Source organism: Solanum lycopersicum, chromosome 7 (assembly GCF_036512215.1).
Source record: "Solanum lycopersicum chromosome 7, SLM_r2.1".
In the NCBI taxonomy this organism is placed as follows: domain Eukaryota; kingdom Viridiplantae; phylum Streptophyta; class Magnoliopsida; order Solanales; family Solanaceae; genus Solanum; species Solanum lycopersicum.
This window is the reverse complement of record NC_090806.1, coordinates 52,620,043-52,764,221: the sequence shown is the minus strand read 5'-3', so window position 1 is coordinate 52,764,221 and position 144,179 is coordinate 52,620,043. Positions and strand designations below refer to the sequence as shown.

The 144,179-nt window shown below is 35.7% G+C and overlaps 1 protein-coding gene across 1 annotated transcript; it reads left to right on the top strand.

Annotated features, from left to right (window-relative positions):
* Positions 1 to 58,674: 58,674 nt before the first annotated feature.
* LOC138337498 (uncharacterized) lies at positions 58,675 to 62,101 on the top strand. Its single transcript, XM_069287412.1, has 8 exons — positions 58,675 to 58,976; positions 59,024 to 59,102; positions 59,673 to 59,870; positions 59,925 to 60,025; positions 60,805 to 61,031; positions 61,074 to 61,606; positions 61,706 to 61,765; positions 61,892 to 62,101. The coding sequence occupies exons 1-8, from the start codon at positions 58,675 to 58,677 to the stop codon at positions 62,099 to 62,101; spliced, it is 1,710 nt and encodes a 569-aa protein (XP_069143513.1).
* Positions 62,102 to 144,179: the final 82,078 nt, after the last annotated feature.

The window sequence follows — 144,179 nt, the reverse complement described above, 5'->3', positions numbered from 1 at the left end:
GGTAGTATGATGTATGTCGATTAATGCCTAACCTCATCATATAGGACGTACACTATAGTTATTGGATAGGTTCTACGACATATAGGCCGTGGAATAGAATGTTATCTATACACGAGAAAGATTTGAAGATGATAGGTGAGTCCCGTAGGTTTCTCCAAGACAATTATATGAAGTCCTCTAATTGATGAATGTCTTCTGCATGTGTTAATGAATATTGTTGACCTTGTAATGTACGAAGAATAGAAAGGCTCTTACCTAGGTAGCTTTATGGATTGCTTAGGTAGGCTTGAAGAGGGTGTATGAGCGGTCTCTTCATATTCTACTTAGCTGAGTCTTAGAGTAACATTAGGTAGAGAGTCTAAATGATATAAAACTTATCTTATTGAATATGGACTATGTGATATAAGATGAAATGGAATAACTTTATTTTTGGTAGTCTTAAGGATTAATTAGGGGTGCTTGAAGAGCTGTATGTGTGGTCTCTTCTTGTCTTACTTAAGTGAGTCTTAAGATAATCTTTACTAGGGTTTATAAGTACATATGGTCATGTGATTGACATTACTTGGATATTTATCATGTGTATGTTGTCTTTAAAATGGTTCTTATACTTATTTCATGATATTTACATCAAAGGAGAATAAAAAACATGTTATAAAGTTTATGTTCATTTTAGCATGGTTTTCTTGCATGTTCACCTACTTAGTGCATTCAATGTGATAATTACATATGTTGTCTATTTATACAAGAGTAGGTGGCAGGTGAGGAGTCCCTTAGAAGCGAAGCTTGGGAATAGTATTGTCTCAGGAATACTTGGTATGTGCCCATATGATTCGAGGACAATTATGTTAAGTTTTACTTTTCAAAAAACATTGTAATAGACTTTGACTTTATTTATAATTTATGTATGGGTTATGACCCTATGATTTATATGTGTCTAATATGGCTATGACGAGACTTAGTTTGCTTAAGTTTCTATAAAAGAGTTTGAACTATTATTGTGAAAAGTTTTAATTCTACACAACTTTTCATATATAATGAATGATGTCTAAGGGATTGTATAAGATCTCCGAGAGGTCGAGTACGTCGTGTGGCAACTTAAGAGTGCTCTAACTTCGAGGGTGTACTCTCGAGTTACTACAATTAACTTTGAAAGAGGTGGTGATTCCCAATTTTTCAAGCCTACTTGATCTTATGTTTACTTATGTTTATGATTCTATAGAAGTGTGTACGATGACTAGTAAGTATGCTTAGTTTACCCTATGTGTTTTTTGAATGATATGTTATATGTGATATGGTAACGTATGTGTGTGTCTTGTTTGGTTCGACTTATGTCCCTTACTTGATGCATGTAAGATGTTTATATGACTCCTTGACTTAGTGTGCTAAAGCTTATTAGTCTTGTATGTGTGATTGACATGTAACCTTGGATATAGATAAGAAGATCATTTATGTGGAATCTGATAGAAAGAAGGTTATCATATCCTTCAAGTCGAAAGTCGTAATTGTATCTTTCACTTGTGAATGGTGGACATGGATATTTATTGGCTGGAATATTATGAAATTATACTGGCTGGAATATTATGAAATTATACTTAGGAAAATCATTGAGTTATCCTCTTAATCATTGTAAGACTACCTAGGGGACCTTCTTAGTAAGGTGTTATGATTTGGTTGTGTACTCGATATGGAACTTCTTCATATGCTCCTTTATGTATATTAGTTTATGAAAACAAATACTAGATCCAACTGAGTATGGTAAGGGATTTGATCTATTTAAAATATGAGAATATAGAACGAAGAAACCCTTTATATTCGTTAATCATGTGCCTATATAGTAATGTGTCCTCGTTCTACCATTGGCAAGTAAGACACCCTCCATCGGACAAGGTTCTAACTCTTGATTCCATTCTTAGCTACCATGGTCTGTGTCAGTTATTTCCTATTCTCATCTTATGTGATACATTCTAGTGTTAGATAATTTCAATAAAGTTTAGGTAGTTGTATGGGACGCTATCTAGACATTGCAGGAATATGCTTGGAAGATGTTGGTATGTGAGTCCCTAGGTCTTCACCGAAACCATTATATGAATGTCCTTAAGTGTGGAATGTCATCTAAGTGACTTAATGAACATAATGACTTAAGTAAATACTTATTATTTAAAAAGGTATATATGTAGCGTAACTTTTAGGATTGCTTTGGTAGGCTTGGAGAGGGTGTACGAGAATTCTGTTCATGTCTTAATTAGGTGAGTCTTACATTAATTCTATGTAGGGAGTCTAATTGGTTAATGGGAATAATCTTATCTTGTGTAGTCTAAAGGATCTTTTTGATGTGTATGAAGGGATTGTATGGGCGGTTGCTTCATAACTCACTCAAGTGAACCTTAGAATCACTTTTGGTAGGAGGTTCTCACGTCTATGTCAATTGGTGTGTTATGTGGTGTATTAAAATAACTTACTCTAGATAGTCCGAGGGATCAACTAGGCGTGTATCAAGGGTTTGTACGGGCGGCCGGTTCATATCTTACTTAGGCGAGTCTTAGGATAACCTTAGAAGGGGATCCGTGTTAGTATGCTTATATGCTTTGATGTGGTTTTGGTGTTACCTTGTGATATGTGAATATAAAGTTACAATGAAGTCACTGTATGATTTTCATTAATTGAGTATAATATGGAATGTGCCTTATATTTTGAATATTGACTTGATTGATGTCTCTTAAACTATCTTATGAAGGTTTTATATCAAATTTCATGAAAAGCATGTTATTTACTAAATGTTCCTTTTTCGTGATTTTTGCATGGATTCCGTACTTAGTGCATCTAATATAGCAACCCGTTCTTTTCCAATTTTCACTAACGTGTAGGTAATTAGAAGTCTTGATATGACATGAAGGATGGATAGGTTTCTAAGGGTTGACGATGAAGTATTGGTGAGTCCTCATCGATTCGAGGACAATATCAACATGTTCGTTTTATGTCTTAGTCTTAATTTTATGTCATATATGGACTTATTCCCAATTGTTGTATTCTTCAATATTTAGATGGTTCAATGAGACATTGTAAAGGTTTTTTGTTTTAATAAAAGTCTTCTGCTTGTGTATGTTATTGAAAGAGTTTTTCATGTGTGAAGAAACTTTTAAGGTCATACCTATTTTGGAGTGTATATTGTGTAATGAATGATACGAGTGGCTTTAGTAAGACTTTTTGGAGTATCATCTGTCGTGTGGCGACTCAAGGATGCTCTAACTTCTAGGGTCTACTTGTGGGTTGTACCAATGTTTGTATCAGAGCATAAGGCTTGGGAGTGTGTTAGCTTGTCTCATAAACCACATTCAGTGGAGTATTGCTCATATTGTGAATAGTGCCACAGTATTAATAGGAGGCTATTTGGTTCTAGAAAAAATTCCACTTCTTTATTCTTCTAAACGTGCCTAAGATCTTCATATATGGTGTCTTTCCCTTGTTACTTTATATGTTGGTCCTTTTAGTGTAACCTTTGTAAAGTTAATTTGAGGGAGTGAAAAGAAAAGATGTGACTTGTTAGATGGGGTATAGATTATGGTGTTGATGACCTTAGGATGGTTGAGGTACCTTTGGTAGGGTAGTATAGTTTGAAGAAATGGTAAGGTATAGTGTATGAAAGGTTAAGGGAGTGGTAATTGAGATTGTTTGATGTTTTTTAGAACCGACCTTAGAAAGGAAATAGGTGGGGTTATAAAGAGTAAGGGTGAGTTTCTTCTATCAAGGGGAATTTAATGGGTATATGGTCACACTTTTGAGAGTCTTTGGTTTTGATGAGATATATTTTGGTGCGAAGTATTAGTAAGGTTTGAGGGTCCTTGATGGAATTCCTTGTAGTATGTTTATGTTGACCTTAGATTGGGTTTATTCTAAGTGGGGGAGTATGGTGAAGAGTACGGTTGTAGGGAGTGAGATATCCTTATCTTTTACTCACATGTTTATTCAAGCCTAAAACAAAGAGTTCCTAGTAACTTTGTTTATGTTGGAGTCTTTTGTAAAAAATAAATTTCCAAACATTCTCATTATGATATGCATGTTTTTGTTGAGTTCTTGTTGAATGAGAAATGAGTTTTCATGCATGGCAAATTCCTCATTATTGATGTGCATCTAGTGTAGGTTGCTAATTTTTTCAAGGAGATGAATAATAAGAATGTCTAAATTGTTATATCATATTAGTTTGTTGAGCATTTATAAGGAATTTCTTGAGTGTTGCCTTTGTTAAATTGTGAAGCATGTTCACTCTAAGGAAATTTGTGGTCACTGTGAAGAATTTTTAAAATAAATAAATTGTTCTTTTGTGGAAAATGGTGGTTTGGTGCTTAGAATTGATGTATAGGATCATGATAGTTCATTGGGAATGAAGTCTCTCCTAAATAAAATGAGGAATGTGAGTCTTATGGCATGATGAGTCGTAGATTAGTTTCTAGCTTCTTGTTGTGTTGTGAGTCTCTCGTTTTTGTGAAAGTGATATTTATCATATATGAGTATTGTGTGGTGTAGTTATGTGCTGCTAGTCTTCACTTAATCATCTCTTGATAGTATCTAAAATGAAGCAAGTGTCATTTGAGGACGAATGTTGTCCAAGTGGGGGAGAATGTAGCACCTCTAAAATGACTTAGGTGAAACAAGGGTCAAACGTGTGTGTCAAGAAATCTTGAAGTCCTTAAATGGTTTAAAATGATGTTCTGAGGAAACGTCTAAAGATTTTGTTAAGTATGAAGTCAAACGTCACCGAACGACCAAGACGTTCGACGAGTAGTCACCTATGTGTTTTCATGTTATTATTTGTGTGTAATGATTTTATGAGGTCCTTATATGTTTTAAGATAGTTCTTAGATTCATTATGTCGAGTTTCGTATGATTTGGAGGTCAAACGTCCAAGAACATCTAGTGACTTTCAAAAGATAGCCATTGGACGTCCTTATGACTTTGGATGTGTTTTAGAAAGATGCAGGGCTTGTTTAATGTTGAACCTGATTGAAGATGTTACTAAGACCTCAAGGTGCGCGTGTAAGGGTTTAACGTCAGGGTAAGAATCCACATAGGACCCACAAGGGGTCCTAGAGAGAATCCCAACCTGTTGAGGTAAACTGCCAGGCAGTGGCAATTGACGGCCCCAAAAATGACAGCCAATCGATCAGGCGATGGAACGTCAATGGGTGGCATTTATGCGTCCATGTAGCCTGCAGGTCTGAGAGTTTCAAACCCAAACAACCTACTACAAAGGACGAGGCGTCGTCAAGCTTAGGGCTTCTCGATTGTGTATGCTAAACTACCAGCTTCATTGTTAAATACTTGGGGGTTTTGGGAAGTTCACCCCAAGTCTTATTAAATAGGACGACAATTATTTTAGGTATGTTCAGGCATTTTTAGAGTATTTAAGCTATTAAACTCTCATTTACACCGTAGCACCTATATCAATACTCATTCCCTCTAAAAGTTTCTCCAAAAACCTCTATGAGAGCTCAAGGTGAAGATGGTGCTTGAAGATGGATCTTCAATGGAGTTTGTTCTTCAATTCTATTTGAATTCATATAATAAAAAATGGGAGTTCTTCATCGAAGGCTTTCTATTACCTTAAAATCACATTCAAATATGATTTAAAAATTTCAAAAAGATGAAAAAGTTAAAATTCTACTCTAAGTCTATGGTTCTTGGATGAAGGTTTCCAAAAGTTAAGATATGATATTATTCATGTATAATTTATGTTTTTCAATAAAAATCTCCCTGAACCCTTGATCCTCTCAAATCTCTATATTTGGCTATGCTATGGGTGATATGATCATGGCTCTATACTAGTTAATTCATGTGTAGATTGTTATGGGCTTTTGATTTATGTAGAGTCTATGATTGTATGGTTTATAGGTTGTATACCAATTAGATTATATTAGTATTGTATATTCTTATATTGATCGTATATTAAGCTTATGGAATTGAATTAGTGATCATGACCGTCGATAAGGGACTTTGAGTTTTGAGTTGGTTGATTTGGCTATGGATTGAAGTTGGGGGATCAAATTTTTGGTATGCTGCTCTAACTCCCTTTATATTATGTTATATAATTATTATATTGTGATGATAATTGGTATAATCCACTTATGGTTGTTGTGATTATGTGTTATAGTTGTGGATAATGTGGCCTTGTTGGCATCACTTTATGAATTGTGAAACAATGTGGCCTTTTCGGAATTACTTTATGAACTAGGATATTATCATGTATAACTTGTCTATGTGATCATGTTTAATGTCTTTCTGACATGTGTATATATGTTAAGTTCAAGCATGTTTTCTTCTATGTGAATATAGGTGATTATTATAGGTTATAGTGATGCCTTGTGTGTGTAGACTTAGTGCTGAAGTGTAAATCTTCTTAGATGATTATATTCACCTCATGATGAGTTATGTTGATGATTCTATAGAAGTGTTGTAGGATGACTAGTATGTAAGCTTAGTTTACCCTATGTGTTTCTTGAATGATATGTGTTATGTGATGTGGCAAAAAGTATGTGTATGTCTTGTTAAGAAAGACTTATGTCCCTTGCTTGATGCAAGTAAGACGTAAATATAACCTTGAATATAGTTAACAAGGTCCTTTAGGTATGTGTCAAGGGGTTGTATGGACGGCCGTTTTATATCTTAGGTGAGTCTTATTATAATTTTAGTAAAGGATCCATGTTAGGATGTTTATATACTTTGATTTGGTTTTGATGTTACCTTTTGATGTATGAATTATGCATTAATTTATAGTGAATTCACTGTAAGGTTACTATAAAATTTCCATTAATTAAGTATAATTTGGAATGTGTCTTACATTTTAAATATTGACTTGATTGATGTCTCTTAAACTATATTATGAAAAAATTATATCAAATTTTATGAAAAGCATGTTATTTACTAAATGACCCTTTTTCATGGTTTATGCATGTCTTCCATACATAGTGCATCTAATGTGGTAACCCCTTCTTTTCCCCTTTTGACAAAACTGTAGGGAATTGGAAGTCTTGATATGCCATGAAGGATGGATAGATTTCTAAGGGTTGATGATGAATTATTGGTGAGTCTTCATCGATTTGAGGACAATATCCACATGTTCCTTTTATGGCTTAGTCTTTATTTTATGTTATGAATGGGCCTAGTGTCAAATGTTGTATATTCAAAAGTTTAGATGGTTCAATGCAATATTGTAAAGGTTTATTGTTTTAATGGATGTCTTCCACTTGTTTATGTTATTTAAAAAGATCTTCGTGCGTGAAGAATGTTTTAAAATCTTACTTATTTTAGAGTGTATATTATGCAATGAATCATATGAGTGGCTTTAGTGAGATTTCTCAAAGTCTCATATGTCGTCTGGCGACTCAAGGATGCTCTAACTTCTAGGGTGTACTTGTGGGTCGTGACAGCCAGGGCCAGATCCCAAACTTCAGAGTCTAGGTTGGGTCACTTTATTTAGCACAGTGTCCCAGAGCCCAAACTTCAAATACTGAAGTGGCCGGGGCCTCTCAGTGGCGTGGCACCCCATGCCCGTACGGAGAAAATCCTTGAGTTTTCCTGCTCTGTAAACCCTCTAGATTCAACTCCCCATGCCAAACACTTAGATTCAACTCTATAACCAAAATATGCCAGAATCTAATCAAATTTTATTATAAAATGAAAATAAAGAACTTCTCAACAACTTAAACAATCAAGAACACAATAGGAACTTCAATCAAATACATCAAAAATTCAATTTCTTTGCTATCAATAACATATATTTTTTTGAGTTAAATTATGAGTTTCGGGTGGGTGAACTTACACAACACTATGTGATCTCACATAAATCATGGGGATCATCCCTTGGCGAAATCCACTAGCAATTCTTCAAGAACTTGGAGATTCCTTGCTTCTTCTTCTCTTTTCTCCTCGTCTTTTCTCTTTTCTCAATACCCTAACTTATTTTGAATAGTGTAAAATGAATCCAATCAGGGTACATGCCAACTTAATTACTAATAGCAAATTTCATTAATTGGGTACTAAAAAGACCTTAATAGCCTTCTAAAATCATGTTTTGACTTTTCCTATCTAGACAACCCAACTTCAAATCGAGATATCTCCCTCATACAAACTCGAAACTGAGTAAACTAAGCTGAGTTGGAATAGAATTCAAATATATTTCCTACGGTATCTTGTAGAAAAACTAGCTCATCTTGATTTGGGAGTTATGGTTGTGTGAAGTTAACCCAAAACTTATTCTTAGCGTAATATGACAAACTTTTCAAATTTGATTTTTTCCAAAATCAGTTTCTTTCTAATTCTAGATCTTTATATTTGTAGAGTGTTACAAATGTTTTACCTTTAAAATGATACTCTCAATAATATTTTATTATACGTGACTTTTAGTCAAACCATACTGAAATAGATCATCTTTTATTAGTGCAATTGTGTTAATTTTCAGTTGAGTGTCGATGTCCAATTATGTTAATTTATTTTCAGTCAACTATTTTAATATAATTCAAATAATAATCAATATTTTCTGATATGAGATAATTTTCTAAAGGCTAACCACTCGAAATCATTGCACAGGTTCATTTTGTTGCCCATCTCCACTGAATAATATGGAACTTGGTAAACTTGCATATAGGCAGATAACACTATAGAGCAAATTACTTTACTTTGATTCCCCAGGCCACCATAAAAATTTGAAAAAAAGTATATGCAATGTGAAGTTAAAAGAAGAAACAACTTAGAACTGTAAAGGGAAAACCTATTAAAATGAAGGTAAAGTTAAAGAAGCAACTTAGAACTGTAAGGGGAAAAGAGCTTACTGAAAGGAGTATAAAATGTTACTATGAGTAACATATATAAACCTTATGTCGTCACCTTTTTGAAAAATAAAATATACCCTAAAACCTCACCATGGAATACATTTATACTAGTTTTGAAAAAAATTATAAAAACATATTATTTTGGTGAATTGCTCTATGTAATGACTAAGTTTTGTAAAAAAATACAGAATATATTATTTAGAAAAATAATTTACAACATGAAAATCTCACCGAACAAGGACATGACCTCAACGACCGTTTCAAAAGTATGATCCTAAAATCTAGCCTAACACTTGATCTATATATCTGTCATGACCGAAATCTAGACCGCAGATGAAACCGGCGTTGTTGACCTCTCAAAGGTCGCAGACAATCCTACATACGTCATTCTTACTTCATCTAGGTTAATTTTAGCAAAAAAGTTGAACTTTTTGTTTTCTTATTTCATGCTAAACATTTTAAACTTAACATCATAGGCATTCTCAAATCAACCATCTAATATAGAGATAATCAAATGAAAGAAACAATTCTAAGTTGCACTAAACGTATTCTTGCAAAAAAGGCACCAATACAAAGTCTTTACAAAAGTGGAAAGAAACACTAGTGGCACATGCTTCACTAGCTATCACTTACATCTAAGCTAGATAGTAACGATAGAAATCCTCAAAAGCATGAGGGCTTACAAAGTCCGGATGAAAGCTCCACATCCAGATAGCTGCAACGTCAACTTTTATACTCGAGCGTCCACCTGTGCCTGCACCTAAAATTGTAGAATTTTATGGGATTATTACACACTTTTACTAAGTATGGGTATATGCAAGCACACACCAAGGACATGCATGAGTAAGAACAATTCTTTCCTAACCACATGATTATGGAAAGTCAAGTCAGTAGACTTGCCAAAATGGGATTAGGAAAGTTAGTGAACTTTCCAAATTTGGATTAGGAAAGTTATGCCTTGATAGTAACATGCATCATCGTACTTATCATATTACACACAACATAAAATATCTTACACATAACACATAACATATTGTATATAGTACATAACATCTTTCATATCATTCATTCATATGCCTTGAGACCTTGGAATCATGGACATGACATTAAGACTTACCAAAATGAGGGCTCAACATATTGGACCTCAACTAGGGAGCTTTCTTTAGCAAACAACAAAGTATGCTTAATTCATTCATACGTACTTCATTTCATTTCATTCATAGGCTAGTGTAACACAAGCTATACCTAGGATGTAGTTAAAAACTTTCATGGGGTTCGCTGTGCAATGATCAATCATGACCTAGTGTCATTACTTGAGTCTATCTCACCTCTTGATCATCCTATCCTAACACCTTTGGTATCATTCATTTCGTTATGCGTATCATTTGAGGTTGGCCTCATTCATTCATTGGGAACTTTAACTTTAACCAATATAGATTATGCTAGCATCATGAAATCCAGTGTATCCCCCACACCGAAAAGATGTGGAATCACAAGCCAAAGTGACCCAAAACATGCTAGCGTATATGTGAATTGAACCCCGCAAGATCCCTATATTGGCAGTATAGGTTAAAATACTAAGAGATATAAGGAGACCCATACCTGGCATGCCGTACAATCTCATATCATGAGAGTTACGTGAACTTCCTCCCTTCCCGAAACAAGGCATCCCGCTCATAGCTAGTCTATCGATGCTCAGTATAAAATTCCATTACATTCACTCACACATCATGGAAGTTGGCTTCTAGTATTAGGACATCATATCTCAACAGATAATTTCTCATCTCATCATTAGTATTAAGTGTGTCAATCTCACTACTTTCATTAGAGTGTTGATAGAGACTAGTCTCTTCATTAACTTTACATTATCATAGGTGAGTACGTTTTGGTAACTTATACCTAGGCTCATTTGAGATTGCTCTTATCTTTTACAGTAGCCTCATATCATGTTTTCACCACATTCATTAACATTAGCATATTTGCTCTTCACAATTACTAACCCCTTTTTAAGTGAATGTTCATTTCATCATATGCCAATACACTTGGCCATTTAGTATGTTTTTACACTTTTACTTAACCCTTCTAAGGTTTCATTATTTCATTGTGAATTATATCATTTCATTGTTCATTTTATTATTTCATTTTTCATTTCATTATTTCATTTTTCATTTCATCATTTCATTGTTCATTTCATAATTTCATTGTTTATACATATTAGGTTCACTTATTTTTACACGTATGCTTGACTTATGGGTCTATACAAACAAGCCACGAGGCTTCGTTCATAGTTCGTTTAAGTGATTCATATCCTCCTAAGAATATGTGGTACAAGACTTATGCATCTTGTATGTATGACAACATCACGATTTCGATCTAAGTAGGCATCATTATTCTTCATTAATTAATTCACGTACAACTTATGTATCACTATGGAATTTGGGCAAGGGAACCCAGTTTAGAATCCCTTGGACAACACTTACATTTTTCATTAATTTTTTTTTGTCCACACGACTTGCAGAACAAAAATAAATCCCCAACGCCTTCATTTTCTTTTAATTTCTTTTCTTTACATTTTCTCTTTCTTGGCCGAGGGGTTGTGGGATCGAACCCCCACAGCCCAATTTTTATTTTAATTTCATTTTCCATGGCTTCTTCGAGTTGACCATGAGGTTGTGGGATCAAACCCCCACAATCTCACTTTATTTTTCATTTAACTCTCCTTTTCCGCCTAGAGGTCGTGGGTTCGATTCGCACGAATCACACTTATTTTATTTTAATTTTTCCTTAATATTGATCGGGAGGTTGTGGGTTCCAATCCCACTCCTATCATTTCTTGTTTTCATACTTTAATATCAAGCCAAGACCATGGTTCGAATCCCCTTCACCACGTTCCCCTTTTTAAAACATCTTGAACCCTCTTAACTTGACCGAAACTCATCATTTGAAACTGGAAAATTTTGTAGTTTTTCTTCAGCATCTTTTCATCAAGTTACAAATTAGTTCTTAGGGAATTTCATAGTTCATTTAGAAGTTTTAGGTGCATTTTCATGGATTCGATTAGCTAAGAGTGTCTCACTATATTCAGCAACATTATACTTCATATGAACATCACGATTTACATAAGTATGTGCACGTAAGATCAAAACCATAACATTACAATTTTTGAGGATTAACGCGAGAACACCTAGTCACGGTCACATTTTTGCACATACATGCACACAATTTAAGAATACATAGGTTGTCCTTCATACAATTTCAAACACACATACATGAACATATTCATCACGAAATCAAAACACATGCCTAATATCTACCAGCAAACATACCCAACCTACAAATAATTGGGAGCTAGTGATAGGGACATGCAACGCGGAAACAACCATAGTTTTTGGATTGAATATACTCAACCTTAGGGGTCTCTTGGGAAAGTGACCAAGAGAGAAGAGAGTCCATACCTTTTTAACGTTCAAACCTTTACTTTCATCCCAAAAACATCTCCATACACACATCCAACACCAAAATTTCAACACCCCACTCGACGGAAAACCTTCTCTTTGCCTACGTGATTGATTAACGTTTTTTCTTCTTCTAGTTTCGTATGAATTCTTCAAGTGTGAAGAAACTTAGTAAATTTTCTGTTCTTGAATTTTATTGGTAGAGAGAAACATGAATGGGAGAAGAGAGATTTAATGTTAATGTGAGATAGACGTAAGAGAGTTGGAATTTTATTAGTCTTAGGAGTCTAGTTTAGGACTAAGTCAAATAAGATTTTTATTAAATGATAAGAAATCTGATTTCCCTTTTATTTTAAATCAAATAATAAAAAATAAATATTAATGAATTACATTAATTTACCAACTTAAATTAAAACAAATTTAATTCATTTCTTCCACCTAGGTTCGAACCCGGGTGGAGCAAGACTTCACTCTAAGTGTCAATTTTGGTCCTCTCTCCCCAAAATACCCCTACAACTTATTAATTAAAGAATTTATTATATATTTAGGGTAATTACGTTATTACCTTTATCCTAGAAAAAGACCATTTTACCCCTAGGCCCTCTAAATTTAAGATTTCCCCCTTTTAAGTCCGGTAAAGACTCATCCGGGTAAATCTTCATATTAGGGAGCCCTACATGGCTGGACCCAACCTTTCCTAGCTCAAATAACTCTCCGACGTAGATGGCTTTGCTTTTGTAGAGGTTCAGAGGTCTAGTTCTACGTGCATCAACCCGTGTGAACCCGGTCTAATCGTAGGCATTCTAGAGATATTAAGCAATAATTAGCATATCCATTTTAGGGCTGTTACAATTTGACTCTTAATGGGGTTGGCATAGTTTGTAAAAAAAAGTAGTTTTTTGAATTTGAAATATTTTAAAAAGCAACTTTTTTTAAAAAAAAAATTTGATGGGTGGGAGAGGGAGTGGGGTGCCCCATGCTCAGGGGTATGAGGTGGGTTAAAAATGAAAAATTAAAAATTTGAATATTTTTCGTTTGTGGGGGGGGATGGGGATGCTTTGGGAGTTCAAAAAAAATTTTAACATTTAAAAAATAAGAATATGTGGAAAAAAAATTGGATGGGGAGGCTTAGATACGAGGTATGGTAAGAAAAAAAATATTGTAATTTAAGAATGAAGTAGTGTTTGAAAAATAATTTCGTTTATTTTTGAATGAAAAGAAGTTGATTTTCCAAATCATTTATGAAAGAGAACATTTACAAGAGAATGCACCCTTAATCTAGGTAGTCGCTTTTTGTCCAAGAAGCATAAACTCTTAAGTTCATTGGATATTTTTAATATCAATAATGTTAGGTGGCCACACTATATATAATTGACTATGATATTCTATATACATAATATGTAAATAAGCCCTTCAACTTGGTCTCATTTAAAATTTCTGCCCATCAACTTTGGGTACGATAAATATACATTTAAACTTGTATAAAGTTGAACAAGTAAAGACATGAGTCCTATGTGGAACAGTACACGTAGCAAACCATGCAGGATAAAAAATGGTATGTAAGACATATGTGTCTATTTGTGAAACTTTATACAAATTTATGTGTCTACTTGTGCATAATCAAAGTTGAAGGACATAAATATGATTTGAAGGCAAGTTAAAGGACATAAATATGTATTATGCATATTCTATACTAAATATATTTATACAATTTATGGACTAGTATAAGTATAGTATGGAAGACATTTTCCAATAAATTAGGACTCAAATATTGATAATGTCCGTGAAGTTCTATTATTAAGACATTTCAATACAAATACTCAGTACAAGCTTCAAAAAGACAAATACACATTCACAAGTCCTATACAGGTATTACATATTTTAGATATTCTAAACAAAAAGAAAGACCCAACAGAGACTTCACTAATAAGTCTAAAGAGTTCATGTATAATATTTCATCCGAAGAAAGCAAAGGACTTACCAAGATCATAATTTTTGAGTTTTTGATAGTCACCGGAAGAAAATTTGAGAGTTCACCGTCAATCTTGGCGTGCACGGTGCTGTTGCACTCCTCTTGCGTATTCTATCTACGATAGGTGGGATCGTAGTGGTGGTACCAAAGGTGGAGCCTCGATTCGATGTATGTGGGTTCTAAAATTTAAAGCAAAACAACACAGTAGTCTAATATAACAATAGTCTATAACTAATTCGTTACACTCTGCTTGATCTTGACCAGAGCCTATTACCTAAACAAAAGTTAGAAAAGTGAATCCGTTGCGTGTCAAGATTATTTCATTGTTGTAATGATGCAGCAATGTTAATAAAATCATTGTATGGAGAAGAAAATTATAGGCTGTGATAAATTGTGTCTCTTTGCCATCTTCACATTTGATGAAGTACCTGCGTATATGTACTTATGTAGGGCATTACTTGTGCCTAGAGAAAATTTATCAGTATTAAGGGAGAAATTTTACATTCTCTGAATAGGTTTGCCTAGCGAAATTAAGTAGTTTTACTTACGGGAACTTTGGCCAAAAAATAATTATGGGCAAAAGTTAGATAACATCACAAAATAGTGGGGATATTAGTTTCGCTTTCAAAACCTCCTGGCAATGTAAAACAAGCGGTGAAGGTGACTGCCATTATCGGAGTTGCCACAACTAAATGCATTTGAGCTGAATTCTGAATGTATTTGAATATTATTTCATCACTCCTAGCTCACTCGTCATCCGTACACTCTATCTCCGTCCATTAAGGTACTACCACCATCATCTTTTTTATCACAAATATCATGGGCATGACTCAATGTCTAATGATGTAGACCAACTTTTCAGTGATGATGATGTGTGCATCATGGAAGAGGTTATCCACATTTAGGAAATTATCCAAATTTATGATCTTTGGTAAGTCCTTTGTTTTATCTGGTTGAAACATTATATAGGTAAACTATTAGACTCTTAGGGTGTGTTTTGTATGAAGGAAAATGTTGAAATTAAAAATATTTTTCAAAACAAATTGTTTTTTTGTTTTGGGCGGGAGGGAGGTCGAGAGTGGGGGGTGAAAATAAAATTTTTAAATTAAAAATATATATTTTTTTAAAAATAAATTAAATATCCTTTTTTTTGGGTGGGGGAGGGGGTAAGGGTTGTTGGGAGGGGGTAGAGTTGAGGGTGTGTAAAGAAGTAAGATAAATTGAAGTTGAAAATTGATTTTTTTTAGATATTCTTTAAATTGATTTTTCTAACCAAAAAATATAATTTGAAGTTGTAAGAATGTTTTGGAAAATATTTTCATTATGTTTTGAAGAAAAAATCATTTTTTCCTCGAATTTGAGAAAAATGAGTTGATTTTTGAAAATATTTTTCAAAATATTTTACCCAAACAAACATAAAATAATAAAAAAAACATACCAAACATACCCTCAATGATGAAATATTCTCCGAGTCTTCCTTTTAAGAATAGAAGTATACAAGATAATTTGTTGATACTTTGTGCGAGGTAATAGGTATTTGATAGAATTAATCGAGTTCCAAATACTACGAACATAATATAGAAATTATGAATTTGGAGGTCCTTTCTTTCTTTAGTGATGATGTCATCAAATGATATCAGCGGTAGCAACATTCAGCTACATACAGTGAATAAAATTATGGATTTAACTCCTCTCTGTTATTTATTATGTCCATTCTTTCAAGTACATCCTTGAATGGAGGCTATGTATCATAATTAAAAAATAAAGGCGGAGATTGAAAATATACAAATAAATCTCAACCTTAACTTTTAATTATGACTCATTGTTTCTATCCAAGTGTGTACTCGGAGAATTGAGAGGATGGTGCGTAAAAAATAGTTTGTGGGGAAAAATAAAGACACTGAACAATGATATTATAAGGTGTTTAAATTAAAAGTGAGTTAGAGTATATATATTGAATATTCTACTCGTAACGATAAGGTCTAGCATTTCTCTTTAGTGGACATGAGCACTTCAATACTTTTAATGACCTAAAACTAAACTTTGAGGAAGTCCTAATTTTTTATAATCTGTTTTTCTTGTTGTTAATCACATCATTGTACAATATTGGATCCATTAATTATTTTTTTATAATCAAAATCACTCAAAATTTGGACTTATGAGTCCTTTGGAATGAAATATTATTATTTATCATATCAAGCTTGTAAGGTAACATGAAATATAGAATAATAACCTCCTATAATAGAGTAAATTGAATTAGTAGTGTATAGTTGAATCATGATAAATATATTAAGTTATTATTATTATTGGATGAAGAAACATATTAAGTTATTTACACACTTGTGAAATATATTGTTATAACATGTTAGTTAAATACTACTTGTGAATTAACTTATTTTAGCATGTTCGTCAACTACTTATTCAAAGTCACCAATAAATGCTTTTGGTTTTCCTTTTGCTTTCGTTTATTAAGCTATATGACCAAAAAAATTGTGTTGCTTTTTCTTTTCGTCTCCCCTGAAATTTCTTGTTCGAGCAACTTTTTAACAATATAAAGTCCAACCTAACATCCTTCTTTATCTCATCCCGCAATTTAAAAAACCCGTTAATCTCTAAGCTTGTATAAAAATTATATCAATTTGAATTTGGTAATATATGAAACTTATCATAATAATGGTGTGTATACGCAATTCAAACAAGCTAGTGATGTCTTCATTGCTCGGGTACTCCCATTTCACCATTTGAGTGGCGACTACCTAAGTTGTTCGAACTCTTCATTTCTGTTGTACTTCTATCGACACTAAAAGTGTGGAGATGTGAGGTTCATACTATACTTGATCAAAAAGATTTTGAGTACATTGAAATAACTTGACAAAGAAATTTGAGAAAAAGACAATTATCGTTTCTTTAATCAAAACAAAAAATAAGGTGAAAATGAAGGACATAAAATAGCTTGTCTACAGAAATTGCTAAGTCAGTCATAACCCTTTTAATACCTTATGGGATTCTCCTTTGAACAACATTTTCTACTCAAACAACTTTGTATTATATATCTTAATTTAGGTCTATAACAATATTTTAGATAGAGAAAATTGCCAAAAGCCCCCCCACCCCCCAAATCAATAGCCAGATTCCCAACAACACACTCATACTTTACGGGGGTCCTATCACCCCCCTGAATTTTATAAAATTAAAATTATTACCTCCCTGATTGCTTAGCTGGCAAAGTGAGTGTATCTCACTCTCTTTGAGAGAGTGAGCACAAAAATTTAACAATAAAACTTTATTTTTAATATTTGTTTTTAACAATATATGTTTTTCTTTTATTTTTTTATTGTCTTCTTCTCCATAGCAATAAAGATCAAATTCCTCCACTATTCACAATCTGTAAACCATCATTGCCACTACGATCTTCACCAGATTCACCATGGTTGATTTCACACAAGCTTTTAAAATCTCATGTAAGAAATTTTTATAAACCATTCAAATTAATTAAAAGTAAAATAAGATCTATTAATATCTACTAAAAATGGGATTTGGATCATATTTTGAAAAAAAAATCAATTTTGGTTTACATCAAACCTAATTGAACTCTCGAATAAGATTCTTTTTCAATTTTATAGATCCTTTAATTATCAAGTTTCTTCCTCATTTTTTAAAAGAGGATTTGCACTTGTTCTTCCTCTCTAATTCTCTCCCCTCACTTTTTTTTTAGTTTTCTTCTCTCCATTGCTACCAGTGAAAAGCTACAAATTGTTGCTGCCTCCGACAAAAAGTCACCATAGTGGCTGCCTCCAACAAAATGCCACCATTGTTACTGCCTCCGAAGAAATTCCTCTATTTCCTCAGATGAAACGCCACTGCTGCCTCCGGTGAAACTGTCACGACCCAAAACGAGCCGCGAGTGGCACCCATACTTATCATATAATGTGAGCGAACCAACCAATCTAAACCCCAACATTCCAACCATAATAAACCGAATATAATGTGGAAGACTTAAACCTCATTAACGAAATCAATTAAATAACTTCTAAAGTTTATCAATTACTATCCCCAAAACCTGGAAGTCATCATTACAAGAACATCTATCCTCAAATTTCTAAATCTAAGAGTATCTAAGAAGCTAAAATAACTAAAAGAGATGGTCCATGTCCGAACTTCAAGACATCAAGACGTGAAAGAAAGAATCCAGTCCGAGCTAGGAACAATAGCTCACCCTGAAATCTGATTATGCTGAAGTCTGGCTAGAGTAGCGGACGAGTCGAAGTCGATGGCACGTTTGCTACACTCCACAAATAACAAAAAAGAAACATACAAGTAGGGGTTACTACAAGGCACAAGTACTGAGTAGGTATCATCAGCCAACTCAAAATAGAAAGCAATATATATCAGATAATAACATAAAATCGACTACCACACTCAACAGATAACAACAACAAGTACCATAACCATTGGCCACAACCCATGCACATCTATGAGGACTCACGCCTTCACACCATACTAGTTTGGGAAATAGGTTCTTTAAATTTGAGTATATTAACATAATTCAAGATTCATTCTTTTTACAATCTTGGTGTCGGAACGTGACACTCCGATCCTCTACTAATATCCTGGTGTCGGAATATGACACCCGATCCTCTAGTAGTATTCTTGTGTCGCAACGTGACACCCGATCCACTACTACTATCCTGGTGTTGGAACGTGACACCTGATCCACTACTACTACCATGGTGTCGGAACGTGACACCCGATCCACTACTACTATCCTGGTGTCGGAACGTGACACCGGATCCACTACTACTATCCTAGTGTCGGAATGTGACACCCCATCCACTACTACTATCCTGGTGTGGGAACGTGACACCCGATCCACTACTACTATCCTTGTGTCGGAACGTGACACCTTATCCATTAACCTCATTCTTTTAGTTTATCAAGCCTTCTTTTATACCAAGGCATCATCATTAACAGAAAGGGTTTTAGGTTTAAGCTTCACAACCTCATCTTTCCAACCCATTACAATTACATAATCACATCATGCAAGCATACAATTAAGCATATAGAAGACTTTACAATACGACCCAATACATATCATTCGCTATTAAGAGTTTACTATGATATAGCATAAACCATAACCTACCTCCACCGAAGAATCGTGATCAAGAAATCTACTTCTCCAATGCTTTGCTTCCCTCTTCGTTTCTCCCTCCCTCGATCGTTCTCCCTTCTTTTTCTTTATAATTTTCTCCTCTTTCAAAATCCCTTTGTTTTACCATAATAACCATATAATTAAGTATAAAAGATGCTAAAAGTAACCCATTACTTATATCAAGGTTATCTCCTTTAACCACCAAGTAATTGAATTATGAATATTAAACCACTAACTTTATAATAATAAGCAGGAATAGTCCAAAACACCCCTTTAAGCTTTTAACCGAAATCCGACACAGTCTGGGTTACGTAGCCTGTGACGGTCCGTCGTGCCTGCGACGGTTCGTCCTGTTGAGTCATCTCAGAGTTCAGAGACTCAATTTCCTTTAAGACCCTGTGACGGTCCATCGTGCCTACGACGGTCCGTCCTTCCATGTCGTTGCTAAATTCAGATAGTTGATCTCAGTACCCAAATTTTCAGAGTCTAAGTGTTCTGGAACAAGACCCCCTCGACGGTCCGTCGTAGAATCCGTCGACCCAGACAGTTACCAGAAATAAAGTCTACTGCTCAAAACGACTAAACAGGTCGTTACAATAGATACCAATTTACCCGTCGTTCGTCCTTGAACGATCACAAGAAGAAAACAAGGGCGAGGGAGAGTAACTGAATCTGTGAAAAGGTGTGGATATCTTTCTTGCATATCAGCCTCCTTCTCCCAAGTGGACTCTTCAATTGGTCGATTCTTCCATTGAACCTTGATGGATGCAATCTCCCTTGACCTCAACTTGCGGACTTCTCTATCTAAAATCGCAACAGGCTCCTCCTCATAAGACAAATTCTCATCAAGAAGAACTGAATCCCAACGAATGATGTAGTTTCCATCCCCATAATATCTTTTCAACATAGACACATGAAATACCGGGTGCACTCCTTACAGTGCTGGGGGCAAGGCTAATTCATACGCTACCTCCCCCACGCGCTTCAGAACTTCAAATGGACCAATATACCTCGGACTAAGCTTACCTCGCTTACCAAACCGCATCACCCCTTTCATGGGTGAAACCTTCAGTTTGACTTGTTCACCCTCCATAAACTCCAAGTCTCTAACCTTTCGATCTGCATATTCTTTCTGCCTACTTTGAGGTGCTAAAAGCTTTTCTTTAATGCATTTCACTTTATCTAATGATTCCCTTAGAAGGTAAGTACCCCAAGGTCTAACCTCAAATGCATCAAACCACCCAATAGGAGACCTACATCTACTCCCATACAGTTCCTCAAATGGGGCCATATCAATACTTGAGTGATAGCTATTGTTGTATGAGAACTCATCTAAGGGTAAGAAGTTATCCCAATGACCACCAAAATCTATCACACATGCACGAAGCATATTCTCAAAAACCTGAATCATTCGCTCAAACTGACCATCAGTCTTAGGGTGAAATGCAGTACTAAGATCAAACCTAGTACCTAACTCGGCATGCAATGTTCTCCAAAATTTAGAAGTAAACTGCGTACATCTATCTGATATAATGGAAAGTGGAATTCCATGCAATCGAACAATTTCTGAGATGTAAAGTTTGTCTAACTTCACTGCATTATAAGTCACCTTGACCGGAATGAAATGAGCAGACTTAGTTAATCTATCAACAATTACCCAAATGGAGTCATACTTACCCATTTTCTTTGGAAAACCAACCACGAAGTCCATTGCAATTCTCTCCTAGTTCCATTCAGGAATGGGCATTTTCTGAAGTGTCCCTCCACGCCTCTAGTGCTCATACTATACCTGCTGACAATTCGCCCATTGAGCAACAACATCAACAATGTCATGCTTCATCCTATTCTACCAAAAACGTTGCTTTAGGTCACGGTACATCTTTGTTGCACCAGGATGTATAGAATACCTTGAACTATGAGCCTCTGTAAGAATACAGTGAATCAAGTCATCAACACGGGGTACACATACCCTTCCCTTAATCCTCAAAACACCTTCCTCATCGATTTTTGCTTCTTTAGTGTCTCCTCGCAAACCTTATCTCGAATCCGGATCAGTTTCTCATTAGTAAACTGCTTTCCCTTAATCTTGTCAAGAAAGGAAGATCTTGCCTCCACACAGGTCAAAAATCCTCCTTCTCATTTACTTCTAGCCTCATAAAGTCATTAGCCAGAGTCTGAACCACTCTAGCCAATGGACGTCTGGAAACCTGCAAGTGAGCTAGACTTCCCATGCTCCCTGCCTTTCTACTTAAAGCATCTGCCACTACATTAACTTTTCCCGGATGATACAAGATAGTGATATCATAGTCCTTCAGTAGTTCCATCCACCTCCTCTATCTTAAATTCATATCTTTTTGAGTAAAGACATACTGTAAACTGCGATGATCTGTATAGACTTCACACTTAACCCCATATAGATAATATCTCCATTGCTTTATTGCAAACACTACTGCATCCAACTCCAAATCATGGGTCGGATAATTACGTTCATGCACCTTTAATTGCCTCGAGGCATAAGCAATTACATTCTTCTCTTGCATTAGCACTGCACCCAAACCAGAATAGGATGCATCACAGTAAACAATGAAATTCTTACCTTACACTGGCAGGGTAAGAATTGGTGCAGTAGTCAATAAAGTCTTGAGCTTCTGAAAGCTTTCTTCACAATTGTTCGACCATACAAATTGAACACTCTGCTTAGTCAAGTTTGTCAATTGGGAAGCAACAGAAGAAAATCCCTTGACAAATCGACGGTAGTAGCTAGCTAAACTAACGAAGCTCCTTACCTCTGTAACAATACTAGGTCTTACCCAACTCTTCACTGCTTCAATCTTAGAAGGATCCACCATCACTCCATCCTTCGAAACAACATACCCCAAGAAGGACACTGAATCTAGCCAAAACTCACAGTTAGAGAATTTGGCATAAAGCTTTTTCTTCCTCAATATTTCCAATACCATTCTCAAGTACTCCTCGTGTTCATTCTTGCACCTTGAGTATACCAATATATCATCAATGAATACAATGACAAAGAGATTCAGGTATGGCTTAAAATCCCCATTCATCAAGCTCATGAAAGCAGCAGGGGCATTCGTAAGCCCAAAGAACATTACTAAGAACTTATAATGCCCATACCTAGTCCAAAAAGCAGTCTTGGGCACATCCGTTTCCCGTATTTTCAGTTGATGATAACCAGATCTCAAATCGATTTTTGAGAAGGTACAAGCACCTTGTAACTGATCGAATAAATCATCGATGCGAGGAAGAGGATACTTGTTCTTAACAGTTACCTTATTCAGTTGTCTGTAGTCAATGCACATCCGAAAACTTCCATCCTTCTTCTTCACAAACAAAACTGGAGCACCCCAAGGGGATGCACTTGGTCTAATAAAGCCTTTCCCTAACAACTCTTGAAGTTGGGCCTTTAACTCCCTTAACTCTGTGGGAGCCATTCTATGAGGAGGTATGGAAATGGGGCGAGTACCCGGCTCCAGATCAATACAGAAATCAATATCTCTATCTGGTGGCATGCCAGGAAGGTCTGCAGGAAACACATCCAGAAACTCACAGACTATCAAAACCGACTCAATTGAAGGTACTTGGGTAGTATCATCCCTGAGGTGTGCCAAGAAAGCAAAACACCCTTTACTAATAATTCTTTTAGCACGAAGAAAGGAGATGCTATGAACTGGAGTGGGAGTGTAGTCACCCTCCCACACTAATGGATCTGTCTCAGGCTAGGCCAATGTCACAGTTTTGGCATTACAATCTAAGATTACAAAGTTTGGAGAAAGCCAAGTCATACCCAGAATTACATTGAAATCAACTATTTATAAGATAACCAAGTCTACATGAGTATTGCTCCCCATAAAAGTCACAAGACAAGACCTATAAACCTTTTCAACTATCACAGACTCACCCACCGGAGTAGCAACACGGATAGGCATGTCAAGAAATTCACAATGTAAATTAAGACAAGTAGCAAATGAGGAAGATACATATGAAAATGTGGATCCAAGATCAAATAATACAGAAGCCATGCAATCACAAACCAAAAGATTACCTGTGATGACAGCATCAGATGTCTCCGCTTCAAATCTCCATGGGAAAGCATAACAATGGGCCCTGTCACCTGTCTGTCCGTTGCCCCTACCATGTTGTGCTGTAGTCGCTCCGTCTTGTCCGCCACCCTGGTTGATTTGGTGAACACAATTACCTTGACCACCACGTCCTCCAGAATGGCGGCCTCTTCTATGACCACCTCTGCCTCTGACTATTAGGTGTCTGTAACTCTGTTTTGGACAATATCTCTTAATATGTCCAATTTCCCCACATCTGTAACACTCTCTGGGTTCAAGCATAGGTCTCTGTGAGATCGACGAAGCCTGGGTATAACCTCCAAACTTAGAGAAATGTTAACCGGTCTGCGGTGGACCCCCAGTTACAACCTATAGTGAAGACTGAATAGGTCGGGCTGGATAACCTCCTGAACTCTGCCCTATGGAGTAAGAACCACTAAATTCACCTTCCTTACGAAACTTCTTAGTTGCTTATGCCATAGTAAAGTCATCTGGCTTCACTCCCTCCACCTCTATCACAAAGTCTACCACTTCCTGAAAGGATTTTGCTGCAGTAGATACCTGTAAGGCTGGAATCTGCAAATCTGACCTCAATCCCTTCACAAAACAGCGAATTCGCTCTTGTAGACTGAAGCAAAGCTGGGTGGCATACCTAGATAATGCATGAAATTTAGCCTCATACGCAGTAACCGACATCCTCCCTTGCTCTAGGATCAGGAACTCATCTCTCCTCCTATCCCTCAAAGTCCGGGGTATATACTTCTCCATAAACATGCTAGAGAATGATGCCCAAGTCATAGGTGGTGCTTGTGCTGGTTGACACTCAACATACGATCGCCACCACATTTTGGCGTTCCCATGAAATTGATAGGTCACAAACTCGACGACAAATCATTCTACTATGCCCATCTTGTGTAGTAGCTCATGAAAATCAACCAGAAAATCAAAGGCATCCTCAGATTTAGCACCCTTGAAGACTGGAGGTTTCAATTTCAAGAACTTACTGAAAAATTCATGCTGATCATTTGTCATTATGGGCCCTGTATTCAACCGAGGAAACGTGCCTATTTCCAATGAGGCATCCATGCAGGGAGCCACAACAGTTGCATGCTGTACTCCCGGAACCTGTGGTGCTGGTGCAGAAAACACTGGAGGTGTCTGGCCCTGCTCAGATAACCCGCTAAGATAAGCAAGAACCTTGTTAATCATCTCTGGGGTAGGTTGGGGTGGTAATTCTTCATTCTGCACTTTCTCATTCTCCCCTTCCTCACCCTCTCTTACTTCTTCCTCAGTCGATGGAGGAGTCACTGCCCTAGTACTAGCTGGGCTAGGTGCTTGTCCTCTTCCTCTAGAGGACATCCTCCCGCGACCTCTACCACGGCCTCTTGCCACTTCTCCTCTTCGAGCTACAACCTCAGTGGTTGGTTCAGACGCATCTTGTCTTGCCGATGTTGGTGTTTGCGCAGTTGTTGCTCTAGTTCTAAGCATCTGCGAAATAGAGTGAAGATGATCATATACCAATTTGTATCACCTAGATACCAATTGGATCTAAGTAATAGCACGAAAGAAAGAAAGAATGGAATTTTCCTAATTTCTCTTAGCCTCTCAAAGAAAAGTAAAGGCATCCCCCTACTGTTCCTCAAGACTCTACTATACTCGTTCTTGTGTGATGAGACCAACGAACCTAATGCTATGATACCAAGTTTGTCACGACCCAAAATGAGCCGCTAGTGGTACCCACACTTATCCTGTAATGTGAGCGAACCAACTAATCTAAACCCCAACATTCCAACCATAATAAACAGAATATAATGCGGAAGACTTAAAACTCATTAACGAAATCAATTAAATAACTTCTAAAGTTTATCAATTACTATCCCCAAAACCTGGAAGTCATCATCACAAGAACATCTATCCTCAACTTTCTAAATCTAAGAGTATCTATGAAGCTAAAATAAGTAAAAGAGATGGTCCATGTCCGAACTTCAAGACATCAAGATGTGAAAGAAAGAATCCAGTCCAAGCTAGGAACAATAGCTCACCCTGAAATCTGATTATGCTGATGTCTGGCTAGAGTAGCGGACGTGTCGAAGTCGATGGCACGTTTGCTGCACTCCACAAATAACAAAGAAAGAAACATACAAGTAGGGGTCAGTACAAGGCACAAGTACTGAGTAGGTATACTCGGCCAACTCAAAATAGAAAGAAATATATATCAGATAATAACATAAAATCGACTACTACACTTAACAGATAACAACAACAAGTTCCATAACCATTGGCCACAACCCAAGCACATCTATGAGGACTCACGCCTCCACGCAATACTCGTTTGGGAAATAGGTTCTTTAAATTTCAGTATATTAACATAATTCAAGATTCATTCTTTTTACTATCCTGGTGTTGGAACGTGACACTCTGATCCTCTACTAATATCCTGGTGTCAGATCGTGACACCCGATCATCTACTACTATCCTGGTGTCGGAACATGACACCCGATCCACTACTACTATCCTGGTGTCGGAGCGTGATAGCCGATCCACTACTACTACCCTGGTGTCGGAACGTGACACCTGATCCACTACTACTATCCTGGTGTCGGAACGTGACACCTGATCCACTACTACTATCCTGGTGTCGGAACATGACACCCGATCCACTACTACTATCCTGGTGTCGGAACGTGACACCCGATCCACTACTACTATCCTAGTGTCGGAAGGTGACACCCGATCCATTAACGTCATTCTTTTAGTTCATCAAGCCTTCTTTTATACCAAGGCATCATCATTACCTGAGAGGGTTTTAGGTTTAAGCTTCACAACCTCATCTTTCCAACCCATTACAATTACATAATCACATCATGAAAGCATACAATTAAGCATATAGAAGACTTTACAATACTAACCAATATATATCATTCGCTATTAAGAGTTTACTATGAAATTGCATAAACCATAACCTACCTCCTTCAATGAATCGTGATCAAGAAATCTACTTCTCCAATACTTTGCTTCCCTCTTCGTTTCTCCCTCTCTCGTTCGTTCTCCCTTCTTTTTCTTTTTAATTTTCTCTTCTTTCAAAATCCCTTTGTTTTACACAAATTACCATATAATTAAGTATTAAAAATGCTAAAAGTAACCCATCACTTATTTTAAGATTATCTCCTTTAATCCCCAAGTAATTGAATTATTAGTATTAAATCACTAACTTTATAATCATAAGCAGGAATAGTCAAAAACACTCCTTTAAACTTTTAACCGAAATGCGACCCAGTCAGGGTTACGCATCCCGTGACGGTCCATCGTGCCTGCGACGGTCCGTCCTACTGAGTCGTCATAGAGTTCATGCACTCAATTTCATTTAAGACCCTGTGATGGTCCATCGTGCCTACGACGGTCCGTCCTTCCATGTCGTCATGAAATTCAGAGAGTTGATCTCAGCACCCAAATTTCCAGGGTCTAAGTGTTTTGGAACGAGACCCCCTCGACGGTCCGTCGTGGAATCCGTCGACCCAGATAGTTATTACCAGAAATAAACTCTACTGCTCAAAACGACTAAATTCACAGATCAATATTGATGAGTTTGTGTCCTTTCAAGGATGTAACTATTTTAGTTTTTAGACAGTTTAGAGGGGTGATATGACTTCCGTAAAGTTAAGGTGTGTAGTTGGAAATTCGGCTATAGATTGGGGGGATTTTTGCCATTTTCTCTTTTTAGATATTTGAAATATTTTAGGGAGCGGTTGGACATGGATAATTTTCAAGAAATACTAAATAGGGCAGGGTACGGCGTGTAAAGTCTTATTCTACCCTGCTCTACCCTACCCTTCTACAATTGCCATGCCTACGTGCAATAACTTGTAAAGTAGGCCCAACTCTGGATAAAATATTTTCAGAATTTTTGTGATCACAAGGCTCAATATTTATTAAGGAATCGAACTTGTGGAAATTATAATTAAATGTTCGAGTAGGAAGTCAAGGTTGATTAGGATTTTTCATTTATAATATTTATTTATTTATGTTTAACTAGGATATGTTAAATAGCGTGGTTGTTGTAGTTTAATTTTATGTTTCCTTTATAAATATGAATGTTACTAATTATTTTTTATATTTACATTAGAAAAGAGAGAAATATACATATAATTTTTGAGTTGATTGGAAGAGCATCAACGAGAGTTGGAGAGAGACAGAGTTCTTCCACAGGAAAAATAAAATTATAATTAAAAAAACACAAAAAGAAAAGGATCGATGGAAAGGACATCAAGAGAGTGGGAAAGAGTGCTCCAGCACCCAAAAAAAAGGTGTCAGTGGAAAGGGCATCAACCTTGGAAGTTGGAGAGAAGTGCTCCAAAAGGACCAAGAGAAACAATATAAAAAAAAAACAAAAATAAAAGTCTTTGGTGGAAGGGCATAAACTTTTGAAGTAGGAGAGAAGTGCTGTAAAACAACCAAGAGAAAAAACATCGAAAAAACAAACAAAAAGAAAAGGTGTTGATACCCTGGTATTCTCCCTTTTTATATACCAAATTAAAAAAAAAAGAGCTACTTGTATATGTATAATAATTTAACAAATTAATGAACTAGATAAGTTAAAAGACTTGGAGTTATGAGTATTCATTTTTTGTAAATTCTTTATCTTCGTACACTTAATGCAAAAAAGTCAAACATCTTTCCGTAGTAATAAACATATTGGAGAATTTGGAAAATTTCTTGGTATATCAATAAATTATATACAATATATAAATTTGCTAATTTTATATATTATGTGTATATGGGGAAAAATCACAAGACAAATATCCCAATTCATCAAATTATTGGATTATCAATCCTACATTGTGTATTAACATACGCTCATATTGATTTTTTGATTGATCTCTCTTTTATACTTCTAGTTATGTTCTCTCTTTTTTTTATATTCACATTATAAGTTATTGTATTTAATTCAACTTATTCATATATGTTTTCTGATTAGTTGAAAGTTCATCTTACTTGCTAGGTTAACATGTCAGTTATAGCTATTTAACCTCTTGCAACATAGAAATTTGTCATGCAAATATCAAATCAGGTAACATTACTTTCTTTTATGTTTTAACTTTTTCGAGTATCATGAAATTGTATATTCTTGTTTGTGTAAATTATGGTTATGATTTTACATAATTTAACTTATATTTTTTTTGTTAAATTCACAGATGATAAAACTAATAATTTTTAATTAGGCAAAGTGTATACATACCTATAATAATTATCATTTATTTACATCAATTCGATATTTTAGCAATTATTATTTTTATCACTAATAATAACTATTTTATTTGTAAGTGTACACAACAAATTTTACAATGATGTACTAGCTATCAAAAGAAAGGTATATAATGATCTAATTTATGTGCAATTTTTACGAAAGATAATTCACATTCGACGACAACTTCTTTATTTGTATTATTTTTTCATAAAATGATGGAGGCTATTGTTTGTTAGAAAAAATGCAAAAAATTTAAAAATAAAATATCTTGAACCAATAAGAGACACTTAAATTATGTGTTGTGACATATTAAATTGTTTTTATCAAGTTGAAGACTTGATATATTTAAAAAATTAAATAATTAAATAATTAAGAAAAAAGGGTCAAATATACCCCTCAACTTTGTCATTTAGAGTTGATATACCCCTTGTTATGAAATTGACTCATATATACTCTTACTTGTAAACAAATTGCTCACATATACCCTTTTCCTCTAACGGAAATGGAAAAAAATAATTTTAATCTAAATTTTATTTTATTTTTTCTAAAAAATATAATCCCATGTGAGTAAATTTAAACCTCGTCAAACATATTTTTTTTGCTTTTTTTGTTTCAATGACGAATTTATAATTATTATTTTGATAATCAAATTTATTTATGTTTCACTAATATTCTTGTAAAACTTATTGTATATGACCATTTTTTTTCTTCAAATACGAAATTAAATTTCAATACACACAAAAAAAATAATTAAATTTTTTTCTTTAAACTAAGGAATGAAAGACAAAAGAAAAAAAGAATAAAAAACTCAAGTAATTATATTAAATGAAGTAAAAAATAATTTATGTATGAAAAAAAATATACTTTGAACATTGATTAAAGAATCATATATACTACTAAATAATTTTTAAAAAAAATTTAGATGTAATAAATATAAATTTAAAACTAAGTGTTCTTGAAGTTTCTTTTTCATGTATGTTTTGATGTTTAAGATTCTACTTGGGTCAACTTTAGATGACCATATCTCAAGATTATAAATATTTACGTGATGCATAGCTACTTTCTAACCCCACAAATTTTGCGTCAATCCAATTTCTGAGTAAAAAGTTATGACTATTTTAGTAACCAATACAGTGTTGTTAAGAAATTAGCCGACGGAAAAACATTAATAACTGTTATTTTTGGGTTTTTACCTCCAAGAAATTCCAAATAAATTTCTTGACTAATAAAAGGTTCAAAACTATCAGATTTTTATCTCACTAATGAAAAATCATAATTCTTTGCCATAGAGAATTCAAGAAACTAATTCAAGGATTTGAAGAAAGGATTTCTTGATCATCTACCTTCAAGGTAGGGTTTTTGGATTTCTATTCAAGTTCTTGTCAAAAATTCTTCAAGAACCTTGTTGTTCATGTCTAAAACAATCTCTAAACATCATGAGATCATTTTCATAACAAATAATGGTATATCCTTTAATCTATAATTCAATTCAAGGAAAGTCCAAAGTCAAGTCAAGAAGTTAAGAGTCAAGTCAAGATGATAAAAGTCAAGTCAAGAAGTCGAAAGTTAAGTAAAGATAAGTTCTTAAGAATAGTAAAACATGTATCTCACCAAAAGAAGTATGTTTTTAAACGTAAGAGCTAGTATCATATTTTGAGAGTAGTATTGAAAACCAATATGGGGGAAAGTTCATATAACTCACAACCTTCATAAACCATATGGCCATCATATGTAAAAAATGATCATACTTTTTGGATGATTCATTTAGTGCTTTTTGGCATAGACTAGTGTATCCACTTAGTGAGTTAGGTCCTATACCCTTGCTAGGTATAGGATGATCCTTTGAAGCATGAGGTAAAGTGTTGTATCATCACTATAATTATTTGTATTTTCATATACAAATAGAGTAAATATTGTAGCTTTGCATACATACAAAGTTATTATTGTATTTTAATACATAAAGTTGAAAATTATGTTTTAAAACTTTTCTTTATACTGCATTTGTTTACACTGCTTTATATTGAAATTAGTTTAGTTCAACTGAGTTAAGTAAACCCCAGATAAAGGTTTCTTTAAGACTCTTTTCAAGCCTATGTGATTTTTAACATTCCAACTCGCATACTCGTACATTATATGTATTGATTCCATTTGGCTTGCATTGTCTTATGATGTAGACACATGTATCCAGGACCAACAAGAAGAGCATTGTTGAACCAGTGAGCAATCTACAGTCAATAGATAAGCCTAATTGCATTCAGGAGAACTTCTTTTATTTCTCCAAATATTATATTATCTCATTAGGATGTTGTGGGACAAATGTCCATCTTAATTATTTTAGAGGCTTCATAGATAGTCGGACAATTAGGTATGAGTCTTTTAGCTTTATATTCCAGATGTTTTACAATGAGACTTAAGTAACCATTTTGAACTGTTTAATGTTTCTTTTAATATATTAATATTTTATTTCACTAGTTCTTTATTAAGACTATTCTTCTGTTTTTAAGTATTCCTCTAAGTAAGTAGCCAGGACAAGGGTTCGCTTTGGGCAAACAATGGTTCTCTAGTATCAGATAAGCTTGAGGCGTGACAAATATGGTATTAGAGCATAGAGTTCAACATTACTACAGAGTGTAGGAATTCATGTCTGCAGAGCCCCAAATTGAAGAGTATTAACTCATGCTTACGCATAACCGTTTGTGAGTTAGGCTATATTGATACTGCTTTCAACCGGCCTGCTTTTCCCATGAGATAAGGGAAACAAAGAGATGGTTACCTACATGAGGAGAATGATGATGTTATTCGTCGTTGGTTTGTCTCATGTATCAAGTAAGTAAAGTAACTGTAACACCCCGAAATAGTTTTGAGCTAAGACTTGAAACATCCTTTTTAGTGAGTAAGTTTTTACCGAGGTATTTCAAATTTCTTAAGTATAACTATAAATAGATGTAGCAACTTGAGTTCTAAAAGAACTAAATCGGAAATAAGAAAAAAGTTAGAAATAAGCTAAGTATGAGTTATTGGTCAACTGTAAACGACCATAACTTCTAGAACATAATGATATAGGTTATCTACAAGATACCGTAGGAAATATCTTTGAATTATCTTTCCAACTCTGCAGAGTTTTCTAAGTTTTGAGCTCAGATGAGTTATATATGACCTTCTGAAGTTAGATTGTCTATTTAAGGATAGTTAGCCGAAAATAATGAGGGGTATTTTGGTATTTTCCTTACCCGATAAGAATTAATTAATTTTTAGTAATATTTTAAGGGTGTTATCCTATTAGGTTGAGTTTTATTATCGTAATATACGCCTAGGGTTTTAGTGTATAGTTCTAGAAGAGCAAATAACAGAAAAGAGAAGAAAGAAAGAGAAAAGAAGAGTGGATCAAGCACTTGTCGAGATTGTTGCATCTTGTTGTGGAATTTCGGCATTGTTTAATTCCTAAGAGGAATGTAAGCTTCGATATTATTGGGTTAATTCACCCACACACCAAACATATAACTCTCAGCATAATTTCATCCTAAAAAGTTGAAGGGTTTAAGTTGTTTATAGGTGTTCTTGAGGTTGATTATAAATCTTTTCTTGTTGGGATTTTGATGATTTCTTAATATGAAAGTGATTGTTTGGATATTTTTTTTAATTTATTAGTGTGTACTTAGGTTGGGTAATTTAATATAAGGAAAAATTTAGAAAACAAATTGATTAAAATCGATTTAGGGTAAAAAAATGAGAGACGAAATTCGTTGCAACCTTGCCTAGAGAGATGTCGGAACAGCGCACCCTAGATGCAACCAAGGGGCTGGGAAATAGTGACTGAAGTGTTCCCAAATACAGTCTCTGAAGTTAGAAGTTGGCGACCCGCACCTAGAACATGCCAGGGTTGCCTGCCCCAACTTTTTTTCGATCGATTGTCCCGAATAAGCTCATTTTAAGTGTATCTTCACTCCTTTTGATCCTAATCACTTTAGACTACATCTAAATAATTGTAAATAATTCATAACATGAATCATAATCTTGAATTAATAACTCAAAATCAAGGTACAGTTAATATTAAGTTTTCAGAGTTATTTTGAACCTTTTGAGAGAGTCCCTTCAAGTCATTTTGAGGAGTCTTCCACAACTCCTAGTAACTTGTTTCAAGACACAAGCAAGTGAGTATGGGGATGAATATAATTTATTCATGAGTTTAACTTGTCATCATGATATCCTCCATGTCATGAACCAAAACTCTTGAATTCATAATTCACATTCAAGAGAGAGTTAGGAGTAGAGTTTAGAAAAGCCTTTAAGTTCAAATGTGAATTCCTTGAGATCCATGATTGATTAGAACTAAGTTTTGAGGACGTAAATAAGAGATGATAAGAGTAATATAGATGATTTCCATAAAGTATGCAGACCTTCCATCTGAGTCGTTCATGCTCATAAATTCTGCATGGACTCCACACATTAAGTATCTTTGAGAGGAGTAGTTTCTTCAAAATCTAAGTCTTGAGAATTAATTTTCTCTATAAATTTGAAATTATATTTATAATGATCAGACTATTACATATTACCCATTAAATCCTTGAGTTGAGTTGTTCATGCATGTAATATCACATGAACCCTATAGGTCGAACAATTTTGAGAAGGGAAGTATATTTGGCACTTGAGTTGAGTACTTCATGCCATAATTCTGCATAAGCCCTATAAGTCGAACTATCTAGAGATAAGAAGTGTCTTTGAGTGCTTGAGTTGACTAGATCATGTTCATAATTATGCATGAACCCTCAAAGTTGAACATCACGAAATCATACATAAACATGAGGTCATGAACCTTAAATCCATAATCCAATTCAAGGAACTTTTAGATCAAAGCTAAGAGAAGTTAAGATTCTAGTCTAGAAGTTAAGAGCAATTTAAAGGAAAGTTTATTAAGTTTTGAAGAGTCTTTAATAATGTTTTAACCTTGTTTTTAAGACTCCAGTTTCAAGTTAAATAAAGAGTTAAGAGTTGATTTCATTTCTAAAAAGTTATAAGGGAACTAAGTATTCCATAAGAGTTTGTAATTGTTTGCACATCTCAACAAGAAAGGAAAATGAGATTTCCAAAAGAGTCGTTGAGCTAGTTTTTAAGTAAAGAGGAAACTATGACTTCCAAGAGAGTTTTTAAGCTATGTTTGAGAAATTATCTCAAACTAGAAAAGACGTTATATTAAAAACATATGCGCTAAATATATTTTGGGAGTAACATTGAGCACCGATATAGGGATGCAAGTTCATATTAACTCAAGCCCCCATAAAAAATATATCCATCATGGGCAGAAAAAGGATCATACTTTTTAGATGATTCATTAGTGCTTTTTACTATAGACTAGTAGATCGACTAGGTAGTTCAGGTTCTATACCGATGGCAACATATAGGATGGTAATTGACAATGTGAGGGAAAACGTTGTACCAACACTTAGGCTCATAGTGACTGTTTTTGGTTAGAGAATTTCCTAAAGAAAATCTATACTTTATTATATTTGTAATGTTAAGTTTTTTATTGCATTTTATTTACAAACTAAATTGCTTTTAGTCTTTTATAAAGATTTCTATATATTGCATGTGTTTTCTTGCTTTATATTGAGTTGACTATCAAGTGTTGAGTACCAAGAGTCGAGTATCATATCTTTGAGTTGAGTATATAATCTTTATGTTTAATGTCTAATCTTTGAGATGTGTATCTTGTACTTAAGTACTTCTGAGTATTTTATACAACTTTTATCTTTATCAGTTAGAGGATTCATAGATAGTCAGTATACTTGAGATGTCTGTATTACTAATTTATTTTATTAAATGTTTTAAAGACTTAAGTTTCCCATTTTTGGACGAGTTGAATATATTTTTTTAGTTAGAGTTCTATTGTGAGTTAAAGTTTGTATTTAGGTTTTAAGAACTTTTATTTTAGTTTTTAATGTTTTGCATACTTAAGTTAGTATTTTGCTTGTAGTTAGCAAGGATGAGGGTTTGTTTGGGGACCAACAATAGTTCTTGATTGCTGCCCATGTCCAAGGTGTAGACTCGACTCATGACAGTAAAGAAGCCATAAAAGTAGGTTTCATAAACATTTCAAGGATGGTTAACGACATTACTACAAATTCGTAATTACTATACCGAGTTCTGAAGGCTATTTTTGGAATGTCATTATCTCTGATTCTAAGCTTATTATAACATGATCGGAGGTCTATCTTTGAGAAGTGACTAGCACCCTGAAGTCGGTCAAACAAGTCATTAATCCTAGGGATGAATACTTACTATTGATTGTGACCTTGTTCAACTATCTATAGTCAATGCACATTCTGAGAGAACCATCTTTCTTCTTTACAAACAACATTGATGCACATCATGCTGAAATACTAGGTTTGATGAAGCCCTTATCTAGAAGGTATTTCAACTTCTCTTTGAATACCTTAATCTTTGTTAGAGCCATTCAGTAAGAAGGAATATAAATAGGCTAGGTATTTGGAAGGAGATCAATTTCAAAGTCGATTTCCCCATTGTCCAGGGGGGACTCTGGAAAGATATTCTGGAAACACTTCTGGAAACTCATTGACTACTGGAACATACTTAATAGTTGGGATTTAGAGCTATACTCGTTAACTCAAACTAGATGGTATACATGACCCTTAGAGATCATCTTTCTTGCCTTAAGGTAAGAGATAAATCGACCCGTAGGTGCTAAGCTACTACCCTTCCATTGTAAGATTGGTTCTTCTGGAAAATGAAATAGAACAATTGTAGTTCTACAATCGACTTAGGCATAACTAGACTGTAGCCCATCCATGCCGATAAGGACATCGAAATATACCATTTCTAACTTTACAAGATTTGCTGAGATGACTTTCTCAGATACTGTGATAGGGAAATTTCGGTATTCCCGTTTATCTATAACTAGGTCACTAACTAGAGTAGAGACTGAGAAAGATTCTGACAGTTTCTGGACTAACACTGAATTAGGCTTCTAACATTGCATATACATCAAGGTTAAAGACCCGTAACGTACTAGCAACTATATCAACAGAACCTTTCTAATCCTGGAGATCCTGAAGAGCATACAACTTTTTCTGGCGCTGACTGCCACCAGTACCAGATGATTTAACCTACTTAGTTAGGTGACTTGTTGGTGCTGCTAAAATTGTAGATTGAGATCTACTATTACTGCCCCCTTGACCATGTGTAGAAGGGCAATCCCTCAAACTATGACCATACTGACCGCACCCAAAGCATCCTTCTTATCCTTCGAGACACTCGCCCGGATGGTTCTTACCACACTTAGGACAAGTGGGGTAAGTCTTGGTGTGTGAAACATTTCCCGAAGACTTAGACCCTGGTGGTCTACCCTTCTTGTCATACCTGTTCTTAGAGAATGGAACACTAGTTGACGAAGGGGCTAGAGCTGAAAACTTCTGTTGACTCTACAAATGATTTCCATTACCCAATTTCTGCTCAAAATAGTCATAGTTCCCAGTCCTAGCCTTCTTATTCTCCTTAGCATGTTTCCTAAGCTTATCACCCTCAACCTGCTGAGTATGAGTCATAAGCCTAGAGATGTTCATATCTCCAAGTAACATAGCACTTCTCCACTCAGTTTTAACCTAATTTGACGCCATATAAGAACTTATTCACTGATCCCTCGATTCAGCAAGCATCTGAGGATCATACAACAAGAGTTGGTTAAACTCCATCTATACTACTGGACTATTATGTTACCATGCCTCAAGTTCATGAATTCCTGAGTCTTTGCCTCCCTACTTCTATTGGGAAAAACCTATCCAGAAAAGCATCACTAAAGCAATCCCAATTGGTAGGAGGCGCCTTTTCAACCCTATTTTCCTTCCACTGAGTGTACCATGTATGAGCAACATCTTTCAACAAGTATGATGCCAAATCAACCCGATAATTCCCAATGACTCACATTTCCTCAAAGATTTTCTTAATCATATCCAAGAAACTCCGATGATCCTCATTAGCTTGCTATCCTAAGAACTCAGACGGGTTCATCTTAACAATGTCACAAACCCTTACTGCTACTGATCAACCATTTTTATTCATATGAGCATGAAGCTGATTGTTCTGGTTAGTCATACTTTGAGCCAACATCTGTATGGCATTCCTAAACTCAGCATTGGAGACTTCCTGATCTAGAACATGAGGAGCTACATTTGCATTTCTTGCGTTCGCATTCCTAGCATTAGCTCTACGAGGAGGCACGATCAAAAATGTAGAACATCAAGTTAGAGTGGAATAAGATCATACCTTACGCATGATAAGAATAACAAGAAAGTGAGATTTTCCAAAAACACTTTGTATCCTCCCTCTAAATAGATGTGGTGCACTTCTGTGCAACTTTTCATACATCCTAGCACTCTTGAACCTAGATCTTTGATACCATGTTTTGTCACACAACGAGCTACCCTTGAGACGCGGACACGGAACCTAGGACCACAAGTGATCCAAAGCTAACTTTGTTGGCATGATCATGAGCATACTAAAAATTATAAACTGTTGCGGAAACTAAATCATAATTTAAACTAAAAATATGGGGAATACCCATATTCTCTAACTGAGATATTTGAAAACAATGATTTTAATACAAAGAAAATATTAAATCAATACTAAGCTGAAACTAACTATGTCTGAGAATAGAGTGTAAACTGGAATAGAAATAGTGGGACAAGCTCCAACTAAATCTAGCAAAAACAAAAACTAAAAGACTAATTACTAAAAAAAACTTATGACTATCATCCTCACAGAATGAGAACTCACCATTGAATCTGCTGAACAGAAGATCGGAAATCAATCTAAGAGTGATCTAGATGCTGAGAACCTGAACCTACATCACGTCAAGATTTAGCGCACGTATGAATCATTACTTGAAAGTTACTGAGTATGTAGGACAGAATAAAACTGAAATAAAGAATAAATAAACAAGCACATAAGTAAGTATAATAATATAAAAAGGATATACTAAATTTCTTAGCTAACAAAATGAAATGGATAGTTTATATAATGCTGAAACAGAATACTATGTATACTGATAAATATTGAATGCAAGAGAGTCTAACTGAACTATGGGAGCTAATAATAAGTGATAATAAAATCAAATGAGCTAAATGTGGAGTCCGATGCATACGTCCCATCGAGAGGACCTAATATACCCTGCAAAAGTTATAAAAGCATGTTGGTATGATTATTAAACAGATTGCCCATAGAGGGGACTTACAACCTACTTCGCTACTAGTTCTAGGACTAATTGGTTACGTTGAACCCTAGTCCAACTCGATGTTATGCTACTCCCATTAATTTATGTAATTAACTGATTATCTCTGATTTTTTTGTAATTACTAGATAACTCAAAACTCTATATGCAAACTGAGAATGCAACATTTAATTCGATAATGATGCATTAAAAACTGAGGCATGTATAACTGAATAGCTAAAATATCTTACCTAGCATGTGTAATTCAAGAACTAAAGAAATACAAAGCTAGGGTTCTGAAATTCATGCAATAAAAAGAATAATAACTTTAAAATTTGATTGGGAACATATATTTAGTAAGTTCATGAAGTTCTATCTAAGTTATAGAAACCCTAGGTTTTATCATGATAAAAGAGTCAAGCACTGATTGAAAACAAGGGATCCAATGGTTGAACAGAACCCACTAGTGAAATCCCACATATCTGGTAATGAAATTCAAGGAGAAACACTTAGATTTGGGGCTGGAAGTGCTGGAACCTTGCTGCGTTCTACAACAAGGGTTCTTGACCTTTTTTCTCATTTCTTGCTTCTAATTTTCTATGTTTTGATTAATGATTTGACATAAGGTAATTTTTAGCTATGTTTCTAGGCTTAAAATAACTAAAATCTGTTAGGGTCAAAACAATGTATCTTAGGATTTAAAAGAAGGGAGAAAAGACCAAAATACCCTTGAGTTTATTGTTGTCGATCCAAACGATGACCTGGACAGATCCATCATTTGGGTCCATCGGTTAGGCCTATTTGACAGGACTTTACTAAAACGGACATAACTTTTTACTCGGATGTCTGATTTTAGCGAGGTTGGTGGCTATGGAAACCTAATTCAATTATATAATTGTGGGTTTTACATAGGACACCTAAATAATTTTTTTAAAAAGTTATGATCAACTGAAGTTGACCCAACTATGTTTCCCCCTTAACTATCTGTTAATTTCCACCTACGAATCGTAGGTCCTTCTACGATCGTGCTGGTAAATCATGGTTCTTGTCGGAGAGCGGGTGAACGGGGTGTCGATTGACGTATACAGACTACAGACTGTAGTCTGACCTACGGACCGTAGATATATTCGTCATTTCACACTTAGTCAAATTTTTTGGATTAAGATTTCTGGTTGTTTTGACTATATCGATGGATGTGTAGGGCGGACTGTGGGTTAGGATATGGTCATTCGATGGCACTGTCGGTTGCACTAGAAGATTTTTCTGAAAAACTAATTTTTGGTCTATTTTTGATATAGGATGTTACATGCGGTGTGTTGAATAATGAAGGCTTGACAAAATAAATTAATGAGATAATTGGATCAAAGTGTCACATTTTAATACGGTATTATTGGATCGGAGTGTTACATTCCAACACGATATAATGGGATAAAAGTGTCACGCTGTGATACTATCACATTAAAGGAAAGGAATCTTTAATTAACTTAATATACTCAGTCTAAAAAAAAACATTTTCCAAAGGAGTATGGTGTGGAGGCATGAGTCCTCATAAGTGCGCTTGATATTGTGATTGATAGTATACCTATTATGGTGTTGTTGCCACTGGTTGATGTTGTTTGTTGCTTGCCACCTGTTATGTATTATAGTTAATTTTATATTATTGTTCAATGTATATTGGATTTATTCTGGATTGACCCCTACTTTAATTTTCTTCGTTGTTTTTTTGTGGAGTTAAACAATTGTACCGTTGACTTTGACTCGCCCTCAGCTCTACCTAGTCTCCAGCACATCAGAGTTTGGAGTGAGCTATTATTTCTAGCTCATGCTAGATTGTCTCATTCAGTTCTTGATGTCATTCCATCTTTTTACTCATTTTGGTGTCTTAAATACTCTTAGACTTGGTAATTTGAGAATAGATGTCCTTGATATGATGACTTTCAGATTTTGAGAATATTAAGTGTTTAACTTTAGAAGCTTACTTAATTCGTTGCTTAATAAGTTCGGAGCTTCCGTGTTATTGTCGTTATTCTAGTCAAATTATTGGTATGTGTTGAGGTTTGGATTCCTTGGTTCGCCCACTTAGGAGCTTAAGTAGAGGTGCCACTCACGACTGGATTTGGGTTGTGATAAACACTTAATCTCCTATTTGGAAGGACCAAGGAATTCAAACCCCAAAAAATACCAACAATTCAAGTACGAATATCAACAATAATGCGGACGCTCCAAAATCTTACTAAATATTATTTTTCCCAAAACCAAAAAGTCATCACAAGAAGGACATCTGTCATGACCCACAACGAGCCGTGAGTGGCACCCACACTTATTCTTCTAGGTGAGCGAACCAACGATTCTAAACCCCAACACTTACCAGTAAATCAATTATGAGTAGTAAAAATACTGCGGAAGATCCAAAACATATTAACGTAATCAATTAAATAAACTTCTAAAGTTTAATATTTATTAATCCCAAAATTTGGAATTCATCACATCAAGAATATTTATCCTCAAATTTCTAAATCTAAGAGTATTTAAGAAGCTAAAATAAGTAAAAAAAAATTGTCCATGGCCGAACTTCAGAGATATCAAGACGCGAGAGAGAGAATCCAGTCCGAGCTAGGAATAATAGCTCACCCTGAAATCTGATGTGCTGGAGACTGGCTAGAGTTTAGGGCGAGTCGAAGTCGATGGTGCAGTTTCTGCACTCCACAAAACAACAAGAAGAAAATACAAGTAGGGGTCAGTACAAGGAACACAATCTGAGTAGGTTTCGTCTGTCAACTCAAAACAGAAAGCAATATAAATTGAATAATAATATAAAATCAACCACAATACTTAACACGTGAAAAGCAACAAGTACAAGAACCATTGGCAACAATACCAAGCACACCTATGAGGACTGAAGCCTCCACACAATACTAATTTGGGAAAATAGGTTCTTCAAATAAGAGTGTATTAACCTAATTCAAGAATCCTTCTATTTATTATTATCGTGTCGAAACGTGACACTCCGATCCCATATACGTGTCGGAACATGACACTCCGATCCCCTAATACGTGTCGGAACGTGACACTCCGATCACCTAATACGTGTCGGAATGTGACACTCCGATCCCCTAATACGTGTCGGAACGTGACACTCCGATCCATTTTTCTCATTATTTTATTTCATCAAGTATTCTTTATGTCAAGGAGTCATCTTAATAGAGAGGATTTCAGATTGAAGGTTCAACAATCTCATCATTCTGACCAACCACAACAGCACAATAAGAACATACAATCACACAATAAAGTTCATCAGTTAAGTTAAGATATGTCACGACCCAAAAATGGGTGTGATGACACTCGTCTTATCCCACCAAGACAAGTCAGCCTAAAACCAAATATCTAACAAAGTGCAGAAGTAAATGACAATCCAACTACAATTCCTATTATGAAACCAAGTTATATTAATTCAATCCCAAAAATCAGGTTGTCACGTGCACAAGCCTCTAATGTAAATATTAGAATTGAAATAAAATAGAAGTCTAACATGAAGTTGTCTTTCAAGTAAAAACAAAGTCATAAACTGGAGTAGGAAAGTTCGCTGAGATGACAAGTAGCTACCTCACAATCCTCCACAAGATGCCTCGTAAACGAAAAGAATGACAAGTATCACGAAGATCCAGGCTCGTATCCTACAAAAATTTGTAGAAGCAAGGGGTGAGTACCAAACCACGCGGTACCAAACAAGCAAACTTCTAAACACAAGTTAAGTGAACAAAATACGTGCACTTCTTACACCATATCTAAACATCCACGCTACAGTCTAATAGTTTACAGTTTACCAAACACACAACTCAATAACCACACTCTATCAGTTTACACATTCTCAATAACAACTCAATATTCAACAGTCACAAGCTTCACAGAGAAACACTCACAAGATCAACAAAACACGTGTTCAAGTTCATCAATAATAAAATGTGTAATGCCATGAGATGCAATGTTAAGTATAGTGATGCATGTCTTCCCTAACTATACACACCCGCTGTCTTTCAGTCCGGGACCCATGGGGGACATATCTGTCCATACATCTGTCGCGGCGCACGACACGACCCTCGATAAATAGTAACCTTCGCGGCACGCGATACTTCCCTCGAAATATAATATCCATCGCGGCGCGCGATACGACCCTCGAAAATAGTACATCATCCTCTTACCACAACCATGTCTCAGATACAATGCAAATGACATGCTCAAATGAAAAGGAGGGGATAACCTTTTGATAACAAAGCACAATTTACAACAAGAAATACAACACCAACAAATAAACATCAAGTCTCCAAATCATTATCAACATCACACAAGGAAATACACGAATTTCGTACGCTTAACAAGAGTTTAGAAATCCACTTGCCTTAGTCAATCGAATAATTACTCTTGGACTTGAGCCTTCCCTTTCCGTTGAGCATCCGAACCAATGGAATCTATTCAAGTATATATTTACAATAAGGTTTCGGAACTAACAATACTTGAACTTTTATGTGTTTAATCTTAACCTAAAAATTCACCCAAAATTTATAATCAAGTTCGTAATTCTTGATGCCAACTAACATTTCAACTATCATATTTTTCAATTTCATAATTCGAATGACACTCACAAAATACCACTCATCTAATAATTAAATATCTATACTAATATATCAAAACTTAAATCATAATATAATAATCAAAACTATAAAAATTACACCCGAATAAATTCGAACAAAAACGTTGCAGGATTATTATTATTTTTTCTTTTCAACACCCCTTTATTCAAATCTTATGATTGGCTCATCACTATACATTCAAATCACATTCAATTCTGTCCACACATTTCCAGAACAATGTACAGACTACTTTAACTACATATAACCATTCCCCTTGAATTATTTTTTTCATTCCATATTTCCATTAAACCTTATTATTTTATCCAATTGTTAACTTCATTGACTTCTTTGATTCAAGCCACTACCTTATTTCACTTAGCCTCCAAAATTTGATGACAAACTATAAAGAAATATAATAATAATTATAAGGTTAACACCGCCTCTTGTCCCTTACATATTTCAAGCCGCCAGAACGTGCAATACAGCACACCATAAGTCTTCCTCATTCCCACTTTGAATTTAATACCACAAAGACACTAATATAATAACATTACATATTGGTTAGTGTTCTTAGGAGATTTAATAATTCTCAAAATTTCTCTAGGACCTACGCTAATAAATTGTCCCTTTTCCAACATACCGACAGTACACTTCAAATTTTCAGAAATCAAATTATCTAAATTATTAAATAAATACATTGAAAGGGAGAAGCTTTGATTACCTTACCAATTCATTCAATATTTTCCTTCGTTGTTTTCTCTATAGCCGCCAGTTCTCTCCTTGTTTCAATAGCAAATATCGGTTATTTTTTTTCTAAATTACTTATGTTATTGAAATTAGCACTCCTTATTAACCTATATTAATATTTCATACTTGACCCATTATTATTAAAAATAACAAAATTACACCCAAATTAATTAATATAGTTAAATGACTATTCAAAATTATCAAAAAAAAATAACTTTCGGGTCCGGGACATTACAAGATATATAATCTGGTTTAGTTGGTGAAAAATAATATTGTTTGAATTAAGTTAAACTAAACTAATTAGACTTTAAAAGTAGTTGCATTCTTCAAAATAATTTACAATATGTAATGTAGTTTTAGTTGTTTAATATAGTGTTGGATTTAAGTTAAATCTAACTAATTATCATTAAAACGTTATTAAATTCTTCAAATAAGTAAAAAAAATATAATTTGGTTTAATTGGTGAATATAGTGTTTGAATTAAGTAAAAAGTATACAAATTAGACTTAAAAAATTGATAAATTCTTCAAATAAGTTCAAATGTATAATGTGGTTTAGTTTGTGAATATAGTGCTTGAATTAAGTTAAAACTAAACTAATTAGATTAAAAATTTGTTAAGTTCTTCCAATACATTAAAATAAATAATTGGTTTAGTTGTGAATATAGTTTTGAAATTAAGTAAAACTAAATCAATTAGATTTAAAAAGTTGTTATGTTCTTCAAAGAAGTTAAAATATATAATGTGATTTAGTTGGTGAATATAGTGTTGGAATTAAGTAAAAACTAAACAAATTAGACTTAAAAAGTTATGAAATTCTTCAAATTTGTTAAAATATATCATTTTGTTTAGTTGGTGAATATACTGTTAGAATTAAGTTAAAACTAAACTAATTATACTTAAAAAATAATTTATGTCTTCAAATAAGTTAAAATCTATAATGTGTTTTATTTTATTAATATAATGTTGGAACTAAATTAAAACTAAACTAATCATACTTGTGCAGTTCTTCAAATAAGTTAAAATAATGTGATTTAGTTGGTGAATATAGTGTTGAAATTAAATTAAAACTAAAGTAATTAGAATTAAAAAGTCGTTAAGTTCTTCAAGTTAGTCAAAATATATAATGTGGCTTAGTTGGTGAATGTAATGTTGGAATTAAGTTAAAACTAAACTAATAAGACTTAAAAAGATGTTAAATTCTTCAAATAAGTTAAAACATATAATGACGTTTACTTGGTGAATATTAATGGAATTTAATTAAAGCTTAAATAATTAGACATAAAAAGTTTTTAAGCTCTTCAAATATATTAAAATATATAATGTGGTTTAGTTAGTGTTGGAATGACGTTAAATCTAAAATAATTAGACTTCAAAAGGTTTTTAAGTTGTTTTAATAAGTTAAAATATATAATGTGGTTTGTTTGGTGAATATATCGTTTGGATTGATTTAAAATTAAACGAGCTAGATTTCAAAAGTTGTTAGGTTTTTCAAATAAGTTAAAATATATAATGTGGCTTAGGTGGTGAATATAGTATTTGAATTAAGTTATAACTAAACTAATTAGACTTAAAAAGTTCTTAAGTTCTTAAAAAAAATTAAAATATATAATGTGATTTAGTTGATGAATAAAGTGTTGGATTTAACTTAAAACTAAAGTAATTTGACCTAAAAGGTTGTTAAATTCTTCAAATAAGTTTAAAATATATAATGTGGTTTAGTTAGTTAATATAGTGTTGGAATTAGGTTAAAACACAACCACTTAGGTTTAAAATTTTGTCAAGTTCTTCAAGTATATTGAAATATATGATATGGTTTAATTGGCGTTTAGTTGGTTATATAGTGTTGGACTTAGTAAAAACTAAATTAGTTAGATTTAAAAAATTGTTAAGTTCTTCAAATAAGTTAAAATAAATAATATGGTTTAGTTGGTGAATATTGTGGTAAAATTAAGTAAAAACTAACTAATTAGACTTAAAAAGTTATTTAATTCTTGATATATGTTAAAATATATAATGTGGTTTAGTTGGTAAGTATAGTGTTCAATTTAAATTCAAGCTAAACTAATTAGACTTAAAAGTTGTTAAGTTCATCAAATATATTAAAATATTTAATGTGGTTTAGTTTGAGGATATAATGTTGGAATTAAGTAAAACCTGAACTAGTTACACTTTAAAACATGTTAAATTCTTCAAATAAGTTAAATATATGATGTGGTTTAGTTAGTGCATAAAGTGTTGAAATAAGGGTAAAACTAAACTAATTAGACTTTAAAAATTGTTAAATTCTTCAAATGTATTACAATATATAATGTTGCTTAGTTGGTGAATATAGCGTTTGGATTAAGTTAACATTAAATTAATTAGACATAGAAAGTTATTAAGTTGATTTATTAAGTTAAAATTATTTGATGTTGTTTACTTGGTGAATATAGTGTTGGAATTAAGTAAAAACAAAACTAATTAGATTTAAAAAAGTGTTAAGTTCTTCAAATAAGTTAAATTATATAATGTGGTTTACTTGGTGAATATAATGTTAGAATTAAGTTAAAACTAAACTAATTAGACTTAAAAAGTTGTTGAGTTCTTCAAAAAAGTTAAATGTATAATGTGATTTAGTTGGTGAATATAGTGTTGGAATTAAGTAAAACTAAACAAATTAGACTTAAAAAGTTGTTAAATTCTTCAAATAAGTTAAATTATATAACGTGATTTAATTGGCGAATATAGTGTTGCAATTAAGTTAAAACGAAACTAATTAAACATAAGAAGTTGTAAAGTTCTTCAAAAAAATTAAAATATATAACATGGTTTAGTTGGTGACTACAGTGTTGGAATTAAGTAAAACCAAAACTAATTCAATTTAAAAACTTGTGAAATTCTTCAAATAAGTTCAAGTATATAATGCGATTTAGTTGGTGAATATAGTATTGATAATAATTTAAAAGCAAAACTAATTGGACAAAAAAATTGTTAAGTTCTTCATATAAGTTAAAAAATATAATGTGGTTTACTTGGGCAATATAGTGTTAGAATTAAGTTTAAATTAAAATAATTAGACTTCAAAAGTTGTTAAGCTCATTAAATAAGTTAAAATATATAATGTGGTTTATTAGATGAATATAGTATTTGAATTAAGTTGAAACTAAACTAATTAGATTTAAAAAGTTGTTAAGTTATTTTAATATGTTAAAATATATAATACGGTTTATTTGGTGAATATAATGTTGGAGGAAAGTTAAAACTAAACTAATTAGACCTAAAAGATTGTTAGATTTTTCAAATAAGTTTAAACATATAATGATGTTTAGTTTTTGAATATGTTGTCAAAATTAAGTTAAAACCAATCTAACAAGATTTAAGAAGTTGTTAAGTTCTTCAAATAAATTAAAATATATTTTAGTGAAAAAACATACAATATAGTAAAATTGCAAGATTACATTGAAAATAAAATGAAGAAATAAATATTTAGGTTGAGGCACGGATATTTCGCTCTCTTAAAGGAGATTCAAGCCCGCTGCGGCACAATCAACACCGATCCAGCAGTATAACTCTTGACTTGTCCCCTCAAGAATACAACAACCCAATAACATTGTATAACTCAAACAACTCCGGATTAGTTGAAGAGTCCAAAGCTCCACAAAGGAACACCTTCCTTCAACCTATAATACTCTCTTTTATATATTGAATATAGTTGAAGACTTAGAATATTTTCTATGTCTCAAATCTCTCTTTCACTACACTATCCTCAATATAATACTATTCATCTTTTTCACTCTATATTTTCTTGTATTTCTCTTGTTTCTTCACCTATCTCAACACAACTAAAGACTACACTATTTATAGGTGATGAATTCTTCCTTGCTATGAATAGGAGCTAGTGGGTAGAGAATTTGTCAAATGAATGGCTCAAATGTTACATAATTTAGAAGACATAAATATAAAATAATGTATGAAATGAATAATTTATGGTAACATAAGTTACTAAAAACTAATGATCATTTTCTTTCATAATTGATGAGACTAAAGAGACACAAATGTAATGCCAATCAATAGACATAACATGATATATTGTCAAGACCCAACAATGGTCGTGATGACACTCGTCTTATCCCAGCAAGACAAGTAAGCCTAAAATTAAACTATTACAATAAAAATATGGAAAATTTACTATCAACTTACATTATACCCCAAAACCTGGTTATCACGTGTACTAGCCACTAAAGTATTACAATTGATTCAAAAGCAATGCTAGTCTCAAATGAACTTGTTTCTAGAATAGAACAAGATCATAACTAAGGAGAAAGAAAGTACGCTGAGGCGACAAACAACTACCTCTCAAATCTCCAAGAAACCTCAGACAAGAAGAAGCGAAATATCACAAAGTCCGGGCTAGTAACCTACAAAAAAATTTGTAGAAGCAAGGGGTGAGCACCAAACCACACGGTACTCAGCAAGTAAACCTCTAAACACAGGCCAAGGGGATGAAATACGGGTACTCCTACCACCCCCAACCGAACCTCCACAACTACAACCTGCATTAAAATCAACCCAACCTAACAGCTCACAATTTACATAAAACGTAGCTCAATAACAACAGTTAGACAAATTACATATCCTCAACAACAACACTTTAACAAATTACATATCCTCAATAACAATACTTCAACAAACTACATATCTGCAATAACAAGCTCAATATTGATCAATCACAAGTCCCGCAGAAAGGCAATAAGAAGATCAACAAAACATGATATCAAATTCACTAATGATATGTATGTGCAATGCAATGGAGTGCAATATCAAGTATAATGATGCCTGTCTGACCTAGTGATACACACCCGCTGTCTCTCAGTCGAGGAGTCATGGGGGACATATCGGTCCATGCATCTGTCGCGGCGCACGACACGACCCTCGATATAGTAACCATCGCGGCGCGCGATACGACCCTCGAAATATAGTATCCATCGCGGCGCGCGATTCGTCCCTCGAAATGGTACATCCTCTTAAGTACTCATTCTTTTTCAATGCACATAACACTTGTGACAACCAATGCATCAGAATAATGCAGATGACAAGTTCACACAAATAATGAGGAGATGACCACTTTCATAACATCGCACACTTCAAAACCACACAAACATGAAGTCACATCAATAATGATTCAACAAGCCTTCAACCATTTCTCAACACATCACACATAAACAATTGATCACATTGCCTTTTGTTATCCCTTTTTTTCATCATTAGAATTAATCAACGTGGACAAGTCAACCCATCACCAATCCCGTTACTCCCAAACATATACCACAAGGAAATACACGCATTTTATACACTTAACAAGAGTTTAGAAATCCACTTGCCTCAATAAACTAAAAAATATACTCCGAGACTTGAGCCCTTTCCTTTTGTTGAGCTCCCAAATTAAAGCAATCTATTCAAATAAATAACCATAATAAGATTTCAAACTAACAATACTATTATTACTATGTGTTTAACCTTGACCCAAAATCGACCAAGTTTATAATCAAGTTCCTAAATCATGATGCCAGTTAACATGTCAACTCTCATGTTTTAAAAGTTTAAAGCCTAAGATTTACTCATAATTTTATTTTATTTTCCTTAGCACTATAACCTTGATAATTTTTCTATTATATAATATACACAGCATTTAATTATATATCTCAATATTCTAAACTTAAATTATAAAATAATAATAAATTAAAAATTTATCGCTTTTGGGAATCACTGGGAATCGTATGAAACCAAGACATACATTGCTCACATGTAGATTTTAATTTATATATAATAAATACGTAATAGTTACCATCGTTTACCATAGATAATCTTTCCCCCACAATTTACACCCTACCAAAGTGATACACTAACATTACTTTACCAAGAAAATAATTCACTTTTTAATTTATAAGTAGTAACAATCTAAATCATCCAGTAAGCATTAAACATACTAATTGAATCCAATCAACAATTAAGGACTTAAGAATTTACCTTGAGGGCAGCCGTTCTAGGTTGGTTCCGTATTCACCAGTTTTTTTCCCTTCTTTTTCCAAATTGTGATCGAAATATAAAGTTGAATTCCACTACTTATGTTAATTATGTGGTCTAGTGGTAAGGGTATTCTATAAAATATAGGCTTGACCCAATAACTATCACTAATTAAATTAATTATTTAATAAATACCACAAACTCGATATCTGAAGTTATGGAATTGTTAAAATTCCCAAACTAATTTCATGAACTGAAAAAAAAAGACTCAGACAACTACCGAGAGGGGATAAAATAATAATTTAATAAAATTTCAATATTGATTTTTCGGGTCATTACATTATCCACCAGTAAAAATCATGTTCGTCCTCGAACATATGGAGGAGGAAGAATAACCAATGCTACTAACAGTCTGAGGCATGATATTTCGGAGTCGGTGTTCATCTCTCTAAGTGAGGTTCTTCTTAAGACAATTTCATCAAGATCAACTACTACGAATCGAAATTTCAAATCAAACTTTGGAATATCTCTAAATTAAGAGTGATTATCAAGTCATAGACTAACCCATGAACCCTATCTAAACTTAATTTCATTGGACCTTAACAAAAATAACCTTCTGAATTGACATCGGCTACACTCAGAAGGGATATTTTAACCATCCACCACACCCATATTGCATAAACCATCCAAGATCTTATCAAGATTTCCTTGTAACAATATAATCTTTTCATAAGCTTAGCTATAAATATTTGAATTTTAGAGATCAAATACAAATCAAGGGAGAATCAAACGTATCTAACCCAAGAACAACAAGATCAAGTAACCAGATAGCTAGCGATGCACCTAAGCTAACAGAACCTCTAACAACACTACTAAACAATTGTAACTCTTCATACCACTTATATAGGTTTTCATAGACAAGGTTGTGCGTGTAGAACTACTTATGTACTTCAACTTCCAAACAAAATCAAACCTATATAACTGAAGTTATCAATTCTGCCCAAGGATCTCATCATATCAAGGTACATAAGAGGATCGGTACATCAGATCCACCACTAAGAACTCATCCATGGATGTGGAAACACCCGTAATATAAGTAGGGAATCATACTCTAAATAGTGCCCCAATATGAGGAAGGTGGTTACACAAGAATATACAATAGCAAGATTGAATAATACTAAACATTTCTTCCATAACGTCCATATAAAATATTTCCATTCATCTGACTACATCTCTCAATTTTATTTTATTTTTTTGGCTACCAAAAAATTAGTGTGATCCCCATTACAATCTATCACATACTCGATTTATCAAACTCCAGCCTCTCAGTACGATAATAAATCCATCATTCTTAATACTAACAAACATCCTAACAACATCAATCACTTACTTTACTCTCAAACCATCACTATATTAAAGTCTTCTTAGCAAACACATTATTGCCTCTAAATTTTTTTGAACTATGGCTTTCTATATTTCCAAGTAAGCATTTTATGAAAGATACGGCTCCCACCCAAGACTAACAATAGTTTCCAATATAATAGCATTTTCCATCAATATAAAGTTATTGAATCACCTATAACGTCAACTCCACATAATCTTTCAAATGCCAAATTTAAACTAACATTCAAAATCATCATATACCTCATACCAACACTTATGAAACTCTTGGCCAGTCCAATAATTCGGTATACTACAAGCTTATAACTTCTGCTCACCATCAAATGCTTATGTCACACATCATAATAGTTTGTTTTTGTTTAATCAATCTGTTGAACTTGTGACACTATATTTTATCATAATCTGGATGAAATAGGTAAAATCACTTGTCTCTGAACCCAATTCTCCAAATTCCTTTGAAGATACCTCCTCAACCCTTGCAAACAATGTAAAATAGCCTAGTTTTATCCTCGCTCTGAAAGTTATACTATTTACCACTAATTCTTTCCATTATGTCTCTAGCTCTTTTCAATTTTTATTTGATGACATCCCATCTCCTTTTAAACATTACAATAAAACCAAACTACTTATGAAATAGAAACAACCATAACCTTAGATACTCTTTTCAGACTTCCTTTAGCTATTAATTTTTCATTCTGGTATCTATCCATTCCCTTGGACTACTTTTCATTTAGAAACCTCGAGATACACTCCACAAATTAACGTATTAATACCATACCAACAATCCACCACTAAAATATTCTTTATAACAATATTTTAACTCAAGCACTCGTAGTAACAAACAAGTTAGTTTCTCAAATATGAATATAACATTAAATCTAATTATACGAGCATGTGATAAAACTTATAACTCTTTAAGTAGTTAATGTTCAAACTTCACAATCGACGTTTTAATTTTCATACCACTAGCTCCACACCACAAAAATTTACTAAATCCACCGCTAGAATATATCATACCTATCGAGAAGAATATACTCAATAGCTCACACATTTCTGACCATAAAGTAACTACAATACACTACTAAATTCATTCGCTCTCTCCTAAAGTGATTCATTCATATATAAGGTCAATAGTACGAGTAACACACTCCATAACTCTTAGCAATTGATGATCGATACCTTTATAGTAGTAATTTTTGAATTCTCTTTGACATTCCCTCAATCAATGAAACTAAAATAAAGATTCTGACCTCAATTAGAATAATATCACTGTCATCATTCACTAAGTAGACCATATATGTTATAAAACTTTAATTAAATGTAGCTTTTAAAGTTATCGCATTCATTATCTAACCTTTTTTTTGTCATTTCATTTTCAATTGTAAAAACACTCAAGATATTTCATATACCACACAAGTATTGATAATAGATGACTAGCCTAAACAAATTATAAGACGCTCGTGGAGTCCGCTAAATAATTGTTCAACCTAATCCTCAAAATATTTTATCAAGTAATCACCTAACTCAATCTATTGGAGTCGTTGAACATTCCAAATTTGATACACATCCTTCCCATAAATATATCACTTCCACATTTGTAACAAATCTAACATAAAAGACTAATACAACACACCAAATACTCAAATGAGGAACTACGCACGATCATCACTATAAATGAGAGTGAACCAAATAAGGCGATAAGAATCAGAATTGGATCAAGTACGTACGATAGAGATTCAAAAAAGTGAAATGTTTTCCTAAAACTCATTATAGCCTCTCGAAGATAAGTACATACGTATCCGTACAGATCTTCGAGAGTCTACATAAACTCAAGTTGTACACACGTGAGACCGATGAACCTGGGGCTCTGATACAATTTTGTCAAGACCCAACAATGGTCGTGATGGCACTCGTCTTATCCCACCAAGACAAGTAAGACTAAAATTCAACTATTACAATAAAAATGTGGAAAATTTATTATCAACTTACATTATACCCCAAAACCTGGTTGTCACGTGTACAAGCCTCTAAAGTATTACAATTGATTCAAAAGCAACACTAGTCTCAAATGAACTTGTTTCTAGAATAGAAAAAGATCATAACTAAGGAGAAAGAAAGTACGCTGAGGCGACAAACAACTACCTCTCAAATCTCCAAGAAACCTCAGATAAGGAGAAGAAAAATATCACAAACTCTAGGCTAGTAACCTTTCTTAAAAGTTTGTAAAAGCAAGGGGTGAGCACCAAACAACACGGTACTCAGCAAATAAACCTCTAAACACAGGCCAAAAGGATGAAATACAGGTACTCCTACCACCCCCAACCGAACCTCCACAACTAGAACCTACATTAAAATCAACCCAACCTAACAGCTCACAATTTACATAGAACGTAGCTCAATAACAACAGTTAGACAAATTATATATCCTCAACAACAACACTTTAATAAGTTACATATCCTCAATAATAATACTTCAACAAACTATATATCCACAATAACAATCTCAATATTGATCAATCACAAGTCCCGCAGAAAGGCAATCAGAAGATCAGCAAAACACGATATCAAATTTACTAATGATAAGTATGTGCAATGCAATGGAATGCAATGTCAAGTATAATGATGCATGTCTGACCTAGTGATACACATCCGCTGTCTCTCAGTCGGGGACCCATGGGGGACATATCTGTCCATTCATCTGTCGCGGCACACGACACGACCCTCGATATAGTAACCATCGCAGCGCGCGATATGTCCCTCGAAATATAGTATCCATCGCGGCGCGCGATACGTCCCTCGAAATGGTACATCCTCTTAAGTACTCATTCTTTTACAATGCACATAACACTAGTGACAACCAATGTGTCAGAATAATGCAGATGACAAGTTCACCTAAATAATGAGGAGATGACCACTTTCATAACATTGCTCACTTCACAACCACACAAACATGAAGTCACATCAACAATGATTCAACAAGACTTCAACCCTTTCTCAACACATCACACATAAACAATTGATCACATTGCCTTTTGTTATCCCTTTTTTTCATCATTAGAATTAATCAATGTGGACAAGTCAACCCATCACCAATCCCGTTACTCCCAAACATATACCACAAGGAAATACACACATTTCATACACTTAACCAGAGTTTAGAAATCTACTAGCCTCAATCAACTAAAAAATCTACTCCCAGACTTGAGCCCTTTCCTTTTGTTGAGCTCCCAACTTAAAGCAATCTATTCAAATAAATAACCATAATAAGATTTCAAACTAACAATACTATCATTACTATGTGTTTAACCTTGACCCAAAATTGACCAAATTTATAATCAAGTTCCTAAATCTTGATGCCAGTTAACATGTCATATGTTATGTTTTAAAAATTTCAAGCCTAAGATTTAATCATAATTTTATTTTATTTTCCTTAACACTATAACCTTGATAATTTTTCTATTATATAATATACACAACATTTAATTACATATCTAAATATTCTAAACTTAAATTATAAAATAATAATAAATTAAAAACTTATCGCTTTTGGGAATTACTGGGAATCGAATGAAACCAAGACATAAATTGCTCACATGTAGATTTTAATTTATATATAATAAATATGTAATAGTTACCATCGTTTACCATAGATAATCTTTCCCCCACAATTTACACCCTACCAAAGTGATACACTAACATTACTTTTCCAAGAAAATCATTCACTTTTTAATTTATAAGTAGTAACAATCTAAATCATCCTGTAAGCATTCAACATACTAATTGAATCCAATCAACAATTAAGGACTTGAGAATTTACCTTGAGGGCAGCCGTTCTAGGTTGGTTCCGTATTCGCGTATTTATTTATTTTATTTTTTTCCTTCTTTTTCCAAATTGTGATCGAATTATAAAGTTGAATTCCACCACTTAAGTTAATTATGTGATCTAGTGGTAAGGGTATTCTATAAAATATAGGCTTGACCCAATAACTATTACTAATTAAATTAATTATTTAATAAATACCACCAACTAGATATCTGAAGTTATCGAATTGTTAAAAATTCTCAAACTAATTTCATGAACTGAAAAAAACGACTCGGACAACTATCGAGAGGGGATAATATAATAATTTCATAAAATTTCAATATTTATTTTTTGGGTCATTACATATATATTGTGACATATAATATATATTTTTATTAATATTAAAATGTCATATAAACAACCCCCGCCTCATTTTAATATTAAGATAAAAGAGTTTTTCACAACGTAGTTGAAGGTCGACTATTATGCATAATGAAGGTGTGCTCTGCATTAAACCTTCACTTAGAATAACAATAGCCTTTACTCAAGATTTAGTAGTGGTTTCAGGCTTTACCTATGTCTGCTTAAGAGAAATAAAGAATTACTTCTTACGCACAAATAAAGGTGTTGACATAGGTTTTAATATCCAGGACGTTTCGGCCTTGTGCTATGCCGGTTTCATGAGTGTTTTTTAGAAGAAGACCATTATTATAGAAAGCGACCTACTTTCGCACCCACATAGGTGAAATCTGTCAAGGGTGTTCGTATAATTTGACACCTTATGTAATGACCCGGAAGGTCATTTTGGGAAATTTTGAATATTTTCTTAACTAGAGTTAATTAATGGATGAATAATTGTAGATAATTGATTAATTTTAGTTAATGGGCTAAAGTGATAAAATGTTTAAGACCTTATACCTTTTAGACTATTTAATAAAAAAAAGTGGGTAAAGTTTCACCACTTTTAGTACATAATAATTCAAAAAAATAAATAAGAAAAAGAAAAAAAAGGGGGTGAAGGGTTTCTCTGCACTTGCGGCTTACGAACTGCTTAAGGTAAGTTTTCTTTTCCTTTAATTTTCTTAATTTCTGCACATAGATGTGTGCATATAGCAATATTATATAATAAAATATACATATGTGTGTATAATAATAATTTAAGATTTCATATGAGTAAAAAAACAAAAAAAAATGCAGAACAAAAAATCACGTGAATAGTTAGAAATTCTGGAATCATTTGAATCATTTGGATCAATGATTGGTTCATGATGAGCCAATCATTAGTGGGCCAATGGTTGGTTCATAATGAGCCAATCATTAGTGGGTTGAAAGGGGGGTAAAATATAGTGCAGAATACGTTAATGGCATCATTAGACGTAAATTTCTGAATATTAGTTATTATATTATGGTTCAAGTTTTGATATATTTCTATGTAATTTAAATATTAGATGAATAAGATTTTGTGAGTACCATTTAAATTATGACGTTCGAAAAAATTGGGATGCAATCCTAATTTTGAAACTTCAAAACTATGATAGTGTAAATTTTAATTGACATCAAGAATTATAAACTTGATTATAAACATGGGGTGTATTTTTAGTTCAAGGTTAAACACATAAAAGTGTGAGTGTTGTTAATTCTGAAACCTTATTGTGAATATATACTTAAATAGATTCCATTGGTTTAGAAGCTCAACGGAAAGGGAAGGCTCATGTCCAAGAGTAATTATTCGATTGTCTAAGGCAAGTGGATTTCTAAACTCTTGTTAAGCGTACAAAATTCGTGTATTTCTTTGTGTGGTGTTGAGAATGACTTGGAGACTTGTTGCTTATTTGTTGGTGTTGTATTCCTGGTTGTAAATTGTGCTTTGTTATCAAAATGGTTATCTCCTCCTTTTTCATTTGAGCATGTCATTTGCATTGTATCTGCGACATGGTTGTGGTAAGAGGATGTACTATTTCGAGGGTCGCATCGCGTGCCGCGATGGATATTATATTTCGAGAGACATATCACGCGCCGTGAAGGTTACTATTATCGAGGGTCGTGTCGTGTGCCGCGACAGATGCATGGACAAATATGTCTCCCATGGGTCCCAAACTGAAAGACAGCGGGTGTGTATCGTTAAGAAAGGCATGCATCACCATATTTGACATTACATCTCATGGCATTTCACATTTTATTATTGATGAACTTGAACACGTGTTTTGCCGATCTTGTGAGTTTTTCTCTGTGAAGCTTGTGACTGTTGAATATTGAGTTGTTATTGAGAAAGTGTAAACTGATAGAGTGTGGTTATTGAGTTGTGTGTTTGGTAAACGGTAAACTGTTAGGCTGTAGCGTGGAGGTTTAGATAGGGTGTAAGGAGTACCCGTATTTTGTTCACTTAACTTGTGCTTAGAGGTTTTCTCGTTAGGTACCGCGTGCTTTGGTACTCACCCCTTGCTTCTACAAATTTTTTTAGGTTACGAGCCTGGATCTTCGTGATACCTGTCATTCTTTTTGTTTTCAAGGCATCTTTGTGGAGGGTTGTAAGGAGCTGCTTGTCATCTCCGCGAACTTTCCTACTCCAATTTATGACTTTGTTTTATTTGAAAGACAACTTCATTTTAGACTTCTATTTTATTCAATTCTATAATTTACATTAGAGGCTTGTGCACGTGACAACCTTGTATTGGGGATTAAATTAATATGATTTCGTTTCATAATAGAAATTATTGTTGGATTGTCATTAACTTCTCCACTTTGTTAGATACTGGGTCTTGTCTTGGTGGGATAAGACGAATGCCATCACACCCATTTTTGGGTCGTGACAAAAATTGTATCAGAGCCCCAGGTTCATATGTCTCACGTGTATATAAGCCGAGTCTACGTAGAGTCTCAAGGATCAGTACGGAGACGTCTGTACTTATCTCTGAGAGGCTATAAGGATTACTAGGAAAATTCCTTTTATTCATTCTTTCTCATCGTACCTAGTCACCATCTTTAATACTGAGTTGTTGTATATTCTTTTGACAGATGACGAGGACTAGAACTAATATTACTTCTGGTAGAGGGGAGGCACTTCCCGAGGCAGTTGTTGAGGCCCCAACTAGAGGTAGGGGTAGATCTCAAGCTAGACGTCGTGCTAGTAGTACGACAGTAGCCAGAGGTCGTGGACGTGGAGCAGCATTAGTGAGAGGTCATGCTAGAGAGTTCTCTACAGAACCTTTGAATGATGACAAAAAGGACCAGGTTCTTTCAGATCCTGTAGTCACACCCTTTCTTCAGGATACACTATTGAGGGTGTCAAGTGTGCTAGAGGGCTTTTCTCAGGGTGGTTGTGCGACTACCACACCACATGACTCTCGTACTAGAGAGGGGGCTCAGACCTAGGAGCAACAACAAGCTCCAGTTGTTCAGGATGCGGTGGGGCAACTACCAGTAGATCCCGCGGTTCAAAATGATGTTGCACCAGCAGTTGGGGGTCAAGTTTCATCGATGGTTGTTCTGACAGAGGATGATCATTGTAGGTATGAGATATTTCAAAAGATTGACCCACCTCAGTTTCAGGGTAGGAAGAGTGAGGACGCTCGTGAGTTTCTAACTATCTGCCGAGAGTTACCAGAGGTGGTTGGATTAGCTGAGTCACATGGGGTTTGATATGCTACACTCCATCTTTGTGGACCAGCGAGAGACAAGTGGAGGACTTATTCGGGGGTTTTGCGAGTTGGATCTCCACCAGTGACTTGGGAGCAGTTTGCTAGTGCATTCCAAGATCGTTTTATCCCATGAAGCGTGAGAGAGGAGTGTCGCTTGCGGTTTTGAGAGTCTGAGACATGATGTTTATTGGTTACAAAGTATGAGGTGCTTTATTGCGAGTTGTCTAGGCATGCATTGGCCATTATTCAAAATGATAAAGAGAGGATCCGCAGATTTGTGAGGGGATTGACTTTATCTATCAGGTCAACTGTGTTTCGGGCATCTAGGGAGGGAGCTGCTTTCCAGTCCATTGTGAGCGCCACCAAAGAGGCGGAATTAATGTAGAGAGAGGAGTTTGGGGACCCAAAAAGGGCTCGTATATCAAGCCAATTTCATGGTGCCTTATCAGGAGGGAGGGGATCACAGAGAGTGAGTGGTTCTTTTCAGCAGCGGGGACCTATTCATGCATCTATGTCGACATTTGAGGGTGGCCAGACATCTAGGGGTTCTAATAGCCCGGATCAGGGCTCGTACGGTTCACAGAAGCGACCTACAGGGCGAGGCAATTATAGTGGATTTTCAGGGTCCACACAGCAGTTCCCAGGTAATAGATTTTGTTTTACTTGTGGAGATCCCGATCATCTAATGTGTCAGTGTACTTCTCAAAGAGGTCGTGGTGGGCCTCGACCTAATTCTTCATTCCAGACTAGACCACCAGTACCACAGGGTAGAGGTCATGGCAGAGTTCAGTCATGTAGAAGTGATAGTTTCAAGTAGTGGTGTTGCAGCTCAGCTGAGTGAGGGTAGGGGTACCACCCAGGCTGGAGGTGGACGAGGAGGCCACTGCTAAGCTTTCCCGGGGACACCTGAGGCAGAGACCTTTGATGTTGTTATTACAGGTATTATCCCAGTATGCCATCGACCTCCGTCTGTGTTTTTTGATCCAGGTTCTACATTCTCTTATGTGTCTACGTATTTTGTTGCTAAATGTGATATAATATGTGATAGCATGATTATACCTATTCGTGGTTCTACACCCGTGGGCAAGCCCTTAGTGGTAGATCGAGTGTATCGATCCTGTCTTGTTTCTTTGGCTGGGTATGACACTTGGGTAGACTTGATCATTCAGGGGATGGTAGACTTTGATGTTATCTTGGGTATGGATTGGCTTTCTCCTTATCACGTTGTACTTGATTGTAATGCTTAGATTGTGACTTTAGCAATGCCTGGTGTTTCGAGGGTTGAGTGAAGAGTGTTAGTGGCTCTTATCCTAGAAAGGTTATCTCTTTTATTCGTGCTTCGAGGATGGTGGAGAGGGGGTGTTTGTCTTAGCGTTTATTCGGGATAGTAGTGTTGAACCACCTGCCATGCACTCTTTTCCCGTGGTTCAGAAGTTTCCCGATGTATTTTCTTCTGATTTTCCAGGTGTTCTTCCCGATAGGGATATCTATTTTGCTATTGATTTGTAGCTGGGCACTAAGCCTTTTTCTATCCCTCCATACCGTATGGCTCCAACAGAGTTTAAAGAATTGAAGGATCACTTAGAGGATTTATTGAGTAAGGGTTTAATTCGCCCTAGTGTGTCACCTTGGGGTGCCCCTGTATTGTCTGTGAAGAAGAAGGATGGGACTATGAGAATGTGTATTGATTACAGACAGTTGAACAAGGTAACAGTGAAGAATTAGTATCCTCTTCCGCGTATTGATGACTTATTTGAACAGTTACAGAGAGCATCATTGTTCTCTAAGATTGATTTGAGGTCTGGGTATCATCAGTTGAATATTAGGGCATCAGATAACCCTAAGACAGCTTTTCGGACCCGGTATAGGCATTATGAGTTCATAATGATGTCCGTCAGATTTACTAATGTCCCTGCAACATTCATGGAGTTCATTAATGGGGTTTTTCGACCATACCTTGATTCTTTTTTTATTGTTTTCATCGATGACATCTTGGTTTAGTCTAAGACTGAGGAGGACCATGTACGACACCTGAGGATTGTACTTCAGAGGTTGAGAGAAGAGAAGTTGTTTGCCAAGTTCTCAAAGTTTGAGTTCTTTGTCTTACTTCTGTGGCATTCTTAGGACATGTGGTGTCCAAGGAGGGTATTAGAGTAGATCCGACCAATATTGAGGCAGTTAGAAGATGGACGCGACCTACTTCACCTACTGAGATTAGGAGTTTTGTGGGATTGATAGACTATTATCAACAATTTGTTCAGAGTTTTCCTACCATTGCAGCTCCATTGACTAGATTGATTCGACAGGATGTGGGTTTTTAGTGGTGTGATGAGTGTGAAGAGAGCTTTCAAAAGCTCAAGACTTTGTTGACTTATGCTCTTGTGTTCACTCTTCCTGAGGAGAGTGTAGACTTTACTATTTATTGTGATTCTTTAAGAGTTGGTTTGGGTGGTGTGTTGATGCAGAAGGGGAAAGTGATTGCTTATGCTTCTAGGCAGTTGAAATCCCATGAGAAGAACTACCCTACTCATGATTTGGAGTTGGCGACTGTGGTATTTGTACTTAAGTTATGGCGTCATTATTTTTATTGGGTGCACTGTGAGATCTTCACTGATCATCGGAGTCTTCAATATATCTTTAGCAAGAGGGATTTGAACAAAAGGCAATGGAGATGGCTTGAGTTGCTGAAGGACTATGATGTGACCATTCTGTATCATCCGGGAAAGGCTAATGTTGTGGCCGATGCTCTGAGTAGGAAGACTCCTAGCATGGGGAGTCTTGTAGCTCTTAGTATTGAAGAGAGACCATTGGCTAGAAATGTGCAGATATTAGCTAACAGTCTTGTCCGCTTGCAGATTTCAGAAGAGAGTGATGGGATGATTGCTTTTATTGAGGCTTGGTCTTCTTTAGTCGAGCAAATACGTGCACACCAGTTTGATGATGAAAAATTATGTCTCATTCGAGACAATGTATTGATAGGGGAAGCTAAGAAGGCTGTCCTTGATTATGACGGAGTCTTGTGGACCAGAGGCAGAATTTGTGTGCCCAGGTCATGCGATTTGATTAGATTGATTCTTGAGGAGGCCCATTGTTCTTTGTATTACATCCATCCGGGAGCGGTGAAGATGTATCATGATCTGAGTCAGCATTACTGGTGGTGTGGGATGAAAAGAGATATTTCAAACTTTGTTTTGAGGTGTTTGACTTGCCAGCAGTTCAAGTGCAAGTACCAGCGGCCCGAGGGTGTATCTCAAAGGATGCCTATTTCTACCTGGATGTGGGAGCGGATTACTATGGACTTTGTTGTGGGTTTTCATACCACAATTGGTGGTTATGACTCTATTTGGGTCGTTGTTGATTGGCTAACAAAGTCTGCCCATTTCATTCCTGTTCGGGTGAAGTATACGGCAGAAAAGTTAGCTGAGTTATATATAAGTCAGATTGTGCGACTAGATGGAGAACATATTTCTATCATATCGGATCGAGGTTCACTATTTACTTCTCACTTCTAGAAGGCATTACAGCATGGTCTGGGTACTCAGTTAGATATGATTACAGCCTTTCACCCTCAGACTGATGGGCAGTCTGAGCGGACCATTCAGGTATTGGAAGATATGCTTCGAGCGTGTGCGATCAATTTTGGTGCTAGATGGGATCAACATTTATCCTTAGCGGAGTTTTCTGATAATAACAGTTATCACTCTAGTATCCAGATGGACCCATTTTAGGCGTTGTATGAAAGACGATGTAGGTCTCTTATTGGTTGGTTTGATTCGGTGAAGATGGACTCTTTGGATACAAACTTGCTTAGAGTTCATATGGAGCAAGTCCGTGTGATTAAGTATAGATTATTGACAGCTCAGAGTCTACAGAAGAGTTATGCAGACCGGAGAATTAGAGCCTTAGTGATTATGGAGGGTGATCATGTTTGGTTCTAAGTATCACCAATGAAGGGTGTGATGAGGTTTGGAAAGAAGGGCAAGCTTAACCCAAGGTACATTGTACCTTTTGAGATTTTGAGCTGAGTAGGAGAGGTGGCGTATAAGTTGGCCTTGCCACCTAGTTTGTCGGCAGTTCTCCTGTTATTCATGTCTCTATGCTTCGAAAGTATATTCCAGATGAATCTCATGTGCTTTCACTTGAGTCCGTGGAGTTGGGTAAAGACTTGACTTTTAAGGAAGAGCGTATAACTATTTTGGATAGACATGTTGAAAGCTTAAAACTAAGGATATTGTTTCACTGAAACTGCAATGGAAGCACCGATCTTCGGGGGAGGCAACTTGGGAGACAGAGTCTGACATGCGTGCTAGATATCCACAACTTTTTGAAGCATCACGTACTTTCTTTTACTTTATGTTCGAGGACAAACATGTTTTTTTGTGGTGGATAATGTAATGACCCAGAAGGTCATTTTTGGAAATTTTGAATATTTGCTTAACTTGAGTTAATTAATGAAAGAATAATTGTAGATAATTGATTAAACTAATAGTTAATGGGCTAAAGTCATAAAAAATTTAAGACCTTATACCTTTTAGGCTATTTTATAAAAAAAAAGTGGGTAAAGTTTCACCACTTTTAGTACATAAATAATTCAAAAAAATAAATAAGGAAAAGAAAAAAAAGGGGCAAGGGTTTCTCTACACTTGCGGCTTACGAACTCCGTAAGGTAAGTTTTCTTTTCCTTTAATTTTCTTGATTTCTGCACAAAGATGTTTGCATATAGAAATATTACATAATAAATTTTATATATGTGTGTATAATAATAAATGAAGATTGCACATGAGTAAAAAAAGGCAGAATAGAAAATCACGTGAATAATTAGAAATTATGGAATCATTTGAATCATTTGGGTCAATGATTGGTTCATGATGAGCCAATCATTAGTGGGTCAATGATTGGTTCATAATGAGCCTATCATTAGTGGGTTGAAAGGGGGAAAAATATAGTGCAGAATACATTAATGGCATCATTAGGCGTAAATTTCAGTATATTAGTTATTATATTATGGTTTAAGTTTTGATATATTAGTATGTAATTTAAATATTAGATGAATAAGATTTTGTGAGTACCATTTAAATTATGACGTTCTAAAAAATTGTGATGCAATCCTAATTTTGAAAATTCAAAACTATGATAGTGGAAATTTTAATTGACATCAAGAATTATAAACTTGATTATAAATTTGGGGTTTATTTTTAGTTCAAGGTTAAACACATAAAAGTGTGAGTGTTATGAATTCTTAAACCTTATTATGAATATACACTTGAATAGATTCCATTGGTTAAAAGCTCAACGGAAAGGGAATGTAACGACCTGTTTAGTCGTTTCGAGCAGCAGATTTTATTCTGGAAAAATAGGCTGAGGTGACGGACCCAACGACGGACCGTCATGGGCACGACGGACCGTCGCAGGGTCTCGTTTCAAAACACTTAGAAAAACTGAAAATTGGGTACTGAAAATCGACTCTCTGAACTTCGTAACGAAATGGCAGGACGGACCGTCACAGGTGTGACGGACCGTCACAGACCCTTGGTGGAAATTTGGGTCTCTGAACTTTGCGACGACCTGGAGGACGGACCGTCGCAGGCACGACGGCCCGTCACAGGTTGGGCAATCCCAGTCCGGGTCAGATTTCTTGATACGTTTTAAGGGACGTTTTTGACTATTCTTGCCTTAATTATAAAGTTAGTGGGTTAATGTTAATAAGTCTAATTACTTGGGGGTTAAAAGAAGTAACCTTAAGTTAATTAGTGGGGCATTATTGCCATCTTTTATTCTTAATTATATACTAATTAGGGTAAAAGAAAGAGGGTTGGAATAAGAAAAAGAAAAGAACAGAAAAAGAGAAAAGGGAATCGTTAGAGAGAGAGACGATCGAGAAGGGGAAACACAAAGCTTTGGAGAAAAATTTTCTTGCTTGATTACTAATCTTTGGTGGAGGTAGGTTATGGTTTCTCTTACGATATTCATAGTAAACTCTTAATAGTGAATGATATGTATTGATAGATTGTAAATCCCTCTATATGCTTATTTGTATGCTTGCATGAATATGATTATGTAATTGTGAATAAACAAGCATGATAAAGCTTTTGAATCCCAAATCTTGATAAAAACCTAATCTCTTGTTAATGATGACGCCTTGATATAAAGGAAGGCTTGATGAACTAAAGTAATGAGATTGATGATGCCTTGGTGAGAAAGAAGGCTTGATGAATTGATAGAAAAAGATTAGGGGATCGGAGTGTCACATTCCGACACGTAGATTTAGGGGATCGGGTGTCACGAACCGACACGTAGATTTAGGGGATCGGGTGTCACGAACCGACAGGTAGATTTAGGGGATCGAGTGTCACGAACCGACACATCGATTTAGGGGATCGGGTGTCACGAACCGACACGTATATTTAGGGGATCGGGTGTCACGAACCGACACGTAGATTTAGGGGATCGGGTTTCACGAACCGACACGTAGATTTAGGGGATCAGGTGTCACGAACCGACACGTAGACTTAGGAGATCGGAGTGTCACGTTCCGACACATAGTAGTAGGGGATCGGAGTGTCACGTACCGACACAAGAGGATTAATGAATATGAGGGAGCAGAGTGTCACATACCTACACAAGAGAAATAAAGATAATGAATCTTGAAAGATGTTAATATACTCAATATAATGAACCTAATTTCCAAATGAGTATGGTATTGATGCTTGAGTCCTCTTGTGTGAACTTGACGGTAATTGTTAATGATATAGTACTTGTTGTTGCTACATGTTGAGTATCATAGTTGAGTTTATGATATTACTTGGTATATACTGTTTTCTATTTTGAGTTGGCCGATGATATCTACTCAGTACCCGTGTTTTGTACTGACCCCTACTTTTATGTTTTTCTTCTTGTTATTTGTGGAGTGCAGCAAACGTACCGTCGTCTTCAACTCAACAGTAATTCTAGCCAGTCTTCGTCACACCGGATCTTCAGGGTGAGCTAACGCTTCTAGCTTGGACTGGATCTTCTTCTTCATGTCTTGATGCCTTGAACTTCCGGCATGGACTAGCTTTTATTTGTTTTAGCTTTTTAGAATACTCTTAGTTTAGTCATTTGATCGTAGATATTCTTGTGGTGATGACTTCAAGATTTTGGGGAATGATAAGTTTTGAGTTATAGAAGTTGATTATTGATTTTTATTAATAAATTTAAGTCTTCCGCATTACTTCATGTTGATATTATATTGAAATGTTAAGGTTTAGATTGGTTCGTTCGCTCACATAGGAGGGTAAGTGTGGGTGCCAGTCGCAACCCGGTTTGAGTCGTGACAAACTTGGTATCAGAGCATTAGGTTCATTGGTCTCATCACACAAGAACAGGTCTAGTAGAGTCTTAAGGAACGGTAGGGGGACGCCTTTATTTTTCCTTGAGAGGCTATAAGACTTTAAGAAAATTTCACTCTTTCATTCTTTCTTTCGTGCTACTACTTGAGTCCAATTGGTATCTAGGCGATACGAATTGGTATCTGACCATCTTCACTCTCTTTCGCAGATGGTTAGAACTATAGCAACGACTACGCCAACACCAACACCAGCACCGGCGGTACAGGGTGCATCTGAGCCAGCCACTGGGGCTGTAGCTCGAGAAAGAACAGCGGCAAGGGGCCGTGGGAGGATGTTCTCTAGAGGAAGAGGACAAGCACCGAGCCCATCTGGTACTAGGGCGGTGAGTCCTCCACCGACTGAGGAAGTGATAAGAGAGGGGGAGGATGGGGTGAATGAACAAGTGCAAAATGAGGAAATGCCACCCCAACCTACCCCAGAGATGATCAATCAGGTTCTGGCTTATCTTAGAGGGTTATCTAATAAAGGTTAGGCACCTCCAGTGTTTTCTGCGCCAACACCTCCGGTTTTAGAAGTACAACATGCAGCCACTATGGCTCCTCGTATGGAGGCCTCATTGGACATAGACACTTTTCCACGTCTCACTACTGGGCCTATAATGACAAATGATCAGCATGAACTTTTCAGTAAGTTCTTGAAATTGAAACCTCCGGTCTTCAAGGGTGCTAAATCGGAGGATGCTTATGATTTTCTGGTTGACTGTCACGAGCTACTACACAAGATGGGTATAGTAGAACGGTTTGGTGTGGAGTTTGTGACTTATCAGTTTTAAGGGAACGCCAAAATGTGGTGGCGGTCACATATCGAGTGTCAACCAAAAGAGGCAGCACCTATGGCTTGGGCCTCATTCTCTAGCTTGTTTATGGAGAAGTATATCCCCCGAACTTTGAGGGATAGGAAAAGGGATGAGTTCTTGAGCCTAGAGCAAGGTAGGATGTCGGTCAATGCATATGAAGCTAAGTTTCGTGCATTATCCCGGTATGCCACCCAACTATGTTTCAGTCCACAAGAGAGAATTCGCCGGTTTGTGAAGGGGTTGAGGTCGGAATTGCGGATTTCGTCCTTACAGATAGCGGCAACGGCAAAATCCTTCCAAGAGGTGGTAGACTTTGTGATAGAAGTGGAAGAAGTGAAGCCAGACGACTTCACTATGACATCGACATCAAAAAGGTTTCGAAAGGGAGGTGAGTTTAATGGTTCTTGCACTAGAGGACAGGGTTCGGGAAGTTACTCAGTCTGACCAATTCAGTCTTCACTACAGACTGTAGTTGGGGGACAACCTCAAACCGGTCAACACTTCTCCGAGAGACCTATGCTTGACTCCAGAGAGTTTTACGGATGTGGGGAGACTTGACATATTAGGAGAAATTGTCCAAAACAGAGTTACAGACCCCCAATAGCTAGAGGTAGAGGTGGTCATGGTAGAGGCCGGTTTTCTGAAGGGCGTGGTGGTCGAGGAAATGGTGGTCACCAAAACGGCCGAGGTGATGGGCAAACTGGAGCCACTACATCACAACATGGTAGGGGCAACGGACAGACGAACGGTAGGGCCCATTGTACGCTTTCCCTGGGCGGTCTGAAGCGGAGGCATCTAATGCTGTCATCACAGGTAATCTTTTGGTTTGTGATTGCATGTATTCTGTATTATTTGATCCCGGATCCACATTTTCTTATGTATCTTCCGCATTTGCTAAAGTTCTTAATTTACATTGTGAATTGCTTGACATATCTATTCGTGTTTCTACTCCGGTGGGTGAGTCTGTGATAGTTGAAAAGGTGTATAGGTCTTGTCTTGTAACTTTTGTGGGGAGCAATACTTATGTAGACTTGGTTATCTTAGAAATGGTTGATTTTTATGTAATTCTGGGTATGACTTGGCTTTCTCCGCAATTTGCGATCTTGGATTGTAATGCTAAAACGGTGTCGTTAGCCAAGCCTGGGACAAATCCGTTAGTGTGGGAGGGTGACTAAACTTCCAATCCGGTGCGTATCATCTCCTTTATTCGTGCTAAGAAAATGGTTAGTAAAGGGTGTTTAGCTTTCTTGGCACATCTCAAGGATGACACTACCCAAGTACCTTCGATTGAGTCGGTTTCGGTAGTCCGCGAGTTTTTGGATGTGTTCCCTGCAGATCTTCATGGTATGCCACCAGATAGGGATATTGACTTCTGTATCGATCTTGAATCGGGCACACGCCCCATTTCTATACCCCCTTATAGAATGGCTCCCGCAGAGTTAAGAGAGTTAAAGGCCCAACTTCAAGAGTTGTTGAGCAAAGGCTTCATTAGACCAAGTGCATCTCTTTGGGGTGCTCCGGTTTTGTTTGTGAAGAAGAAGGATGGGAGTTTTCGAATGTGCATAGACTACAGACAACTGAATAAGGTAACCATAAAGAACAATTATCCTCTTCCTCGCATTGATGACTTGTTCGATCAGTTACAAGGTGCTTGTGTCTTCTCTAAGATTGACTTGAGATCCGGTTATCATCAGTTGAAAATACGGGCAACGGATGTGCTAAAGACTGATTTTCGAACGAGGTATGGGCATTACGAATTTGTAGTGATGTCTTTGGTCTTACGAATGCCCCTGCTGCATTCATGAGCTTGATGAACGGGATTTTTAAGCCATATTTGGACTTCTTCGTGATCGTATTTATTGATGATATATTGGTATACTCAAAGATCAAGAAGGAACATGAAGAGCATTTGAGAATGGTATTGGAAATGTTGAGGGAGAAAAAGCTTTATGCCAAGTTCTCTAAGTGTGATTTTTGGCTAGATGCAGTGTCCTTCTTGGGGCACGTGGTTTCTAAAGAAGGAGTGATGGTGGATCCTTCTAAGATTGAGATAGTGAAGAATTGGGTAAGACCTACTAATGTGTCAGAAATAAGGAGCTTTGTTGGGTTAGCTAGCTACTACCGCCGATTCGTCAAGGGATTCTCTTCTATTGCTTCCCAACTGACGAACTTGACTAAGCAAAATGGTCCATTTGTATGGTCGGATGAGTGTGAGGAAAGCTTTCAGAAGCTCAAGACTTTGTTGACTACCGCACCTATCCTTACCTTGCTAGTAGAGGGTAAGAATTTCATTGTTTATTGTGATGCATCCTATTCTGGTTTGGGTGCAGTACTAATGCAAGAGAAGAGTGTGATTGCTTATGCTTCAAGGCAATTAAAGGTGCATGAACGTAACTATCCGACCCACGATTTGGAATTGGCTGCGGTGGTGTTTGCATTAAAGCAATGGAGACACTATTTATATGGGGTTAAGTGTGAGGTCTACACGGATCATCGTAGCCTTCAGTATGTCTTTACTCAGAAAGATTTGAACTTGAGGTAGAGGAGATGGATGGAACTACTGAAGGACTACGACATCATTATTTTGTATCATCCGCGGAAGGCGAATGTTTTAGCGGATGCTCTAAGTAGAAAGGCGGGAAGCATGGGAAGTCTAGCTCACTTGCAAGCTTCTAGACGCCCACTGGCTAGAGAGGTTCAGACTCTAGCTAATGACTTGATGAGATTAGAAGTAAACGAGAAGGGAGGATTGTTGGCTTCTGTGGAGGCAAGATCTTCCTTTCTTGACAAGATTAAGGGAAGATAGTCTGATGATGAGAAACTGCGCAGAATTCAAGATAAGGTATTGCGAGGAGAGGCTAAGGAAGCACAAATTGATGAGGAAGGTGTTTTGAGGATCAAGGGAAGGGTATGCGTACCCCGCGTCGATGATTTAATCAACACTATTCTGACAGAGGCTCATAGTTCAAGGTATTCTATACATCCGGGTGCAACCAAGATGTATCGTGACCTAAAGCAACACTTTTGGTGGAGTAGAATGAAGAATGATATTGTTGACTTTATTGCCAAGTGTCCAAACTGTCAACAATTAATGTATTAACACCAGAGGCCCGAAGGAACACTTCAGAGAATGCCCATTCCTGAATGGAAGTGGGAGAGAATTGCAATGGACTTTGTGGTTGGTCTTCCCAAGACATTGGGAAAGTTTGATTCTATTTGGGTAATTGTTGATAGGTTAACTAAGTCTGCTCACTTCATTCCGGTCAAGGTGACTTACAATGCAGAGAAGTTAGCCAAACTTTACATCTCGGAAGTGGTGCGATTGCATGGGGTTCCACTATCCATCATATCAGATAGAGGTACGCAGTTTACTTCTATGTTTTGGAAAACATTGCATGCGGAATTGGGTACTAGGTTTGACCTTAGTACTGCGTTCCATCCTCAGACCGATGGTCAGTCTAAGAGAACGATTCAAGTGTTGGAAGATATGCTTCGTGCATGTGTGATAGAGTTTGGTGGCCATTGGGATAGCTTCCAACCCTTAGCGGAGTTTTCATACAATAATAGCTATCACTCAAGCATTGATATGGCTCCATTTGAAGCATTGTATGGTAGGAGATGTAGGTCTCCCATTGGTTGGTTTGATGCATTTGAGGTTAGGCCCTGGGGTACTGACCTTTTGAGGGATTCGATAGAGAAAGTGAAGTCTATTCAAGAAAAGCTTCTAGCGGCGCAAAATAGACAAAAAGAATATGCAGATCGAAAGGTTAGAGACTTAGTGTTCATGGAGGGTGAACAAATCTTGTTGAAAGTTTCATCAATGAAAGGGGTGATGTGTTTTGGTAAAAGGGGTAAACTAAGTCCAAGGTACATCGGACCATTTGAAGTACTTAAGCGAGTAGGAGAGGTGGCTTATGAGTTATCCTTGCCTCCAGGGCTGTCCGGAGTACATCCGGTATTCCATGTGTCGATGTTGAAAAGATACCATGGGGATGGAAACTACATTATCCGTTGGGATTCAGTTTTGCTTGATGAGAACTTGTCTTATGAGGAGGAGCCTGTTGCTATTTTAGATAGAGAAGTTCGCAAGTTGAGGTCAAGAGAGATTGCATCCATCAAGGTGCAATGGAAGAATCGACCCGTTGAAAAAGCCACTTGGAAGAAGGAGGCAAATGTGCGAGAAAAATACCCACATCTGTTTACAGATTCAGGTACTCCTTTTCGCCCTTGTTTTCCTTCTTTTAATCGTTCGGGGACGAACGATGGGTAAATTGGTATCTATTGTAACGACCTGTTTAGTAGTTTTGAGCTGCAGATTTTATTCTGGAAAAACAGGCTGAGGCGATGGACCCAACGACGGACCGTCGCAGGGTCTCGTTTCAAAAAACTTAGAAAAACTGAAAATTGGGTACTGAAAATCGACTCTCTGAACTTCGTAATGAAATGGCAGGACGGACCGTCACAGGTGTGACGGACCGTCACAGACCCTTGGTGGAAACGAGACCCTGCGACGGTCCGTCGTGCCCATGACGGTCTGTTGTGGGGTCCGTCGCCTCAGCCTATTTTTCCAGAAATAAAATTTGCTGCTCAAAACGACTAAACAGGTCGTTACAATAGATACCAATTTACCCATCGTTCGTCCCCGAACGATCACAAGAAGGAAAACAAGGGTGAAAAGGAGTACCTGAATCTGTAAACAGATGTGGGTATCTTTCTCGCATATCTGCCTCCTTCTCCCAAGTGGCTTCTTCAACGGGTCGATTCTTCCATTGAACTTTGATGGATGCAATCTCTCTTGATCTCAAATTGTGAATTTCTCTATCTAGAATGGCAACAGGTTCCTCCTCATAAGACAAATTCTCATTAAGCAAAACTGAATCCCAACGGATAATGTAGTTTCCATCCCCATGGTATCTTTTCAACATCAACACATGGAATACCGGATGCACTCCGGACAGCCCTGGAGCCAAGGCTAACTCATAAGCCACCTCCCCTACTTGCTTAAGTACTTCAAATGGACCAATATACCTTGGGCTAAGTTTATCTCACTTACCAAACCGCATCACCCATTTCATTGGCGAAACCTTCAACAAGACTTGTTCACCCTCCATAAACTCCAAGTCTTTAACCTTCCGATCTGCATATTCTTTTTGCCTACTCTGCGCCGCTAGAAGATTTTCTTGAATAGATTTCACTTTATCTAACGATTCCCTCAGAAGGTCAGTACCCCAAGGTATAACTTCAACTGCATCAAACCACCCAATGGGAGACCTATATCTTCTCCCATATAGTGCCTCAAATGGGGCCATATCATTGCTTGATTGATAGCTATTGTTGTAGGAGAACTCTGCTAAGGGTAAGAAGCTATCTCATTGACCACCAATCTCTATCACACATGCACGAAGCATATCCTCCAACACTTGAATTGTTCGCTCAGACTGACCATCTGTCTGAGGATGGAACGCAGTACTAAGGTCCAACCTTGTACCAAATTCCGCATGCAATGTTTTCCAAAACTTAGAAGTAAACTGCGTACCTCTATCTGATATAATGGAGAGTGGAACCCCATGAAACCTCACCACTTCCGAGATGTAAAGTTTGGATAACTTCTCTTCATTGTAAGTCACCTTTACCACAATGAAGTGAGCAAACTTAGTTAACCTATCAACAATTACCCAAATAGAATCAAACTTTCCCACTATCTTTGGAAGACCAACCACGAGATCCATTGCAATCCTTTCCCACTTCCATTCAGGAATGGGCATTCTCTAAAGTGTTCCTCCGAGCCTTTGGTGTTCATACTCTACTTGTTGACAGTTTAGACATTTGGCAATAAAATCCACAATATCACGCTTCATTCTACTCCACCAAAAGTGTTGCTTTAGGTCACAGTACTTCTTGGTTGCACTCGGATGTATCGAATACCGTGAACTATGAGCCTCTGTCAGAATAGTGTTGATCAAATCTTCGACGCGGGGTAAACATACCCTTCCCTTAATCCTCAAAACACCTTCCTCATCAATTGTCGCTTCTTTAGCCTCTCCTTGCAACACTTTATCTCGGATCCGGATCAATTTTTCATCATTAAACTGCTTTCCCTTAATCTTGTCAAGGAAGGAAGAGCTTGCCTCCACACAAGCTTAAAATCCTCCCTTCTCATTTACTTCTAATCTCATAAGGTCGTTAGCCAGAATCTGAACTTCTCTAGCCAATGGGCGTCTAGAAGCTTGCAAATGAGCTAGACTTCCCATGCTTCTCGCCTTTCTACTTAAAGCATCCGCTACAACATTTTCCTTCCTCGGATGATACAAAATAGTGATGTCGTAGTCCTTCAGTAGTTCCATCCATCTCCTCTGTCTCAAGTTCAAATCATTCTGAGTAAAGACATATTGTAGGCTACGATGATCCGTATAGACTTCACACTTAACCCCATATAAATAGTGTCTCCATTACTTTAATGCAAACACTACCGCGGCCAATTCCAAATCATGAGTTGGATAGTTACGTTCATGCACTTTTAATTGTCTTGAAGCATAAGCAATCACATTCTTCTCTTACATTAGCACTGCACCCAAACCCGAATAGGATGCAACACAATAGACAATGAGATTCTTACCTTCCACTGGAAGGGAAAGGATTGGTGCAATAGTAAACAAGGTCTTGAGCTTTTGAAAGCTTTCTTCACATTCATCCGACCATACAAATGGAACATTCTACTTAGTCAAGTTCGTCAATTGGGAAGCAATAGAAGAGAATCCCTTGACAAATCGACGGTAGTAGCTAGCTAAACCAACAAAGCTCCTTATTTCTGACACATTAGTAGGTCTTACCCAATTCTTCACTGTCTCAATCTTAGAAGGATCCACCATCACTCCATCCTTAGAAACCACGTGCCCCAAGAAGGACACTGCATCTAGCCAAAACTCACACATAGAGAACTTGGCATAAAGTTTTTTCTCCCTCAACATTTCCAATACCATTCTCAAATGCTCCTCATGTTCCTCCTTACTTTTAGAGTATATCAGTATATCATCAATAAATACGATCACAAAGAGATCCAAGTATGTCTTAAAAATCCCGTTCATCAAACTCATGAACACAGCAGGGGCATTCGTAAGACCAAAAGACATCACTACAAATTTGTAATGCCCACACATTGTTCTAAAAGAAGTCTTTGTCATATCCGTTGCCCGTATTTTCAATTGATGATAACCGGATCTCAAGTCAATCTTAGAGAAGACACAAGCACCTTGTAACAGATCGAACAAGTCATCAATGCGAGGAAGAGGATACTTGTTCTTTATGGTTACCTTGTTCAACTGCCGGTAGTCTATGCACATCCGAAAACTCCCATCCTTCTTCTTCACAAACAAAACCGGAGCACCCTAAGGAGATGCACTTGGTCTAATAAAGCCTTTGTTTAACAGCTCTTGAAGTTGGGATTTTAACTCTCTTAACTCCGCGGGAGCCATTCTATAAGGGGGTATAGAAATGGGGTGAGTACCCGGTTCAAGGTCAATACAGAATTAATATCCCTATCTGGTGGCATACCAGGAAGATCTGCAGGGAACAGATCCCAAAACTCACGGACCACCGAAACCGACTCAATCGAAGGTACTTGGGTAGTGTCATCCTTGAGATGTGCCAAGAAAGCTAAACACCCTTTACTAACCATTTTCTTACCACGAAGAAAGGAGATTATACACACCAGATTGGAAGTGTAGTCACTCTCCCACACTAATGGATCTGTCCCAGGCTTGGCTAACGTCACCGTTTTAGCATTACAATCCAAGATCGCAAATTGCGGAGAAAGCCAAGTCATACCCAGAATTACATCAAAATCATCCATTTCTAAGATAACCAAATCTACATAAGTGTTGTTCCCCACAAAGTTCACCAAACAAGACCTATATACCTTTTCAACTACCACAGACTCACCCACCGGAGTAGAAACACGAATAGGCATATCAAGTAATTCATAATGTAAATTTAGACCACTAGCAAATGAGGAAGATACATAAGAAAATGTGGATCCAGGATTAAACAATAAAGAAGCCATGCAATCACAAACCAGAAGATTACCTGTGATGACAGCATCAGATGCCTCCGCTTCAGATCTCCCAGGGAAAGCGTAGCAATGGGCCCTCTCACCCGTCTGTCCGTTGCCCCTACCATGTTGTGATGTAGTGGCTACAGGTTGCCCATCACCTCGGCCGTTCTGGTGACCACCATTACCTCGACCACCACGTCCTCCAGAATAACGGCCTCTACCATGACAACCTCTACCTCTAGCTATTGGGGGTCTATAACTCTTTTTTGGACAATTTCTCCTAATATGTCCAGTCTCCCCACATCCATAACACTCTCTAGAGTCAAGCATAGATCTCTCAGAGAAGTGTTGACCGGTCTGAGGTGGACCCCCAACTACAGTCTGTAGTGAAGACTGAATGGGTCGAACTGAGTAACCTCCGGAACCCTGTCCTCTAGAGTAAGAACCATTAAACTCACCTCCCTTTCGAAACCTCTTTGATGTCGATGCCATGGTTAATTCATCTGGCTTCACTCCCTCCACCACTACCACGAAATCTACCATTTCTTGGAAGGATTTTGCTATAGCCGCTACCTGTAAGGCTGAAATCCGCAACTCTGACCTCAACCCCTTCACAAAACGACGAATCCGCTCTTGTGGACTGAAACAAAGTTGAGTGGCATATCTGGATAGTGCACGAAACTTAGCATCATATGCATTGACCGACATCCTGCCTTGCTCTAGGCTCAAGAACTCATCCCTTTTCCTATCTCTCAAAGTCCGGGGGATAAACTTCTCCATAAACAAGCTAGAGAATGAGGCCCAAGTCATAGGTGGTGCCTCCGTTGGTTGACACTCAACATGTGACCGGCACCACATTTTGGCGTTCCCTTGAAACTGATAACTCACGAACTCAACACCAAACCGTTCTACTATACCCATCTTGTGTAGTAGCTCAAGACAGTCAACAAGAAAATCGTAAGCATCCTCAGATTCAACACCCTTGAATACTGGAGGTTTCAATATAAGAACTTACTGAAAAGTTCATGCTGATCACTTGTCATTATGGGCCCAGTAGTCAGACGTGGAAACGTGCCTATGTCCAATGAGGCATCCATATGAGGAGCCATAGTGGCTGCACGTTGTACCTCTGAAACCGGAGGTGTTGGTGCAGAAAACACTGGAGGGGCCTGACCCTAATCAGACAACCCACTAAGATAAGCGAGAACCTGATTGATTATCTCTGGGGTAGGTTGGGGTGGCAATTCCTGTTTTGCACTTGTACATTCTCCCCTTCCTCACCCTCTCTTACCCCTTCCTCAGTCGGTGGAGGAGTCACCGCCCTAGTATAAGATGGGCTAGGTGCTCGTCCTCTTCCTCTAGAGGACGTCCTCCCACGACCTCTACCACGGCCTCTTCCCGCTTCTCTTTCTCAAGCTACAGCCCCAGTGGCTGGCTCAGACGCACCCTGTCCCGCCGGTGCTGGTGTTGGCGCGGTCGTTGCTCTAGTTCTAACCATCTGCGAAATAGAGTGAAGATGGTCAGATACAAACTTGTATCACCTAGATACCAATTGGACCCAAGTAATAGCACGAAAGAAAGAAAGAAGAATGGAATTTTCCTAAAGTCTTATAGCCTCTCAAAGAAAAGTAAAGGTGTCCCCCTACCGTTCCTTAAGACTCTACTAGACTTGTTCTTGTGTGATGAGAACAACGAACCTAATGCTCTGATACCAAGTTTGTCACGACCCCAAACCGGGCCGCTACTGGCACCCACACTTACCCTCCTATGTGAGCGAACCAACCAATCTAAACCTTAACATTTCAATGTAATATCAACATAAAGTAATGCGGAAGACTTAAACTTATTAATCAAAACCAATTCAATAACTATTATTTCCCAAAATCTGGAAGTCAACATCACAAGAACATCTATCCTCAAATTACTAAAGCTAAGATTATCTAAGAAGCTAAAAATACATAAAAGCTAGTCCATGCTGGAACTTCAAGGCATCAAGACATGAAGAGGAAGATCCAGTCCAAGCTAGAAGCATTAGCTCACCCTGATATCCGGAGTAATAAAGACTGGCTAGAGTTACTGTTGAGTCGAAGATGACGGTACGTTTGCTGCATTCCACAAATAAACAAGAAGAAAAAAGAAAAGTAGGGGTCAGTACAAAACACGGGTACTGAGTAGATATCATCGGCCAACTCAAAATAGAAATCAATATATACCAAGTAATATCATAAAATCAACTATGATACTCAACATGTAGCAACAACAAGTACTATATCATTAACAATTACTGTCAAGTTCCCACATGAGGACTCAAGCCTCAATACCATTCTCATTTGGGAATGATGTTCATTCAATTGAGTATATTAACATCTTTCAAGATTCATTATCTTTATTTCTCTTGTGTCGGTACGTGACACTCCGCTCCCTACTACTATGTGTTGAAACGTGACACTCCGATCCCCTAAATCTACGTGTCGGTTCGTGACACCCGATCCCCTAAATCTACGTGTCGGTTCGTGACACCCGATCCCTTAATTCTATGTGTCGGTTCGTGACACCCGATCCCCTAATTCTACCTGTCGGTTCGTGACACCCGATCCCCTAATTCTACATGTCGGTTCGTAACACCCGATCCCCTAAATCTACGTGTCGGTTCATGACACCCGATCCCCTAAATCTACGTCTCGGTTCATGACACCCGATCCCCTAAATCTACGTGTCGGTTCGTGACACCCGATCCCCTAATCTCCTTCAATCAATTCATCAAGCCTTCTTTCATACCAAGGCATCATCAATCTCATTATTTTAGTTCATCACGCCTTCTTTTATACCAAGGCCTCATAATTAACAAAGAGATTAGGATTTTACAAGATTTGGGATTCAATAACTTCATCATGCTTATTTCTTCACAATCATATAATCACATTCATGCAAGCATACAATTAAGCACATAGCAGGGTTTACAATATTATCAATACTTATCATTCGCTATTAAGAGTTTACTACGAATATCGTAAGAGAAACCATAACCTACCTCCACTGAAGACTAGTGATCAAGCAAGCAAATTCCCAAAGCTTTGTTCTTCTTCTCTCCCTGTTCATTCGTTTTCTCCCTCTCTTGTGCTTTCAAATTTTCTTATTCCAACCCTCTTTCTTTTAACCTAATTAGTATATAATTAAGAATAAAAGATGGCAATAATAACCCACTAATTAACTTAAGGTTACCTCTTTTAACCCCCAAGAAATTAGACTTGGTAACATTAACCCAATAACTTTATAATTAAAGCAGGAATAGTCAAAAACGTCCCGTAAAACAATTGGGGAATTCCGACTCAATCTAGGATTTACGCAGCCTGTGACGGCCCGTCGCGCCTGCGATGGTCTGTCCTGCTGCTCCGTCACAGATAACGGTAGGTCCACATTGTCGAAAATTCATAAGTTACCTATTATGTTTTGAATAATCTAGCTCGACATTTTCACATAAAATCATTCACACGTCATTACTTGTCACCCAAACGAAAACTCCATCTTTATAAAAAATTATTGATAGAACCTTAATAAGTCTACATTAGACCTATTGACATTCACATTCAGAGAACTTATACATGAAAATTCATACAACCTTTATTTTAGAAAAAATTATGTATAAGAGGTCTTACTCCTTTACGTCTCTTAAATTCTTTCATAATAAATTTTTTTAAATATCTTGAACTCTTTAATACACCAAAAATTTATTTCTTTCGCCGACTCACTTAATAATTGAACAATAATCCATAAAATTTAACCTTATACTCTTAACCAAAATCTTATGTGAAAACCTCGCTTAGATTCTCTACAATCAAAAGGAATAAACTTTACGACTTAAATCATGCACAAGTACTTCTAGATGCTCAATACCCGATGCAATCAATCATTTCTTACCTTACCGATTCATAGCTTCTTAAAAACACACTACTACAAACCCAAACTCACAATGAAATGTAACACAATTCCTTTATTTATCAACATTATATTATAACTTGACGATTTTTATGAATTCACGTATAACTTATCATTGATTGCTTTCGATCGACCTTATTATATCTTTTGCTAAAAATGCAACCATACTAATTACCAAACTGAAAAGCACAAAAAAATTATAATCACACTCGAGTTGAACATCTAAATACTCATTTCTCAAGTTTTATCAATTATTTTTTAACCAATATGATGAATCCGTAAAACTATCACAATAATCTAGCAAGATACATGAAATAATCACATGTCTTTGAATGTAATTATATAGTCTTTCAGAAGATACATAGAATTTGCCCCTACAATTAGAGTAAATATTCATGTTGTCACCTTCTTTCGAAGGCTAAACTACGTCATACTAATTCTTTCCATTTATGACTCCAACTCCTTTATTCTATTCAAGGAGTGTTTCAACACCTCCTATAACTTTCTATGACACATAGTTACTCATCAAATAGTAGCAAATCACAACCTTAGGTACTCACAAGTCTTTCTTGCAATACAAAAGATCATTTAACCATCAATTTTTACAATATAGTTGCATATCAATTCCAATTCATCACGAACTCTTATTACCATCATTATCAGTTACCTCCTGTCATTGCAAAAAGTTAACCTTATTATCGACATGACACCTCAAACCCGACAATATCAACCAAAATAAAAGTACTAATTCAATTTTATATGCCATTTTTTCTGAAAATCTTCAATTACCTTCACTTAAATATACTATTTGGGACTTTCTTTCCCATAAAATTTTCATTTGGGGTATCTATCCATTCCTTTGGACCTTAAGATGAAATCATTGGTCCTCATTTAGAACCCTCGTGATAGACTTCTTAACTTAATACATTAATACCATATAACAATCCACCATTAAAATATTTCTTATACGTGCTTCTTAATATCAAACATCTGTAATAACAACCTAGTTGGTTTCTCAAATGTGGATGCAATATCGAATCTCATTATAAGAGCATATGATACAATTGATAACTCTTTAACTAGTTAGTATTCACACTTTACAATCAGCATATCTGTTTCAATATACCACTAATATCATATCATAAGAAAAATATAAGATGCACCACTAGAACATATTATCCCTACCGAGCAGATCATATCCAAATAGGTCACACATTTCTACCCATCGAATAGTTGTAAAATACTACAAAATTGGTTTCGTATCTAGCCCAAGCTATATGTATTGTTTCATAGGGTAGGTCAATATAAAAAGTTGCCCACTGCATAACTCTAACAATCTAAGCATTGATACAACTCTAGTAGAAATTCTAACCTTAATTGATGCATCATTATTCTCATCATTTCCTAAGCAACGCATTCATGTTGTGATAACTTTACTAATTGTAGTTTCAAATGGTTCATGTACAGTATCCAACCATCTCAATAAAATCATTTCACTTTAAATTGTTAAACAACTCTAATTATCATATATAGCACAGAAGTACTATTCATTTTACTAGGGTAACTAAGCATACACAACCCTTTCAAACAGTTGAATATTCTAAATCTAACCACTCATTTCTTTAATTATTATATTACTTCCATGTGAATATCAGATTCAACATTCAAATCATACATGAAATCAACTACTCACATGAGGAATCACGCACGAGTCATCAAATAATACCGAGAGAGAGAGAGTAATGAAGTGATAAGAATTGAAATTGGACTATGTACGCACGATATAGATCTAAGAAGTGAAGATTTTTCCTAAAAGTCATTATAGCCTCTCGAACATAAATAAGGTGTCTCTGTACCGATCTTTGAGACTCTACATAGACTCGGCTTGAATAAACGTGAGACCTATGAAAATGGGGCTATGATACAATTATTATCATGGCGAACATAGACTTTAGGATACTCATCTTATCCAACCAAGACAAGTCAGCCTAAAACACAACTAATGCAATAAAACGGGGAAAATTAACAACAACTTAAATTATACCTCAAAACCTGATTGTCACGTGCACAAGTCTCTAAAGTTTTATAATTGAATTAAAAGAAAATATAGGTCTCATATGTCATTTTATCTAGAGTAGAACAAAATCATAAACAGGAGTAAGAAGGTCTGCCAAGATGACAAACATCTACCTCAAAAATCTCCAAGTAGCCTCGAAAAATAAGAGAATATATCACAAAGGTTTGGGCTAATAACCTACAAAAAAATTCTAGAAATAAGGGGTGAGTATCAAATCAAACGGTACTTAGCAAGTAAACCTCTAAACAGAACCTAAGAGGATGAAATACAGGTACTCCTACCGCTCCAACCGAACCTCCAAAACTACAACCTGCATAAAAATCAGTCCAACCTAATAGATCACAATTTACATAGCGCATAGCTCAACAACAACACCTATACAAGTTACATATCCTTAACAACAAAACTTTAACAAATTACATATCCTCAACAAAGACACTTTGGAAAATAACATATCCTCAACAACAACACATTTACAAATTACATATCCTCAACAACAATACTTTGACAAAATACATTATATCATCAACAACAAGCTCAGTATTTATCAATCACAAGTTCCACAGAAAAGCATTCACAAGATTAGCAAACACAATATCAACTAAACTAATAGTAAGTATGTAAAATGCAATGGAATGCAATGTCAAGTATAGTGATGCATGTTTGACCTATTGATACACACCCGTTGTCTCTTAGTTTGGGACACATGGGGGTCATATCTGTCCATGCATCTGTCGTGGCGCACAACAAACCCTCAATAATAAGAATTATCGCGGCATGTGATACGTCCCTCAAAATATAGTATTCATTGCTGTGCGCTACATGTTTCCGAAATGGTACATCATCTTTAATTTCTCATTCTTTCTCGGTGCATATAACACTTGTCACAACCATGTCTCAGAATAATGCAAATGATATCTTCACACAACTAATGAGGAGATAACCATTTTCATAACTTTGCACAATACACAGCAACACAAACATGATATTATATTCAATGATTTAACAAGCCTTCAAACCTTTCTCATAACACAAACAATTAATCATATTGCCTTTGTTACCTCTTTTTCATAATTAGAATTATTCAGTGTGGATAAGTCAACCCATCACCAAATCCCATTACTCCTAAACACATACCACAAAGAAATATATTGTCACGCCCCGAGCTACCCCCGAGACACAGACACGGAACCTAGGACCACAAGTGATCCTAAGATAACCCCGCAGACATGATCATGAGAATACTAAAGATAATAAACTATTGCAGAAGCTAAATCATACATAAAATGAAAAGATGGGGAATACACATATTCTACAATTGAGATATTTGAAAAAAATGAGTTTAATACAAAAGAAATATCAACACAATACTAAGCTGAATATAACTATGTATGAAAATACCCTCTAAACTAGACTTGAAATACTGAGACAAGCCCCAGCTAAATCTAGCGAAAATTGAAAACTAAATGACTAAAGACTCAAATAGAACTAATGATTGTTGTCCTCGGAGAATGAGGACTCACCATTGAATCTACTGAGCTGGCGATTGGGAAATCAATCTATGCGTGATCTGGAAGCTGAGAACCTGAAACTACATCACAGAAAGATGTAGCACACGTATGCGTCAGTATTTGAAAGGTACTAGCATGTAAAATAGAGTAAATCTGAAATAAAACATAGCACAACAAGCACAAAAATAAGTATAATAATCTGGATGTGATGTGCTGATTTCTGAGCTAACTGGATGCAATGACCAATTTATAACATGCTGAAACTGAATACTTAATATACTAATAATTGGTCAATATAGAGAGTCTGACTGAACTGTGGGAGCTACTAATAACTGATAATAAAACCACATGAGCTAAATATGAAGTCTGATGTATACGCCTCTTCGAGAGGACCCAATATACTCTGACAAAGGTATAAAGGCATGCTGGCGTGATCACTAAATTGATTGCCCACAGAGGGGACATACAACCTACTTGGCTAGTAGTTTTGGGACTATTGGGTCCGCTAAACCTTAGTCGAACTCGGTATTATGCTACTCCCAATGAATTTTGTAAATTAACTAATTATTTCTGAATTTCTGTAATTACTGAATAGCTCAAAACTGAACATGCAAATGGAGAATGCAACAATTCATCTGGTAATTATGAATTTATAACTGAGGCACGTATATCTGAAGTGTCTGAAATATATGACCTAGTGTCAAGACCCAAAACGAGCCGCGAGTGGCACCCACACTTATCCTACTATGTGAGCGAACCAAGCAATCTAAACCCCAACATTTCAACCATAAGAAACAGAATATAATGCGGAAGACTTAAAACTCATTAACGAATATCGATTAAATAACTTCTAAAACTCAATACTTATTATTCCCAAAATCTGGAAGTCATCACCACAAGAACATTCTATCCTCAAATTATAAATCTAAGAATATCGAGGAAGCTAAAATAAATAAACAGATAGTCCATGTCCGAACTTCAAGGACATCAAGACATGAATGAGAGAGAATCCAGTCCGAGCTAGGAACAATAGCTCACCCTGTAATCTGACGTGATGAAGACTTGCTATAGTTGAGGACGAGTTGAAGACGATGGCACGTTTGCTGCACTCCACAAATAACAAAGAAGAAAATTATAAGTAGGGGTCAGTACAAGGCACAAGTACTGAGTAGGTATCATCGGCCAACTCAAAATGGAAAGCAATATATATCAGATAATAACATAAAATTGACTACCATACTCAACTGGTGACAACAACAAGTACCATAACCATTGGCCACAACCCAAGCACATCTATGAGGACTCAAGCCTCCACACCATACTCATTTGGGGAATAGGCTCTTTAAATCTTAGTATATTAGTATAATTCAAGATTCATACATTTTACTATCCTTGTGTTGGAACGTGACACTCCGATCCCCTCAATATTCATTCATGTCACTATCCTGGTGTCGGAACGTGATACTCCGATCCCCTACTATCCTGGTGTCTGAACGTGACACTCCGATCCCCTCAATATTCATTCATCTTACTATCCTGGTGTCGGAACGTGACACTCTGATCCCCTACACTCATTAATTTCGTTCATCAAGCCTTCTTTTATACCAAGGCATCATCATTAACTAAGTGAATTTAAAGGTTTAAGATTCACAACCTCCTCTTTCCAATCCATTACAATTAAATAATCACATCATGCAAGCACACAATTAAGCATATAGATGACTTTACAATAATTAATCGCTATTAAGAGTTTACTAAGAAATAGCATAAACCATAACCTACCTCCACCAAAGGATCGTGATCAAGCAAGCTATCCCCCAAAACCATTACTTTCCTCGGCGTTCCTCTCTTTCACTCGCTCGTTTCTCTCTTTTTTTCTTTGCTCTTTCTATTATTCCTTATTCAAACTCTTTTATTTTACCCTAATTATCATCTAATTAAGTATAAAAGATGGTAAAAGTAACCCACTATTTATTTCAAGGTTATCTTCTTTAACCCTGAAGTAATTAATTATTAACATTAAACCACTAACTTTATAATCATAAGCAGGAATAGTCCAAAACACCCCTTAAAAACTTTTAACAGAAATCCGACCCAGTCAGGGTTACACAGCCTGTGACGGTCCGTCATGACTGTGACGGTCTGTCCTGCCATTCCGTCGTGAAGTTCAGAGAGTCGATCTCAGTAACCAAATTTTCAGAGTCTAAGTGTTTTGGAATGAGACCCCCTCGACGGTCCGTCGTACCCAGAATTACATCGAACTCAACCATTTCTAGGGTAACCAAGTCTACATGAGTATTGCTCCCCACAAAAGCCACAAGACAAGACCTATATGACTTTCCAACTATCACAGACTCACCCACCAGAGTAGAAACATGAATAGGCATGTCAAGCAAATCACAATGTAAATCAAAACCAGTAGCAAATGAGGAAGATACATATGAAAATGTGGAGCCAGGATTAAATATTACAGAAGGCATGCAATCACAAACCAAAGGATTACCTGTGATAACAGCATCAAATGTCTCCTCTTCAGACCTCCCAGAGAAAGCATAACAATGGGCTCTATCACCTGTCTGCCAGTTGCCCTACCATGTTGCGCTGTAGTAGTTCTAGTTTGCCCGCCACCCCGGTTGATTTGGTGACCTCCATTACCTTGGCCACCCCGTCCTACAGAATAGCGGCCTCTTCCATGACCACCTCTACCTCGGACTATTGGGGGTCTGTAACTCTGCTTTGGACAATACCTCCTAATATGTCCAGACTCCCCACATCCATAACACTCTCTAGGTTCAAGCATAGGTCTCTGTGAGAACGACGGAGTCTGGGGATAACCCCTAAACTCAGAGAAGTGTTGACCGGTCTGCGGTGGACCCCCAGCTACAGCCTGCAGTAAGGATTGAATATGTCGGACTGGGTAACCTCCTGAACACTGCCCTCTAGAGTAAGACCCACAAAACTCACCTCCCTTACGAAACTTCTTAGGTGTCGATGCCATGATGAAGTCGTCTTGCTTCACTCCCTCGACTTCTATCACAAAATCTACCACCTCCTGAAAGGATTTTGCTGTAGTAGATACTTGTAAGGCTGGAATCTGCAAATCTGACCTCAATCCCTTCACAAAACGGAGAATCTGCTCTTGTGGACTGAAGCAAAGCTGGGTGGCATGCCTGGATAATGCACGAAACTTAGCCTCATAAGCAGTAACCGACATCCTGCCTTGCTCTGGGCTCAGGAAATAATCCCTCCTCCGATCCCTCAAGGTCCGGGGCATATACTTCTCCATAAACAAGCTAGACAATGATGCCCAAGTCATAGGTGGTGCCTGTGCTGGTTGACACTCAACATACAATCGCCATCACATTTTGGCATTTCCCTGAAACTGATAGGTTACAAAGTCAACACCGAATCGTTCCACTATGCCCATCTTATGTAGTATCCCATGACAATCAACGAGAAAATCATAGGCATCCTCAGATTCAGCACCATTGAATACTGGAGGTTTCAATTTCAAGAACTTCGTGAAAAGTTTATGTTGATCACTAGTCATTATAGGCCCTGTAGTCAATCGAGGAAACGTGCCTATTTCCAATGAGGCATCCATGCGCGGAGCCACAACAGCTGCATGTTGTACTCCCCGAACCTGCGGTGCTGGTGCAGAAAACACTGGAGGCGTTTGGCCTTGATTGGATAACCCGCTAAGATAAGCAAGAACCCGGTTAATCATCTCTGAGGTAGGTTGGGGTGGTAATTCCTCATTCTGCACTTGCTCATTCTCCCCTTCCTCACCCTCTCTTACTACTTCCTCAGTCGAAGGAGGAGTCACCGCCCTAGTACAAGATGGGCCAGGTTCTTGTCCTTTTCCTCTAGAGTACGTCCTCTCACGACCTCTACCACGACCTCTTGCCACTGCTCCTCTTCGAGCTACAGCCCCAGTGGCTGGCTCAGATGCATCTTGTCTTGCCGGTGTTGGTGTTGGAGCGGTTGTTGCTCTAGTTCTAACCATTTGCAAAATAGAGTGAAGATGGTCACATACAAACTTGTATCACCTAGATACCAATTGGATCCAAGTAATAGAACGAAAGAAAGAAAGAATGGAATTTTCCTAAAGTCCTGAAGCCTCTCAAAGAAAAGTAAAGGCGTCCCCCTACCGTTCCTCAAGACTCTACTAGACTCGTTCTTGTGTGATGAGACCAACGAACCTAATGCTCTGATACCAGGTTTGTCACGACCCAAAACGAGCCGCGAGTGGCACCTACACTTATCCTACTATGTGAGCGACCAACCAATCTAAACCCCAACATTTCAACCATAAGAAACAGAATATAATGCGGAAGACTTAAAACTCATTAATGAACATCGATTAAATAACTTCTAAAACTAAATACATATTATTCCCAAAATCTGGAAGTCATCACTACAAGAACATTCTATCCTCAAATTACTAAATCTAAGATTATCTAGGAAGCTAAAATAAATAAACAGATGGTCTATGTCCGAACTTCAAGGACATCAAGACATGAATGAGAGAGAATCTAGTCCGAGCTAGGAACAATAGCTCACCCAGAAATCTGACGTGATGAAAACTGTCTAGAGTTGAGGAAGAGTTGAAGATGATGGCACGTTTGCTGCACTCCACAAATAACAAAGAAGAAAATTACAAGTAGGGGTCAGTACAAGGCACAAGTACTGAGTAGGTATCATTGGCCAACTTAAAATAGAGAGCAATATATATTAGACAATAACATAAAATGGACTACCATACTCAACTGGTGACAACAACAAGTACCGTAACCATTGGACACAGCCCAAGCACATCTATCAGGACTCAAGCCTCCACACCATACTCATTTGTGGAATAGATTCTTTAAATTTTAGTATATTAGCATAATTCAAGATTCATTCTCTTTACTATCCTGGTGTCGTAACGTGATACTCCGTTCCCCTCAATATTCATTCATCTTACTATCCTGGTTTCAAAACGTGACACTCTGATCCCCTACTATCCTGGTGTCGGAACGTGACACTCCGATCCCCTACTATCTTGGTGTCGGGACGTGACACTCCGATCCCCTCAATATTCATTCATCTTACTATCTTGGTGTCGGAACGTGACACTCCGATCCCCTACTCTCATTAATTTCGTTCATCAAACCTTCTTTTATACCAAGGGATCATCATTAACAAAGTGAATTTAAAGGTTTTATATTTACAGCCTCATCTTTCCAATCCATTACAATTACATAATCACATCATGCAAGCACACAATTAAGCATATAGAAGACTTTACAATACTACCCAATACATATCATTCGCTATTAACAGTTTACTACGAAATAACATAAACCATAACCTACCTCCACCGAAGGATCGTGATCAAGCAAGCTATCCTCAAAAAACATTACTTTCCTCTGCGTTCATCTCTTTCCCTCGCTCGTTTCTCTCTTTTTTTCTTTGCTCTTTCTATTTTTCCTTATTCAAACTCTTTTCTTTTACCCTAATTATCATCTAATTAAGTATAAAAGATGGTAAAAGTAACCCACTATTTATTTAAAGGTTATCTCCTTTAACCCCCAAGTAATTGAATTATTAACATTTAACCACTAACTTTATAATCATAATCAGGAATAGTCCAAAACACCCCTTAAAAACTTTTAATAGAAATCCGACCCAGTCAGGGTGACGCAGCCTGTGACGGTCCGTCATGACTGTGACGGTCCGTCCTGCCATTCCATCGTGATGTTCAGAGAGTCGATCTCAGTAACCAAATTTCAAGAGTCTAAGTGTTTTGGAACGAGACCCCCTCGACAGTCCGTCGTGAAATCCGTCACCCAAACAACTATTCCCAGAAATAAACTCTACTGCTCAAAATGACTAAACAGGTCGTTACACCTAGCATATGTAATTCAAGAACTAAAGAAATACAAAGCTAGGGCTTTGAAGTTCATGCGATATTCTGAGTAATAACTTTATAATCTGAATTGGAAAATATATATAATAAATTCATGATGTTATATCAATGTTCTAGAAACCCTAGGCTTAATCGTGATAAAAGAATCAAGAACTAACTGAAGCTAAGGACCCAATGGGTGAAAAGAATCCACTAGTGACATTCCACATACCTGGTGATGAAATCCACGGATAAATATTTAAGTTTCGGGGCTAGAACTTGTGGAGCTTATTGCATTCTTGAACTAGGATTCATGAGCTTTTGTTTTCTCCTCTCTTGCTTTTAATTTTCTATGTTTTGATTTAATGATTTGACTTGGATATGTTTTAATCAAGTTTCTAGGCTTAAACTTACTAAAATATGATGATTTAGGGTCAAAACGACGTAACTTAGGCTTTAAACAGAGTGAGAAAGGTCAAAAAGGCCCCTGGTAAGGTTGCTGTATGGCCTTACGACGGCCTGGACTGACAGTCCATCGTGTGCCTCACGCCCCGTCGTTGGGTCCGTTGTTAGGTGTTATTCGACATGCCTTTATTAAAATCGGCATAACGTTTTACTCGAAGGTCTTGTTTTTGCAAGGTGAGTGGCTATGGAAAGATAATTCAATTATCTATATATGGGTAGGTATGTGGGTAGGTCATGGAAGACCTAATTCATTTTGTTCTAAGAGTTATGATCCTTTTAAATTGACCCAACTACATTCCCCCTTAACTGGCTGCAAATTTTACCCTACGGACCGTAGGTCCACCTACGAACTATGTTGGTCATCCATAGATCTTGGCAGAGAGTGGTTGAAGGGAGTCTTGGTCGACGATCACAGACTACAGACCGTCGTTTGACCTACGCACCATAAGTCCTTCCGTCGTCCAAGACTTAACCAATTTTTCTAGGCTGAAATTTTCGGTAGTTTCTGATTCCATTGATGGTTGTGTAAGACGGACTGTGGTTCAGGCTACGGTCCGCCGATGCCACCTTTGGAAGCACCTGCAGACTTTTTTGAAAAATTAATTTTTGGTCTGTTTTGGCGACGGGGTGTTACATATACGCATTCCATACACTTAACAAGAGTTTAGAAATCCACTTGCCTCAAATAATCAATAATTCACTCCAAAACTTGAGTCTTCCACATTCATTGAGCTCCCAAATAAGTGCAATCTATTCACATAACAATCACAATAAGATGTTGGACTAACAATATTCATATCACTATGTGCCTAGTTTAGACCCAAAAACTCATCCAAATTCCTAATCAAGTTCCTAATTTTGATACCAATTAATATAGCAACTCTCATATTTTTAAATTTCAAGTTTAGGGTTATATTTTATTTTCTTAAAACTCATAAATGTAATAGTATTTATATAATACAATTCGCCCAATATGTATTGAAATATACCAATATATGAAAACTTGAATATAATTTTTGAAGAACCCACATAACATAACTATTCTCAATTCAATTTAATCTTATAACTTAAATTATAATGTACTAAGTAATTTGAGAAAACCTATTTATTTTTATTATTATCATTATCCATCTAGCATATAACATCAACATCACCCAATGGTTAACTTGGACAATCATCACTTGTAATCATTGTTCAATTGATTACTCTTATTAATCACTTAACAACATTCCCAAGTCCTAAGATAAAGTTATCATATTTCAATTTTTATTTTTAATTCACAATTAGTTTATCTTTTACAACCAATCACTTTTTGATAATCTACCTAAATAATAATAATAATAATAATAATAATAATAATAATAATAATAATAATAATGTACAATCCATAAAAACAATACAAGATTAGTCTATGTGTGCATACCTTATTCATTTTCGATCTTGTATGTCCAGTGGGTTATTAGTGGTCATCGGTTTGTGTTACCAATAATAATAATAATAAAAAAAATATCTTTTAAATTATTCTAATAAATAGGTCAAGTGGTATAGCTTCTTAAATAAATGATCACTTTAGTCCATTAACTATCGATTAAATTAAATATCGACACTTACCCATCAACTAATTATCTTAAGTTAAACGAATAGTTTAAAATTTTAAAAAATTACCTTTGGATTAAGTCCCAATTTATCAAAAATCTTATGATAATTATACAGGAGGTTTATCACCAGAAGCTACACATGAAAATAAGTTAGGCACTAACTGATTAATGTCAACATATTCAAGAATCATTAATCGTTAATATTTTACGCATTCTAACCTTAATACACAATGATGAAATATTACGAAATTATTATTATTATTTTACTATAAAATAGATATATCAATTCATACTTATTTGAATAGGACAAATATAATCAAAGTCAATTGTGATAATGAGAAGTTCTAAACTTTAGTTTATCCTCATTCTAATAGAAAAATTATATTATTGGGAATATATAAACACTCAAATTAATTATCTGAAGCTACAAGAATCTCCATTAGAGTGGCGGCATGAATGTGAAATACTACTACTACAGCTTTCATGCGCCACTTTAAGGTTATTTCGAGTTTTTGACTCAAATGTAATAATTCCCATTTATTATGAATTTATTTTTTTACATAACCAAGTGGTTAAGGGTATTAAATATGATGGACGTGACTCATTAATCACTTGCTAAAGTTAACTATTTAAAATGTGCTCGTTGAATAAATACTTGTAATTCAAAGAGTAATTTAAAATTCTCATTCAAATTGATGAAAAGAATCTTTTACGAAAAAGAGATGACTAGTTATCAAAATGATATTAGGGGTCATTACACGAATACATCAAAATAAAATAATAAAATGGTATGTGTTCGAAAAAATAGGACAACATGTCATGACCGAGAGAATTCAGTACGAGCTTGAACGAATGACTCAGCCTGGAACCTGATATGCTAGAGACTGACTAGAGTTGAGGGCGAGTCAAATATGTTGTTATACTTACTACACTCCATAAAAGGAAAACAAAGTAAAACACAAGTAGGGCTCAGTGCGAGCAACATGTACTGAGTAGGTATAATCGGTCAACACAAAATAGAAACTAATATACAATGAATAATAGTATGAACTTAGCACTTAACAGGTGATAAGCAACTAATAACATGAACCAGTGCCAACAACACTAAAGTATGTAATAAGTCTAACTATAGCAAGATCATCCATAAGGACTCATGCCTCAAACTAAACCATTTGGGGAATTGAGTTCTTTGAGATCAAGTACATTCTATTAATTTAATATTTTTTTTCTTTAATAATATCGTGTCAAAACGTGACACTCTGATCCAATTATTCCGTGTCAGAATGTGACACTCCAATCCAAAAATATTTTGACGCAATATGACACTTCGATCCAAGAATACCGTATCAGAACGTGACACTCCGGTCTCAAAATGTTGTGTTAAAACATGACACTCTAATCCAAGAATATTGCGTCAGAACGTGACACTCAGATCCAAAAATACAATGTCGGAACGTGACACTCAGATCCAAGAATTCGTTGTTGGAACGTGACACTCCGATCCAATTATACTATTAATTTATCATTTATTATCACCAATTTCAATTCATTGATAATATTTCATCAAGCTTTCTTTATTGAAGACATCACTTTGATAAAGAGGTTCAAGAATATAAATTCCACGGTCTCAGGATTTAAGACCAATGAAAAAATACACAACAAAACCACACAACCACACAATCAAGTACATAAAAAAATTCACAATATCATTCAATGCATAATAATCACTATCAAGAGTTTATTTTCAAATAGCATAAAACATAACCTACCTTCATCGAAGAACAAAAGTCAAGCAAACTACTACATCTTCAATATTTTTCCTTTCCCTCAATGCCTCCGAACTTTTAGAATCTATCATATATCTATACATAATTTGTAAGTTAACAAATTTATAAACACTCAAAACTACAATCAATTTCCTAAAGTTCAAGCCTAAGAGCTTTCTAAATTCCTCCCATTAACATAACTTTAATGTAACGTAGTTCATATAATATACTAAACCTTAAATTAGTTAGCTATTACAATATATTAAAACTTGTATCATTACGAACTACTAAAACTACATATCCAATAGAATCGATGATATTCTCTTATCTGCAATTTTTTGCAATCAATACAACGCAAATTGGTAAAACTAATTAAGTAAAAGAACCCATCACTATATGGGTATTAAGATACCATATACTAATGCCATAACTTACGTGATTGGCCAGCTGGCTTCAACCCAATTTGTTTTATTACATCAACAATTAAACGAAGCCTATATTCGCCAATCACTGTAAGCTCCAATCTTTTCAAATAAAAATTTCCCACAGTGCATATTATAAACAGTAACTTTGTATTCTTGGCCAATATAATTCTATACTTATTCCTACCATTAATTAATAATAAACTAAGAGAATCCGTCCACTGAAATTAATTCTCTCTCTCTCTATTTAATTATATATCTGTCTATCTCTCTCTCTCTCTCTATATATATATATATATATATATTCCAACCCCACATTCTATTGTAACAATAACCATACAAATAATTAATTGTACATATTTCATGTTACAAAAGCAATTAAAAATTGAATGTTTAAACTTCTTATTTCCTATTCCCTCAACTTTGCAATAAAATATAATTAATAACTATAATAGTAATAATAATAATAAAATTTTAATAAATTAATGATAATATGACATCTATGTCTATAAATTAATACATGATTAAGGCAATTAATGTTTCCATGTTGGTTGCTCTTCTTCTCAATTTGTTTTCCTTCCATCAATGTGCTCTTCTCTTTTAATTTTAGTTTTTGCTACAAATTGTGTAATACCCTAATTACTAAATGACTAACTATAAAAGTGGTTAAAGTGATCCACTATTAATTTTAATTTTTTTTAATCATCAACTAAATAATCTATTATAATTATCCCACTTATTTCATAATTATAATTATGAATAGTATAACACAGCCATTTAAAATCTATCGAAAAATATTTTATCAAAAAAAAATCCTAGTGCTCAAAACAACCGAATGAGTTTGTTACAATAGATATTAATTTACCCTTCATTCTTCCTCGAATGTTCAAGAGGAAGGAGAGGACAAGAAAGAATACTTGTCTCAAAAATTCTTTTAAAATATTAGTACCTAAGGTCTCATACAATGTCTCAAATGGGATCATCTCATACAATATCTCAAATGGGATCATCTCAATACTTAAATAATAACTATTATTGTATGTAATCTCAACTAACAACAAACTATTTCCAATAACCATCAAATTTAATTGTATTCACATCCTCAACATGTTCTCAAGGACCTTGGCACAACCATTTTGTAAAATCTTTTTCACATAACAATGATAAAATCTCAAAACCAGTATGGGCTATAATCATTAGTTAACTTGAAACAATCACCACACACTCATAGTGCACACACCATCATAGATCTTATCAATATTTTCTTCTCACAACACAAACTTTTCGCGAGCTCAACTTATAAAAATTTAATCTTTTACTTCATGTGTTCATCAAGGGAGAACCAAACTTATCTAAACCCACGAAGAAAATGATCAAGTAACTGTAACGACCTGTTTAGTCGTTTTGAGCAGCATATTTTATTTCTGGAAAAACTGGCTGAGACAACAGAACCCACGACGGACCGTCGAGGGTGTCTCGTTCCAAAATAGTTAGAATTCTGAAAATTGGGTACTGAAATCGACTCTCTGAACTTTGTAACGAAATAGCGGGACAGACCGTCGTGGGCACACGGATCGTCACAGACCCTTTAATGGAATGGAGGCTCTGAACTCTGTGAACGGAGCAGCAGGACGGACCGTCGCAGGCACGACGGCCCGTCACAGGCTGTGTAATCCCAGGTTGAGTCGGATTTCTTTAAATATTTTAAGGGGGCGTTTTGGACTCTTCCTGCTATAATTATAAATTTAGTGGGTGAATATTAATAATCCAATTTCTTGAGAGTTGAAGGAGATAACCTTAAATTAATTAGTGGGTTATTTTGTCATCTTTTATACTTATTTATATGTTAATTAGGGTAAAAGAAATAGGGTTTGAATAAGAAAAATAGAAAGAACAAGAGAGGAGAATCTAACGAGAAAGAGGAGAAGCGGGAAGAATAACAGAGCTTTGGGAACTTGCTTTCTTGATAACTAATCTTCGGTGGAGGTAGGTTATGGTTTTTATACTATTCGTAGTAAACTCTTAATAGCGAATGATATGTATTGGATAGTGTTGTAAACCCTTCTATGTGCTTAATTATGTGTTTGCATGTTGTGATTATATAATTGTGATAAAATAAGCATGATGAAGCTATTGAATCCTATATCTTGAAAAAGAAACCCTAATCTACTTTGTTAATGATGATGCCTTAGTGTAAAAGAAGGCTTGATGAATGAAAGTAGTGAGATTAGGGGATCGGGTGCCACGTTCCGGTACCAGGATAGTATATGAGGATCAGAGTGTCACGTTCCGACACCAGGATAGAATATGGATCGGGTGTCACGTTCCAGTACCAGGATAGTATATGAGGATCGGAGTGTCACGTTCCAACACCAGGATAGAATATGGATCGGGTGCCACGTTCCGGTACCAGATAGTATATGAGGATCGGAGTGTCACGTTCTGACACCAGGATAGAATATGGATCGGGTGCCACGTTCCGGTACTACAATAGTATATATATGGATCGGGTGTCACGTTCCGACACCAGGATTAGTAAAGAGAATGAATCTTGAAATATGTTAATATACTCTATTTAAGGGACCTAATTCCCAAATGAGAATGATGGGGAGGCGTGAGTCCTCATTGATGAGCTTGGTGTTGCGACCAAGAGTTATGATAATTGTAAATGCCGCATGTTGAGTATTGTAGTTGATTTTATGATATTATCTGATATATACTGTTTTCTATTTTGAGTTGGCCGCTGATATCTACTCAGTACCTATGTTTGTACCGATCCCCTACTTTTATGTTTTCTTCTTTGTTATTTGTGGAGTGCAGCAAACGTGCCATCATCTTCAACTCAACCGCAACTCTAGCCAGTCTTCATTACACCGAATTTCAAGGTGAGCTAATGCTTCTAGCTTGGACTGGATCTTCCTCTTCATGTCTCGATGTCTTGAAGTTCTGACATGGACTAGCTTTTTATGTATTTTAGCTTCTAGATACTCTTATCTTTTGTAATTTGAAGTAGATGTTCTTTTGATGATGACTTCCAGATTTTGGGGATAATAATAGTTGTTGAGTTTTTAGAAGTTATTGAATTGGATTTTATTAATGAGTTTAAGTCTTCCGCATTACTTTCTGTTGATATTATATTGAAATGTTAAGGTTTAGATTGGTTGGTTCGCTCACATAGGAGGGCAAGTGAGGGTGCCAGTCGCGGCCCAATTTGGGTCGTGACAGTAACCACCTATCGAGCGATATACCCAAACTATCATTAGTATCAAAGTATTCTTATCAAATACATGTTCAAACTATGGCTATCTCTCTTTCTATTTAAGCATTTCACGAAGAATACGAGTCTCAAACAAGGATAATAACACTAATTTCAATTTTGATAGTACTTTTCCATCGGGATAAAACTATTATATCACACCCAAAATTAACTCCACACCACCTCCATATACCATGCTTAATCTGCATTTATAAACCATCACAACCTCATGCCAACACTAAGGGAAATTATTGGTCACTCAAATTATTCTGTATACTATAAGCTCATAACCTCTATTTACCATCAAATGTCTATTCAACGCATTTTCACATTCTATGTAGTCCCATCAATTGAGGAGTACTAACCCAACTCCTAGTTCCTAATAACCATGTAGAATTATATCTCACCTTGTACATTATTCTTGAGTCATTTATCATAATTTGAAAAATCTAACCCCACATAAAGACTAAATTTTCCATACCTCATTGTTTGACACCCAAACAAAAACTCAATATTTAAAGTCGATGATAAACCCCTAATAAGTCTGTAACAAACTAGTTCACATCTTGCTGTCATATCCAATCTATTAAAAAAAATACAACCTTTAACTACATACCTGTAACGACTATTTTCGATCGTTTTGAGCACTGGAACTTTTTATGTCAGAAAATACTTTCCGATAGATTTAAATGGGTGTTTTGGACTATTCATAATTATAATTATGAAATTAGTGGGATAATTTTAATAATTTATTTAGTTGGTGGTTTAAAAAGATAATAGTGAAATCAATAGTGAGTTACTTTTATCACTTTTTATAATTGATTATATGATAATTAGGGTAATAAGTAGTGAAGAAAATAAAATAGCGGAGAAGGGTAATTTGTCGCATCTCAAGAAGGAACGCTACAGGTACATAATCTAAGCAATTTCCCTACAAATTGGTTACAAATATTTTGTCCTTAAATCATGATTGATCTTTCAAGATTATTTTTCACATATTAATGGTTGGGGGAGGGGAATTTTCATTATTTTAATATGAGAATGATGATAATTAAAATGTTAATTATTACAAAAGAAAAAGGCGAATTGAAATTCCTCTCTACAACCAGGTGAGGATTGATTGGAAATTTTAGGCCAAACATTAATTGTGTGGTGGAAGGGAGGTTTGATTATTTAATTAGTAGGTTAGTATTTAGTGTGTATAGATTTCATGTATAATTGTCATATATGGTAATATGAGTGGCATCAAATTTCTATTAGGTTCTGTTTGAAATTTGTGTCAACAAATATATGCATTAATATTGATAAATGCCAAGGTGGATTAAGGTAAGGGTCATATTGTTATTAATAATATTACTATTATTGGTATTAGTATTATTGAGCTTAGACAAGAGAGAGAGGAAATTGGCTTCAAGGTGTTGCTATTCTGCCACTGGTTTCATAACAAGTGGCCTAATTTTAATATTATAATTTTGTTATGATATTAGAAATCAAAGTTTGATATATTGAGATAGGTAATCAAATATTTGGTGTATTATATTATATGATTATTATTAAAATTACACTAAGTGGAGGAATTAAGACGTACTATTAGGTTTGAATTTTAGGAAATATATATATAAAGTTAGGTGAATTTTTCGTCTAGGATAGACATAGAGTAATATGATGTATGTAGACTCGTTAACTTACAAATATGCATTTATATTTGATAGATTGAAAAGATTGAGGAGCATTGAGTAAAGGAAAAGTATTGTAAAGTATCTTGCGGGACTCAGGTTCTTCGGTGGAGGTATGTTATGATTTCTTTCTATTTGATAGATAAACTCTAAGTAGCGATTGATATGTATTGAATGATATTGTAAAGTCTCCTATATAGTTGATTGTGTGGTTGTATGTTTTGATTGTGTGGTTTGTGGTTGGCCTAAAATTATGAGAGTGTTGAATTTCTAATCTTGAGCCTTCTCTTTTAAAATGATGCCTTGAATAAAGAAGGCTTGCTGAAATAAAATAATGAGATAATTCGATCGGAGTGTCACGTTCTGACACGGTATTATGGGATCGAAGTGTCATGTTCCGACATGATATTATGGGATCGGAGTGTCACATTCCGACTCAATAACGTTAAAGGCAAGTAATCTTGAAGTAACTTAATATACATAATCTCAAGGAACCTTTTTTCCAAATGAGTATGGTGTGGAGGCATGAGTCCTCATAGGTGTGCTTGATGTTGTGATTGATGGTGTACCTATTATGGTGTTGTTCTCAATGGTTCATGTGTTTGTTTCTTGCCACCTGTTAATTATTGTAGTTGATTTTATGATATTATTCAATATATATTGGTTACTATTTTGAGTTGACCGATGATACCTACTCAGTATGTGTTCCTTGTACTGACCCCTACTTGTATTTCTTCTCTATTCTTTTGTGGAGTGCAGCAAGTGTACCATCGATATCGACTCGCCCTCATCTCTAGCCAATCTCCAGAACATCAGAGTTCAGGTGAGCTATTAATTCTAGCTCATGCTGGATTATCTCATTCAAGTCTTGATGTCTTTGAATTTTTGACACGGACAATCTTTTTGCTTATTTTAGTTTTCTTAAACACTCTTTAACTTGATAATTTGAAAATAGATGTCCTTGACGTGATGAATATCATATCTTGGGATGATAAGTATTAAACTTTAGAAACTTATTTAAATTGGTTGCTTACTATCTTTTGGAGCTTCCGCATTATTTATATTATTTATAGTTGAACTATTGGTATATGTTGGGGCTTAGATATGTTGGTTCGCCCACCTAAGGAGGTAAGTGTAGGTGCACTAACGAATCATTTTGGGTTGTGACAAAATTGGTTTCAGAGCGTTAGGTTCATTGGTCTCATCACACAAGTACAAGTCTAGTAGAGTCTTGAGGAATGGTATGGGTACGCCTATACTTTTCTTCGAGATGCTATAGGACTTAAGGAAAACTCTATTCTTTCTTTCGTGCTATTACTTGGATCCAATTGGTATATGGGTGATACAAATTGGTACCTAACCTTCTCACTCTATTTCCAGATGGTTAGAACTAGAGCAACAACTGTCCCAACACTAACACCAGCTAGACAGGGTGCGTCTGAGCCAACCATTGGGGTTGTACCTCGAGGAGGAGCATTGGCAAGAGGTAGTGGTAGGGGTCGCAGGAGGACACGCACTAGAGGCAGAGGACAAACACCTGGTCCAGCTAGGAATACAATACTGACTCCTCCACCGACTGATGACGTAGTAAGAGAGGGTGAGGAAGGGTTAAATGAGAAGGTTCAGGATAAGGAAGTACCACCCCAGCCTACCCTAGTGATGATTAATCAGGTTCTTACTTATCTTAGAGAGTTATCTGAACAAGGCCGGACACCTCATGTGTTTTCTGCACCAGCACGTTAGGTTCAGGGAGTACAACATGCAACTGCTGTGGCTCCCCGTATGGATGCATCATTGGAAGTAGGAACGTTTCCTCGATTGACTACAGGGTCTATAATGAAAGGTGATCAACATGAAATTTTTATTAAGTTCTTAAATTTGAAACCTCCAGTCTTCAAGGGTACTGAATCTGAAGATGCCTATGATTTTTTTGGTTGATTTTCATGAGCTTCTACATAAGATGGACATAGTTGAGCGATTCGGTGTTGAGCTTGTGACATACCGATTTAAGGGGGATGCGTAAATGTGGTGGTGGTCGTATGTTGAGTGACAACAAGCAAGGGCACCACCTATGACTTGTTAATAATTTTCTAGCTTATTTATGCAGAAGTGTATAACCCGTACTTTGAGGGATAGGAGGAGAGATGAGTTCCTGAGCGTAGAGCAAGGAAGGATGTCTGTTGCTGCTTATGAAGCTAAGTTTCCTGCACTATCCAGCTATGCCACTAAGCTTTGCTTCAGCCCACAAGAGTGGATTCGCCGCTTTGTGAAAGGATTGAGGTTAGATTTGCAGATTCCATCCTTACAAGTAGCTGCTGCAGCAAAATCCTTTCCAGGAAGTTGTTGATTTTATGATAAAGGTATAGGTGGTGAAGCCATACGACTTCAACATGGCCTCGACATTTAAGAATCCGTAAGGGAGGTGAGTTTAGTGGTTCTTACTCAAGAGGGCACAGTTCAGAAGTTACCCAGCCCGTTCTATTCAGTCTTCATGGAAGGCTTCAGCTGCGGGTCCGTCGCGGACCTGTCAACCTTTTTTTGAGTTTGGAGGTTATCTCTAGACTTCTTCATTTGCACAGAGATCTATACTTGACTTCAGGAATTGTTATGAATGTGAAGAGGTTGGACATATTATGAAATATTGTCCAAAACTGAGTTATCGATCCCCAGTAGTTAGAGGTAGAGGTGGTCAGGGTAGAGGTCGCCATTCTGGAGGACGTGGTGGCCAAGGTAATGGTTCTCACCAGTTCAGTCGGCGTGGAGGGCAGGTTGGAACTACTGTAGCACAGCTTGGTAGGGGCAATGGACAAATAAAAGATAGGGCCCATTGTTATGCTTTCCTTGGGAGGTCTGAGGCCGAGACATCTGATGTTGTTATCACATGTACTCTTTTGGTATGTTATTGCATGACTTCTGTTTGATCCTGGATCCACATTTTCATATGTATCTTCCTCATTTTCTATTTGTCTTGATTTATATTATGATTTGACTTACATGCCTATTTGTGTGTCTACTCCTGTGAGTGAGTTTTGATAGTTAAGAAGGTGTATAGGTCTTGCCTTTTGACTTTTGTGGGGAGGAATACTTATGTAGATTTGATTATTCTAGATATGGTTGATTTTGATATAATTCTAGGTATGACGTGGCTTTCTCCAAATTTTGCAATCTTAGATTGTAATGCTAAAACTGTGACATTGGCCAAGCCTAGAACAGATTTGCTAGTGTGGGAGGGTGCCTATATTTCCACTCCAGTTCGTATTATCTCTTTTCTTCGTGCTAATAGGATGGTGAGTAAGGGTTGTGTAGCTTTCTTGGCACATATCAGGGATGACACTTCCAAAGTACATTTGATTGAGTCTGTTTTATAGTCCGTGAGTTTCTGGATGTGTTTCCTACAGACCTTCCTGGTATGCCACCGGATAGGGATATTGATTTTTGTATTGATCTAGAGCCGGGTACTCGCCCTTTTTTCATTCCCCTTTATACAATGGCTCCACCTGAATTAAGTGATTTAAAGGCCAAAATTAAGGAGTTGTTAGGTAAAGGTTTTATTATACCGAGTGCATCCACTTGAGGTGCTCATGTTTATTTATGAAGAAGAAAGATGGAAGTTTTCGGATGTGCATAGACTACAGGAAGCTGAATAAGGTTACTATTAAGAACAAGTATCCCATTCCTCGCATTGATGATTTGTTCGATCAGTTACAAGGTGCTTGTGTCATCTCTAAAGAGTTAAGGGAACTCTAACTTTCAGAGGTATGCTGAAAGTATTCTAAATTTATGTTAATGCTTTACCTTATCCAGGGTCTATGCTTTCCTTTGTAACTCCTTTACTTGCTCTAACATTTGAGATATTGCCTGAAGTTCTACATGATCCTATAGTGGTTAGTACACCTTTAGGAAAAAATGTAAGAACTGATAGAGTATACAAGGATTGCCCAATAGTTGTAAGTGGTGAAACTATATGTGAAGACTTGGTTGTGTTACCAATGCATGATTTTGATGTTATTCTTGGCATGGACTGGGTTCATAGTTGTTATGCTTGTATGGATTGTCGTAGTAGGGTTGTGACATTTTGTTTCTCTAATGAAGAAGAGCTCGTCTGGGAGGGGTATAATTCGAGTCATCCTAATACCTTGATTTCGAACCTTAAGGACAATAAAATAACATATAAGGAGTTATTGTGTCATCTTGTAAGTGGTAATGATCATGACATTCCTTCTATTAACTCAGTGCCTGTAGTGAATGAGTTCCAATATGTATTTCTTGATCATTTTACTGGAGCTCCTCCCCCTTGAGAGATTGAATTTGGTATCGAATTATAAACCAATGCTAAGTCAATTTCAATTCTTCCTTACAAAATGGCTCCAATTGAACTCAAAGAGTTGAAGCTAGTGTTAAAAGATCTCACTGATAAGGGTTTTATTCAACCGAGTATATGCCCTTGGGTGCTCCAGTGTTGTTTGTGAAAAAGAAAGATGGAACCCTTAGGATATGTATCGATTATCGGCAGCTCAATAAAGGCACTATCAAGAATAAACATCCACTTTCCAAAATAGATTACTCGTTCGACAAACTCCAAGGGTTTATTTTCTACTCGAAGATTGATCATCGTTCTGGTTACTATCAACTCAAGGTTAGGGATGGAGATATCTTAAACAAAGTCTTACCTACCCGTTACGGTCACTATGAGTTCCTATTTATGTCATTTGGTATCACGAATGTGCCTTCTGCATTTATGGATCTCATAAATAGGGTCTTCCGTGAAAACCTTGAATTTTTCATCATAATATTCATTCATGAAATTCTCATCTACTCTATGACCAAGGAAGAGCACAAACAACATTTTGAAAATAACCTTGCTGGTACTCAGACAACATTAGATGTATGCCAAATTCAGCAAGTGTGAATTCAATCTTAGATCATTGACCATCCTGGGTCATGTTGTGTCTGATAAGGTTGTGGAGAAGGACCATAGGAAGACTGAGGTTCTTAAGAACTAGCCAAAACCTCTTACTCCCACAGATATCCATAGCTTCTTGGGATTGGCTTATTACTACCGCAGGTTCGTGAAGGGATTTTCTTCCATTGCTGCCCCACTGACAACTTTGACTAAGAAGGACAAGTTTGAATTGACGGAGACTTGTGAAGAGAGTTTCCACGATCTCAAGGACAGACTTACTTCAACCCCGATTCATACTTTGACTGAGTGTGGTGAGAATTACACTATTTATTCTGATGCTTCTAGGGTTGGTTTTGGTTGTGTTATTACGCAGGGTGGTATAGTGATAGATTATGCGTCTAGAAAACTCAAGGTTCATGAGAAGAATTATCCCACTCATGACCTGGAATTGGCAGTTGTGGTCTTTGCATATAAATTATGGAGGCATTACTTATACAGAGTGCACGTGGATGTATTCATAGAACAAAAGAGTCTCACGTACGTGTTCACACAGAGAGACTTGAATCTACGTCAGCGGAGATGGTTGGAGTTGTTGAAAGACTATGACATGAATGTTCACTACCATCAAGGTAAGACTAATGTTGTAGCTGATGCTTTGAGCATGATGAGCATGGGAAGTACAGCGAACGTTGAGGATGGGAAGAAGTAGTTGGTAAAAGATGTACACACACTGGCCAGAATGAGTGTGCAGTTCGTTGACTCTACTAGTGGGGGTGTTTCAGTTCATCCTAGTTGTGAATCGTCCTTGGTAGGTAAAGTCAAGAAGGGTAAGCATCTTGATCCTGTCTTGATGGAGTTAAAGGACTCAGTGATGATAAAGATGAATGAATCCTTTTCTTTAGGAGGTGACGGAATACTTAGGTACCAGGACAGGCTTTGTGTACCAGATGTGGATGATTTGCGGAATAAGGTCATTGCAGTGGCCCATGGTTCAAGATGTTCCATACATCAAGGCTCTACCAAGATGTATCATGATCTTACAAATATCTATTTGAGGGATAGCATGAAGAAGGACATTGCAGATATATGGCAAGTGTCCTAATTGTCAACAGGTTAAGGCAGAACAACTTAAGCCTGGAGGTCTTACTCAGAATATTGACGTTCTGACTTGGAACTGGGAGGCCATTAATATGGACTTCGTGGTTAGTATTCCGAAGACTGAGAGACAGCATGACTCCATATGGGTTATTATGGACAGGATGACTAAGTCTTTGCACTTTATCCCTGTGAAGTCTACTTATAGAGTTGAGGATTATGTAAGACTCTACATTGATGAGATTGTGAGAATGCATGTGATTTCTTTGTCTATAATTTATGATAGAGGATCTCAGTTCACTTCACATTTCTGGGGATCCTTCCAAAAGAGCTTAGGCCCATAGGTGAAGCTTAGTACTGTCTTTCATCCTCATACTGATGGGCAGGTGGAGCGTACCATTCAGAAATTGGAAGACATGTTGAGGGCGTGTGTGATTGACTTCAGGGGTAGTTGGGACGACCATCTTCCTTTGATAGAGTTCTCGAATAATAATAGTTATCACTCCCACATTGGCAAGGCATCGTGTGAGGCGTTGTATGGTAGAAGGTGTAGGTATCCAATTGGTTGGTTTGAGGTTTGAGAGTCGTCCATCTTGGGTCTAGAGATTATTCATGAGGCCTTAGTGAAGGTCAGGATGATTAGGGACAAGTTGGCTACTGCTTACAGTCGGCAGAAGTCTTACGCAAACAGCAGAAAACGGACCTTATAGTTTGATGTTGTTGACCAGGTCTGTTTGAAGGTATCACCTATGAAGGAAGTAATGAGGTTTGGTAGGAAGGGGAAGTTGAGTCCGAGGTATGTATGTCCATATGAGATCCTACAGCGTGTGGGTGAGAAGGCCTATGAGTTTACATTGTCTGCGGAGCTATCTTCTGTTCATCTATTGTTTCATGTCTCTATTTTAAAGAAGTTCCTAGGTGATCCAGCATTGATTCTACCTGTTGAATGTTTGGGGGTTGATGAAGACTTTTCCTATGAAGAGGTACGTATTAAGATTTTAGACAGACAGTTCAAGCGGCTAAGGAACAAGGAGATTGCCACATTGAAGGCATTGTGGAGGAATCATCTTGTTGAGGGTGCTACGTGGGAGGCCAAGGGGATATGGGATCCCGCTACCCTCATCAGTTCAGCTTTTGAGGTTAGACTTCCTACTCTTATGTCTAAGTTTCCTTATTTCTCCGTTCTTTGTTGTTATATCTTTTTTGTGGATGGTAATTATGATATGATTTGACTGGCATTATGCTAGATAGTTAGTAGTGTCATTCGAGGACGAATGTTCCGAAGGGGGGGATAATGTAACAACCCTAAACATTGATATTCGACGTAATGCTCAATATGTCTAGAATTCCTACAATTAGAACCGGTTCAGACAAATTAATTCCTGTAGAATCAGACCTTTGAACCCTTGCTACAGCGAAGACAACTAACTTGGAGAGTTAGTTGAGCTAGAAAAGGATGGTTCCATCCGTGTAGGGATCTTGAATACGAAGATTCACTCGGATGAGTCTTTATCGGACATAAAACGGGAAAATCATAGGTTTGGAGGGTCTATGGGTTAAATGGTCTTTTCCAGGCCAAGGGTGATATCGTAGTTACCCTAAGGAATTGATTAATTTGTTAATTAATTTAATTATATGGACGGTTTGATTCGGTTCAACCAAAAATTACCCATTCGCGGTGGTCACTGCACCGAATTCGAACCGCAATGGAATCTTCAATTAAATGTATTTAATTTGAGGTTTATCATCTTATTCTTAAGGGCTTTATGGTCATTTCACTAAGCTAATTAAATCAGTTTTTCTTTTTTATAATTAATAAGGAGTCCTTGTTTGACAAATTCCTAAACTAAAACTCCTAATCCTAAACTACTCTCTCACGCTCATCTCTCTCACGTCTCTCCACTTCTCTTTCACGTTTTCTCTGCCAAATAAGAGTACTAGAGAAGAAAAATTACTAATGTTCTTCACACTTGAAGAATCCACACAAAAATATAATCAAAACATAAGCAAAAACGTTTAAAAAGGGATTTTTTTCGTCGAATTTGTGTTGAAGTTGCGGGAATGGCACATGATATTTATGAAGGTCTTGTGCAGCAAGTTCAAGGTTTCTAACGATAGAATTGGCATGGATTTTCTTAATCTTGGTCCCTTTCCCAAGAGAGCCCTGGATTCAGTCGATTCTAATGCAAAACTAGGATTGTTTCCCCATTGCATGTCCCTGTCACTAACTCTTATCAATGGTTCTAGGTTGTTATGTCTACAGGTAGATATTAGGGATGTAGTGAGTTTTTGTGATGAATATGTTCATGAAAGTGTGTTTGGAATCATATGACTGACAACCTATGTTTTTCAAAAATATGTGTTTACATTTGTGCAATGTGTAGCCGTGACTTTCGGACACGGATTAGATCATGAAAATGACATGTTTATGGTTGTATTTTATCTGCATAAAGTTGTATAAATCGTGATATTAATAAGTGATGTAAAAATGCTGATTTGAGTGCAAACTCTTTATCGAATGTGATCTTAAAAATTTACCTAAAGAACTCACTAAAAACTACTCCAAACGTATACACATTTAACGAGAAAGAGGTGAGAAAATAGAGTGCAAAAATGTGATCAAAATTCCAGCACATTGATGTTAGTTTCGGTCAAGATAAGTCAATTAACATGTAATGAAAAATATAGAAAAATAAGTGAGGTCACTAAGGATCGAACCCTTAACCTCACCATGTTAAAAGTCATAGAATAAATGCAAGTTAAAAAGAATGTGGCAAGGGGGATTCGAACCCGTCACCTATACCGAAAATGAAATACTAAAAATAAGAAATGAGAAGAGTGGGATTAGAACCCACCACCTCTCAGTTAGATTTAAAGAGAAATTAAAAGAAAATGAAAAGGGTAAGGCGTCGAGGAATCGAACCCACAACCTCTAGGCATAATAAAAGAAATTTAAGGAGAAAATCAAAGTGGGACTGCTGGGGTTCGATCCCACACTCTCTCGGTAAAGAATAAGATAATTAAAAGAAAATAAAATAAAAGGAAAGGAGGTTGTGGGGGTTTGATCCCACATTCTCTCACTCCCAATGAACGAAAAATAAAGATAGAAATCAAGGGAAAAATGAAATGAAGGCATTGGGACTCAATCTGGGGTCCCCAAGACGTGTGGATCCAACCAAAATAAATAAAAACCTAAGTGTTATCCAAGGGATTAGAAATCGGATTCCCTTGCCCAAATTATTTGTTGATACATAAGTCATACGTGAATAAATGTTCCAACATAATGTTGACCACATAGATTAAAATCGAGATCTTGGCATACTTACAAGATCTATAAGTCTTGTACCACATAATCTTAGGAAGATATGAATCACTTCAACGAAGTATGATGGAAGTCTCATGGCTTGTATGTATAAACCCATAAGTCTAGCATATGTGTAAAGTAAGTGAACCTAAGATGTATGTAACGAAATGATAAAACCCTAGAAGGCTCAATTAAGATTGTGAAACACAATAAATGGCCAAGTGCATTGGCATATGATGAAAAGAAAATTCACGTAAAAAGGGCTGAGTAATTATAAAGAGAAAATGTGCTAAATATAATGAATGTGGTGACAACATGATAAGAGACTAATGTAAAAGATGAGAGCAATCTCAAATGAGCCTAAGTGAATGGTACCAAAATGTATTCACCTATGAGAGTGTAAAGTTAATGAAGAGAATGATCTCTAATAACACTCTAATAAAAGTATTGATAATAATATACTTAATACTAATTATGAGATGAGAAATCATCTATTGACCTATAATGTCCTCATAATAGAAGCCAGCTTCTATGACGTATGATTTGAATGTAATGGAACTTTATACTGAGCACCGATAGACTACTATGATCGGTGATGCCTAATTTTGGGAAGGGTGGAGGTTTACATAACTCTAATGAGATGATACTGTCTGGCATGCCGGTATGGGTTTCCTTATATCACCTAGTCTTTAAACCTATACTGCCAATATAAGGATCTAGAAGGGTTCGATTCCCTATGCACGCTATCATGTTTTGGATCACTTTGATCGGTGATTCTACCTCTTTTCGATGTGGGGCAAACACTGGATTTCATGATGCTCTCATGATCTATGTCAGTTAAAGTTAAAGTTCCCAAATGAATGAATGAGGCCAGCCACAAATGATGCACATAATTGATATGAACGATACCAAAGGTGTTAGAATAGGATAATCAAGATGTGGGATCTACTCAACTAATGACACTATGTTATTCTTGATCACCGCATAGAAAACCCGATGAGAGTCTTAAACTACTACATTCTAGGAATGGCTAGTGTTTACACTAGCTTATGAATGAATGAAATGAAGTACGTATGAATGAATGAAGAAGACTCTATGTTTGCTAAAGAAGGATCTCTAGTTAAGTTCCCATATTTTTAGCCCTTATTTTGGAAAGTCTTAATGTCAAGACCATGATTCCAAGGTCTTAAGGCATATGACGAATGATATGAAGTATGTTATGTGCTATATGCAATATGTTATGTGCTATGTGTATGATGTTACGTGTTGTGTACAATATGATACATATGATGATGCATGTTACTCTCATGGTATGACTTTCCTAAATCTAATTTGGAAAGTCCCCTGACTTTCCTAACTCAAATGTGGCAAGGCCTTTTGACTTTCCTAATTCACCTTTGGCAAGTCCGCTGAATTTCCTAATCCCAATTTGGCAAGTCCACTGACTTGACATTCCATAAAACATGTTGTTAGGAATGAGATATTCTTACTCATGCATGTCGTTTATGTGTTCTTTCATATACCCATACTTAGTACAAGTGCATACTATTCCCATACAACTCTACATTTTTAGGTGCAGTCACAGGTGGACGTTAGAGCTTACATATCGACGCTAAAGCAATCTGGACATGGAGCATTCATTCGGACATGGTAGGCCCTCCTGCATTCGAGGACGCTTTCCCATTATATTCTGTCTTACTTATAGGATTGACCTAGTGGAGTATTTTCCACTAAGGTTTCTTTTCCATTTTATTTCAGACATTGTATTGGTGCTATTTTGGGAAGTATACACTTATTGTAGTATTGAATTATTTCTTTCATTTGATGTTCTTAATGCTAGATGGTTGATGGTGAACTTATATGAATTTCAGTAGAATGACTTACATGCATTTTATGAAACAAACATAAAATTTTTCCCGCTAAAATTAACCTACATGAAGTAAGGATGACATATGAAGGCTTGTCTGCGACTTCTGAGAGGTCAAAGACGCTTGTCTCGTCTGGGGTCTAGATTCCTGTCGTGACAATCGATTACCTCTTCATTGATTATATCATATCATTCATTAAAAATTAAACCGTAATCGTTAAAAAGCTCAAAATCACAAGAGAACTTATCATCCCACTCGAGCTGAACGTAGGTACACTCTTCACTTAAGTCTTATTCATTAATTTTTAATCAATCTAATAAACCTGTTACACTATTATCATAACAAAAAAAAATTAAAACCACGCATGCTTGAACCTAATCCTCAACCCCTTCGAAGATACATGAAATCAGAGAAAATATGCTCACTATCACTTATTTCTGAAGTCTACAGATTCCACAAATTTTATCTTATTTTTATTATGACTCTAATTCCTTTAAATTATATTCAGTCGGTGTTCCAATATCTCCTTAATCTTCTGAGCATCACATCCTTAGATAGTCACAAGTCTTTATTACCTTAAAAAATTCATTTAACGAACGAATCTTAATTACATTGCTTCATCCTAATCACGATTCCTCCACAAATTTACTATCACGCTCAGTTATCCCTTGTCATCAACATAAAGTGAATCTTTTTCTTAACTTGACACATTAAACTTGGGTAGACCAATCAAGTTCACGAGGTCTTTCTTTCCCTATAAGTTTAGCATTTTAGTATCAATCTAATCTTTGAAGCTTAAGGTAAAATGACTAATCCACCACATGATTATATTTATACTCTATTTATTAGACTCTATATATTCTTCACATCATTTCATTTTTTACATTTATAATATTATGAACTAGCAATGTTTATAATTTAACACCAAAAAAATCCATTAGTTGTACCAAGTATATCAAAATTAAAACTAACTCTTTTCACTTATAAAAAGAAATTATAAATTGCCTAAGATGAGATATGACCACCATCATAACAACACCCTAGTAGCTATACAAAATCATATGCCGACTGTTTACTTCTCAAAAATTAATTAGCATCATTAGGTCATAAATAATCCACTACTCCTTGTCCCTAAATTTTAAATAACGATACCACACAATCAATTGTTATAATACTTAATGTCACATCAATATTTTTCTTTTAATATATTAACAGTACATATATTCAAGTGCTGGAGTTCCTACCTTAAGAGTAGGGATGATTATACAACGTGTTGTGCTTCCCATAGACAATTTAATATTTTTATTTCTTAAAAAGTGTAACTTTGTTATCCTAAGTAATTCTTACATATGGGCCACAACATATAGATGGTCATATATATTATGGATTAGGCTCATCAATCACCAATTAAACGAATTACATAAAATACTACCCCCTCAATTAAATCACATATTTAAATATATAATTAAAAATACTCATTTATAAAATTAATTTTGTGTCTACCCCTAAGAAATTTGCATTCTTTCTTAGATCAGGTCGATAACAAAAGTAATACACTTCATAACTCGAATCAAGAAACCATCAATGACCCTCTTTGTTATACCTCAATCTATGAAATCATAGTAGAGATTCTGTGTAACGACACTCTTAGTCATTTTAGAAAATTCAACCATTATTTTTATATTAACCTTTTTAGTAGATTTTATATTTAATTTATATAACTTATAAGAATGAGTGACATGATTTTTAGATTTAATAAAAGATTATTCTGTTGCTAATAATAATGGGAAAAAATAGAAAAGGAATTAATTAAATAAATGAATAAAATAAAATTAAAAAAAGGGGCAGAGTGCTCTAAATTGTCAAAAGCCTGTGACGGCTTATTTGAGGAAATAAAAACAATTTGAAAAAGAAAGAAAAGGCAGGGAAGAAAAGAAAAGAAAGGGAGAAAAGAAAAGGGCAAAGGAGGAGAAAAATTAATATTTTCATCTCAAGGCGTCAAGGTAATTATTTTCATCCTTTCTATTAAGTTTTTAATGTAATTAGGAGTAGATTTGTAAGTTAAAACGTGTATAATTTACACTAATATGTGAAACTAGTTTTTTGATTTCGTGTACATGTATGTACATGTTATTTAAATATAATTATGGACTAGAGGGTATTACATGAATTATTATTGTTGGTGGATGAAACAATACATGTATAAAAGATAAGTTTTATGTTGATTAATACTTTTAATTCATTAAGAGTTAGATAGGAAATTGAAGTGGGTTACTGTAGGTTTGTAAAGAAAAAAGGATTTGTGAGTTTGTTTTGAAAGTTAATGGTAATGGGTGGGTACTAAATATATAGGAATTTAATGTGTGACATATAGATTTTGAAAATTTGTTGGGGTTTAATTTTCTTTAAATCTTTCTTATAATTATTATGAAATTTGTCAAAGTGATAGTGTCATAACTAGTTATAGATATGTAGATGGCTTTTTTTAGAAATTATTGATGGTGTTCACTTTGAAAGTATGTCAAGATTTCCAATGGAATAATGATATGCCGTCAATAGCCATTTTGGGATAATAATTGGACAATTATATTATATGGAAACTATTAGGGTTGTAGTGTTTGGAGAAATTATGACTTAACTCTTGACTTGAAATTTATGAAATATGAGATTTGACTTATTAGTTAGAATCAAGATTGAGAAACTTTATTATAAATTTGGATAAATTGTTAGGTCAATGTTAAACAGATAGTAATATGAGTGTTGTAAGGTTTGAACTCTTATTGTGGTTATTGATTTGAATAGATTGTATTGATTTGAAAGTACAACAAAGGAGGAAGGCTAAAGTCCCGAAGTGATTGTTCGATAAATTGAGGCACGTGGATTTCTAAACTCTTGTTAACTGTATGAAATGTGTGTATGTCCTTGTGGTATATGTTGGGAGTAACGGGATTGGTGATGGGTTGACTTGTCCACATTGATTAATTCTAATGATGAAAAGAATGGGGATAACAAAAGGCAATGTGATTAATTGTTTATGTATGTTGTGTTGAGAAAGGGTTGAAGGCTTGTTGAATCATTGTTGATGTAACTTCATGTTTGTGTGGTTGTGAACTATGTGATGTTATGAAAATGGTCATCTCCTCATTATATGTGTGAACTTGTCATCTGCATTATTCTGAGGCATTGGTTGTGACAAGTGTTATGTGCATTGAGAAAGAATGGGTACTAAAGAGGATGTACCATTTCGAGTGACGTATCACGCGCCGCGATGGATACTATATTTCGAGGGACATATCGCGTGCCGTGATGGATACTATATTCCGAGGGACGTATCGCGCGCCACGATGGTTACTATTATCGAGGGTCGTGTCGTGCGCCGCGACGGATGCATGGACAGATATGTCCCCCATGGGTCCTGGACTGAGAGACAACGGGTGTGTATCACTAGGTAAGACATGCATCATTATACTTGACATTGCATTCCATTACATTGCACATACTTATCATTAGTGAACTTGATATTGTGTTTTGCTGATCTAGTGATTGCCTTTTTGCGGATCTTGTGATTGTTGAATACTGAGCTTGTTATTGAGGATATATAATTTGTTGAAGTGTTGTTGTTGAGGATATGTGATTTTATGAAGTGTGTTATTGAGGATATGTAAATTTTTGGAAGTGTTGCTATTGAGGATAGCTAATTTGTTTAATTGTTGATGTTGAGGATATACAATTTGTAAAGTGTTGTTGTGGAGGATATGTAATTTGTTAAAGTGTTGTTATGAAGGATATGTAATTTGTCTAAATGTTTTTGGTGAGTTACGTTCTATGTAAACTGTGAGTTGTTAGGTTGGGCTGATGTTTATGTAGGTTGTAGTTGTGGAGGTTCGGTTGGAGGTGGTAGGAGTACCCGTATTTCATCCCCTTAGCTTGTGTTTAGAGGTTTACTTGCTGAGTACCGTGTGGTTTGGTACTTACCCCTTGCTTCTACAAATTTTTGTAGGTTTACTAGCTCGGACTTTATGATATATTCTCTTCTTTTCCGAGGCTTCCTGGAGATTTTGTGAGGTAGTTGTTGGTCATCTCAGCATCCCTCCTTACTCTTGTTTATTATTTTGTTCTACTCTAGAAACAATGTCAGATGAGACTTATATTTTCTTTTGATCCGATTGTAATACTTTAGACGCTTGTACACGTGACAACCAGGTTTTAGGGTATAATGTAAGTTGATAGTAAATTTTCCGCATTTTTATTGTAATAGTTGAGTTTTAGGCTTACTTGTCTTGGTGGGATAAGACGAGTGCCATCACGTCCATTTTTGAGTCGTGACAAAATGGTATCAGAGCCCCAGGTTCATAGGTCTCACGTGTGTACAAGTCGAGTCTAAATAGAGTCTCGATGATCGGTACGGAGTCTGTACCTATATTCGAGAGGCTGTAGTGACTTTTTTAGGAAATATCTTCACTTCTTGGATCTCTATTGTGCGTACTTGGTCCCATTTTGATTCTTATCGCTTCACTCTATTCGCTCTCATTTATGTGATGACTCGTGCGTAGTTTCTTTTGTGAATCATTGGCATGTCATGTATTAGTTTGATGTTAGATCTGGTATTAAGGTGGAACTGATATACTTATGAAACGAATGCGTGATCATATTTGAAAGAGTTGAGTAAGGTTAGTTATCATTGTAAAATAATGATAATATATATAGTACTTATCTGGTATAAGCAAAATATGGAGTGGTTCGACAATTAGAAGTTAAATGTTTAAAGAATTGACTAGATAATAAATAGTGTAATACAATTGATATAGCTTTCATACCATTAATGGGTTGCTTAGCAAATGAAGTTGCACCAATTCAGGTCAGAATCCCTTCTGTGGTTTCACAGATTGAGTGTATACCAAAGAAGGTCATGATACGACTATTACAATGGTACTGATGGGTACTTGGTTAGAATTATGGAGTGTGTTACTTTTGATATTGACCTTGCTTACGAAAGAATACATATGGCTTGAGTTAGATACAAAACTAATCTGGTAGTATTTTACAGCTATTTGATGGATAAAGTGTGTGACCTATTTGGAAATGATCTTCTCAATATATATGATATGTTTTAGTGGTGGATGTAATAAATTTTCACGATGTATTACTAGTGGTACATGAAAATGGACATGTTGATTGTTAAGTGCAAATATTAACTACTTAAGGAGTTATCTATGGTATACATGCTCATATGATAAGATTTGGTGTTGAACTCATATTTGAGAACCCAACTAGCTTATTGGTATGGGTGGATGTGTTAAACATTATTTGTAAGGAAGCTTTTAGTAGTGGATCTTTGGTATGATATTGATATGTTGAGATTGTGAAATGTATTTTATGAATTTTTAAATGAGTGGTGATTTCGTCGTAATGTCCAAGAAATTGGATCAATATCGAATGACAAACATATGGGTAAAGGAAGTCCTAAAGAGTATACTTATGTGAAGACAATTAAGAGTTTTAGTAAGGAAGTGTCGATTGAAGTGGGTTAGTTCTTTGGATTGGATTGGTATAACTAGGTTTAAGGATTCATGTTGATGAAACAGTTCGACTCGAGTGTGGTGATAAGTTCTTTTATAGTTTCGAATTTGGTAACAGGTACCATTGGATATTTAAGAAAGGGTATGACAAGGTCGATGGATAGGCGATCAATAATAAGCTAAGATGTCCAAATATGTAAATATTTTCTATGTATGAGCTAATTTCAATAGATAAAAGGATTGAGTTACATAATTGAATTCAAAATTCATGTTTTTCATTGTGAGTTTAGATTTGTGGTAGTGTATTTTGTCAAGGTATGAATTGGTAAGGGGTAAGAAATGATTGATCATATTGAGTATGAAGCATTTGAAGGACTTAAAAATAATTTGAGTAGTAAATTTGGTTACTTTTGATTGTTATACCTAAATGGGATTTCATTTAATGTTTTTATTTCAAGGATAAGATAAAAATTATCATAGGTTGTTGGTCAAAAAATAAGATTGGTAAGCAAGTCAGCGAAGAGAAAAAGAGTTTGGTGTATTGAAGAGTTCAAGGTATTTAAAATTTGTGCCATAAGAAGAATTTAAGCGAAACGAAAGAATAAGATCTTTCATATAGAATCTTTATTTGAAGTTGAAGGACGTATGAATTTTCATATATAATATCTAATATGACTATGGATGTGAATTTGTTTGGTATAGACTTACTAGAAATTTATCAGCAATTTTTTTGAAGATTGAGTGTTGATTTGGGTAAAATCCGTGAGATGTGTAAGAGAATGTGTTATTATGTGGAGCTAAACGGTTCAGATTTTGTTAAGTGACTTATGGATACGTAACAATATGGACCTATAGTTAAACAGGGTTATTAAGGATTTTGAGGGGATTGAGATTACTATTTTTATGAGACAACATAGATTGTCATGCTATGTTAAATAGAAATTTGACGGTGATTAGAGGTTAGAGCTTATAGTATACAGAATTATTGGAGTGAGCACGGATCTCGTTGAGTTTTGGCATGAGGTACATGATGGTATAAATGGTAGTGGGAATGTATGTAAAATTATGTGCGAAGTTGACATTGGATGTGATTCAATTAGCTTACTTCGATGGAAAAGTATTTTGAAAATAGTGCTATTAATATTAGGTGTGACTCATATTTGTCATGTAATGCTTAAATGGAAAAAGAGAGAGAGAGCCAGATTTTGAAATTTGTAGAGGCTACAATGTGTTTTATATGGAGATTTGGATACTAGGGACAGTTTCAGAGTAAGGTGAATGGTTGATGTAGTTATGATTTTTGTTTGTTTTAAGAGTGTTGGCTTCAATGGTGTACTTGAAAAAGTATGTGAAATTTGATTAATCAAGCATTTATTATTTTGTGATGGGAGATCAGACTGGTTGATTGTGGGTGGTTAAAAATCAAGAGATGGAGTCAGATAAGTGGGATTTAACTTATAAGGTTCCTATGGAGGAACATCTTGTTTTATTCAACCTTGCTTCTATATATTCTTATGTGACCAACTACTTCATTCTGGACATGGTTTAGAGTATGATTCTGATTCTACGTTCGTGTGTGTTTTCGCTTCTATGGGTGAATTCTTAGTGGTGGATCGGGTGTACCGATCGTTAGATTTTTCTCCTAGTAAGATGACATCCTTGGGTAGACTTGATCATTTCAGTCATGGCATATTTGGTATTGTTTGAGAAAGTAGAAGTATACTATTGGTTCTACATGCACGCCATTGCGTATGAAATTTTTTTTTATAGAAGAGCTTACATGAAGAGTTACAATTATCTGACAGAGTTGTTAATGGTTTTGCATCCTAGAGTGTACCACTTGTTGGGTGCTTAATTTATCTTGTTCTTATTTGGATTATGTATGTTTTGATTTTCCCTTGATGGATACCCGAAGTCTAAAGATCAGATTTTTATAACTTAAACTTGTAAAAACATTGTGTTGTGAAAAGGGAATCGTTATAAGATGTGTGTTGGTTTGTGCACTATGAGTATGTGATGATTGGTTCAGGTTCACTTCTGGTTGTAGCTAGTAACAATAGAACGTTATCTTTGCTATGTGAGAAAGGATTTGTCATGATTATTGTGGTATGGTCCAAGGGGTTTCAGTTTAGATTCGGTTCATGGGTTAGTATGTAGCTTGACAGTCACTTCTGATATGTTGATTTGTCAAATTCTCTATAGTTCAGTTCTTGGTAGTTGGTCTTGATAGAATGGTGTTAAAGATAAGCTTTCATGGAGAGATGAACAACGACTCTGGAAGATCATACATTAGATTTTTATAACGTTAATAATTCTTCCTTCTCCTATTTTATGTTCGAGGACGAACATGATTTTTAGTAGTGAATAATGTGACGACCCTCTTAGTTGTTTTAGAAATTTCAACCATTATTTTTATATTAACCTTTTTAGTAGATTTTATATTTAATTTATATGACTTATAAGAATGAGTGACATGATTTTTAGATTTAATAAAAGATTATTTTGTTGCTAATAATAATGGGAAAAAATAGAAAAGGAATTAATTAAATAAATGAATAAAATAAAATAAAAAAAAGGGGCAAAGTGCCCTAAATTGTCAAAAGCCTGTGACGGCTTATTTGAGGGGAAAAAACGATTTGACAAAGAAAGAAAAGGCAGAGAAGAAAAGAAAAGAAAGAGAGAAAAGAAAAGGGAAAAGGAGGAGAAAAATTAATATTTCATCTCAAGACGTCAAGGTAATTATTTTCATCCTTTCTATTACGTTTTTAATGTAATTAGGAGTAGATTTTTAAGTTAAAACGTGTATAATTTATACTAATATGTGAAACTAGTTTTTTCTTTTCGTGTACGTGTATGTACATGTTATTTATATATAATTATGGACTAGAGGGTATTACATGAATTATTATTGTTGGTGGATGAAACAATACATGTATAAAAGATAAGTTTTATGTCGATTAATACTTTTAATTCATTAAGAGTTAGATAGGAAATTGAAGTGGGTTACTGTAGGTTTATAAAGAAAAAAGGATTTGTGAGTTTGTTTTGAAAGTTAATGGTAATGGGTGGGTACTAAATATATAGGAATTTAATGTGTGACATATAGATTCTGAAAATTTGTTGGGGTTTAATTTTCTCTAAATCTTTCTTATAATTATTATGAAATTTGTCAAAGTGATAGTGTCATAACTAGTTATAGATATGTAGTTGGCTTTTTTTAGAAATTATTGATGGTGTTCCCTTTGAAAGTATGTCAAGATTTCCAATGGAATATTGATATGCCGTCAATAGCCATTTTGGGATAATAATTGGACAATTATATTATATGGAAACTATTAGGGTTGTAGTGTTTGGAGAAATTATGACTTAACTCTTGACTTGAAATTTAAGAAATATGAGATTTGACTTATTAGTTAGAATCAAGATTGAGAAACTTTATTATAAATTTGGATAAATTGTTGGGTCAAAGTTAAACAGATAGTAATATGAGTGTTGTAAGATTTGAACTCTTATTGTGGTTATTGATTTGAATAGATTGTATTGATTTGAAAGTACAACAAAGGAGGAAGCCTAAATTCCCGAAGTAATTGTTTGATAAATTGAGGCAAGTAGATTTCTAAACTCTTGTTAAGTGTATGAAATGTGTGTATGTCCTTGTGGTATATGTTGGGAGTAACGGGATTGGTGATGGGTTGACTTGTCCACATTGATTAATTCTAATGATGAAAAGAATGGGGATAACAAAAGGCAATGTGATTAATTGTTTATGTATGTTGTGTTGAGAAAGGGTTGAAGGCTTGTTGAATCATTGTTGATGTAACTTCATGTTTGTGTGGTTGTGAAATGTGTGATGTTATGAAAATGGTCATCTCCTCATTATATGTGTGAACTTGTCATCTGCATTATTCTGAGGCATTGGTTGTGAAAAGTGTTATGTGCATTGAGAAAGAATGGGTACTTAAGAGGATGTACCATTTCGAGGGTCGTATCATGCGCCGCGATGGATATTATATTTTGAGGAAAGTTTTATGCGCCGAGACTTTTACTATTACTGAGGGTCGTGTCTCGATGCTGCGACAGATGCATGGATAGATATGCCCCCCACGGGTCCCAAACTAAGAGACAGCGGGTGTGTATCGTTAAGAAAGACATGCATCACTATATTTGGCATTACATCTCATGGCATTGCACAATTAAGTATTGATGAACTTGAACACGTGCTTTGCTGATCTTGTGATTGTTTCTCTGTGAAGCTTGTGACTATTGAATATTGAATTGTTATTGAGAATGTGTAGACTCATAGAGTGTGGTTATTGATTTCTGTGTTTGGTAAACTTTAAACTGTTAGGTTGTAGCGTGGAGGTATCGATAGGGTGTAAAGAGTACCCGTATTTTGTTCACTTAACTTGTGTTTAGAGGTTCGCTTGTTTGGTACTGCGTGGTTTGGTACTCACCCCTTGCTTCTACAAATTTTTGTAGGTTACGAGCCTGGATTTTTGTGATACCTTCCATTCTCTTTGTTTCTGAGGCATCTTTTGGAGGATTAAGAGGTTGTTGCTTGTCAAATCAGCGAACTTTCCTACTCCAGTTTATGACTTTCTTTTTACTTGAAAGACAACTTTATTTTAGCCTTCTATTTTGTTTCAATTCTAATATTTACATTACAAGCTTGTGCATGTGATAACCTGGTTTTGGAGATTGAATTAATATGACTTGGTTTCATAATAGAAATTGTTGTTGGATTGTCGTTTACTTCTGCACTTTGTTAGATATTGGGTTTTTGGTTGACTTGTCTTGGTGGGATAAGATGAGTGTTATCACACCCATATTTGGGTCGTGACAAAATGGTATCAGATCCCTAGGTTCATAGGTCTCACGTGTATACAAGTCGAGTCTATGTAGAGTCTCAAGGATCAGTACGGAAACGTCTGCACTAATCTCTTAGAGGCTATAAAGATTACTAGGAAACTTCCTTTTGTTCATTCTTTCTCATCATGTGTAGTTACCTTCTTTAGTACTGAGTTGTTGTATACTCTTTTGACAGATGATGAGGACTTGAACTTATGTTATTGGTGGTAGAGGGGAGGCACATCCCGAGGTAGTTGTTGAGGCCCCAGTTAAGGGTAAGGGTAGATCTCGAGTTAGAGGTCGTGCTAGTAGTACGATAGTAGCCAAAGGTCGTGGACGTGGAGCAGCACCAGTGAGAGGTCGTGCTAGAGAGATGTCTACAGAACCTCAGATTGATGGTAGAGATGACCATGTTCCTCAAAATCCTGTAGTCACACCCTTGCTTCAGGATACACTATTGAGGGTGTTAAGTGTGCTAGAGGGATTTTCTCAGGGTTGTGGTGTGACTACCACACCACATGACTCTCGTACTAGAGAGGGGGCTCATACCCAAGAGAAGCAACAAGCTCCAGTTGTTCATGATGCGGTGGGGAAACTACCAGTAGATCCCGAAGTTCAAAATGATGTTGCACCAGCAGTTGGGGGTCAAGTTGCATCGATGGTTTTTCTGATAGAGGATGAGCAGCGTAGGTATGAGAGATTTCGAAAGATGGAACCACCTCAGTTTCAGAGTGGGAAGAGCGAGGACGCTCATGAGTTTCTAACTAGCTGCCGAGAGTTACCAAAGGTGGTTGGATTAGCTGAGTCACATGGGGTTCGATATGCTACACTTCTACTTTGTGTACCAGTGAGAGACTGGTGGAGGACTTATTCGGGGGTTTTGCCTGTTGGATCTCCTCCAGTGACTTTGGAGAAGTTTGCTTGTGCATTCCAAGATCGTTTTTTCCCATGGAGGGTGAGAGACGAGATTCGCTTGAGGTTTGAGAGTTTGACACAGAATAGTTTATCGGTTACAGACTATGAGGCGCGTTTTCTAGTTGTCTAGGCATGCGTTGGCCATTATTCCAAATGAGACAGAGAATATCGCAGATTTGTGAAGGGATTGAGTTTCTCTACAAGGTCAGTTGTGTTTCGGGCATGTAAGGAGGGGGCTTCCTTCCAATCCATTGTGAGCGCCGCCAAAGCGGCAAAATTGATTGAGAGAGAGGAGTTTGGGGACCCAAAAAAGGCCCGTATATCAGGTCAGTTCCATGGTGCCTCATCTGGAGGTAGGGGATCATAGAGAGTGAGTTATTCTTTTTCAGTAGCAGGGACCTATTCATGCATCTATGTTGACATTTGAGGGTGGACAGACATCTAGGGGTTCTTGTAACCCGGGCCAAGGCTCGTACGGTTCACAGCAGCGACCCACAGGGCAAGGAAATATAGTGGGTATTAGGGGTCCACAAAGCAGTTCCCAGGTAAGAGATTTTGTTTTACTTGTGGATCCCGATCATCTAATGCGGCAGTGTACTTCTCAAAGAAATTGTTGTTGGATTGAATTAGTATGACTTCGTTTCATAATAGAAATTGTTGTTGGATTGTCATTTACTTCCATACTTTGTTAGATATTGGATTTTAGGCTGACTTGTCTTGGTGGGATAAGACGAGTGTCATCACACCCATTTTTGGGTCTTGACAATTCACCATCTAAACCACATTATAAATTTTAATATATTTGAGCAATTATATTACTTTTAAGTATAATTAGTTTATTATTGACTTAATTCAAACATTATATCACCAACTAAACCACATTATATATTTTAACTAATTTGAAGAAATAAACAACTTCTTAAGTCTAATTAGTTAGTTATAAAATAATTCCAACACTATAGTCACTAAATCACAATATATATTTTATTATATTTTAGGAACTTAACAACTTTTTAAGTCTAATTAGTTTAGTTTTAACATAATTCCAAGACTATATTCACCAACTAAACTACATTATATATGTCAACTCACCAACTAATCCATATTATATCTTTTAATATATTTGAATAACTTAACAACTTTTTAAGTCTAATTAGTTTCGTCTTAACTTGATTCCAACAATATATTCACGAACTAAATCACATTATATATTTTAACTTATTTGAAAGCTTAGAAACTTTTTAAGTCTAATTAGTTTAGTTTTAACTTAATTTTAACACTATATTCACCAACTAAACCATATTATATATTTTAGCTTATTTGAAGAACTTAACAGCTTTTGAACTCTAACTAATTTAACTTTTACTTAATTCCAACACTATATTCACCAACTAAGCCACATTATATATTGTAATATAATTGAATAACTTAATAGTTTTTTAAATTTAATTAGTTTACTTTTAACTTAATTCCAACATTGTACTTGCCAACAAAACCACATTAGATATTTTAACTTATTCTAATAATTTTATAATATTTGAAATCTAATTAGTTTAGATTTCTTACTTAATTTCAACACTATATTCACCAATAAAATCACATTATATATTTTAACTTATTTGAAAAATATAATAACTTTTTAAGTCTAATTTGTTTAGTTTTAACTTAATTCAATATTATATTCACAAACTAAACCACATTATATATTTTAACTTATTTGGAGAATTTAATAATTTTTTAAGTGTAATTATTTTAGTTTTAACTTTATTTAACACTATATAACTGACTAAACCACATTATACACTGTAACAACCCGTGTAGTCGGTTTGGGCACTAGAAATTTTTATGTTAGAAATACTTTCTGATAGATTTAAGTGGGTGTTTTGGACTATTCGTAATTATAATTATAAAATTAGTGGGGTAGTTTTACTAATATTTTTAGTTAATAATTTAGAAATAATATTATAATTAATAGTGGGTCACTTTCACCACTTTTATAATGGGTTATATATGAATTTTGGAAAAGATATAATCTGAAAACAAGAAAGGATAGGGAAAAATAAACCTAGCAAATCTTTCTGTGGTGTCTAAGAGAAACCAAACAAAGGGCCATTCAGGTACGAAGAATTCTTAAACCTTTTATAGTGTTTATACACAGGACTATTAATTATTAATAAACATAATCCATTAGTTTATCATAGGAAATAGTGTTGTTAGGGTGTGGATCGATTACGGTGTTGGCGTAATTTTATTTTTCCATTTATAATATTGTCGGTAACTTGTCAATTATCAGGGGTTCTATTGATTCTATAATTAGATAAGAATGGTATAAGGGTGTAAGTGTTGGTGGTGGAATTTAATGATATTGGAAAAGAAAGAAGGATTACTGGAGCCAATGGTTATTATTAGAAATAATATTATTAAATATATAATATGGAGGTAACATGTAAGTTGAGGCCTTTGGTCATACAGTGCACGTATGAGTGCACAATTCAATGCTGACCGGCGCTGGTCTCATTACCTTATGCTTCAAAAATCATGTATCATATTTTATCTAAAGTTATAAATTACGTATGAAGATATTGAGATAGGTAATTAAATATTTGGTGTATCATAATGTTTAAAATTCATTAAATTTATGGTAATTGGAGGAATTAAGACTTATCATTAGGCTTAAATTTTAAGAGATTGATTATACAATTAGGTGAGTTTATGAGTATAGGCTAGACACAGAATAATCAGAGTGTTTATGGCCTTGTGAACTTAAACCATATATATATATATATATATATATATCAATATATTTTTGATAGATTGGAGAATTTCGGAGGCAATAAGGAAAGGAAAGGCATTGAAGGACTAGTTTCTTGACTTTGATTCTTCGGTAGAGGTAGGTTATGGTTTATGCTATTTGATAGTCAACTCTTAATAGTGATTGATATGCCTTGAATGATATTGTGAAGTTCTATATGTACTTGACTGTGTGATTGTGTGATTTGGTTGTGTGATTTGTGATTGGTCTGAAATCCTGAGACCGTAGAATTTATATTAATCCTATCTATCGAAGTGATGCCTTGAATAAAGAAGGCTTGATGAAAATAATATAACAATGAATTGAAAGCAGTGATAATAAAGGATAAATTAATAGTATAATTGGATCAGAGTGTCACGTTCCAACACGGTATTCTCGGATCGGAGTGTCACGTTCTGACACGGTATTTTTTTGATTTGATTGTCACGTTCCGACACGGTATAGTTGGATCGGAGCGTCACGTTCCAACATGGTATTCTTGGATCGGAGTGTCACATTCCGACACAGTATTCTTGGATCGGAGTGTCACGTTCCGACACGGTATTTTTTGATCAGAGTGTCACGTTCCGACACGATAATATTAAAGGAAAAATATGTTGAATTAATGTAAGATATTCAATCTCAAAGAACTCAACTCCCAAAATGGTTTGGTTTGGAGGCATGAGTCCTCATGTGTAATCTTTATACCGTTGACTTAATACGTGCTTACTTTATTGTTATTGACACTTGTTCATGTTGTTTGTTGCTTATCACATGATAAGTGCTATAGTTGAGTTCATACTATTATTCTTTGTATATTAGTTACTATTTTGGGTTGACCGATGATACTTACTCAGTACATGTTGCCTCGTACTGAGTCCTGCTTGTTTTCTTCTTTGTTTTCCTTTTATGAAATCCAGTGAGTGTACCTATGACTTCTGATTTCCCTCAACTCTAGCCAGCCTCCCGCATATCAAGTTACAAGGTGAGCTATCCATTCAAGCTAGTGTTGGATTCTCTCGGTCACGACATGATGTCCTATACTTTCGGACACATACCATTTTATTCTTTATTTTAGTGTATTCGATATTCTTAGACTTCGTATTGGAGATTAGATGTCCTTGATGTGATGACTATCATATTTTGGGATGATAAGTATTAAACTTTAGAAACTTATTAAAATTGATTGCTTAGTATCTTTTGGAGCTTCCGCATTATTTATTTTACTTATAGTTGAACTATTGGTATATGTTGGGGTTTAGATGTGTTGGTTCGCCCACCTAAGGAGGTAAGTGTAGGTGCCATTCACGAATCCTTTTGGGTCGTGACAAACTTGGTATCAGAGCGTTAGGTTCGTTGATCTCATCACACAAGGACAAGTCTAGTAGAGTCTTGCGGAACGGTAAAGGGACGCTTTTACTTTTCGTCGAGAAGCTATAGGACTTTAGGAAAGCTCATTTTTTTCTTTCTTTCTTGCTACTACTTGAATACAATTGGTATCTAGGTGATACAAATTGGTATCTGAACTTCTTCACTCTATTTGAAATATGGGTACTACTAGAGTATTTGAAGTTGAAATAGAAACAACAGAAAGAAAAAAACAATTCCTTAGAAATAGATATATTTTCTCTATCGCAAAATGTAGTGGTAGTCTCATGTTGAGTGTCGATTAATAAAGACACTACTATGACTTCATAGACTGAGGGTATATTCGAGAAAGTCATCGATGCTTACTTGGTTAGAGTTAGGAAGTGTGTTATTTTGTTTTTGAATTGATCTAAGAAGTAAAACAAATTGTTTGGTCTGGAGAGAACATATTCGATAATGTTTTGCAATTATTCAATGGGTAGAAATATGTGGGCTATTTGGTTATGATATTATGGACAGGTATGATGTGTTCTAGTAAGGTATCTAATGGACTTTCACGGTGTGGCAGTACTAGGGTTATGAGGAAACAGGTACGTCAATTGTCAAGTATGAATACTAATTACTAAAGGAATTACAAGTTTTATGACATGGTCAGATAATAAGATTAAGTGTTGCATTCACATTTGAGAAACCAACTAGTTTATTACTACACGAACTTAGATTGAGCATTATTTTGAAGGAAAATTTTAGTGGTTGAGCATTATTTTAAAGAAAATCTTTAGTGGTGGATCTTTGGTACAAATGTTAACACAACTTATACAGTGCAATGTATCTTGAGGGTTTTGAGTGAGGACTGGTGGTTTTATCTTAAGCTTCAAAAGGTAGATTGATACTAGAATGACAGACTTATAGGGAAAGAAAATCCTAGTGGGTATACTTTGGGTGAAGTAAAATGAAGATTTTAGTAAGAAAGTTAATGTAAAATTTGTTAGTCCCTTCATTTCGATTACTATATCTGAGTTTAATGTGTCATGTCGAAAAAAAAATTGACTTTGTGGTGATGAAAAGGGCTTAAAAATACATGATGGTGATAGGAGTAAGTGATGGATGGTGACGGAGATGCAAATTATAGAATACAAATTATTGGTCAAATAAATTTTGTATGGTGATAAAAACTTGCGAGTATCTAAGGTTGATATTTCAACTATTTAGTGAGTAATGTGGTTGTATGATAAATTTTAGGAGATTTAGGGCACACTCGAATATAATTTAAAGGAGCTGGAATCATAACTAAAATAAGATAAAACTTGTGGGATGTGTAGACATAAGAAAAATAAGTGAGAGCAGAATTATTTTCTCTGATTATAAGAACTAAAAATGTATCTTCGAAGGGATCGAGAATTGGGATCAAAATTGCGTGATTTCATCTATTTTGTTTTGGTTAAGGTAATAGCATAACAGGTTAATCAGCTTGGTTAAAAGCTATTGAATAGAACTTAAAAGAGGAGTGTACAGACGGTCAACTTGAGTGAGATGATAGGTTCTATTATACTGTTGAATTTAGAAATAAGTAGGGTTGGATGTTTAGTGAAGCATATGGTATGGTTGGTGGAGAGGAAATCAATAATAACCTAAGATAAGGTGATTCGTAAAAATCTTCAAAGTATAAGCAAATGTAGATAATTAAGGGCATTGTGTTACACAATTGGACTTATAATTCAAATTATTTTTTTTTGTTATAAGTCTGAATTTCTGGTGGTATATTTTGTCAATGTATGAATTAGTAAGATGAGAAATGATTGATTGAATCGTTATTGAGCACGTGAAAGAATTTATGCATGCTTTGGACCATAAAGTTGTTACTTTTGATTTTTAAAGGATCTAAGGAAGGGTTTACCCTCAGAGTTTTTATTTAGAGTGTGAAGCAAAATGTCATAGATTATTAGTAAAACATGAGATCGGTAAGCAAGTTAGATAAACAAGAGTTTGATATATTGAAGGAGCGAGATATTTAGAGTTTGCACCATGAAAAGAATTTGAGAAGAGTGAAAGAATAAGACCTCTCGTATAAATCCATGGGGTGTAGTTGATGGTTATTTTAATTTTTTCCTATGAGTTTAGATATAATTGTGAGATGTGAACTAGTTCGGTACAGACTTACTAGGAGTTTATCATCGACTTTTAAAAAAAAGAATTTTGGTTTAGGTGAAATAATGACATATGAAAATTTTAGTATTTTACAATGAGGTTAGATTGCTCAAATGAGGATAGAAGACTTAAGAATGATGTAAAAGGTGAGATATAATTCTACATGGTTATTAAGAATAAAGTTGGATTAATACTACTCTATTAATGTGTCACAACCCAAAACGGGTCGCGAGTGGCACCCACATTTACCTCCCTAGGTGGGCGAACCAACACATCTAACCCCAACATATACCAATAGTTCAACTATAAATAATATAAATAATGCGGAAGCTCAAAAACTCATTAACGAAACTAATTAAATCAACTTCTAAAGTTAAATAAATATGATTCTCAAAATCTGGAAGTCATCACACCAAGAACATCTATCCTCGAATTTCTAAATCTAAGAGTATTTATGAAACTAAAAATAGTAAAAAGATTGTCCATGTAGAATTTCAAGACATCACGACGAGAAGGAGAGAATCCAGCACGAGCTAGGAATAATAGATAACCCTGAAATCTGATGTGCTGAAGACTGGCTTGAGTTGAGGACGAGTCGAAGTCGATGGCACGCTTGCTGCACTCCACAAATAACAAAGAAGAAAATTACAAGTAGGGGTAAGTACAAGGAACACGTACTAAGTAGGTTTAATCGACCAACTCAAAATAGAAAACAATATATACTGAATAATAATATAAAATCAACCATAATACTTGACAGGTGACAATCAACAAGTATAAGAACCATTGACAACAACACCAAGCACACCTATGACGACTCAAGTCTCCACACCATACTCATTTGGGAAATAGGTTCTTTGAATTTGAGTATATTAACATAACTCGATATTCATTCTCTTTATCATTATCGTGTCGGAACGTGACACCCGATCCCCCAATACTACCATGTCGGAACGTGCCACTCCAATCCCCTAATGCTACCGTGTCGGAACGTGACACTTCGATCCCCTAATACTACCGTGTCGGAACGTGACACTCCGATCCATTAATGCTACCGTGTCAGAACGTGACACTCCGATCCCCTATACTACCGTGTCGGAACGTGACACTCTGATCCATTATCTCATTATTTTACTTCATCAAGCCTTATTTATGTCAAGGCACCATCTTAATAGAGAGGATTTAAGATTGAAGATTCAACAGTCTCATCATTCTGACCACCACAATTACACAATCACAACATACAAACACACAATCAAGCATATAGAAAACTATACAATAACACCCAATACATATCGATCGCTATTTAGAGTTTATCTATCACATAGAAATTAACCATAACGTACCTCCACCAAAGAATCGTGATCAAGCAAGCTACCTTTCTAATGCCTTTGCTTTCCTTTTCGTTCTCTCTTTCTCGCTCGTTCTCCCTCTCTGTTCTTTTTTTTTCTTCTCCAGATTCTTTTTCTTTTACCCTAATTATCATATAATCAATTATAAAAGATGATAAAAGTAACCCACTATTTATTCCCTTATTAACTTCTTTAACCCCCAAGTAAATAAATTATTAAACTTACCTCACTAATTCCATAATTATAATCATGAATAGTCCAAAACACCCTTTTAAAACTTTTAGCAGAAATCCGACCTAGTCGGGGTTACGCAGCTTGTGACGGTCTTTCATGTCTATGACGGTCCGTGATGCAGTTCCATCGCGGAGTTCAGAGAGTCGCTCCCAGTATCCAGATTTTCAGAGTTGAAGTGTTTTGGAACGGAGACACTCGACGGACCGTCGTGGCTGTGACGGTTCGTTCTACCTGCCGTCGAGGGAAATAAGGAGAGCAACAGACGAAATTACACAAGTATGGGATGACGGAGTCCATCAAGGTCCGTCTTGACCATGACGGTTCGTCCCGTGATCCGTTTCCCAGTTAGTTTTTATCAAAAATAGTTCTACTGCTCGAACCGACTAAACAGGTCGTTACAATAGATACCAATTTACCCATCGTTTGTCCTCGAACGATCACAAGAAGAAAGCAAGGGCGAGAAAGAGTACCTGAATCTGTAAAAAGATGTGGATATCATTCTTGCATATCAGCCTCATTCTCCCAAGTGGACTCTTCAATTGGCCGATTCTTCCACTGAACCTTGATAGATGCAATCTCCTTTGATCTCAACTTGCGGACCTCTCTACAAAAAATAGCAATAGGCTCCTCCTCATAAGACAAATTCTCATCAAGGAGAACTGAATCCCAACGAATAATGTAGTTTCCATCCCCATGGTATTTTTTTAGCATAGACACATGAAATACCGAGTGCACTCCTAAGAGTCCTGGAGGCAATGTCAATTTATAAGGCACCTCCCCCACGCGCTTCAGAACTTTAAATGGACCAATATACCACAGACTAAGCTTACCTCGCTTCCTAAACCGCATCACCCCTTTCATGGGTGAAATCATCAGCAAGACTTGTTCACCCTCCATAAAATCCAAGTCCCTAACGTTTCGATCTGCATATTTTTTCTGCCTACTCTGAGCTACTCGAAGTTTCTCTTGAATGAATTTTACTTTATCTAACGATGCCCTCAAGAGATCGGTATCCCATGGTCTCACCTCGAATGTATCAAACCAACCAATGAGAGACCTACATCTCCTCCCATAAAGTGCCTCAAATGGGGCCATATCAATACTTGAGTGATTGCTATTATTGTATGAAAACTCTTCTAAGGGTAAGAAGTTACCCAATGACCACCAAATTCTACCACACATGCACGAAACATATCCTCCAACACCTGAATCGTTCGCTCAGACTGACCATCGGTCTGAGGGTGAAATGCAGTACTAAGATCCAACCTAGTACCTAATTCAGCATGCAATGTTCTCCGAAACTTAGAAGTAAATTGCGTACCTCTATCTGATATGATGGAAAGTGTAACTCCATGCAATCGAACCATTTCTGAGATATAGAGTTTGGCTAACTTCTCTGTATTGTAAGTCACCTTGACCGGAATGAAGTGAGCAGACATAGTTAATCTGTCAACAATTACCCAAATAGAATCGAACTTACCCAATGTCTAGGGAAGACCAACCACAAAATCCATTGCAATTATTTCCCATTTCCATTCAGGAATGGGCATTTTCTGAAGTGTTCCTCCGGGCACTGGTGTTCATACTTTAACTGCTGACAATTCAGGCATTGGACAACAAAATCAACAATGTCACGCTTCATTCTACTCCACCAGAAATGTTGCTTTAGGTCACGATACAACTTGGTTAAACCAGGATGTATAGAATACCTTGAACTATGAGCCTCTATAAGAATAGTGTGAATCAAATTATCAACAAGGGGCACACATACCCTTCCCTTAATTCTCAAAACACCTTCCTCATTAATTAATGCCTCTTTAGCCTCTCCTCTTAATACCATATCTCGAATTCGGCTCAGCTTCTCGTCAGTAAACTGTTTTCCCTTAATCTTATCAAGAAAAGAAGATCATTTCCTCCACACAGGAAAAAAATCCTCCCTTCTCTAGTACTTCCAGCCTCATAAAGTCATTAGCAAGAGTCTGAACCTCTCTAGACAATGCGCGCATAGAAACCTGTAAGTGGGCTAGGCTTCCCATGCTCCCTGCTTTTCTACTTAAAGCGTCTGCCACCACATTAGCTTTTCCTGGGTGATACAAAATAGTAATATCATAGTCCTTCAGTAGTTCCATACACCTTCTCTGCATCAAATTCAAATCTTTCTGAGTAAAACATACTACAAACTACGATGATCTGTATAGACTTCACACTTAACCCCATATGGATAATGTCTCCATTGCTTTAATGCAAACACGACTGCAGCCAACTCAAAATCTTGGGTCGGATAGTTACGTTCATGTACTTTCAATTGCCTCAAAGCATACGCAATTACATTTCTCTCTTACATTAGCACCGCACCCAAACCAGAATAAGATGCATCACAGTAAACAATGAAATTCTTACCTTCCTCTGGCAAGGTAAGAATTGGTGCAGTAGTCAACAAGGTCTTGAGACTCTGAAAGCTTTCTTCACATTCGTCCGACCATACAAATGTAACATTCTTCTTAGTCAAATTTGTCAATTGGGAAGCGACAGAAGAAAATCCCTTGACAAATCGACGATAATAGCTAGCTAAACCAACAAAGTTCCTTACCTCTGTAACATTAGTAGGTCTTACCCAATTCTTCACTACTTCAATCTTAGATGGATCCACCATCACTCCATTCCTTGGAAACGACGTACCCCAAGAAGGACCTCAAATCTATCCAAAACTCACACTTGGAGAATTCGTCATAAAGCCTTTTCTCTCTCAATAATTCCAATAGAATTTTCAAATGCTCCTCATGTTATTTCCTGCTCTTTGAGTATATCAGTATATCATCAATAAATACAACAACAAAGAGATCCAAATATGGCTTAAAAATCCCGTTCATCAGGCTCATGAATGCAGCATGGACATCGTAAGACCAAAAGACATTACTAAGAATTCATAATGCCCATACCTGGTTCGAAACGCAGTCTTTGGCACATCTGCTGCCCGTATTTTCAATTGATGATAACCAGATCTTAAATCGATTTTTGAAAAGGTAAAAGCACCTTGCAACTGATCGAACAAATCATCAATGCGAGGAAGAGGATACTTGTTCTTAATAGTTACCTTATTCAGTTGCATGTAGTCTATGCACATCTGAAAACTTCCATCCTTCTTCTTCAAAAATAAAACAGGAGCACCCCAAGGGGATGCACATGGTCTAATTAAGCCTTTACCTAACAACTCCTGAAGTTGGGCCTTTAACTCCCTTAACTCAGCTGGGGCCATTCTGATAAGGGGTTATGGAAATGGGGCGATTACCCGGCTCCAGATCAATACAAAAATCAATATCCCTATTTGGTGGCATACTAGGAAGGTCTGCAGGAAACACATCTAGAAACCCACGGACTATCGAAACAGACTCAATCGAAGGTACTTTGGAAGTATCATCCCTGAGATGGCCAAGAAAGCTAAACAACCCTTACTAACCATCCTCTTAGCACGAAGAAAAGAGATAATACGAACTGGGTGGAAATATAGTCACCCTCCCACACTAGCGGATCTGTCCAAGGCTTGGCCAATGTAATAGTTTTAGCATTACAATCTAAGATTGCAAAATTTGGAGAAAGCCAAGTCATACCCAGAATTACATCGAAATCAACCATCTCTAGAATAATAAAATATACATGAGTATTGCTCCCCACAAAAGCCAGAAGACAAGACCTATACACCTTATTAACTATCAAAGACTCACCCACAGGAGTAGAGACACGAATAGGCATGTCAAGCAAATCACAATGTCAATCAAGACCAGTAGCAAATGAGGAAGATACATATGAAAGTGTGGATCCAGGATCAAATAATACAGAAGCCATGCAATCACAAACCAAAGGATTACCTGTGATAACAGCATCAGATATCTCTGCTTCAGACCTCTCGGGGAAAGCATAACAATGGGCCCTATCACCTGTCTGCCCGTTGTCCCTACCATGTTGTGCTGCAGTAGTTCCAACTTGCCCGCCACCCCGGCTAATTTGGTGACCACCATTACCTTGGCCACCACGTCCTCCAGAATGGCAGCCTCTCCCATGACCACCTCTACCTCTAATTATTGGGGGTCTGTAACTCTGTTTTGGACAATACCTCCTAATATGTCCGGTCTCTCCACATCCATAACAATCTCTGGAGTCTAGCATAGGTCTCTGTGAGAATGACGAAGTCTGGGGATAACCTCCAAACTCAGAGAAAGGTTGACTGGTCTGCGATGGACCCCCAGCTACAGCCTGTAGTGAAGACTGAATAGGTCGGGTTGGGTAACCTCCTGAACTCTTCCCTCTGAAGTAAGAACCACTCAACTCACATCCCGTACGGAAATTCTTAGAGGTCGACGCCATGGTGAAGTTGTCTGGCTTCACCCCCTCCACCTCTATCACAAAGTCAACCACTTCCTGAAAGGATTTTGCTGCAGCAGCTACCTGTAAGGCTGGGATCTGCAAATCTGACCTCAATCCTTTCAAAAAGCGGCGAATCCGCTCTTGTGGACTGAAGCAAATCTAGGTGGCATACGTGGATAGCGCACGAAATTTAGCCTCATAAGCGGCAACAAACATCCTTCCTTGCTCTAGGCTTAGAAAATCATCTCTCCTCTTGTCCCTCAATGTCCGGGGTATATACTTCTCCATAAATAAGCTAGATAATGATGCCCAGGTCCTAGGTGGTGCATGTACTGGTTGACACTCAACATACGACCGCCACCACATTTTGGCATCCCCCTGAAACTGGTAGGTCACAATCTCAACACCGAATCGTTCTACTATGTCCATCTTATGTAGCAGCTCATGACAATCAATCAGAATATCATAGGCATCCTCAGATTCAGCACCCTTGAAGACTGGAGGTTTCAACTTTAACAATTTAGTGAAAAGTTCACGTGGATCACTCGTCATTATAGACCCAGTAGTTAATCAAGGAAACGTGCCTACTTCCAATGAGGCATCCATGCGGGGAGCCACAGCAGCTGCATGTTGTACTCCCGGAACCTGAGGTGCTGGTACAGGAATCACTGGAGGTGTCTGGCCCCGATCAGATAACCCGCTAAGATAAGTAAGAACCTGGTTAATCATCTCTGGTGTCGGTTTGGGTGGTAATTCCTTATCTTGAACCTGCTCATTTTCCCCTTCCTCACCCTCTCTTACTACCTCATCAGTCGGTGGAGGAGTCACCGCCCTATTACTAGCTGGACCAGGTGTTTGTCCTCTGCCTCTAGAGGATGTCCTCCTGCGACCTCTACCACGGCCTCTTGCCACTGGTCCTCCTCGAGCTACAGCCCCAATGTTTGTCTCAGATGCACCCTGTCTTGCCGGTGTTGGTGTTGGCACAGTTGTTGCTCTAGTTCTAACCATCTGCGAAATAAAATGAGGATGTCAGATACCAATTTGTATCTACTAAACACCAATTGGATCCAAGTAATAGCACGAAAGAATGAAAGAATGGAATTTTCCTAAAGTCCTATAGCCTCTCAAAGAAAAGTAAGGGCGTCCCCCTACCGTTCCTCAAGACTCTACTAGACTCGTTCTTGTGTGATGAGATGAACGAACCTAACGCTCTGATACCGAGTTTGTTACGACCCAAAATGGGTCGCGAGTGGCACCCACATTTACCTCCCCAGGTGGGCGAACCAACACATCTAAACCCCAACATATACCAATAGTTCAACTATAAATAATATAAATAATGTGGAAGCTCCAAAACTCATTAACAAAACCAATTAAATAAACTTCTAAAGTTAAATACTTATTATTGCCAAAATTTGGAAGCCATCACACCAAGAAAATCTATCCTCGAATTTCTAAATCTAAAAGTATTTAAGAAACTAAAAATTGTAAAAAGATGGTCCATGTCCGAACTTCAAGACATCACGACGTGAAGGAGAGAATCCAGCACGAGCTAGGAATAATAGCTCACCCTGAAATCTGATGTGCTGAAGACTGGATAGAGTTGAGGATGAGTCGAAGTCGATGGCACGCTTACTGCACTCCACAAATAATAAAGAAGAAAATTACAAGTAGGGGTCAGTACAAGGAACACGTACTGAGTAGGTATCATTGGCCAACTCAAAATAGAAAACAATATAAATTGAATTATAATATAAAATCAACCAGAATACTTAATAGGTGACAAACAACAAGTACAAGAACCATTGGCAACAACACCAAGCACACCTATGAGGACTCAAGCCTCCACACCATATTCATTTGGGAAATAGGTTCTTTGAATTTGAGTATATTAACATAATTCAAGATTCATTCTCTTTATCATTATCGTTTCGGAACGTGACACCCGATCCCCTAATACTACCGTGTAGGAACGTGACACCCCGATCCCCTAATGCTACCGTGTGAGAGCGTGAAACTCTGATCCCCTAATACTACTGTGTTGGAACGTGGAACTCCGATTCATTAATGCTACCGTGTCGGAACGTGACACTCCGATCTCCTAATACTACCGTGTCGGAACGTGACACTCCGATCAACTATCTCATTATTTTAGTTCATCAAGCCCTCTTTATGTCAAGGCGCCATCTTAATAGAGAGGATTTAAGATTGAAGATTCAACAGTCTCATCATTCTGACCACCACAATTACACAATCACAACATACAAACACACAATCAAGCATATAAAAGACTTTACAATACCACCTAATACGTATCAATCGCTATTTAAAATTTATCTATCACATAGAAATAAACCATAACCTACCTCCACTGAAGAATCGTGATCAAGCAAGCTACCTTCCCAATGCCTTTGCTTTTCTCTTCGTTCTCTCTTTCTAGCTCTTTCTCTCTCTCTGTTCTTTTTATTTTTCTTCTCCGGATTCTTTTTCTTTTATCCTAATTATCATATAATCAATTATAAAAGATGATAAAAGTAACCCACTATTTATTCCCTTATTAACTTCTTTAACCCCCAAGTAAATAAATTATTAAACTTACCCCACCAATTCCATAATTATAATCATGAATAGTGCAAAACACCCCTTTAAAACTTTTAGCAGAAATCTGACCCAGTCGGGGTAACGCATCTTGTGACGGTCCATCGTGTCTACGACGGTCCGTGCTGCAGTTCCATCGCTGATTTCAGAGAGTCGCTCCCAGTATCCATATTTTCAGAGTTGAAGTGTTTTGGAACAGAGACGGTCGACGGACCGTTGTGCCTGTGACGGTTCGTCCTACCTTCCGTTGAGGGAAATGAGGAGAGCAACAGAAGAAATTACACAAGTATAGGACGACGGAGTCCATCACGGATCGTCGTGACCATGACGGTCCGTCGCGTGATCCGTCGACCCAGTCAGTTTTTATCAAAAATAGGTCTACTGCTCGAACTGACTAAACAGGTCGTTATGGGACTTCACAGAATGTTAAGGTGTGTTACATGGACATTTGATGGTTAATAGAGGTTATGAGCTTATAATATACACAATAGTTTGAGTGACAAAGAATTTTCCTAAGTGTTGGCATGATATATATAATGGTTTAAAATTGTACCTTAAGCATGGTATGTGAAAGTGGTGTAGAGTTGACTTTCGGTGTGAATTAATAGTTTTGTCTCAATGAAAAGGTACTATCACATTTGAAATTAGTGCTATAGGCCTTATTTGGGACTTGTATCTGTCAGGAAATGCTTAAATAGAAAGAGATAGCCATAGTTTGAACATGTATTTGATAAGCATACTTTGATACTAATGATGGTTTGAGATTAATGTAGATGATCGATGTAGTTATACGTTTTGTTATTATTAAGAGTGTTGACTTCAATGAATGTGGAGTTTGATAAACCAAGTATCTGTTCAATTATATTAAAGACATTCTATGAGGGGAGGTGTAGATCTCTAGTTTTTGATACTATTGAGATGAGACAATGGGTATTACTATTTGGAATAATCATTGAGATAACTATCCTTTCTTGCCTTGCCTTCCTCTGATCGTTCGAGGACGAACGATGGGTAAATTGGTATCTATTGTAACAACCCGTGTAGTCGGTTTGGGCACTAGAAATTTTTATGTTAGAAAATACATTCTGATAGATTTAAGTGGGTGTTTTGGACTATTCATAATTATAATTATGAAATTACTGGGGTAGTTTTACTAATTTATTTAGTTAATAGTTAAGAAATAATATTATAATTAATAATGAGTCACTTTCACCACTTTTATAATGGGTTATATAAGAATTTTGGAAAAGATATAATCTAAAAAAAAAGAAAGGATAAGGAAAAATAAACCTAGCAAATCTTTCTGCGGTGTCTAAGAAAAACTAAACAAAGGGTCATTCAGGTACGAAGAATTCTTAAACCTTTCATAGTGTTTGTACACAGGAGTATTAATTATTGATAAACATAATCCATTAGTTGATCATAGGAAATAGTGTTGTTAGGGTGTGGATCGATTACGGTGTTGGCGGAATTTTATTTTTCCATTTATAATATTGTCGGTAACTTGTAAATTATAGGGGTTCTATTGATTCTATAATTAGATAAGAATGGTATAAGGGTGTAAGTGTTGGTGGTGGAATTTAATGATATTGGAAAAGAAAGAAGGATTGTTGGAGCCAATGGTTATTATTAAAAATAATATTATTATTATATATAATATGGAGGTACCATGTAAAGTGAGGCCTTTGGTTATACAGTGCACGTATGACTGCACAATTCAATGTTGACCGGCGCTGGTCTCATTACCATATGCTTCAAAAATATGGTATTAATTTTTATCTAAGGTTATAAATTACGTATGAATATATTGAGATAGGTAATTAAATATTTGGTGTATCATAATGTTTAAATTTCATTAAATTTGTGGTAATTGGAGGAATTAAGACTTATCATTAGGCTTAAACTTTAAGAGATTGATTATAGAATTAAGTGAGTTTATGAGTATAGGCTAGACACAGAATAATCGGAGTGTTTATGGCCTTGTGAACTTACACCGTATATATATATACACTTGATAGATTGGAGAATTTCGGAGGAAATAAGGAAAGGAAAGGCATTGAAGGACTAGTTTCTTGACTTTGATTCTTCGGTGGAGGTAGGTTATGGTTTATGCTATTTGATAGTAAACTCTTAATAGTGATTGATATGCCTTGAATGATATTTTTTTGAAGTTCTCTATGTACTTGACTGTGTGATTGTGTTATTTGGTTGTGTGGTTTGTGATTGGTCTAAAATCTTGAGACCGTAGAATTTATATTCTCTAATCCTATCTATCGAAGTGATGCCTTGAATAAAGAAGGCTTGATGAAAATAATATAACAATGAATTAAAAGCGGTGATAATAAAGGATAATTTAATAGTATAATTGGATCGGAGTGTCACGTTCTGACACGATATTCTCGGATAGGAGTGTCACGTTCTAACACGGTATTTTTAGATTTGATTATCACGTTCTGACACGGTATTCTTGGATCGGAGTGTCACGTTCCGACACGGTATTCTTGGATAGGAGTGTCGCGTTCCGACATGGTATTTTTGAATCGGGGTGTCATGTTCCGACACGATAATATTAAAGTAAAAATATGTTGAATTAATGGAAGATATTCAATCTAAAAGAACTCAACTACCAAAATTGTTTGGTTTGGAGGCATGAGTCCTCATGTGTGATCTTGATACCGTTGACTTAATACGTACTTACTTTATTGTTATTGACACTTGTTCATGTTGTTTGTTGCTTATCACATGTTAAGTGCTATAGTTGAGTTCATATTATTATTCTTTGTATATTAGTCACTATTTTGGGTTGACCGATGATACTTTCTCAGTACATGTTGCCTCGTACTGAGTCCTACTTTTTTTCTTCTTTGTTTTCCTTTTATGAAATGCAGCGAGTGTACCTATGACTTCTGATTTCCCTCAGCTCTAGCCAGCCTCCCGCATATCGAGTTACAGGTTGAGCTATCCATTCAAGCTCGTGTTGGATTCTCTCGGTCACGACATTATGTCCTATACTTTCGGACACATACCATTTTATTCTTTATTTTAGTGTATTCGATATTCTTAGACTTAGTATTGAAGATTAGATGTTCTTGATGCGATAACTATCATATTTTGGGATTATAAGTATTAAACATTAGAAACTTATTTAAATTGGTTGCTTAGTATCTTTTGGAGCTTCGATTTATTTATATTATTTATAGTTGAACTATTGATATATGTTGGGGTCTAGATGTATTGGTTCGCCCACCTAAGGAGGTAAGTGTGGGTGCCATTCACGAATCATTTTGGGTCGTGATATATACTTTAACTTATTTGAAGAACTTAGCAACTTTTTAAGTCTTACGAATTTAGTTTTTACTTAATTCCAATACTATGTTCACCAGCTAAACCACATTATAAATTTTTATATATTTGAGGAACTTATTAACTTTTTAAGTCTAATTAGTTTAGTTTTGACTTAATTCAAACACTAGATAACCAGCCAAACCACATTATATATTTTAACTTATTTGAAGAACTTAAAAACTTTTTAAGTCTAATTAGTTAGTTATAAATTAATTCCAACACTATAATCACTAAACCACATTATATATTTTAATATATTTGAAGAACTTAACAACTTTTTAACTCTAATTAGTTTAGTCTTAGCTTAACTAAACCACATTATATATTTTAACTTATTTGAAGAACTTAACAATTTTTAAGTCTAACTAATTTAACTTTTACTTAATTCCAACACTATATTCACCAACTAAATCAAATTATAGATTTTAATATATTTGAAAAACTTCACAAATTCTTAAGTTTAATAGTTTAGTTTTAACTTAATTCCAGCACTATATTCATTTTAACTTAATTCCCGCACTATATTTACCAACTAATTCACATTATATATTTTAACTTATTTGAAAAATTGAATAACTTTTTAAGTCTAATTATTTTAGTTTTTACTTAATTCCAACACTAAATTCACTAACTAAACCCCGTTATATATTTTAACTTATTTGAAGAACTTAACAATTTTTTAATTCTTAATTAATTTAGTTCAAACTTAATTCAACACTATAATCACCAACTAAACCAGATGTAACGACCCTCTAGTTGTTTTGGGAATTCTAACCATCATTTTTATACTAACTTTTTAGTAGATTTTATAAATAATTTTTATGACTTATAAGAATGGGTGATATGATTTTTAGATTTAATAAAGTATTATTTTGTTGCTAATAATGATGGAAAAAGAGAAAAAAGGTAGAAAATAAATTAAATTAAATTAAATAAAATAAAAAGAATGGGGCAGAATGCCCTAAGTGGTTGAAAGTCTGAGACGGCTTAAAAGAGGTTAAAAAAAAAAGAACGACCTGACAAAAAAAATACATAGAGAAGAGAAAAAAAGAAAAAGAAAGTGAAAAAAGGAAAAGAAGGAGAAAAATCGATATTTTCATCTCAAGGCGTCAAGGAAATTATTCTCATCCGTTCTATTAAATATTTATGTAATTAAGAGGATTTTTAGGTTAAAAGGTGTATAATTTATATAAATATGTGAACTTGTTATTATGCACAGAGGTCATTGAATACTAATTTTTTATTATTATTATTATTATATTTGGTGAAAATTTAATATTTTTATATACCTGTAGTAATGGCTGTCAGCTTAAACTTGAACTTGAAAATTAAGGCCAATTATCGGGAATTAATAATAAATTAACCATGTATTAATCATTTGCTACAAATTATGGGAATTGGGTTGCTGTTTCTTGGCGGAGGTTACAGGTGGTGTAACTTGACTTAAATTTTGAAATTTACCTTGTAGTTATTACTTTATAATTGATGTTTTAAAATATAGATATAGGAAATCAAATATTATTTATATTGTATTACATAAATATTATTAGATTTATAAAATTGGAGAAGTTGAAACTTAACTCTATGCTTGAAATTTAAAAATATGAGAATTGACATATTAGTTGGGATCAAAACTTAAGAACTTGATTATACAATTGAGTGAGTTTTTGGGTGCAGACTAAATCTATAGTAATATGAGTGTTGTTAGATTCGAAACTTTATATTGATTATATATGGATAAATTACATCAGTTTGACAGCTCAACGAAAAAGGAAGGCTCAACTTCTTGAGTCATTGTTCAACTATTTGAGACAAGTGGATTTCTAAGCTCTTATTAAGTGTATAGATGTGTGTATTTCCTTGTGCTATATTTTTGGGAGTAATGAGACTTGGTGATGGGTTGACTGGTCTACATTGATTAATTCTAATGATAAAAACAAAGGGTAGTTAAATTTAATGTGAATAATTGCTTATGCGTTATGTGTTGATAATGGAGAATTCTTTAAAAGACTTGTCGAATCATATTTGATGTTATTGTGAATTGTGCACTGTTATGAAAATGGTCATATATCTTTATTTGTGTTAACATGTCATTTGCATTATTTTAACACATGGTTGTGAAAAGTTTTATGTCCATTGACAAAGAATGAGAACTTAAAGAAGATGTACCGTTTTGAGGAATTTAACATGCGTTGCGATGAATACTGTATTTTGAGGGTCGTATCGCGTGCCGCGATGAATACTGTATTGTGAGGACCGTGTCGTACGCCAAAACAAATGCACGGACAGTAGTATCCCCCATGGGTCCTGAACTCAGAGACAGTGAGTGTGTATTACTAGGTCAGACATGCATCATTATACTTAACATTGCATTTCATTGCCTTGCACATATTGATCATTAGTAAACTTGATATTGTATTTTAATGATCTTGTGTCACGACCCAAAACCAGTCGTGAATGGCACTCACACTTAACCTCTTAGTTCGGCAAACAAATGAATCCAAACCTCAACATATGCCAATAAAAATTATAACACAACTCCAAAACTTATTAATGTATCGTATCCCAAAACTTGAAAGTCATCACATCAAAGACATCTAATCTCCAAATACTAAATATAAGAATTTTGAAAATACTGAAATAAATAAATTAGATGATCCATGTCCCAAATTTAAGGACATCATGACATAAATGAGAAAATTCATTACGAGCTAGAAATAATAGCTCACCATGAACTCTGATGTGCTGGAGACTGGCTAGAGCCGAGGGCGAATCAAAGTCAATGTTACAATTACTGCACTCCACAAAAGAACAACAATGAAAATAGAAGTAGGGGTCAGTACAAAGAAGACGTACTTAGTGGGTATCATCGGCCAACAAAAAATAGAAACCAATATATATATTAAATAATAATATAAAATCAACTACAATACTTGGCAGGTGGCAAGAAACAAATAGCACGAACCAGTGACAACAACACCATAGTAGGTACACAATCAATCACAATATCAAGCAAACCTATGAGGACTCATACCTCCACACCATTTTCATTTGGAAAATGGGTCTTTGAGATTAAGTATATTAAGTTAATTCAAGATTTATTTCCTTAAATGACATCGTGCCGGAACATGATAGTCCGATCTCATATACTGTGTCGGAATGTAACACTGCAATCTCATAATACCGTGTTAGAATGTGACACTCCTATCCAATAATATTGTATCGTAATGTGAAACTACTATACAATTATCTCATTAATTTATTTCATCAAGCCTTCTTTATTAAAGGAATCATTTTAATAGAGAGGTTTCATGACTATAAATTCAAGAGTCTTAGAATTTTATGCCAACCACAAACTACACGACCAAGACATACAACAACACAATCAAGTACATAGGAAACTTCACTATATCACTCAATACATATCAATCGTTGTTGAGAGTTTATCTATCAAATACATATAAACAATAACCTACCTCCACCGAAGAATAGAAGTCAAGCAACTTCTCCAATGTATTTACATTCCTTATTGCCTCTGAACCCTTCCAATCTATCATATATATATATATATATAAATAAGGTGTATGTTAATGAGCCCATAAACACTCCGATTTATTTTGAGGCTAGCCTATACCCATCAATTCAACTAATTCCATAGTCATTTTCTTAAAGTTCAAACTTAAAGGTATGTCTTAATTCCTCCAATTAGCACAACTTTAATGAAATTTAAGTAACTCAGTACATATAATATTTAATTACCTATCTTAACGTATCCAAAATTGTTTTATAATGTGATAATTAGAAGAACCAAATTTAGAACGAAAATTAACTAGTCTTGCACTAATAGCCTGCCCAAAGAACACATTTACGGAAAGTTATTATATGACCACAATTTAATCAAATCTATTTTTCTCAATTCTTCAAAATAATTAACAATAAAACTAATATCTCATTAGGAGTTCCTGTAAGCCACTCAACTCCTTAATTCTTTTAATAGTGCTCAAGAGCGGCTCAAACATATTAGTGGCCTAAGGCAAAAATAAAACGAGATTTTAAATATGAATTGTTAATAAAATTTATATTATTTATTTCTTCTAGCTTTCAATTGATAATATAATAACTTTTTTTAAATTATTTTTCATGAGATATAATACTCCAAATATGTCAAATTTGTTCTAATAATTCCTTCATTTTCATGAAAAGCTTACTTTTTCTACTATTAGTATTCAATATTTGTTAAAAAATAATAACATATAACCTATTATTATTTAAAATGAGGCCTCTTAGATTTCGGGGCTTAAGACACATGTCTTTTTTTAACACTATCGAGTCACCCTTGATTGTGCTTAATAATTATACTTTTATTATTATTTTAAAAATAACAATCCTTCTGCTTTTAACAAATTACCTTCCCTTCAATATAATTAAGTTTGCCAACACTTGTTCCGATGTCTTTTATCCATCACACTATAACTAAGTAACATTCTTATCCAAAATATAAAATTTTCTAATATAATCTAGTAACATTTTATTAGTTCTTCTCAAATCACAATTTCCTACACACATGACAACCACTAATATCAATTCTTCACCATCACATAATTATCCCCAAATGTTACTACTATTACCCTGACAAACCCACAATAAAGTTATCCCTACCAGTTTCATAACAAAAATTATCATATCATCCTTCTAATTTTTTTATCCAATTACACACACACATCACATTTCGTATTTATTACAGCAACTGGCAACCTAGCCTTTAAAATATAATTTGTTTTATTTTACCCCCAATTTTAATATGTAAATATGTATGCTACCTATCATTTATTCTGTTTCTCCTAATTTCTTCCTCCACCTGCACATGACCACTAATACTACACATGCCTATTTAATGCACCACTTTAGAATATAATAATAATAAACAATTCAAGTCAATTCTACCTAAAACTTGATCAATCATTATGCTTTCACTTAGGAATTTACCAATTACCTTTTGTATATATATAAATCTTACTAGAAGGCCCGTGCTCTATATTTTTTATATTTTTTAAATGCTTGAAGATGCACAACTGTAAACATAGGTAATAGATATTTTTACATTAGCTAAAATAAAATACCACCATCAATGTCAAAAAAATGATTAAGCCAATCCTGGGATCTTAAGCTCAAGCTCAAGCAAGAGTGTGGAACGACTTTTAAAAAGAAGACATAAAATTACTATTCAAATATGCACCAAGTTGAAGATGTTGATACAACACAAACTCATGCAGCTGAAATAACTCATTTGCTCCAATTGCATCCTAGTAAGGAACATCATCTTTTGTGCAAAGAATGTTCACAAGATCATGCATCAAACTTGAGTTCAACCTAAATTTGATGACATCTTATATATATCTACTCCATGATTTGAATTCACAATACAATGTTAATTAGAGTCATTAGATAAGATTAGATGATCATTAAGCTGGCCATATTGGCAACAGTAAAATCGATATATATAGGAAATCTACTTTGAAGTTTATCTACTGGTCATTAAGCTTGGTGCACTACTATGAAGTTGTTTCTCTTTTTCGATAGAGATACCATATATAAGCCTTAACTTGGATGCTTAAAGATTTATTTATTTTTTCAAGTGAAATTGTGTTTTCTCCCATATGTAGTGGGAACCTCACAACATAGCACATGAAAACATGTGTAAATGAATAAGGATTAATATAGTGAAAACTTAAATCCTTCACTATCGATAATTTTTCACTCAGAAGCATTATGATAGTAGCAAAATTGTTTTTATTGAAGTCTTAATTATGCCATCACTGCCATGCACAAATCCTTTGTATAGTCAGTTTTGCATATCATAAAGTTCTCGCACAATATCATACCATTACATACTACCATACCTATAATTTAAATTGTATAAGAAAATAAAGAAGATCAAAAGTGAAGTAATAAAAATCACACCTGAAATTCTAGATTAAAAAAGTTAGAATACATTTATCATTTTTATATATAACAAGTGAAATTACTTTTATAAGCAAGCAATAATGTTGAGTTAGCTTTCGATTATGATAGCTTAGCAGCTAAATTTTGCTACATGACTCCTAGCAAATCTAACAATCAAAAATTAATTAGTGAACACTGTTCTTGACACAAAAGAGTGATCTAATAGAGGAACAAAAATGAGGACATGACGTTATGCAGTATAAACTCGATATTTTGAGAAATTTTCGTTGGAGTAGTAGTTTCAATAATACATTTGTTCATCTCTAAAGAGAACCTATTGTTGTATATTACTTAAATTTCCTTAGCTCCTTCAGGATTTCTTAAATAAATTTTCAGGCACAGTTTTTTGACAGGTTTCATGTATGATATTTTGTATAGTATTTGTTGAATACTAAATAAAATGACAAAATTAGTTGATTGGTTAGATTTATGGGAAAGATGCATGATATTTCAAGTTTCATTTTAAGATTTCTTGACAAAGATAGAAGTATAGAACCATGAGAACTTGCAAGAAATGACATCAAAGCAATCT

Bases quoted from the DNA above. Each gene is read 5' to 3' on its own strand.
- LOC138337498 (XM_069287412.1), top strand. From the start codon at position 58,675: ATGTCGACATTTGAGGGTGGCCAGACATCTAGGGGTTCTAATAGCCCG. The intron at 59,103-59,672 runs GTATTATCCCAG...ATTGATTTGTAG, and splicing joins CTTTGATGTTGTTATTACAG to CTGGGCACTAAGCCTTTTTC. The intron at 61,607-61,705 runs GTGCGACTAGAT...CTGGGTACTCAG, and splicing joins AGTTATATATAAGTCAGATT to TTAGATATGATTACAGCCTT.